The sequence below is a fragment of the Erpetoichthys calabaricus genome, chromosome 7 (assembly GCF_900747795.2).
Source record: "Erpetoichthys calabaricus chromosome 7, fErpCal1.3, whole genome shotgun sequence".
NCBI classification, from domain to species: Eukaryota; Metazoa; Chordata; class Cladistia; order Polypteriformes; family Polypteridae; genus Erpetoichthys; species Erpetoichthys calabaricus.
Genome location: NC_041400.2, coordinates 30,878,116 through 31,022,294, shown reverse-complemented (window position 1 = coordinate 31,022,294; position 144,179 = coordinate 30,878,116).

Here is a 144,179-nt window from a genome sequence, read left to right as displayed (position 1 = left end):
ACCCCCGGGCAAAGCAGTGCTCTGGGGCCCCTATCTACCTAACCACTCAGCAAGTCACAACATGCAAAGATTAGCATGGAGCCCCTATGCTTGTGGGGGCCCTGGGCAACTACCCAGCATGCTCATGTGTTAAAACGGCCCTGGACCAGTGATGATGTAGTGCTTTGTTCACCCAGGATTGATTCCGTTCTTGCACTCTGTAATAGCAAGGACGTGCGGTCAGGGGAGGCAGGTGAGCCTCACCTGTCATCATGAAAAGTAAAAAAACTAATAATGATAACATAATAAATGTGTCCACTGATCTGTGCTATAAATTTGTTTTCTGTATGATTCCAATACTGTAATTTAGATCATTTTCATAGTCAAAATCACTGAATTTGCGCATTTCCTCTTCAAATAAAGGGGAGTAACGTGAGGTGCGGCAGCAACGAGCCTCACCTCACCTTGGACTGCGCTCTCCCTCACACACGGAGTGATGCCTACAATTGGTGCCTGCCTGTTGCTGTCTCTCTGTATGTCGCCAATATAATGTTTGCAGACATGTTTATTATACACCCTGACTTTCCACAGTCTGGCTAATATCTTTAATGGATGTGTGTGACATATCTAGTCTTGCTGATCGGACATAAAATAGCAGTGAAAGGCACAAGGTGAAGCTGACAGTACAGTGCCACCCTAAGGGGGCGCATGTGAGCCCAACAGGTGCTCGTTGCTGCTGTTCTTCTACGCAGAGGCGCCAATACATTAGCGATATCAAAAAGTCAAGTGCATTGCAATGTTCTGTTTAGTTCTATTTTTTGCTGTACACCACTCTATACTTTCATTTGTATTGAGTGAGTATGAATTATGGAATTGTAGTGGCAAATTGAGAACACATGGAGGGTGCAGAGCAAATGCACTCTCTCCGCTTTCTCTCACAGCTATAAATGTAACGTTATTTCTTAGCTAAATATGTTCCTTACCTATCTGTGTGTAAAGAATGTTGATGAGATATGAACCATAACCAATAGTCAATGTGCATGCTGCAAACTGAATAGTGAATAAGATACTCTTTTGGGTTCATATATTCGTAACTCTGACTCTGAACCTCATCACACGTCACTGTGTAATAGACAAACCTTAATTGGATGAAGCAGGTTTGATGTTATGCAGGTTCCATAATGGTGGTATACTCACAGTATTTATTCATCAGTCCATTTTTTGAGCCTTCTTTCTTCATTACAGAGTCACAGGGAGTTGGAGCCACTGGGAATCAAATCTGATGGGAACAGCAATAAGGCTTTTCTAGGTTTACCAGGACCTTAATGTCACAAGTGCAGAGTCCAGTTATATTTGTACTTGCAAGTGCTAATCGACATGCAGCATGTCACCACATTTAGTGAATACAATACCTTGAAAGGTTATTCCTTGAGTTTAAATCATTTGTGATGTCAATCACTTTGACAACAACAACAACAACATTTATTTATATAGCACATTTTCATACAAACAATGTAGCTCAAAGTGCTTTACATGACAAAGAAAGAGAAAAAAGACAAAATAAATAATTAAAATTAGGGAACACTAATTAACATAGAATAAAAGTAAGGTCCGATGGGCAGGGAGGACAGAAAAAAACAAAAAAATCCCAGACGGCTGGAGAAAAAAAATAAAATCTGCAAGGGTTCAGAGGCCACGAGACTGCCCAGCCCCCTCTAGGCATTAATGCAGTTGGCTTATTTTTTTCCTTAGGTAATAATTGTACCTGATAATAGGTAGTTAAGCTTTGACTGCTTTTTGTTTGTGTATTGTTTTATAATTGTAGTCTCTCTATGACCTGAGATATTTCAAGAATTTCTGAGGTAGGTACGCTCACTGATTATGGTGCCAGAACGTGGCAAAGTGTTGTGTGTTGATTGGCACAAGTTGAGTGTAAGGTGTCACACATGCACGTCTGAGGGCCACCATGCAAGCGCTTCCCAGATGTGTAATAGTATCTCGGGCCGAGAGGGGGCACTGCCACTTAACAGCCTTGTTGTGTTCTTCCTCCACAGTCCAGAGAAAGCACCTTGTGAAAGCAATTAACCCCATCCATTCCTGCCCCGGGGCTATAAACAGGACGACAGCCTGGGGAGACGATCTGAAGACAGAACCTCCTGACTTTGAGTTTACGTTGCCAGCAGAAGCCTAATGACCAAGGCCACTTTGCTAAGTGGTAGCGATCCTGTGATTGTATTTATTTAAGTTTATTAAAGAGCTGGTAGTAAACAGGAAGGGCCGTGTTGGCATTCCAAACCATTTTTGACTTACCGACTCTTGTTCCCTCGACCACAAAGGATTATTTCTGCAACCACAAAAATATACTATTTTGGGTTCTGATCACAAGCCTGGCATGTGTGTCTGTCAACACCTTCTTCTCAAGACACACTGCACTCCTGTTCCTACTTATTCACTCCAATTTGAGGATCCAAACTCTGAAGAGGACATACTAATAAATACACCTGCACTCTGTGTTACAGGACAAATTGCTGGGATGGGAATTGAATCCACGTCCCTTGAAGCAGTGTCACTAACCACATGGCCGCCATGTTAACACGTACTAGTAGCAATAATGATAATAATAATAATAATAATAATAATAAAGAAGGACAGCATGGTGGCACGCTGGCTAGCACTGCTCTTCACAGCTTCAGAAGACTGGATTTAAATCACAAGCATGGTTGCAGTCTTTGTGGAATTTACATGTTCTCGATGTGTTCATGTCAGTTTTCCTCCTGTTTTCCTAACGTTATTTAAGTTGCTGGTTCTAAACTGGACCTGTGTGGTAATGTTATTGGGAAAGGGTCCTGCACTCAGCAGCCTGAGTTGAGTGGTCTCATATGAGTCAGTGTGAGCTGGGCAGGATTAACAATATGGACAACTGAGTGAGTGCTGAGGGGCACCAGGACCTGAGGGGACACAGACAACCAAAAAACCTAAATACGAAACACTGGACTTACTCTTCTCATGCTTCACAAGCATCTCTATGGCTGTGTCTGCACATCTGTGTTCCACAGTGGGATCAAAAATTAATAATGTTGAACAAAAACCTTTGCTGAAAATAACAAATAAGACCTGTTAAATCCCCAGGTTTTGGGGGTTTTCTCATGTTTTATGACTTGCCAAGCGCACGGGAGAGTCTTAATCCAGCCGTAAGTGTGGGTACCCAGTGACAGCCGGGCACACGGTCCAGGGGATGAGACCTGGTCTTCTGTAATGTTGTATTGGAGCAAGCAAAGCTTGGAAAAGAATAAAGGAATGTGAGAAGAAGAAGAATATGACAATAATGATGATGATGATTTGGCCTCAAATGGAGATGCAATAATTTATTGTAAAAAATAACAACAACTGTTCCTCCCATCATTCATCTAATGTCCTGGGTTCAACTCTTACATCTGCTTGTTGTCTGAGTGGAGTGTGCTTGGTCTTCCATTGTCAATACAGGTTTCCTCTGATTACCCCGGCCTTCCTCCGGTAAGTTAGAAGACATGTGCTTTAAGCCAACCAGTTATTCAAAACTGCATAAGTGTGGCCTGTAATGGACTGGGACCCTCTCCAGGTTGGTTCCACGGTCTTGTCTTTAGTGGGTGGAGTGGTGGCTCTGAGGCTAGGGATCTGCACTGGAAATCAGAAGGTTGCCGGTTTGAACCCTGTAAGAGCAAGGCCCTTAAACTGCAATTGCTCTGTCCTGTGTATGAAGTTAATCGGCATCCAGCCATGCATGCAGGCCATCCAACCTCCACCACCATAAAAAACCTCACACTGGTTCCATTCCATCTGAACTAGTGTGGTGCTGAGATGTCACCCGTTGCATGGCTGCACTCAGGTCCTCATCTGGGATCCTGAGTTGGTTTGTCATGTGGTGGGTGTATCAGCCCATGCTCCTAACCTCCTCATCCTTGTCTTTAGTGAATGAAACAGGTTTGAGTTTGTAGTGCAGTTCCTGTACTTTGAACAGTTTTGACGAGGAATGGCCATTCAGCCCAACAAGCTCATTGATCCTGTTCTAGTAGATTCTCTAAGGGACAGGCAGAGGGTGACAGCAGTGGAATTTGAACTCTCATCCTTGGCCTAGAGTCCAGAAACCTAATCTCGAGCCCCCAAGTGTTAAAACGTTTTTACTGCAAGGAGTCTTTACTAGAAGTCAGTAGCTGTCTATTGTCACTCCATTTGAATTCCCCATTTCCAGCAGCCCCTGATCATCCGCGTGCCTGCAATAAACAATCCCCGGTGGTCTCCGCTCCTCTCACACTCTCTAGCAGGTGTGCAGCTGCTGTTACATGAGGGTGGTCAGGCTCGGGTTTCGTTGTTTTGCTGGGGCTGATGTCAAAAACATGTGGCAGAACGGCAGGCGAGAAAGTTTCTGTGGTGCAGGAGCCCAGCTCCGATTTCGCTGTCTGCTTTTCGTCTGACACATCAGGCTCATTTTGTCAGGGGATTACATGAATCAGCATCACGGTAAGACAAGCAGTCAGTGGCATGTCATATGTGTTGAAGGCGGAGTGCGGCTCACCAGACATGTAAACAGTGAGGTGCAACAACACTTTTTGCTGGGTGATTAAAATGTGTTTAGGGTGAACTGCTGAGTGACAAAGGACAGGCTTGGCGTGATGAGTGCTCTAGTTGCCCAATTTTAGGGTCACAGCAGCACTGAATGGAGGTGCCAGTCCACTCCAGGGCACAATAATACTCACGCAAAGCCAGTTTAGATTAACTAGTTAAACTAACTTTTACATCTTTTGAATTGGAAAGAAGGCCCCATACCTCATTATTATTAGGACCACCATACTAATACAGGGTAGGGCTCTCAAAACAGCCTCAGTTCATCATGGCATGGATGCCAACATGTTGGAAACATTTCTTTGAGATTCTGGACCATGTGGACATGATTGCATCACATAATTTCTGCAGATTTGTCAGCTGTACATTCATGCTGCCAATCTTCTGTTCCACCACATTTCAAAGGTGTCCTGTTGGATTCAGATTTGGAGACTACAATGGCCCTTGAAGAACATTGAACTCCTTGACATTTCAGTTAGACCATTTTGAGACAACTTTTGCTTTGTGACATGGAGTGTGATAATGTTGGAAACAGTCCATGGCTAGCAACATCACTCAAAGAGGCCATGGCATTCAAGCGATGATTGACTGGTATTAACAGACCCAAAATGTGCCAAGAAGATATTCCACACACCATTACACCAGCACCTCCACCAGCTTGGACACAAGAGAGATTGGGTGCCTGGTATCATGCTGTTGGCACCAAATTCCAACACTGTCATCTGTGTGCCTCATGAGAAACGTAGATTTCCTTTATGACTGAACGGAGTGAAGCCGAACAATGTCTTCTCTTTTTGTTGCCCATCTGCATCAATTTTCAATGTGCTGAGTATTCTGAGATGCTTTTCTGGGCACCACAGAGGGATTATCTGAGTTACTGTCACCTTTCTGTCATTTCAAACCAGTAAGGCCATTCTCTTCTGGCCTCTCTCATCAACAAGGTGTTTACGTAGGCAGAACTGCTTCTCATTGGAAAGTTTCTGATTGTTTTGCACCATTCTGAATAAACTTGAGAGGACGTTGTATGTGAAAATCCCAGGAGATCAGCAGTTTAGCAACTAGCCCAGCCGTGAAAAGACTAAGTTTTGTTATTTGCTTTGAAAACTCAGCTGATAAATGGGAAGACCTATAATATTTCTGACCACTTTAAACACACACACATATATATCAATATATATATATATATATATATATAAAATCCAATGTCTTTCACAAGAGAACTACTTAGCAGATGTAGGTCGGGTTTTTTTTTAAATTTGCTTGAACATTCTGGTTGATTTTGTGACTTCTCTTTTCACGCTAAGTATCATAGTTCACTTGCGGTACCAATTTATTTGTGCAAATCCAAGAAAGCAGCTGCGGGTCAAGGGGAGAGGGCCCTTCTCATTCATGTGCCAGCCTCCATTCGAGTCGCTCTACCTCTCGCCACGTATTGGAGGGTACCTTGTCTCTGCTTAGCTAGCGAATGAGAGAACTACTTAACGGATTTAGATCAGGTTTTTTTTCTATAATTTATTTGAACATTCTAGTTGATTTTGCTACTTCTCTCATCACACTACGTATCATAGTTCGCTTGCAGGAGCGATATATTCATGCTAATCCGAGACAGAGGCTGCGGGCAGTGGGGATTGGGAAGTGTGACGTCAGGAGTGGGGAGGTGGTATACCTTGCCTGCACTTAGCTAGCGATACCTTTTTGTTTATTGATTTTTAAAGTTTGTCCTGTTTCACCACTAGGCAGGTGGAGCCACGGGGGACGGCTAATATACATATAAAATCTAATGTCTGTTTGTCTATCTGTATGTCTGCCTGCTTATCACGAGAGAACTACTTAAAGGATTTAGATTGGGTTTTTCTCTACAATTTGCTTGAACATTCCGGATGATTTTGTGACTTCTCTCATCACACTAAGTATCATAGTTTGCCTGTGGTACTGATTTATAATTTATTATAATATGAGAGAGTGGCTGCTGGCCTAGGGGAGAAGAGCAGTGCACTCCTCACTCACACGCTAGCCTCCATTCGAGTCGCTCTACCTCTCACCACATGTTGGAGCGTACCTTGCCTCCACTTAGCTAGCGATACCTGTTTGTTTAGCAGACATTATCATCTACAGATTTTTAAGGAGTAGCATTTGCCGTTTTTGAGAGAGAGAGATCACAGCTATGTGTATTTTAGAAGGTAGCTGCTGATTGGCAGAGATATCACGGCCATGTGTTTTCTCCCCACATGGAAGACACTCTCCCATCAGAGCTGAGCTGAGCACAGTGGCAACGTTTGATGTAGAGCATACCTACCTTCTTCCACTTGGCCAGAATTATATTTTTTTAACTTTTTTGATTGATTTTTAAAGTTTGTCCTGTTTTACTACTATACGGGCATTGCTGCAGGGGACAGCTAGGATATCTATACTGTCACATATGTGCGAGTAGGAGACAACTAAAGAGCCTGAATAATGCTGATTCCACACCCAGCCAGGGGGCGGTGGGGTGCATTAACTGTCTTTCTCAATCCCTTACAGACCATTCTCGGGAAATCCCTCATGGTTCTGTCACCTCCAATAACGTCACTTCCAGTTCCGGCACCTCCGATGACGTCACTTCCGATGCTGGCAAATAATGATGCCATCTTTACTGTTGAGAATCAGTTCTGTTTTGAACTCTGAACTGTAAAGACCTTCTCAAAAACGTTACCTTTTTCAGCCAGGACATATTGTATGGGTGGCTGCCCCAAACCATCTTGATGTCTTTGTGTGCTCTTTGTGACAATATTTATAGTGGCCAGGTGTAGAATGACAGGCAAGGCAACTCTGAATTTCTGGGACACTCACCATGTCATCACATTTACTTCCATTGTAATTTAGAAGAAACTGACGCCAGCAGGTAGAAAATAAAAGCAGCCTCTTGGGTAATATAACTGAAGTTACTCTTGGCTTCTTTAAGAAGATAGCTGGTCTTTCTTGGGTGCTCCATCCGGTGGTTCGCTCTCATGAGCAGTGACACCTCCATCCATGCAGCCGGGCTTCTTTACAGCATGAGCACCAGAAGGAGTGGAGCTAAGGGCCCTTTTGAGCTGTGGAGTGAGAAGGAGAACAGAATGTAGTGACACCATGGATGGTTATCACATACCTGGAAAGAGCCTGTGAGGAGTTCCTCCAGTGACAATATGTATCTTATTATGTATTTTGTCCAGAAAATTATAGTATAGAGTATATTTCTTGCCCATCCAGCATAAGATAGCTTGCATATATAGTGCCTTTTCAAGTGCCTCCTATCACAAAAAGGTTTACATTACAGTTCAATCAAAGTCCAGCTTCCTCTGCGCATGCTGCAGTATACAGTATGGTACCTTTACTTATGACAATATTTAATTAGTCTGCTGTGAAGAGCAATATTTTTTCAGCCTCCTAGCATTTTTGATCAGTACTCTAACTTGAAGGAACAGGTCAGTTTGTTTTGTCTCCCAAATGGGTTTGAGTCATGGCAGATGACTAAGAGCCATAATGGAACATAAAGCCTGACCGCTGCTGCCTCCCTGAATGCATTAGTGCCACATGATTCATTCTAGAGAATCACCCGGAAGTTTCCTGTAAATCTGCTGTGAAGGTCATCTTGTGGCGAGCTGCTCCGGGGCTTTTATGCGAATTGATGAAATTCAATCCTGACGAGCCGATTCACCCCACTCACACATCAGCTGTTGACTCTCAAGTGATGCCAGCGTTTAAGAGGCCTCTACCAACGCCAGAATGTCGCAGATGAAATTCCTACCTGGCTGGGATCAGAACAAGAAATTTTTATTTATTAACAAGAAATAAGAATAGCAGCTTGTAGTAAGAGGATAAATGGCAGGCATAGGGTGTCCATTTTTACTGACTCTTTCTCTTTTAGCACCCCTTGTAAAGTACTGGCCACCAAGTAGCAAAATTACTTTTATTATATAAAATGTGAGGAATGGAGGGCGTTAATTCCTTCACTATTATACATTGGGTACAGCGCAGAGGGGGCATGGACAGCACTTTGGATTTTGAGTGCACAACAGGAATTCAGTGAGTCACCCACAGGCTCTGCACAATCCCTTTGAGAGGCAATGATGGAGCCCCTGTAAGCATCACAAGGGGAGGCAATTCATCCAGCTCTCCTCATTTTGCCTTTCCTCATTGAGAGTCGCAATGACCTGAATAAACAACACATCAGAAAATAACCCAAGAAGAAAGCATGGAGTTACAAAAGTGATGTTAATCCAGTCCATGGCAGAGCACTTAAGTTCACAAGCTTTAAAGTGACCCATGATCTGTTTCTGCAGCTCCCACAAATACCAGGGTCAAACTTTTAATATATCCATCCATCCTCTTCCGCTTATCCGAGGTCGGGTCGCGGGGGCAGCAGCTTGAGCAGAGATACCCAGACTTCCCTCTCCCCGGCCACTTCTTCTAGCTCTTCCGGGAGAATCCCGAGGTGTTCCCAGGCCAGCTGGAAGACATAGTCCATCCAGCGTGTCCTGGGTCTTCCCCGGAGCCTCCTCCTGGTTGGACGTGCCCGGAACACCACACCAGGGAGGTGTCCAGGAGGCATCCTGATCAGATGCCCGAGCCACCTCATCTGATTGCTCTTGATGCGGAGGAGCAGCGGCTCTAATCTGAGCTCATCCTGGATGACTGAGCTTCTCACCCTATCTTAAAGGGAGAGCCCAGACACCCTGCGGAGGAAACTCATTTCAGCCGCTTGTATTCGCGATCTCGTTCTTTCGGTCACTACCCATAGCTCATGACCATAGGTGAGGGTAGGAACATAGATCGACTGGTAAATTGAGAGCTTTGCCTTACGGCTCAGTTCCTTTTTCACCATGACAGACCGATGCAGAGCCCTCATCACTGCGGACACCGCACGGATCCACCTGTCGATCTCACACTCCATTCTTCCCTCACTCGTGAACAAGACCCCAAGATACTTGAACTCCTCCACTTGAGGCAGGATCTCGCTACCAACCCTGAGAAGGCACTCCACCCTTTTCTGAGGACCATGGTCTCGGATTTGGAGGTGCTGATTCCCATCCCAGCCGCTTCACACTCAGCTATGAAACCGATCTTTTTTCTCCCCTCTTACAGATTTATTGAGCGTGCCAGCGCAACATTTTGCTGTTAATCGTGCTGCACATTCGAGAAGATAATGTTAACAGAAAAGCTTATTTAGGAAAGCTTGTTAGCTAGAATGCTATAGTTATTGTTGTTTTATCTCTGTTTTTTATCTTGCTTTGCCTTTGTTTAAACTTTTTATGTAGCACTTTGAGATTTACTGCTAATGTAAAGTGCCCTATAAATAAAATGCATTATTATTATTATTAAGGGAAGAATTTGCAGCTTTTCTTGCCAAGTACAATTCACGATCATCTGTAAGGTGAGAGTAAAAACTTGTCTTTAGCTAAAATGGTATTGAATGAAATGACATTGCATCATTGACGTCATGTCTGTGTTCCGTCACACTGTTCCTAAATCCTACTGAATCGTGCCCGGGCACGGTATGGTTGGCTTGGCACAGAGCGATTACACTAGTCAAATGAACTAGACTTTGGGGGGTTACATGCAGGCAAACGGAACAAACTGTTAGTGAGAGTACACTCTGTAGTTCTCACTTGTTAAGGTTCTCCACCTTTAATCGCTTATTTCAGTCTTAAACTACTGCATTTGTTGTTCTTAATGGCACCTTATTAGCAATAAGATGGAAATGACAAAGGAGCCAGTAGTTCACCATCTAACTTGTTTCAATTTATATCTGTGTGGATTCATCATGCACTATTTGGTTTAATAAAAAGCTTAAGAGAACAATGTGACAGACTGAAAATTATCAGTTTTAGGCTTCAAATCAATTGGATGATATCATTGAAAAGGAAAAAATCTACGATATAAGAACCTAACATTGCAGACTAACAAGCCATAAAATTAAATAAGGAGATTGGCATGGATGGGTTTCAATTTAAGCAATTAGGTTGGAAGGAAAACTTGCAGCCACTGTGGCCTCCCCTGTATTTAGAGCAGCATCAAGTGTAAGACAGGAATAAGGCCCTAGACAGGGGGTTAGCCCACCCACCAATTCACCTGCACACGTCCATACCAGCGTTTTCATATCATTTACAAAAGTGTCTCCGCCTGACTGAAAACACATAACTTATAGATGTTTGCCTACACTGGGCATGTGCACATCTGAGGAGAAATCTTTGAGAGAATGGCAGCTGCACCAGCCTCAGGATTTATCGCAAAGCTCTAGAGACCACTAAATTATTTTTGGCATTCAAACTGTACAACGCACAATTTAGATGCATACGGGTGAGCAACACAACAATGGAAAGCAACTTCTTCTTTGTCCACTATGTTAGGATATGGCTTACTTCCAATCCCCAATCAGGGAAAGTGCTGCATAATAATATAATACAATACAATACAGTTCATTTTTGTATAGCCCAAAATCACACAGGAAGTAACGCAATGGGCTTTAACAGGCCCTGCCTCTTGACAGCACCCCAGCCTTGACTCTCTAAGAAGACAAGGAGAAACTCCCAAAAAAAAACCTTGTAGGAAAAAATGGAAGAAACCTTGGGAAAGGCAGTTCAAAGCCTTTCCAGGTAGGCTGGGCGTGCAGTGGGTGTCAAAAGAAGGGGGTCAATACAATACAACACACAGAACAGAACAAATCCTCAATACAGTATAAAATAAAAAGTTTTTTTTTTAGAAGTAAAAAAAAATACAATTTTAGAAGTACAGAGCAGAATTTAACAGTAAATGATATCACATAATAAGATTTGGATATTTTTAGAGTCCTGGAGATCTCATCCATCAAACTGCCTCCCCCATTTGGCCATTCCACGGATGAAACAGTGCTGGGCCAGCCAATCCAATGAAAGGACCCCTCTTTCCCACGATTCCTGCGATCCTCCATCAGTGATGACTTTACCTTAGGCAGGCAAAACAACTTGGTAGGTGGGCCGTGGCACCAAGTGCCACATTTGAGTACCGAGAAGAAAAACAGAAAAGGTGAGGGTTAGTATCCAATTATAACTACAGTAATCCCTCGCTATATCGCGCTTCGCCTTTCGCGGCTTCACTCCATCGCGGATTTTATATTTAAGCATATTTAAATATATATCGTGGATTTTTTGCTGGTTCGCGGATTTCTGCGGACAATAGGTCTTTTAATTTCTGGTACATGCTTCCTCAGTTGGTTTGCCCAGTTGATTTCATACAAGGGACGCTATTGGCAGATGGCTGATAAGCTACCCAACTTACTTTTCTCTGTCTCTCTTGCACTGACTTTCTCTGATCCTGACGTAGGGGGATTGAGCAGGGGGGCTGTTCGCACACCTAGACGATACGGACGCTCGTCTAAAAATGCTGAAAGATTATCTTCATGTTGCTATCTTTTGTGCAGCTGCTTCCTGAAACGACATGCTGCACGGTGCTTCGCATACTTAACAGCTCGAAGGGCACGTATTGATTTTTGATTGAAAAACAAACTCTGTCTCTCTCTCTCTCTCTCTCTATCTCTCTCTCTCTCTGCTCCTGACGGAGGGGGTGTGAGCTGCCACCTTCAACAGCTTTGTGCCGCGGTGCTTCGCATACTTAAGCCAAACAGCCCTATTGATTTGTTTGCTTTTCTCTATCTGTGTGACTTTATATGCTCCTGACGGGCACTCCTTTGAAGAGGAAGATATGTTTGCATTCTTTTAATTGTGAGACAGAACTGTCATCTCTGTCTTGTCAAGGAGCACAGTTTAAACTTTTGAAAAAGAGACAAACGTTTGTTTGCAGTGTTTGAATAACGTTCCTGTCTCTCTACAACCTCCTGTGTTTCTGCGCAAATCTGTGACCCAAGCATGACAATATAAAAATAACCATATAAACATATGGTTTCTACTTCACGGATTTTCTTATTTCGCGGGTGGCTCTGGAACGCAACCCCCGCGATGGAGGAGGGATTACTGTATCATGTTACTTATGTTTTAGTGCTAATGACTAACAACAGAGATGCAGTATGTACAGTTAATCAGCAGCTCTAGTCAGGATATGCTAAACTGAAGTAGTGAGTCTTCAGCCGGGATTTAAAAGCTGAGACCAAAGGGGCATCTCTTATAGTAGCAGGCAGACCATTCCACAGTTTAGGGGCCCTGTAACTAAAAGCTCGACCTCTCACTGTTATTTTATTAATCCTAGGAACCATAAGCAGATGGTTTGTAAGTCATGATAAGTTCAAAGAAGTAAGCCGGACCTTGGCCATTTAATGCTTTATATGTTAAATGGAGGATTTTGAAATCTACCCTAAACTTAACCAGAAGCCAGTGTAAGGATTTAAGAACTGGAGTTATGTGTTCATATTTTCTTGTTCTTGAAATAATTCTTGCAGCCGCATTTTGGATTAACTGGAGGCTGTATAGAGAACAGTTTGAACATCCAGTGAAAACCGCATTACAGTAGTCAATTCTACTAGAGATACTTGCATGAATTAAGTTCTCAGAATCCTGTTTATTTAGAAAGCGCCTTAATTTCCTAACATTTTTTAGATGGAAGAAACATGTTTTGGACAACTTGGCAATATGCGCTTTAAATGACATGTTAGATTCAACGATAACTCCTAGACTGCGGGCTGATTCAGTAAAATTAATTAATAAAATAAATTAATAAGCACAAACAAATTTAGAGCACAGTTAGAGTCTGCGTTTTCACCTTTCCACATTACAACACCGAGTTAGTATTTTCAGAAATTTACAGTTCTGGTGGGTGTTTTCAAATGTCTCCCTTTTTGAGAGTTAGTGTTAGGGTTACCAGGTGAGTGCAGAAGAAAGGCAAAAGTGGAGACGAATGTCTGCATTTTTAAATAAAAATGTAATAATTTGAGAGAAATTGATCAAATGTACTGCCAATTTTGACACTGGCATTGGACAAGATGTGGAAACAGCTCACTATTCATGGTAAAGCTTGAGGAGTGATCAGTTTGGAGGGAATTCTTTGAGCATCCAAAGACCCTGATGAGTTAAGGACCTGCTCCAGACCTCATGCTGATTAGAAAAAATTCATTCATTTTTCAAACATGAAATTTCCACTTGATTTATGAACAATAAGAACAAATTAACAACATAATCCAACCATCCCCTCTGAATGCGTATCATCTAAATATACTTGTGTGTGTGCAGAGGGGACAGCTTTAGGCAGGGTCCTAAGTCATGGTTCTGGAAGGCCACAGCGAGCTGCAGGCTTTCCGTACAACTAGTTTCCTAATTAGAACTCAGTCCTTGTTGATTTGGCTTGTTAATCCTTCGTTCATCCAAGAGAAATGTGAATTGCACTGTCAAGATTCTTTTTCTGAGAACATTATCCATGTGTTTTGTGGACCAGAACAGATTTCAACTTAATTGGTCCTTCCAATTCCCCCTCTCATTTTTTTCTAAACATTTTTATCACAGATACCTCGTGGTGCAGATGCACAGGTTTAGCACGTTAGCTGGGGAGCTGCTGCTTTATCGGTTACCTGCATTTCATAATTAACTAATGTCTGGTTAAGAATAAAGGCAACAATTTGAACTTAAATGCAGCTGCTAAAACCTAAAATAGGCAATTAAGGAGTCTGAATTGTAATAAGCAAGACAACTAAAATTAAATGCAAATATCTATTGCTTTAGTAGAAAATAAATGGGTTCTATTATAAAATTAGATGAAGTGAAAACCTACAGCCACTGTGGACCTTCAGGACTATAATTGAGGACCCCTGACTTAATGGCTCTGGTGATTGCCATTACCCTCCACTCCAGGGATTGGCACTCTTTTCTCTTCTGCCTTTTCTCTTCCTTCCTATGCAGACCAGATGATTGACAGCTGTAACATCTCACTTCCAGTGTCCGCCCGCCTGGACCCGCCTCTTCCTGCTGGAAGGACATATAACTGGAAGTTCGGCTATTTTGAACACAGTTGCATCTGAAAAGGTGTTATTGAATTATTGATCATTTTCTTGTTTTGCTGTATTTTAATTCTACCGGGTCACCAAGGTGGTGCCCGACTCTTTATCATGGTCTGTCTGATCACTTGCACTTTCTATGCATTTTGCAAGCCAAGAGCTACAGGAAAGCAGCCAGCATAAACTGATGGAGCACATCTCCACACACTCTTATGCCATTTACAGTTACAAGTGAACGCAACCTGCATGTATTTGTGATGTGAAAGGGAACTAGAAAAGCCAGCAAAAGGGCATTGGAAGAACATCCAAACTCAGACTTGACACAGAGGGTCTTTGACCCTGGATTTGAACACACGAGTGTGGAGCTGGGAGCCACTAAACAAAGGTGCCATCTCAGTTTAGATTTCAAATGAAATCAATAGTTAATGTAATTCTTGAAGATGAATGGCTGTTAGAATGATCTGTTCTCCTGTTAAAGATAATTATTTCCTAATAAAGGCAGAGAAAATGAAGGAGATAATGAAGAGCGGAAAAGGAGCAGGAGACGGCAGGAGGAAAGGCACTCAAACTGGGGTGAAGTGCTGAGCAGGGATCTGTGAAATGAAACGGCTCCTCACTCAAAATTAAACAGATTTTAATTTTTTTTCTTTCTTGGGATTTGGCCTAATTGTTTCATGCACTGTTTTTTATCTATAAAATTGTATATCTCATGCATAAAGCTGGGTAGCATGGTGGCACTGTGATGGCACTGCTGCCTCACAACAAGAAGGCCGGGGTTCGCATTCCCTGTGTGGAGTTTGTGTGTTCTCACTGAGTCCATGTGGGTCTCCTTCGAGTCCTCTGGTTTCACTTGCAGGTTAGGTGGACTGCTGATGCTAAATTGGCCCATCAGTATGTTCACCCTGCTATAGACTGGCACACTATCCAGGGATCGTTCCTGCTTTGTGCCCTATGCTAGATTCTCGTGACCCTGCTCAGGACAAAGCGATGAATGTTTAAGGCTTTTATTACGTAACACCCATTACTAGTGAGGTCCTCCACAGCACATGGTGGCACAGCGCTTACTCCTGCTTCCTGACTCTTCCAGAGTCCGTGGCTCAAAGACATCATGTGTGACGTAGAGTCTTCCTTTGGCTCTCCAGCCAAACTCCAGCTTTCCCCTCCTTAATAAACTGGCCTTGTGTAAGTGAGCGAGTGCTGCCGGTGATGAACTGATTTGGGGTTGACCTGTGCCCAAAGCTAACTGGACAGGCTCCGGCCCACCCTTAGTATTCAATCGGATGGAGCTGGTTCATTCATTTAATGAATAATTTAAGATGAGTAATTTCTTACTGAACACTTGCAGATAGAAAATTACAAATGACATCAGTGCAGATGGACTGCTACACTGCCCAGGAACCAGTGCTTCCGGAATTGTCTCAGACTCCTGCATATGCAGGTTAGCAAATGGATTGATGTCTGCATTTGGGGTGGAGTGGTGGCTCTGTGGCTAAGGATCTGCGCTGGTATCCAGAAGGTTGCCGGTTCGAATCTCTGTCACTGCCAAATGAGATCCTACTCTGCTGGGCCCTTGAGCAAGACCCTTAACCTATAATTGCTCCAGGGGCGCTGTACAATGGCTGACCCTGTGCTCTGACCCCAAGGGGTATGCGAAAACTAACAAATTCCTAATACAAGAAATTGTATAAGGCGAAATAAAGAACAAAAAAAAAAATGTTGTTGATTCATATCATAAAACCAAACCACTGGCAAATAAAGTGACTTTAGAGATGATCCCATGGGCTAGTCACTCATATTCTCTAATCGGTTATCCCCTGCTGCTTTTACACATGTACTTTGCTTGATTTGTACTTCCTGATGGCTACTCCTTATTATAATCACTCTTTCTGAAATCTCTCCAAACTTCTACATTCTAATCCATGCGTGCTTTACTATCAATGGAGGCATATTTGTTTGCTACAGACATTGTCAGATCAGCCACAACATTAAAACCACCTGGCTCATATGGTGTAGGCCCCCCTCCTGATGCCAAAACAGCTCTGATCTGTCAAGTCATTGACTCCACAAGACCTCTGAAGGTGTCCTGTGGTATCTGCGCCAAGACGGTAGAAATAGATCCTTTAAGTCCTGTAAGTTGCGAGATGGGGTCTCCATGGATCAGACTTGTTTCTCCAGCACACCCCACAGTTAATTGTTTGGATTGAGATCTGAGAAATATGAAGGCCGGGTCAATATCTTGAACTCTTACTTGAATAATTTTTGCATTATGGCAGCTGGCATTAGAGGTCACTTCCATCAGGCAATACCATTGCCATGAAGGGGTCTATGTGGTCTGGTAGGTAGTATGTGTCAAAGTAACATCCACATAAATGACAGGAACCAAGGTTCCCCAGCAGAACATTGCCCAGAGAGTGACTCTGCCTCCGCAGGTTTGCCTTCTTCCCATAGTGCATCTCGTTGCCATATCTTCCTCAGATACACAATGTATACACACATCCGACTGTCAACATGATCTGAAAGAAACCATGATTCGCCAGACCAGGCCACCTTCTTCCATTGTACCATGGTGCAGTTCTGATGCTCACATACCCATTTTAAGCACTTTTGTTGAGGGACAGTGGACAGCATGGGCTATGCAGTCCCACATGCAGCAAGCTATGATGCACTGTGTGTTCTGACACCTTTCCCCCATGGCCAACATTAAGTTTTTCAGCAATTTGTGCTACAGTAGATCTTCTGTGAGATCAGACCAGATGAGCTAGCCTTTGCTCCCCACGTGTATTAAAGAGCCTTGGGTGCCCATGACCCTGTAACCAGTTATCCTTCCTTGGACCATTTTTGGTAAGTACTATCCATTGCACAGCAGGAACACTATATAAGACCTGGCATTTTGAAGATGCTCTGATCCAGTTACCATCACAATTGACCCTTACGCTGCCATTTTTTTAGCTTCCAAAACATCACCTTGAAGAACGGACTGTCCCTTTGCTGCCTAATATATCCCATCCCATAAAAGGTGCCATTGTAATGAAATAATCAATGCTATTCACTTCACCTCTCAGTGGGTTTAATGCTGTGGTTGATCGGTGTACACAGACACATTACAATAAATGAAGAAAAGAAAATAGACAAGTTACAAAAATCTTGCCACGTGCTTGTGATATTTCAACAATAATCATTAATTGAATAATTATTACAGAGAGTGCAAAGTTCAAAATCTTTACAATTTCATACCTTTGTATATCCAAAAGTGATTGATAGTGAGTGACACCCCTCCTGGAGCACTGGTGGCTTGCCATCATTTGGCACAGTGGATGTTCATTTCAAAGGATGACATGAATGAAAGGTCCAACCACCATGCACTGGAATGAGTAGCTTTGGAAAATGAATGGATGGACTGATGGGTACATAAAAGGGAGAAAAGAGCATATCTTAATGTTCTTGTAAACAGGGGATGGGGGGCGTCTGGTTGTACAAACAGAGTGAGCCTCCTCAGTTAATGAAATGACTAGCACTCTAAATCAATAGGGGCCTCTGTTTGAAGAGGCGACTTCTGACTGCTGAGTGTCCTTCTTATCTGAGGAAGCTACCCTTGACATGTCTGAAGTAAATGTTTGCGTTACCTTTAAACAGACCGAAAAGCTTTGAGATCCTCACAGGGTGACGCATCGTTTGTTATCCTGATATTTCAAAGCTTGATACATTTTGTACGACCCATTCAGGAGGAAAACAAGAAAACTCATCATCTGGGTGCTGTGTGTCAGCATGGCCTATGATGGACTGGCATCCTGTCCACAATTGTTTCCTACCCTGCACCAAATGCTGCTATGATAGGCACTGGGCTCTGTGTTGCTGAACTGGATGAATTGGCCATAAAATGTATGGATTGATTTTTATTTTTTTGTCAGTCTCTAAAGTCCTGGTGCTTGATGTTATATATTATTTGAATTTGGAAAAAAAAATCTAATTTTCACTTAGAGGATTTGTGCAAAACTAATCAATAACATTTTAGAATAAGAATTTAAGTTGAGGAAGCAGATTCTCTTCCCTTTTTTAATCTATTTATTTATATTTTTATTTATTTACTTACTTATTTACTTATTTTTCCTACTATTTAAGTTTTACTCTGTTGCCCTAGCTCTCTTTCTCATGGGTGGGGGTGGATTTGAATCAAACCTAGTTTTGTAAAATTTGACTTGCTTGTATGGAATGTTATTTGATTTTAATAAATTCAATAAAATGTCTGCTGCTTCACTAGCAGACCTGAAAGGATAAGAAGGAGCATAGGACCACACGAGCATCTCCATATACATAGGTGATGACCCATGGAGTACGGTGTTGAAAAACATCAAGGATGCATACTTAATGTGTGCTACAACAGGGAATCAATGCAGTGACCTGAAAAGGGGGCAACATGTGCTCATCTTCTGAACAGAGGCCATGTTGCTGCATTTTCAATCATCTGCAGTGACATGGTAGTACATGCAAGTACCCCTGCCAGTAGATATTTACAGTAGTCCTGATGTGACAAGACCAATGCCCAGACCAGATGTTGTGCTGTGTACCTGGTCAAATGCGGCCTGGCACAGAGGGGATCTGCATGAATGACAGACAGTTGCAATGTGGTCAGTAATGGACAGATGGTCATCAATCTTCACCCCAAGCTTGCGTACTGACTTGGTAGGTGTTAGGGATGATGAGCTGAACTTTATGAGGATAGACATGCTCTGTCTTTGCCCAGTTGTGCTGAAGATGGTGTTCCTTCATCAAACTGAAATTTCAGTGAGAAATGAGATGGTGTGATCCTCAACATCAGCATTAATATGAGAATGTGAGGGAGGGTTCAATGGGCTTAGTGAAAAGATTGGGCCAACTTTGACTTCTCTCTTCTTCCTAAGACTTAGGGTTCAAACCATCTGAGACAGTGCCTGAGGTAGACACCAATCACTGCTGGAACTCAGCGTTGGTGTCAGCTTCTTGGTCCTCCTCTCACTGTGTTGCAGATTTTACATGACTTCTTATTTACAGTTCCAATCAGAAATATTCAACCCCCTCACTCACCTCAAAAGACATTATAGTGACACAAATCAAGTTTAATGAAAATATATGACAAGAAGCCTCATTAAACAAGAAAAAATATTTATTGGCCCATTTTTAGAGTTATTTTGAGAATATAAATTGGTTTAAGTTTGAGTTCAAATCAAAAACGTAATTCTTTTCATAAACGTGCATGTGCACTAGTATTCAATCCCCTGCTTCAACACTTTGTGGCGCATCCTTTAACTTTTATAACTCCTACTAACCATTTTCAGTAAGCGCCGACAAGCTTCTTACATCCCTCTGTTGGAATCTTTGCCCATTCTTCAGCCTCCAGCTCATTTGTTTGATGGCTTCCATGCTGCAACTGCCTTCTTTAAATCCCAGCAAAGATTGTCAATGGGCCTGAGAAGGTCACTCCAGGATCTCTTTCTCAACCAGGCTTTGGTTAACTTGGAGGTGTGCTTGGGATCATCGTCTTGCTGGAAAGTCCAATAATCACCAAGATTCACTTTCTCAATAGCATACATCAAGTTCCTCCTTAAAATGACCAGGTATTTCTAAGAATCCATGATGCCACTTACACGATCAAGATTCCAAGTTCCTGCAGCAGAAATACATCCCCACATTTTCAATGACCCACCTCCGTACTTGAATGTTGGGATAATATTCTTTGGGTCATAAGCCCAGCCTTTCTTGCACTAGACATACTGCTGGTCTGTGTGTCCAAACAGTTCCAATTTCATTTCATCAGTCCAAAACTCTTCAGGACTGTCCAAATTTCTCTTGGGATATTCTAGTCGACCTTTGATGTTTTTTGTGGTCAAGAGTGGAGTGCATCTTAGAGTACAGCCATGACATCCTCATTTATTCAGTGCTCATCTTATAGTTGCCACTTGTCTCAGCCTTCATCAGGTCATCCTGTAGGTGCTTTGCAGTAACACAGGGTTTTTTTTTTTAGTTGTCCTGACTAAGTTGTTAAGGGCTCTTGATGAAATTTTGGATGTTCTCTCTTGGCCAGGGAGGTTTGCAGATGTGCCACACGTTTGAAACTTCCTGACAATGGTGTCTCTTGGGGTGTTCAGTTTTTGGGAGATCTTCTTATACAATGCAATGAAAACATTTCCTCTTTCATCTTTTGAGAGAGCCTCTTAGTGTCTTATCCATGATTGCAACTCACCTTCAACGCCTTCATGGGTGGGTTTTACATATGCGTCACAGCTGAACCCCATTAAGGATCATTATTGAATTCCCAAAGGCTTAATTATGATTCAGCTCCACTTTAGGCCATAAAAACTAGCAGAAGGTGTTAAAAACAGCAGTATTATATAGGGGTTGAATAATTGTGACATGGCTATGTTACCGTATATACTCGCGTATAAGCCAGGTGTTGAAACCCGAAAAATAGATCATGAAATCAGACCCAAACTTAAACACCGATTCAAAAATGCGATACTTAATGTTTTTTTTTACATCTTCTTGCTTCCTCCAATCTCACATCACTTTCTCATACACATTGAATTTTGTTGCAGCAGCGCAATTACCAATTTCTTTCGCCACATCAATGACTTTTAATTTAAAACCAACTTCGGATTTTCTTCTGATCAAATGCTCCATTGCAGATAAGGGATGCTCTTACGATAAAGGTGTTTGAGGGTGTGAGATACAAAAAACACAAATCAGTGCAATAGTTTGGGTATTATTATGTGGCCCAATACATAGAGATTAAAGGCAGTGTGCTCTGTGGTTGCTCTCTCAGGGGGGCGTTAGCATATTATAATATCTTGAGCCAATAGCATGAGTTTTCTGCATTCGACTTATATAACTGACATTATGAAATACTGGAATTATACGGTAAAGTCAAGCCCCAACTTATATGCGGGAGAACTTAAACACGAGTATATACGGTAATAAAATATCCTGTTGTTCATGAATACTACATCATACATTTTCTTTGTTTATTTTGCGTATATCTCAGCCGATAAAGAAGTCATCCAGAGCAAACTCTACCTCTTTGAAATAACTTTCATTGGTAAACCCTTACAGTCTTTGGGCAAGGGGGGGGTTGAATATTTGGGGGGCAGAGTGTCCCCTTGGAATTTCAATAGCAATGATGACTGTACATTAGATCAGACACCAGGCGTGCCCCCCTTGAAGGTCAAAGTGGGAGGTGCTGGTATGCCACCCTTTCCTCCCAGAAAACATGGAACAAAGCTGCGGTGTAGCAGCACACGTCAAGCCTTCCTCTGAGATCAGCCCCAGTGATACCAAGGGTATCGGGGAGAGGGCGGCAAGAGGAATTGTATGGTTAACTGACATTTGAACCGAAAATGTGCCTGCAGAAATGTTTCAGCATCTTCTCCATTGTTTATCCAGTTCATTACTTTTAAGATTTGACCGACATTCATTAACAAGAAAAAAGCAGATCAGGAAATCTTCGAGTGAGCACAAACATGACCTCCCTGCTGAATGCCTGGAGAAATCCTGAAGACTGAGACACACATTCTGTTTTAAACATCCAGTCTGATGTTAACAGACTAGCATTTAGAACAAGTAGGAACATTTATGAAATCAATACAAAGAGGGGCACTTGAGCACTTAGAAATGAAGACATAGGGCCGGTTTAAACTTCACACTCCGAACACTTATGCACACACATCACGACTGCCATGCATTCCCAGTGTCCTTTTGATGTGTCCTGTGAATACGTCATCAGAAATTAACATGACACCTGTGCGAGATGCAGTTCCAGCAAAAATATGGGAGGTGTGTGTGTTCAAATTTTGGTACTTGACATCAGCATTGTTGTTTACTATCGACATGTGACAGGAAACCACAATGGAGCCCCAACAGTAACAATCTGCCTGCTTTGATGTTTGATGAATGGTGCAATGCAGTGAAGCAAATCATCAAATTTAAATGCTAACGTGCAAATGTCTTCATGGTGCTTTTCTTCATCCATCTCTCACACAGGTAATATAAGTGTTGCGTATTCCCCATCGTAATGACGTGATACATTTAAATTTTGCACATCTTCTGTGTTGCTGCTGACATCTCTTTTTGGTTTTTTACACCTTCACAACATCATCAGAATGCAAAAAAATTTTACCTTTAACATCTTCCTTCCCTCAACTCACAACACAGTGAAACCAGACATTATTTTCTCACACTGCCACCTGGTGGATTCTTCCAGATTTACTTAAAGTACACACGCAAGTATAGTCAGCACACAGCTTACGTAGCAGCAGCGTCCTCAAGCGCACACGTCTCGTAACATTAAGGATATTCCCAGCTTTAGCCAAAGAAGAAGTGGGATAGTCAGAGAGATGCAGAAAGTAAACAAGAGTACAACGAGATAAGGTGCAAGGTGAAGAGAGAGGTGGCGAAGGCTAAAGAAAAGGCCTATGATGAGTTGTATGAGAGGTTGGACACTAAAGAGCAAGAAAAAAACCTGTACCGATTGGCTAGATAGAGGGACCGAGCTGGGAAAGATGTGCAGCAGATTAGGGTGATAAAGGATAAAGATGGAAACATACTCACAAGCGAGGAGAGTGTGTTGAGCAGATGGAAAGAGTACTTTGAGAGGCTGATGAATGAAGAGAATGAGAGAGAGAAGAGGTTGGATGATGTGGAGATAGTGAATCAGGAAGTGCAACGGATTAGCAAGGAGGAAGTAAGGAAAGCTATGAAGAGGATGAAAAATGGAAAGGCCGTTGGTCCAGATGACATACCTATGGAAGCATGGAGGTGTTTATGAGAGATGGCAGTGGAGTTTTCAGCATATGACAGGGTGCCTCAAGAGGAGCTGTGGTATTGTATGAGGAAATCGGGAGTGGCAGAGAAGTACGTAAGAGTTGTACAGGATATGTACAAGGGAAGTGTGACAGTGGTGAGGTCTGCTGTAGGAGCGACGGATACATTCAACGTGTAGGTGGGATTACATTGGGGATTGGCTCTGAGCCCTTTCTTATTTGCAATGGTGATGGACAGGTTGACATACGAGATTAAACAGGAGTCCCCATGGACTATGATGTTTGCTGGTGACATTGTGATCTGTAGCGATAGTAGGGAGCAGGTTGAGGAGACCCTGGAGAGGTGGAGATATGCTCTAGAGAAGGGAGGAATGAAGGTCAGTAGGAACAAGACAGAATACATGTGTGTAAATAAGAGGGGGTCAGTGGAATGGTGAGGATGCAGGGAGTAGAGTTGGCAAAGGTGGATGAGTTTAAATATTTGGGATCAACAGTACAGAGTAACGGGATTGTGGAAGAGAGGTGAAAAAGAGAGTGCAGGCAGGGTGGAATGGGTGGAGAAGAGTGTCAGGAGTTGTGACTGATGGGTATCAGCAAGAGTGAAAGGGAAGGTCTACAGGACGGTAGTGAGACCCGCTATGTTATATGGGTTGGAGACGGTGGCACTGACCAGAAAGCAGGAGAGAGAGCTGGAGGTAGCAGAGTTAAAGATGCTAAGATTTGCACTGCGTGTGACGAGGATGGATAGGATTAGAAATGAGGACATTAGAGGGTCAGCTCAAGTTGGACGGTTGGGAGACAAAGTCAGAGAGGCGAGATTGCATTGGTTTGGACATGTGCAGGGGAGAGATGCTGAGTATATTGGGAAAAGGATGCTAAGGATAGAGCTGTGAGAGAAGAAGAAAAGAGGAAGGCCTAAGAGAAGGTTTATGGATGTGGTGAGAGAGGACATGCAGGTGATGGGTGTAACAGAAGAAGATGCAGAGGACAGAAAGATATGGAAGAAGACGATCTGCTGTGACAACCCCTAATGGGAGCAGCCGAAAGAAGAAGAAGAAGAAGTTTATAAAATAAATAAAGATGGTATAAATAAATAAATAATGATAAGTTGCATTTATAGAGTGCCTTTCACAAACCCAAGGTCGCTTTACATGCAGAGTAAAAAAAAGAAAAAAAAATTACACAGAAGACAAAAGTTTGTAGAGTTGAGGGGCTATAACCCTAAAGGACCTGCCTCCCAGGGTGGAGAGTCCGGTGCGTGGGACAGTAAGGAGATGGCTGCTGAAGGACCTGAGAGAGCGACAAGGAGTGTAAGGAACTAGAAGCGTAAGCTAGCTAGTATGGTGATACATTGTTTGAGGAGATGCTGGCAAAATAAATTCATACGTTCAGCGAGATTAATGATTTGAGAAAACAGAAAGATGGATGGAGGGAAAAGCTAAGCGTGTAAAGAATTCCCACCTGAAAAGCAGGGATGGTGAAGACAGGGCTCATCGGCCCCCATTTTACTTCTTCATGTTGTACTTACACGAGAAAGCAGGACTGTCTATTAAATACATGTGAACATCACGTCGGCACGCCGGTCACATCTAGGAATGATATTTGTTGGAAACACGTTGGATTTTCCAGGGAAATACAATTTCTGGCACGTGGCCAGGAGCGCCAACCAGGGAAACCACGGGGGCTCCATATAAATAAATGTGTTTCTAGGGCGACGCTTTGTTTTTAGTTTGCTAGTAACCATGTGCTGATTGTGCTGTTACTCATGGTATCGTGAAGCACACACTCGCCTTTGGCACCAGGTGGCCATTTCCCAAAGTGGTGACTGTCTGCGACTGTCTGTTTCTTGGGACAGCTCAGGGGCTGTGTTTGTGGCATTTCTGTGTGATTTCAGGGAGGAGGAGTGGAGCTAATTTAACCATTTTGGACCCTACTTGTTCCCTCGCTGTCTCGTCTTCTTAATTATAAAAAAGAAAAAGGTGATAAAAAAATTGAATGCATGCTCTTCATTATTTATTAAAAGTGCACAGATTGCATTGCCCAGTGACTTAAAAATCTAGTAATGCCACACATATGAAGAAAGTTAGACAAAATTGACAAATCTAAAAAAAAATAAAAAATGCAATGAAGCAGAAAGGCATTGAGAGGACCAAAGCTGGTTATCCCATCTACACATTTGGATAGTAATTATAATAAATAAAATTAATTACATTTATACAGCACTCCTATAGCTCTTCACATAGACATTGGGGAGGCACTTCATCCAACACCAATGTACAGCACTCACCTGGATGATGTGATGGCAGCCATTCTTGTGCCAGTGCATAGGTGATGAAGAGGTGAGAGTAATAGTTAAACAGTTGGGGACAGGGAGTGATTAGGGGGGCAGAGTGGATAAGGCTGTGGTGGGAAATTTAACGAGGAAATCAGGATACACCCCACCCTTTTCAAAAGACGTCCAGGGATCCTTGATGAGGACAGAGAGTTAGGACCTCACATCCAAAGAATGGTGGGTGCCAATTTTTAGTGGACAGTGTCATCATCAATGCACTGGGGCATTGGGATCCACACACACTCCAGAGTTGCAGCATCCTGAAGCAACCCAAGCTTTTCTTAGGTGGTCTCCCATCCATTCACAAAACATGCTTAGCATCAGGTGGAATACCTGTTCTGAAGTGCAGGAAGTATGGCTGCTAGCTGAAAAGTCGACCCCCCCCCCAAACCCAAACCCCCCACACACCTCGAAGCACATCCAGGCCAGCCTCCATCTGCCCCCTGGTGTCCTTCTTTAATGTGTTTAATTCTTTGGACTGATCCGCGCTCTTTGTGCTCTGCCCTCTTAAACTAACCCCTGCAGAATTTCTCCTCATGCAGCTCCTCAGTAATTCCTGTCAACAGACTCAGTTAAGGTGATTAAACTGCTGAAATGACATTTTTGAATCACATTCACATCTGATTAAAATAACAAACTCACAGCTCAAAACTCACTGGAAACCTTTTCTAGGGTAAGTCTGGGTCTTTCCTTCGGAAATGTCTGCTGAAAGCTGAATCCTATCTCTCGAGAGACTCGTTTGAAATCGCTCAGCATCTACAAGCTGATTCAAATAAACGGCAGCTCGGAGTTTCATTTTCTCTCAAGAAAACCCCCAGCCCTTCACACACAAACCAGAATGTTGGCTTTATGGGCACACGGCTTCTGTAAAAGTGTGAAATGCAGGCAAGGATCAGAGGCCAGCCAGTAGAACAGGAAACACCATTGTTATCTGAATTTGGACTGTTAATTATTAGTAGATGTTGATGGATAAGATGCTGGTGGCATATGAGCAATATAATGAATGTCTCTTTGAAGAAGCTGGAGACTAGCTGATTTATTTTTGGGGCTTATTATATTACAATGCAACATATTAATTTCATGCCTGCTTAATCCAAATTCAGACTCAACAGGAGAGATGTGGCTGGAGCCCACCCTGACAGCACTGAGCTCAAGGCAGGAAAGCCACCACAGGACAGCACAGGTCCCGCTCACACACTCTGACACGGGCCACATTGCAATGCAGGGGCAAAACCTGCATAGATATGGAGGAGCATGCAAGGGACACAGAACACTTCTAGGGGGATGATTTGAACTTGGGACCCTTGATCCATGAGGCAACATGACTAATCCCTTCATCTCCATATTATATTATATTATATTATATTATATTATATTATATTATATTATATTATATTATCTCTAGGGCGGCACGGTGGCGCAGTGGGTAGCGATGCTGCCTCACAGTTGGGAGACCTGGGGACCTGGGTTCACTTCCCACGTCCTCCCTGCGTGGAGTTTGCATGTTCTCCCCGTGTCTGCGTGGGTTTCCTGCAGGCGCTCCGGTTTCCTCCCACAGTCCAAAGACATGCAGGTTAGGTGGATTGGCCAATTCTAAATTGGCCTTAGTGTGTGCTTGGTGTGTGGGTGTGTTTGTGTGTGTCCTGCGGTGGGTTGGCACCCTGCCCGGGATTGGTTCCTGCCTTGTGCCCTGTGTTGGCTGGGATTGGCTCCAGCAGACCCCCGTGACCCTGTGTTCGGATTCAGCGGGTTGGAAACTAGATGGATGGATGGATGGATATATTATCTCTAATGGACTGGGTTAAGTGGCTTTGTAAAATTAAATATTAATTAAATGAACAGTGTGGACCACCCAGGCTGGCATTGCCAGCTGAACCCGACACAGAAAAGCGTGGGACACAAGTTCAAGACACACACTTATTTTTTAATTTCTTTTTACCTAAACACCTTCCCTTCATTTCCCACAAGTACAGTACAACACAGTCTCAGCACAAGCACAGCACACAAACAATTCTCTTCTGTCTCTTTCTCTCCTTTCTCCTCCACTCCTCTGATCAAGCTTCATCTTCCTCCTCCCAACTCTGGCGCCCCGAGTAGTGGCTGCTGGCTCCTTTTATAAGGCACCCAGAAGTGCTCCAGGTGCTTGATGACTCAGGTGTTGTGGAGGAACTGCCCATAAGGGCTCAGCAGCAGCTAGCAGCACCCCCTGGTGGCGCCCGCAGATCCTGGGCTGCACCAAACTCCAACTCCCATGAAGCTCTGTGGGAGTCAGAGGTATTGCTGCAACCCAGGGGGGTGTCCATCTAGCATCCCAGGGGAGGTAACGCTCTGGCCATGCTTGTTCCCCCGGTCCTCCCAGTGTGGAGGCATCCCGACTGGGCAAGGGCCCTGGCCACACTCTACAACAGTTGTATTGTGGTATGGACATGTGATGAGAACAGATGATGAATATGTAGGCAAAAGAGTGATGAGAACGGAAGTACAGGGGAAGAGAAAGCGAGGGACGCCAAAGCAGAGGTGGATGGAGAAAGAAGAAGACAATCTGCAGGAAAAAGGTTTGACTGGGGAGGAGGTGCAGGACCAAGGTGTATGGAGAATGCTGATTAAGCGCATGGACCCTACATAAAAATGAGAAAAAAATTAAGAGGAAGAAGAAGAAGAGGAAGAAGAAGGAGAAGAAAATTGAGTTAAATTATATGATCCATCCATCCATCCATCCATCCATCCATCCATCCATCCATCCATCCATCCATCCATCCATCCATCCATCCATCAATTCAGAGTAGGATCATAGTAGGATCATGAGGAAGCTGGTGCCAAAGCCAGCAGACATCTGGTGCAGGGCTGGAACAATCCCTGGGCAGGGTGCCAGTCCATCGCAGGGTGAACACACAGACCCACCTCACACACACATGCATACACACACACAAGGGGCCAGCTTTGCATCAGCAGTCTACCTAACCTGCATGTCTTTGGATGGTGGGAGGAAACTGGAGCACTCAGACGAAACCTACATGGACACGAGGAGAACAAGCAAGCTCCATGTCCAAGTCTTCATGTTTGCATTACCTAAGTAAGGAATTTTAAGGCAGAATGACCTCACTTCTATAAATGGTGTTTCTTAAAGTGTACCCTCCCATAAGCAAATTGAATTAATTGCATTTATTTCTTGTGGGTGGCACGGTGGTGCAGTGGTAGCGCTGCTGCCTCACAGTAAGGAGACCTGGGTTCACTGCCCAGGTCCTCCCTGCATGGAGTTTGCATGTTCTCCCCGCGTCTGCATGGGTTTCCTCTGGGTCCTCCGGTTTCCTCCCACATTCCAAAGATGTGCAGGTTAGGTGGATTGGCAATCCTAAAAAATTGCCCCTAATGTGTGTGCTTGGTATGTGGGTGTTTGTGTGTGTCCTGCGGTGGGCTGGTGCCCTGTATTAGCTGGGATTGGCTCCAACAGACCCCCGTGACCCTGTGTTAGGATATAGCGGGTTAGACGGTGACTGACTGACTGACTATTTCAGGCTTCCTAATCTGGAAAAGGGTGCTGTCCTTAAAAATCACAGTAGTAAAAAGACCCCACCACCACCACCACCAGGTACCCCAGGGTCAATATTTTGGGTTCCAAAGTAGTCTAGCGGGCCACCTTAACATATGGGAACAATGGGCACTGGCCGGGGGAACCAGGAGCATAGGGGTCCATAATGTTTCTGATGACAATGCATGTTTCTGTCCCAGTGTACTTCTTTGCCCGGGGGCATATGATGCTGTTAAGACGGCCCAATGTCCCTTTTGACAAAGTGGGATATGTGTGCCAAATTTTGTTGAGATTTGACCAGCAGTGTGCAATTTTATAAACGACAAACACACATAATGAACATTATATTCTTTGATTTTATCTTAGGTGAGGGTTTGGTTAATTTATGACACTAAATTACTGTAGTGTGGCTGAGTGTGTAGGCGTGCAGTGTGATGAACTGCTGTGTCATGCAAAGTTAATTCCTGTGACCTTGAACTAGGTTAAGTGGTTTGTAAAATTACTATTCAATTAAATAGTTATATTATATTATATTATATTATATTATATTATATTATATTATATTATCCATCTATCCATTATCCTAACTACAGGGTCACAGGGGTCTGCTGGAGCGAAACCCAGCCAACACAGGGCGCAAGGCAGGAAACAAACCCCGGGCAGGGCGCCAGCCCACCGCAGTATATTATATTATCCATCCATCCATCTTCCAACCCGCTGAATCCGAACACAGGGTCACGGGGGTCTGCTGGAGCCAATCCCAGCCAACACAGGGCACAAGGCAGGAACCAATCCTGGGCAGGGTGCCAACCCACCAGAGGACACACAAACACATCCACACACCAAGCACACACTAGGGCCAATTTAGAATCGCCAATCCACCTAACCTGGAAGGAGGAAACCCACGCAGACACGGGGAGAACATGCCAACACCACGCAGGGAGAACCCAGGAAGCGAACCCAGGTCCCCAGGTCTCCCAACTGTGAGGCAGCAGCGCTACCCACTGCGCCACCATGCCGCCCATATTATATTATTGAAGGCGGAGTGGTGGCTCTGAGGCTAGGGATCTGCACTGGCAATCGGAAGGTTGCCAGTTCGAATCCCGTAAATGCCAATAGGGACTCTGCTCTGTTGGGCCCTTCAGCAAGGTCCTTAACCTGCAATTGCTCAGCGCTTTGAGTAGTGAGAAAAGCGCTATATAAATGCAAAGAATTATTATTAATTATTATTATTATATTATATTATATTATATTATATTATATTATATTATATTATATTATATTATATTATATTATATTATCTGCGGTGGGTTGGCACCCTGCCTGGGATTGGTTCCTGCCTTGTGCCCTGTGTTGGCTGGGATTGGCTCCAGCAGACCCCCATGACCCTGTGTTCGGATTCAGCGGGTTATATTATATTATATTATATTATATTATATTATATTATATTATATTATATTATATTATATTATGTGTAGCCCAGTGGCAGAGTGGCAGTAGGCTCGAATCCTCAATCCAGACATCATCTGTGTGGAGTCTGCATGTTCTCTTAAAGACAGACATGTTAAATTTATTGGTGCTTGTAAACTGGCCCCCTGTGTATGAGGGTCTATGTGTCCCATCCAAGGTTGATTCCTGCCAGGATAGATTGTGGCCTCCCAATTCCTGAAATGGTTGAAATGAGTTTTAGAACTGTATTTTAGATTATGGTTGTGTTTCAGAAGCTAGAAAGTGAGAAATCCATTTCATATGCCAGAAACTCATCTCATATTAGGAGGGTCTCCGCAGTAAAAGCTGAATCTGAATCCCCTTCACTGGTGGGCCATGATGTGAAGAGTTAGGGTTCCCAAACAGGTCAGTTCTTTTTTTTTAGTTTTTTATTATCTATACAGTTTATTTTTTAAGTTTAGTGCTACCCTATCAGCTGATGAAGGCACCACAGTGTATACGTAATTAAAATGAATTAAACAGATTGGAGCCACTTGATTGTCATAGAAAAGTGAAATGAAACAGTTAGAAGTGGAGAACTGACTGGCATTAAACAATAGAAGTGACAAATCCAGCAATGACCTCCCATGTGATATTTTAGAGCAGCAATGTGGGTGAAAGGTTATTTGTAATGAAGCCCAGTCAGGGATTTTTGTCCAAAGTCCATCACCCAGCCCCTGTTTACTGTAGGAGGAGAGCAGGGTGCAACATTTCCTCGGTGATTGCATGAACACTTCTTGACATTTTGCAGGCAAAAGAGCAGCTGCAATCGCTGGCGATGCCGTTCCGATTTCAAAGGCCGAGCTCGCTGTCTGCCACTTGTTCCCCTTGGCAACGCGCTCCTGACTCAACACTTTCCAGCAGCCACAATGACTGACTCATTTGTCAGCCAAGAAATATAAGCTCCCCAGTGGCATGCAGGTACAGTCAATGTTATACAAGCTTTAGCTGCTCGGCCTCTGCTGCTCCCCGACCTCTCCAGAAAGGTCACAAGCCCGGCCCTGCAGTTAGAGCTGAGGGCTCGACAAGACAATTAGGGCAACATCTCTGGTGCAGACCCTTGCTGAAAGTAAAAGTGCAGACAGTTCATTGCTGATTACAACATGAGAGGCTGGAGGTGACGTCGGTTATTGCTTGGCACCACACATTGCTGCTCTTTGCATTTATTTATCTGGCCAAAGTGATTTATAAATCAGTGCACTGAGGTGGTTCCCATATTTCTACATCTGGAGCACAGGGGGATCATTTGAGTCACTCAGGGTTACTTGGGAGTCAAGGACTGGGGTTAGTAGTCAAGGCTTCATTCATCTGAGCACATTGCTGGTGTCTGACTTGGTCTTTGAATAAATGGAGCATGGGGCAGACAAAGGGGCTTCACGTCAGAACTACAGTCAACAATCCATGACTTCCTCCCCGTGACCAGTAGGGGGAACTCTTGAGATAGCTCTAACCCAAAATAAAACCAAGTAGGCAAATGAGAAAGGGAAAACAGAAAAACACAGCCAGACCGACACCAAATGTCCAAAAACACACACGTTTAATGTTCTTCTCCTTAGCACAGTACACAGTACACTAATCAGCCACAATCTGCTCACAGTCCCTTTTTGCCTTTATTCTTCTTCTCTATTCTTCTCTATTCTTCTGCCACCTCTACTCCTGTCCTCACAAGCTCTGTCCTCTTCCTCCTGATTCCCTAATGGCATCCCCTTTCATAATGTGCTCCAGGTGCTCCGTGATGATCTTCCAGCAGTATTTCTTGGTGTGGCGGAAGTGCTGCAGTCCAAGGCTCTGTAATCATCCAGGCGCCGCCTGGCGGTGGCCATGGGCCCCAACAGGGTTGAGCTTCTAAGGTTTGATCCCGCTGCCCCAGTGCAGACCAGGGTGGCTGCCCTTTCGTGGCCCAGGGGGAGGTATTGTCCCTCTTCCAATCCTTCCATCTTCTAGGCATCCTGGCTGGGCAGGATCCCTAGCCATCCGCCACAAGGGTTAATCCCACCAGACCAGGACAGTCCGATTTTTGCATCCTTATTTTCTATTTTTATTCTCCAACTCATTTCTCTTCCACCAGGGGAGTGCATGTACTTGTACCTTCTCGCCTTCCATCCTGACACTCATCTGTCATGACCTTCAGTGAACACTCCTGGTTCTGACTTCCATGCAGACTCCATGCAGGGAGCAACAATGCCCTGAAAAATGCCCCCTTGTGCTACCACTGCACCCTAGAGAAGTTCATGTTGTCCATAATTGAGGCCGATGGTGCATCCGAGAAGTTGCCGCAGGGACACTTGGAGGTTCTGCCTTCCTCCTTTAGCTCCAATTATCATTAAATCTGCAGTCCATTGGATGGTCCTGTTTGAGCTCTCCAAAGTGTGCAATACTTCTGCTAACAGCAGGCTACCACTCAGAACTGTTCAATATGCTGTCTTCAGTTGAAAAGGCCCGGTCTCCGCAGCCATTTTCACTTTCCACCCTTCGCTTATTTCTTTAGTATGTTCTGCATGCCAAAACAATGTGGAGAATTTGGTTCATTGCTCACGGATTTTCATTCTTGAACAGCTGCCTCTTCAGACTTTGGAGACCGTGTCGAAGACTGCTGTGTAAACACGAGGAGCTTTCAGCAGCCCACCTGCCTGACAGCAGCCAGCAGCTGCCCTGCTCGGAGCACCTGTCCCACATGTCGGTGGTGCCTTACTGCGTGAAGCCGTGCCTTGGTGTCAGCTTCTTAGTACACCATTGTATGGAGAAGCAAAAATGACAACCCTTCCTGTAGTCCATGGTCTAATGCAGGGCCATCTTAACAGCATTATAGCCCAATGGGCAAAGCAATGCACTATGCCCTAACCCCCCCACAACTACTCACCAGGTCACAACATACATAGATTAACATGCGGCCCCTATACTTGTGCAACTGCCCAGTGTGCCGATGCATTAAGACAGCCTTGGTCTAATGGGTTTTATCCCTGATTTAGTGTTATTGGGTGCAGGAGTCTATCCCAGGGGCACCATCACACTACCTACCCATGCCCACACCCAAACTCACATACCCAGGGCAAGTCTAACAAAATGTCTCTAAACAGTAAAACTTAGATATGTGGGGGTAAAACCAAAGTAAGCAAAAGATCTGGCAATAAGCACAGTAGTCAGAACAATAGTAAGAAGTAAGAACAATAAGCACAGTAGCCAGGCCAGAATTTGAACAGAAGTCCCTGGCGCTGTGAAGCTGGGCACTAGATTGGAAGAAGGATAACATACAAGTCAAAGATGACCACTAGATCAGAAGGTGGCAATACTGTAGAGTGACGGTAGGAATGATAAGAGGACAGCACGCTGCTCCATGTCCTATACTAGATAAACATAATGGATGGACTGGTACCCCAGCTGGAATAGACAGTGGTCTCTTACCCAGCTGTGAAGTTCTTATGGATGGTCAGCATGGAATGGTATGCCCCCCCTGGCCAGAATTGTTCCAATTCCCTTCCCCAGTCAGGACGAGCATGCAATGGCTGGAGTAGTGGAAATGGCCTACCAAGAATGGCTCATCTCTCCAGTATGATAGGAAGAAGAGTTCATCTGGCATGGCTCCAGTTTGGATACCCCCCAGGTTGCATAGGCCTTGTAGTTTGGCATAGCAGCCCTATTGGGAGCCTGTGTGCCACCAGAAGGCACTGCCAGGAGAGGATAATGATGTGCCACTGGAAGGACTCCTGGGCCTAGCATAAAAATTGCAGCCGTACTTTACTCTGGGAGTTGAAGTTATGAGAGGAGAAGGACAACACTCATCTTGGAGTATAGAAGGAGGAGAAAAGAATCGAATCGAATCAAATAGAAGGGAAGAGAAGAGAAGAGAACTGTTTATGATGAATGTATTGAGCAGGCATTGTGCATAATATAAATAAGTCTTTTGAACCTGGAACATTTGTCTGTGTGGTTGTGTCAAGATTTTCTGGCTCTGTTACGCTCCCTACAAGTAGGGTTGCCAGATTGGAAAATTAGAAATACAGGACACTCTTAAAATCTCTCTCTATATTACTATATATATAAATGTATACATGCCCCCCTACACACCCAGACGAATATATTATATAAAAGTAGAGACATAAGTTAAAAACATAAAGCAAGGATTTTAATGGGTTATGAGGGAAACAAAAGTAAAATCATTTGAAAATTATTTAATACAAGCTAAAAAAAATTATGTAAAAGTGAATTCATTTGAAAATATTTATTTAATACAGACAACAGAGAAATATTATTATTATTTAATACAGGCAGTTAGAAAAAAAAGTGGGCAGTGGCAAGTAGTAACAACACTCTTTGTTGACGCTGTATGTTGCAAAGGTGATCCAGAACTGCACAGCAGCGCGGCTGGAGAGCAAAATGGTAAGAGTGTCGCTGTCCTCAGCCAGCCATAGCAACTGAACGAGTTGCAGACAGGCAGCAAACACGAGCTTCCTCGTTACATTTGGGTTATTTTCATCAAGAGAATCTAAGAAAAGAAAGTATAATTACTAATAAAGTTACAACTAAGTACCGTAAGAAGGTAGTAAAAATATATTTTTATTATGAAATTTGAAAATGAACTAACTACAGGACATTTGGGTGTCCCTGAAAGGGGACAAAATGATCAAATATGGGACATGTCCCTTATATAAGGGATGTCTGGCAACCCTACCTACAGGTCACATTAGATTCAGGATACATATACGGTCTCATTAAAGTGGTGACTTCTCACTGGTCATTGGAGGACAAAAGCAGGGTCAGGAGGTCATACAGCGACATATGGTGAATGTAGCAGCAGGGCCATAAATACTTTGGTGGTTCAAAATGTTGTCAGTTTGAATGGAGACTCTGCACACAGACAGATGTGACTGAGGGGCCTGTGTGTTGGATTGTCATTCTGTCCAGGAGTGGTTCTTACCTTTTGCACACTGTGACAGAATTATTTCTATGTGTTTATCATGCATGTGATTAATAATATCATCTTTTGGTAGTCAACTCATGGAGAAATTTATTATGCATCCATCAATCCAGTCCCAGCTCCAGACAAAAATGGTAAATACTGTGCGGTGTAATATGCTGTCAAAAATCCACCAAGTAAGAGTAAACCTGATGGTGTGGGTGGGATGCTGGACATGATGTTTTGGGGAGCATAGCCCCCAGGGCTATGCCTTCATCCATCCATCCATCCATCCATCTTGAACATGTTTAATCTAGTATTAAAGTCACAAGGGCTGTAGCCTATCCCAGTGACAGATAGGGAACAATCCTGGATGGGACACCAGTGCTTTTCAGAACTCACATTCCATTAGAGTTCACACAATATAAACTGTGGAAGTTGAGAGAAGGCTTAGGGAAGAGACCACCACAGAGGAGGAGCAGTTTGGTTTTAAACCTGGGAGAAGAACATTGAGATAGCTCACAGAGAAGAACTGAGAAAAACAAAAATGTTTGTATAGGACATTTATTGATTTGAACCAGGCTTTGCATGACAGAATCAAGAGGCCTGGAGGAGCATGATGGATAATGGAGTACAAGAGGAGCATGTGAGGATAGTCCAGGATACTTATGAGGGAGTGAGGACTCAGGTTAACAGATGTGTTGTGGTAACAGATCTCAGTTAGTGTTGACCTGCACCAGGGATCTTCCATAAGTCTTTACCTGTTTGATCTGGTTATGGATGTGGTGTGTCATGGGATAAAAGACCAACCCCCGCCCCCCGTGTAGTCTTGTTGATGATGACACATGGTGTTGCGTGATGCCAGAAAAGAGGAAGTGATGAAGAAGTTGGAGGAATTCAGAAGGGCTTTGGTAAATAGATGATTAAAGATAAACAGAAAAAGTTAGAAAATTTGAGGTTTAATTATGAGCTTAGTTCAGAAGTCATCCTGCAAGGAGAGCTTTTAACGTATGGGCAACAAAGGGCACTGGCTGGGGCCCCCAGGAGCATAGGGCCCATAATGTTTGTATTGCCTATGGATGTTTCTGTTCTGCTGTCGAAACAGGGTCCCCAGTGCACTACTTTGCCCGGCCTATGATAGTATTAAGACAGCCCTGATCTATCTATCTATCTATCTATCTATCTATCTATCTATCTATCTATCTATCTATCTATCTATCTATCTATCTATCTATCTATCTATCTATCTATCTATCTATCTATCTATCTATCTATCTATCTATCTATCTATCTATCTATCTATCTATCTATTAATGGGCACTGGCCCACAAAGTTTCTGATGCCTATGTATGCTTCTGTTTTTATTTCAAAACAGGGGCCCAACCACCCTACTTTGCCAGGGGTTCTATGCTGTTGTTAAGACAGCCCTGAGCTAATGAGAAGAGTGGATATATGTAAAGATGGAGAATTAGCTCCAGAGATAACCCACAGAGTGTAGTGAGAATGCAACAGCTGGAAGAGGGTATCAGGAGCATTGATTGGTAGAAGAATTAAGACAAAGGTTTAAGGTAAAGTTTATAAGATGGGGGCAAGACTAGCAATGATGTATGGAGCTGAGGCATGGACAGTAAAGGGAGCACAGGAGAAGAAGTTAGATGTGTCAGAAAGGAGATTGTTAAGATGGATATGTGGAGTTACAAAGAAGGACTAAAAAAAGAAATGAAGCATTCAGAGGTACAAAACATGGGAGAGGCATCTAAGAAAGTACTGGAAGGTAGGTTGAGTGGTATGGAATGTGATAAGGAGAGACAATGAATAGGTGGGCAAAATTACAGGGAGAGAGAAAGCGAAGGAGGCCAAAGTGGAAGTGGATGGAGAAAGCAGAAGATCTGACCTGAAGGAAAAGGAGCTTGACTGGGGTGGAGGTGCAGGACTGAAATGTATGGAGAGGTTGATCAAGCACATTGAGCCTACACAGAAGTGGGAAAAGAAGAAGAAGAAGAAGAAGAAGAAGTGTTGGTCCTTTTATAGCTTATCAATAATCTGAAATGTGTAAGAAAAACATGCGAGGCCCACCCTTGATTGGAATTTCAATTCAGTCTCCTGGCACTTATAAGTCAGCAGCACCCACCACTGTGGCACTAAACCACTCAGCAGCAAAGATGAAAGTTAACTCTGTGCAAATAAATGCACCACCGGTGTGTCATGAAAAAAGTATAAAGTATCAGATTATATCTTTGGCACATACATTTAATGGAGTAAGCATTGACTATTTGCACATATCACAGTATTCCCACACAAAGAGTGCATATTACTCTAATTATAGAAAATATAAAGCCACCTCCTTGCAAGACTTCAAGGGATTTCTAAAAATAAAAGGAGACACTAAAAGTGTACGTGCAGAGCAAAGTGAAGACTCGAATCGTTCCAGATGCTCATAAAGTTCGGAGGCTTTTGCTGAATTTCTGACTTGAGTCCCTGAACAGACAGGCGAGCTGCGAGCCTGTTGCCCCCTTCTGGCGAGCATCTGTGCCGCAGGGCTCCGACCTGAACTCACAAGATTGAACGTGCCACAGCAGTCTTCATATTGTGCAATTCTCTGAAGCTTTACAGTCTTTGTAGAGCCAATAATGATCAGGCTTTTTTTTTTCAACAGTCAGCCTACGAAGCAGCTAACGCTAGAAGTCTGTCATTTGTCATTTTATGGGCTCTTAACGTGGCGCTAATGGCAGCGCATCCTGAAGGGCAGCTTGTAGAAGCTGGAATTCCCACTAATGTTCATCTTAATAGCCAGCAATTACACCCTAATGCAGGGAAACGTTCATGATTTGATGGCCCAGAAGACATCAGACTTCAGAAAAACAGCTGTAAAGTTCAACAACAAGCCGCACGAGTCCTAATTGACTTGAACAGGGCTGTCAACGTGTCCTGCACCCTCCGCCACTTTCAGCGACCTCCCATGGGAGCTTCTGCTGAGGATTTTATTGACTTAGCACAATCAGTGGAAGCACAGTCTGGAGACAGCAATAGTATTATAAGACACCAATTCCAAAAAAACAGAATACGATGATTTGCAAATCTCATAACCCCATGTTGTATTCACAACATAGAAAAACATATCAAATGTTGAAAGTGAGACATTTTACTGTATCAGCTCATTTTGAATCTGATGGCCGCAACAAGTTGAGACGGGGGCAACAAAAGGCTGGGAAAATAAGTGGTACTAAAAAGAAACAGCTGGAGGAGCATTTTGCATCTAATGAGGTTAATTGGCAACATGATTGGATATAAAAAGAGCATCTTAACGAGGCAGAGGTTCACCAATCTGCAAAAAACTACATCTAAAAATTATGGAACAATTTCAGAATAACGTTCCTCAACATAAAACTGCAAAGACTTTGAATATCTCATCATCAACAGTACATAATATCATCAAAAGATTCAGAGAATCTGGCGAAATCTTTGTACTCAGGGGACAAGGCCTAAAATCAATAGTGGATGCTTGTGATCTTTGGGCCCTCAGGCATCCATGCATTAAAAACAGGCCTGATTCTTCATGGAAATCTTCACATGGGTTCAGCAACATTTCCAGAAATCATTGTCTGTGAACAGAATTCACTGTGCCATCCACAAATGCAGGATAAAGCTCTATCATGCAAAGAAGAAGCCATATGTGAACATGATCCAGAAACACCACCATCTATCTATCTATCTATCTATCTATCTATCTATCTATCTATCTATCTATCTATCTATCTATCTATCTATCTATCTATCTATCTATCTATCTATCTATCTATCTATCTATCTATCTATCTATCTATCTGTTAGCACTTTCATGTTTATTTAACTGCCTCTTATTTGGTGCTTTTAATATCTCCGTATCAATCTCTCTATCTCTCTGTAATATAGCACCTTTCATCTCTATGTGTCTATCTCTTATCTCTGCTTGTGTGTATGTAAATATGTATCTGTTATGATCTGTTGTGAGCCACTGAGCTCCCCAAGCCCCAAACATAAAGGCGCCAACCCAGTCCCTAGTTCAAATAATAATTTATTTAATCAGCAACATTCTCAAGCTCAATTCCTTCTTCTTTCTCTTCTTTCCTCTTCTTCTTTCTCTCCTTCTTCCAGTACTCCAGGTGGTCTTCGACTTCTGACTCCCCAAACAGATGTGAGGTGACTCCCAGGAGTACTTCTGGTGTCAGGACGTAGTCTGTGGGAAGCACTTTCAGGTCAGGTCCCTAAAGTAGAGAGGTCTTTTTCTCTGCCCTCTGGCAGCACCCAAGGACCCTGACAGGGTTGCACCTTAAGATTAATGGTCCCATGATATCCAACTTGAGAGAAGCACTGCCACGTATTGGGGGTAAACTGCTCATCCACTTCACCTAAACCACCCCAACTGGGACAGGAATCATTAGCCATACCGGGTTGGTTGCTTCTTCTGTTACACTTTCCATCCCCTATGGCCTACCGGCTGAGTAAGACAACACTTTCCAACCCAGTTGGGATGACAGTCCTTTTGTATCAACGCTAACACTGCTTATCTATTTATCAATTACTGTATATAGTGCCTTTCGTGTTTGCCTATCTGCCTAATTATCAATATAAGGTTGTTAATCATGGCAATGTGCTGCATTTTAATTCAAGTTCAAGTAAGAATTTCATCATGCTCTATACGCATAACAATAATGACTAAAAACCGCATGGCGGGTGAAGCAAACCATGGCCTACAGGTATAAGGATGAGTAAAGGGAATAAAACGTATGGTAAGAAATAACAAAGAAATAAGCAAAGCCAAGAAAGAGTCCTCGCCGCTGCCTCCATATTTCAGCCCCGTCTGACACTCAGGCCACACTCTCTGGTGTGAGTTTCCGCCCAAGATGTCACCTCCACTCTGTGTACATAATGGCAGAGCCATCCCCATCACAACAGCATCTCCACACTCCTCATTATCCACAATTTTGCTATCTGGCAGCATGAAGGCACCGTGTAGTAGACGTTGAGCCGGTGTCACAGGATTGATTCATTTGAAATTTGTTTCGGGGAGCGAAGTTGCACACGGTGGCCTCGTCTCAATTAAATCTTAATTGCTCTCTCTTCTGTGGATCAAAGGCTGGTACACAAATGTCTAATTACCAACGGGGCCAGACTCTTGCACACAGACGATCACAAGCACAAAGCCTGTTTTGTTTGTTTTCTTATCTTTTTTTCTTCCTGGAGCACAAAAGTCAAACTTGACAAGTAATTAATTTATGCCATGCCTTGTTTACTGAGCATCAGAGAGAAACCCGAAAGAGCGTTACAACACCAAGCAGCTCCTGCACCAACCTCTGCCAGCTGCTCACGTCTGGGGTTACCCGTGCGATAATAAGGAAACCGCAGCTCTCAGATGTTCCAACCAGGTGCACCATGCAGCCCAGGGAAGTCTCCGGTGAGGTTACACAACACAACCGAAACGACTCTGCTTCTCGTTGTGGAATGAGCCCAAGTGCTGAGATGATGTGCCCGTGCCAGGCTTTGGCAGGTGGCCTCTTTACAAAAAACAGGCATCATCACAGTTACAGACCTGAAATGTGGAGGTCTGTTTTGACCAAAAATAAGTCACCAATTTCAGTGAAAGATAAAGCAGCACTTGAGCAAAAGAAATGAAAATATATTAAACAGGCTGGGGTAGGCAGCCTAGAGCACGGTGCTAAGTACAACTCTCGGGACTTGGCTCTAATTATAACAAGAATCATCATCTGGGTGAGGTGTGCTTGTCCTCCATAAATCCACAAGACTTATTTCTGGATATTCTGGGTTGCCCCCCACACCCCAAAGACGTGCCAGGCTTCCTGTTGCTTCTCATTTTACTGGTGTTGGTGACTGTAGGGTTGTGTGTCTGACACACTGGCTCCTGCTCTGCCTCTGATGTTGCCGAAATAAACTCCATCTCCCCATTTCATTACATATATTGCAATGGAAGGCAAGATTGGTCTGACCTCCCAAATAGGATGGATGGATGTACCTGGCCAGAAAGGTCTGTGTAGTGGGTGGATTTCCTGACTGTTCGATGGGACTGGAAAGGGGATGGGCTGCCTGTCAGAGCTGTATACTCGCCCAGAGTGCCAAGTGGCAGCGTCCCTTTACTGGCTCACCCACGTGTGCCCCCATGGGACAACCTGAGAATTGTTGCCCCGTTGAGCAGCCCTGCTGGGTGCCATGGATGGTGCCAGAGAGGAGCAGCCAGGACTAGATGTCCTTCTTTTGATGTACCCTGAAGCACTTCTGCCATCCAGTGCTGTGGCACCAATCTGTAAAAAAAAACTACATCTACAAATTGTGGAATAACTTCAGAATAATGTTCCTCAATCTAAAATTGCGAAGACTTTGATTATCTCCTCATCTACAGTACATGATATCATCAAAAGATTCATCGCTATACTCAAGTGCTGTGTTCCCTTGGCCAGCATGAATGGAGCTTCCTCGCCTCAGTCTGGTGGAAGGACAAAGACACATGGAGAGGAGTGGAGAAAAGCCTGTTATAAGGTGTTACTTGAAATAAAAGGTTTCTTGAACCGGGAACATGTCTGACTTTCACTTACATCAAGGGTCTGGGGCTCTGCTACTCTCCTAGTGGCCACAATGTAATCAGCCCTGTCCACCCTACTAAAATCACAAGTGTCTTTTTCCCTCTATTTAAATGCTTAATCTAAATTTTTTTAATTAAGTCTTGCCATGATTGCTATGTTTTGGACAGATTCAGCGAGACTTTGATTGTGTCTAATTCAAATAATATAAAACATCTGTTACCCCCTGAGTTATAAAAGGTGGGTTGGGATTCTTTCAGATAAGCGAGATAAGTCTGGGTGCCATTAGTGTGGTATCGGCTCTCTCAATCCATTTGAGGCCCATCTGGAAATACGCCAAGTATACTGTAACTGTTAATGGGTTAGCAGCTATTGTGACACCAAGGCTGTCTGCTAAGGTTACAAATGTTTTTATCCAAAATGATATTTATTTGGTGCATTCCCAAAACATATGGCCTAGTGATGCCAGAGCTAGCCCTGCAAAGAGCATTTGACTACAAAAAAATGATTTTTGGGTGAGTTTCATATTTTGCTGTTGCGACATCACCTGTGAATCGAACTTGAGTGTTGTTTCACAAAGCTGTCTGCAAATTAAAACTTGACTGTTTTGCTTATCACTCCTGAAACACTTAAAATCTCAATCCCACTTACTGCAATGGAAGGTCGCAAAGGCCACAGCCTACGCCACTACTACTGGGTGAAAAGCAGGAAAAGAAAAGCGGTCTGTAGCAAGGCTTATTCTTGGATGATTTGGAATGGCAAATGAGTCTGACGTCTGGGACCTGGAAAAAGAACCATGTTGACACCGAGGCCACGTCCACACTACTGTATTTCCATTTTAAACTGGTGTTTTTAAAAGAGAGCAACCTGTAATTGCCTTTACCTTGGTGCATAGACTTATCTTGTTAAACTGGAAGAATCCTAACACACATCTTTTAAGTTGGTGGATAACTGATGTTATATACAGTGGGACAAAAAAGTATTTAGTCAGCCACCAATTGTGCAAGTTCTCCCACTTAAAAAGATGAGAGAGGCCTGTAATTTTCATCATAGGTATACCTCAACTATGAGAGACAAAATGAGAAAAAAATCCAGAAAATCACATTGTCTGATTTTTAAAAAAATGTATTTGCAAATTATGGTGGAAAATAAGTATTTGGTCACCTACAAACAAGCAAGATTTCTGGCTCTCACAGACCTGTAACTTCTTCTGCAAGAGGCTCCTCTGTCCTCCACTCGTTACCTGTATTAATGGCACCTGTTTGAACTCATTATCAATATAAAAGACACCTGTCCACAACCTCAAACTGTCACACTCCAAACTCCACTATGGCCAAGACCAAAGAGCTGTCAAAGGACACCAGAAACAAAATTGTAGACCTGCACCAGGCTGGGAAGACTGAATCTGCAATAGGTAAGCAGCTTGGTGTGAAGAAATCCACTGTGGGAGCAATTATTAGAAAATGGAAGACATACAAGACCACTGATAATCTCCCTCGATCTGGGGCTCCACGCAAGATCTCACCCCATGGGGTCAAAATGATCACAAGAACGGTGAGCAAAAATCCCAGAACCACACGGGGGGACCTAGTGAATGACCTGCAGAGAGCTGGGACCAAAGTAACAAAGGCTACCATCAGTAACACACTACGCCGCCAGGGACATCAAATCCTGCTTAAGCCAGTACATGTGCAGGCCCGTCTGAAGTTTGCTAGAGAGCATTTGGATGATCCAGAAGAGGATTGGGAGAATGTCATATGGTCAGATGAAACCAAAACAGAACTTTTTGGTAAAAACTCTACTCGTCGTGTTTGGAGGAGAAAGAATGCTGAGTTGCATCCAAAGAACACCATACCTACTGTAAAGCATGGGGGTGGAAACATCATGCTTTGGGGCTGTTTTTCTGCAAAGGGACCAGGACAACTGATCCGTGTAAAGGAAAGAATGAATGGGGCCATGTATCGTCAGATTTTGAGTGAAAACCTCCTTCCATCAGCAAGGGCATTGAAGATGAAACGTGGCTGGGTCTTTCAGCATGACAATGATCCCAAACACACCGCCCGGGTAACAAAGGAGTGGCTTCGTAAGAAGCATTTCAAGGTCCTGGAGTGGCCTAGCCAGTCTCCAGATGTCAACCCCATAGAAAATCTTTGGAGGGAGTTGAAAGTCCGTGTTGTCCAGCAACAGCCCCAAAATATCACTGCTATAGAGGAGATCTGCGTGGAGGAATGGGCCAAAATACCAGCAACAGTGTGTGAAAATCTTGTGAAGACTTCCAGAAAACGTTTGACCTCTGTCATTGCCAACAAAGGGTATATAAGAAAGTATTGAGATGAACTTTTGTTATTGACCAAATACTTTTTTTCCACCATAATTTGCAAATAAATTCTTTACAAATCAGACAATGTGATTTTCTGGATTTTTTTTTTCTCATTTTGTCTCTCATAGTTGAGGTATACCTGTGATGAAAATTACAGGTCTTTCATCTTTTTAAGTGGGAGAACTTGCACAATTGGTGGCTGACTAAATACTTTTTTTGCCCCACTGTATTATTTGAAATTGGAAAAAAATCAAATTCTCACTTACAGGATCTGTACAAAACGTTTTTAAAACCTGGCAGGATCTAATCAATAACATTTCAGAATAAGCATTAAAATTTAGGAAGCGGATTCTCTTCCCTTTTTTTATTCTATTTATTTATTTACTTTTCCTACTATTTAAGTTTTACTTTGTTGCCCTAGCTCTCTTTCTCATGTGTGGGGGTTGATTTGATTCAGACCTAGTTTTGTAAAATTTGACTTGCTTGTATGGAATGTTATTTGATTTTAATAAATACAATACAATCTCTCTATTATATTAAAAAAATCTTGAGAAAAGAGGCAAGACGTGACTTTCTCAGAGAGACACTTTCACGTCCCGTGAGACAAGACTTTGTGCCAAGAGATTTAACCACGCCTGGGGCCAGAAATAAAAGACAAAGAGTAGATGACAAAGTAGAACGTCATAAGGAATTCAAAAACGTCGGCACAATACACATGCAGAGCAGGTTAGAGATATTGGAAGTATGGAAATTCGAAAGTCTCAAAAAAATAACAGTAGGTTTAGGTTTAGGTTTAGGTTTATTTGTCATATATAGGTTAACACAGGGTCAACATACAATGAAATGTGTATGACGAGAAAAACAAGTCACTCAGCCTAATTCCAATAAAGCTTAAAAAAAAGATTACAAGTTAAAAATAGACAAGTCATATAAAATAAAATGTGTATGTTTTAAAAGAAGTTATAGAGCAAAGATCGCATTAGCGCAAACAAATGGAAATTATTACTCGGTGAAATAACGGAACAGTGAAAAGAGATTGAATATATTGTTCGGATTTAAACTTTAAGTCGGAGACTTGTACGTCATCTAATTCATGTTGCCATCACGGAAAAGTAGTGTTTCTTTCCCAATGAAGAGGCGTATCCGCAAGAATTAAGAGATTAGTTGTTTGGTGAAAGTGAAATCAAGTGAGAGAAAATTTCAAGCCCCGCTAGACAAGACTTTATGCAAAGAGATTTGGAAAAGTCCTGCCCACATCTAAAACATTTACAATCATGCACACGGTTCAATCATTTCTCATTTGTGTGAATGCTATTGTCAGACACAGTTTGTGTGGAGAGAAAGAAACGATATTCACTCATGGGCAGTTATACGTTGCGTTGTCACGATGTAATTCCAAACACGGAATCAAAATCCAATGCGATATTGACGAAAAGGTAAAATCGAAAAGAGATTGAATATATGGACATAGGTGATATGACAGAAGTATGTAGATATTGTTTGGCTTTAAACTTTACGACGGAGACTTGTAGATCGTCTAATTCATGTTGCCATCAGGGAGGCCTCTTCATCCACAAGAATTCAAAGTTTTGTTGTTTGGTGAAAGTGAAATCCACATAAGCGTGCAGAAGAGACGTGAAATTGCTGGCACGTAGTGCAGGCAGGAGAGTTGGTGAGCGAAGCGAGCAGGGGGGCAAAGCCCCCTAGTGTTTAAAAAAAAAGAGAACAATCTCTATCCAGAGAAAAATTTATAAACGTATCTCCTGTCCACATAATAACAGCTTAAAATACATTTGACGTAGACATTCACCTACACTGGGCACATGCATATCGGCAGCCGACCATGGAATTTATCTCTAAACTGAAGTGACCGGTGAATGATTCGTCTTTTGCACACATATGCAGCATTCAAACTGTACTAAACGCTATTTAGATGCATCCCATAGGAATCAAAAATCAAAAAAGAGATCTTTTTGGTTTCTTTTAGACCAAAATGAGATCAGCATGAAATACAATGGAGACAGGTTCTTTTGTCTTATACTATTCTCAGATTTGTCTCCTCAGACAACACTCCCCGGTATTCTCCCAAGTGTCTCCTCTTGAGTTTCAGCAGAGATCTCAGCAAAGTCACACAATGTGCTTAGATCTTCCAAGTAGTGTCTTGATGTTTTTCTTGCAGTTTGAAAAGTATTTGCATTGCATGCTCAGTAATATGTGGTGAAATGTATGGACATCAGTTTATGGTAATAAAACACTTCACTATGATTACAAAGCTGTAGTCGTGGTGTCTGAATAACACTATTAGTTGTTCAGATTTATACTGCTGTGCTCTAATTAAAGCAGACTCATTCTAGAAGAAAAGGCAGGCAGTGTGGCATAGTGGTTAAGACTTTCAACTTCAAATTTAGGTATGGGTGACATGGATAGCACAGGGCACCCACATCAAAAAGTTTGAAAAGGTGATTACAGCCTGATCCTGTCAATCTATTAGGGGTGCCAGTTATGAAGGTTAAGGGGGACGTGGTTATCAAAATCTGGTAATACGGTTTGCATGCCTGAGAAGCACCCTTTATGAAAGCTTAGTGGTACGCGCTCCGTAAATTCCACAGCACATACACAGAGAGGGGTGTCGTTTATGTAACTGAAGGGGCGTGCACTCCAGACACCAAGGGGGGACCCCCTGGTTGTTGAAGTCTAATACTGAGTACTTCCTATAATCACCACACTCCCTCCCTAGGGATCCAAAGGGGCTTTGACTGACACTGTTGAAATATGGTTTTCATCCATTAATGGTGACCAACTAGGGAATGAGACATTGTAATGAGCAGAATCGAATCACAGAGGGGCCACATAATAAGCACAAACAAATCAAAGCAAGGTTAAAGTCTACATTTTTGAAAACCTGCCCGTCCCCACTACAGCGTTGAGGCTGTGTTTTCAGAAGTACAGAGCTCTGGAGAGTGTTTACTCCATTTTAGTGGTTCAAAACACTGTGGTAGTGTGGATGGATGATAAAAATGGTGACTAATGTCTACGCTTTTAAATGAAAATGTAGTAGTGTGGGCATTTCCTTTGCAGAACTTACAAAATCCACATTGATTCTGAAACTAGGATGCAGCAATGGTACCAAAGCACCAGTGTAAGCTGGCTGATATTAAGTTCATTGTCAAATGCTGCAATTCAACAATCATTGGGACTCATGGGATGGCATGAATCTCTGAATCCATCCTGATGATCTCCCTAAACAGTCCAAGACTGGCATCAGGGCCCATCCAGAGCTTCTAGTATTCTTCTGGGGAAATTAGCAGTTGTAGGTGTTCATGACCATCATCCATTCGATTAACCTCCTTAGCGTTAAGACCAAGCACCACTTGGGCAGTTAAAACCGTACTAATAGCGTACGTCCAGAGAGTCACTCGGGCATTGGTATAGACGCGTTTTGACTAAGCCTCGAGATTTATTCAGGCTATAAAAGTGCCAACAGCGTTAGTGGCGAGTGGTTTTTGGAACGTATATGCGTGTCTTGTGTAAGCGTCAGGCCTGAGCGTTAGCTGGGCAACGGTGTAAACGCGTTTTCTCTTAGCCTCATAATGGTATCTCGTAAGCAGTGATGACGATAATGAATCTGTCTTCAGGCAGAAAGGGATTCTGGGAATCCAATAGTGACACTCACGTCACTCTCACATGTGCAGTGTGCTGTTCATATTCATATTATTCAAATTATTTTTGTCATTTATGTCATTATTATACTTTCTACACTTCTGACTTTGTACTTTCAGTGTTTTTCATGGTTTACTGTAGAAAGATGAGATTTCATAAAAATGTCATTTTTCAAGTCAAAAAATGCAACACTTTTTTTTGAGAAAAAACGTAATGCTAAGGAGGCTAATTAAACCCACTTCAGTGTTTCTACAGAACAAATAATGCCAATTAGGTAACGGGATCTGAACAAAATGACGCAAATTAATCTCTGAACCAATCTGAAACTCTCTATTGACCATCTGTTTAGGGCTTATAGAGATTTCCATTTCTGATATCCATCTAGGGGTCCAACGTCCCAGGCTAAGCTCTTTCTTGTTAAAGGTTCCAGGGTCCATTCTGAGGACATGCTTGGAGCCCACTGCCCATAACTCTTATATGGAAGAGCACCACCTGACGAAAGGCCAGTGGTGTTAACAGCTTTTCATTTGTTTTGTCTGTTTTCTCTAATCACCTTTAGCCCATCTGAAAGTCTTCCAAATTGAAAAGATTAATTATACTAGCGATGCCTTCGCTCGAGCTGCTATTGTCCAAGAGTGATAAGCGGGTATCAGTGAGCCCACCATAGCTGATGGGATTTCTCCCTTTATAAAACCTGGAACAGATGACTAGCAGGATAACCTCTTCATCAGCCTGGCCTGCCATACAATGAAGAGCTTATCGGCTGCTTAGCTATCTACAGGGCACGACGCCTTCTGCAAATGAGATTAACACCCCATCAGTGTCAGACGGCAGTGTATTTGAAGGCTTCATTCCTGTGCTCACGTGATCTCTGTTTTCTAAAACGGTACACCTGGAGGGCTTCCATGATAAATACAGTGCTGAATGCATTGTGTACCCTGGATAAAAATAAAAATAAGAGTTGTCTGCACACAAATAAGTTTGGGTGCGTGTTTTGACTGAATTATATTTGAGGAGTGTGCTGCCAGATAGTGCACTCTGTACAATTATGTGCTAGCTAATACTAGGAACAAGGCCAAGATTTGTTTCTCGGGGGCAAGCGAAATAATTCTGTAAATGAGAATTAGGCTTTGGAACTGAACAACAATGACTTACAAAACAGAGCTTCTTGTTAATAGACTGTTCTTGGGATTCAGCCGAGCTGAGCACATAACAAACATTGCAATGGCAGGATAACGCAGGGAGTCGCTGTGGAGGACTGAGCTGACAGGCCCAGCTCAGCCAACTGGTGGGCACTTACATAACATGATAAGGGTGGTGTCCATTAGTCACGTGATTTGTATTCTGAGCATAGAAAGTAAAATGTTGAACATTTAAAGAGAAAGTTAATATGTATAGTGAATTCTACATTTGTAGATAGATAGATAGATAGATAGATAGATAGATAGATAGATAGATAGATAGATAGATAGATAGATAGATAGATAGATAGATAGATAGATAGATAGATAGATAGATAGATAGATAGATAGATAGATAGATAGATAGATAGATAGATATGAAAGGTACCATATAATAGATAGATAGATAGATCTTAATCAGATGAATTTCTTGAATTTGCCTGCATGTGTCACTTGATATGAGCCCCACTTTGATGGTTCACCCTTTCCTTTGTAGTCTGATCAAATGAAAGCAGATGTCACCGATTAGGAGGTAAAGACATTAGTCTCTCATTCACGAGGGGCATTCCACTCTCACCTGCTTCTGTAACTGGTTTTGTTTTCTCATTGTCTGCACCATGAGACTCTTGCCCCAGTTTTGGGACATTCCACACACAAATATTTCACAAGGTGGTTTCTGCCAAATTTCTATTGAACAACCTGGGAGGAGGCCCACACTGCAGATGTGTAACGGGAAAGGTGAAATGATGGGGCTGTCAAGGCGGAAATGGTAGAGTTTCCTGTATTCAGCCTCACGCTGGCAGATCTGCGGGTCTCCTCTTCCTGTAAACAAGCTTTACTCTGAATGTCGAAGAACTCCACATTGAATTCATTGTCTCTGCAGTGAAGAAGTTGCATCTCCTGAGCAGAAATTAATCCATCAAGAGAAGCGGCTTGAAAATTTTCATCCTTCATCTTTCTCCTATTAGGGGTACTGTGCAGTCTCTGAAAAAGACAGGAAACAGTCCTGGCTGGGGAGTCCATTGCAGGGCACACTCACACACACACTCACACTCAGTCAACTTTGAGTTACCTGTTAGCCTAACATATGTAATAAAGTAATAAAAGAAAGTAGAACATTCCCTGGAGAAATTCTACACAAACAAGAGACGAGCATGAAAACTGTCTAGAAATAAATATTTAAGTTGTGAAAGCCGTATTTGGAGTAGAATCTTTAATGATGTAACTTTAAGAACCGTCTTAACATTTGACTGAAGGTGTCTGCAGAATGTTCAAGATGGAATTGGTCAGTTCTACTTGTAATTCATTTACAGTAACTTCTAAGACCATCTTTCTCAGCCTTTTTAATGTTGTGACCAGTTTTATCGTATGTCAGTGTCTATCTGACCAAGCGACAAGTGATAAAGGGTGCGACTCATTACAGCCCACTTTGCGACCCACCGTGAGCCACTACCATTATAAAGAATAGCAACTTGTGACCCAATGTTGGCAACAAGTGACCGAAAAATGGGTTAAGGGTTGAGAAACACGGTTCTAAGAGACAATGCAGGTCATGGTGTTTACTGTTTGTCAAAGTGATGAATCCTATTTGGCCATTTATTTAAGGTTTAAATCACTGCAGGCAAATTTATTCATTTAAATGTAATATTCCTCATCAAATCAGTATATTTAAGCAGGAATTGCAAGATTGCATCTTAATAAAGATCTGTTACCAGTAAAGCAGCTTCACGTCTCCTTTGATTCTGTGAAGTATTCAGGATCTCACCAGCCGTCATGGATTTTCTTTGGATGCTCCCACATCCCAGACATTGAATGAGCAAATGTAGGTGATGCCACCTGTCAAGGGAAGGACAGGACTGAGATGGTTTACTTGCAAAGAAAAATAAAGAACTGAAAGTAACAGGGATAGTAAAAAGGGTTTGCATAGCAAAGTTTAGCCATTGGCTTCAAAACAATAAACTCAAGAGAGAGGTCCAGTCACAGGGTCGGAGCTCTGTAATGCAGGTAACTCATCTCCTGAATGAAACTCCATCTTTCGGGGGCACCTCGCTTTTATAGCTCCCAGACCCAAAGGGGAATGGCCAATTGCCCCCAGTGGGTGGATTCTCCGAACTCTGGATGATAAGAGAGATACCCAGAGCATCCAGAAGTGGTAGTACTTACCTCAGATGAGCCCGGAAGGTGAACCCTCGGACAGTGTGCATGTGATGTGCCCTCCGATGGGCTGGTGTTCTGTTTAGGATTTGCTTCCATCTTGTGCCATTTACTGCTGGAAGTGAATGTGGGATGTTTTTACTCTTTTATTATTAAGCAGGATCAATAATGGATAGGTGGATGGATGAATAGAAAAAAAATGCATGAAGAGAGAAATCCATCAAAAATGACAGCACAGTATGGGAGGGCAAAATAGGAGCAGGGTAACCGTTTGATGCTTCATTCTCAAATGGAATTCTATAATCATGATCATGACGTCCAGATAGGAGGCACGTTATCTCTGAATGCTGCAGATCAAGCCATTTAGAGTGCACATTCTAAGCACTGTAGATGAGTAGCTGAGGCTCATTGAGTCTGGAAGCCGGTGCATTGCAGCCAGCACAGAGGTAACATAGCCATTGCATCTAGTCCAGCTTTAGTATGCTTTTACCTTGGTACAGAAAGGCAACTGAAATAAGAAATGCAGTAATCCTGCTTAGGGTTCTTGAAAGCTGGCAACTGCTGAGATGGAGAAAGATGGTATTTAGATATTAGATATTATTATATTATTAGCTATTATATATGGTATTTAGATGGATTGCATTTTGACTGCATCTGAGATGTGAACTACAAAGCTCTGGTTGCTGTCAACCTGACTTTAATCATGGAGGATGAATTGATTGTCATGCAGGACAGGAGAGTCAGGCTTTTTAAAATGTATCTGATCATAAAAGCTGACATTCTGGTCATTATCATTTGCCACTTTCTACAGTACACATCACAGAGGTTCCTTTCTCTCTACATTTTCAAGTTATTTATTGTACATTTCATTGCTCTTCCTGTTGTGGATGCTCTAACTGTCCCCTAACCCAACTAACTACCAATGAGACAAAAAAGTACATAGAAGGGTGCTTTTTATTATCAAAAACAAAGCACACTCAAGAGGCTTAAGACCAAACCATCACTGCATTCGAAATAACAACTGGCCATCCCAACAAGCCTCCCTGAGCAGTAATTGTCCCTGACTGCCACTAATCTACTCTCTTAATGTCCTCCCATGGAAATCTTCAAAGGAATACTGCATCCAAAAAGGACATTCTGATTTGTAATGATGGCTGAGAAGCCCCGCATCTCCCTGTCAATCATTGGTCAAGGACGCTGTCTTCATGCCAAAGCAAGGCCCTGTTTGAACGCATGTCCTGATTTGTTCAAGGCTCTTATTATGCAGAAGTATTTAATTAAAGATGTTTTACCAAAAAAAGCATGTGTTTTACATGTTATGAGCATACAACTGGATGACTTAACACCTGGATTATGAGACACGAGTAACATGGGATTTTTTTCACAGACATATCTGGAAAGTCCAAGTTATTCCTCCACCCATTCTTCCATTACTTTTCTGTCTCTGGTAATTCTACTTCCACTACTGAGGGATGGAATGATGGATCCTACATTACAGTTTCATTGTCACGAAATTTAGCACTAGAATGTCTGTCTTGTCCTGAGGCCTGAAATAAACTGCAGTCGCAATCTTGACCAAGTCTTATTTTACACTCTGTTTAGTTTCTTGGAAAATGATGACAAGAAGGTGCAGTGTAAATGAATGTGCCCACTGCTTAGTAGACACTGAGATGCCCCAAAAGAGTATTTATGGCTGTGCAGTTGTTGATCTCAGTAGCTAGATCAGGGACATAGCCAGGAATAGACTTTAGAGTGGGCCTGTGCAAAAATGGGGGTTCTAGTTTTTAGTAGGATATATAAGAACACTTTTCCAAAAATACATCTCTTCATACTGTGGTACATTCACATACCCGAATTATTAGGACCATGAGAAGTTGAGCAAAAATTCAAGAACAATGAAACGTTCTTGTGCTACGGTGGACTTACACACAAAATCACTCCCTACCTGTCCCGTATTCGATCCATACCATTTTGCAGAGAAGCCCTGCGGTGGACTGGCGCCCTGCCCGGGGTTTGTTTCCTGCCTTGCGCCCTGTGTTGGCTGGGATTGGCTCCAGCAGACCCCTGTGACCCTGTAGTTAGGGTATAGCAGGTTGGATAATGGATGGATAGATGGATGGATTTTGCAGAGAAACATCAAGCCTTTCCCGTTATAGTAGTTGTTGGAAATGATTACAAATTAGGTTGAGTGGCTGGTTTGTCAATGGCTGACAAATCTTTTGGTGGTTCTGCCACAGCATACTTGTCTTTTAGGGCCGCAAGAGTCTCCACAGATGAAGATGAAATTGAAATGTCTGCTCCAGTTATTTTATCAGTCGCACAATGTTGCATATTGTGTGTCTCATCTGTGCCCGGGTATTCCTCTTCGTGTAAATGACACTTTTTGAAAAAACTTGATATTTCTGTTTGTTTTTCCATGTCAGAAATAATCCCTCAAAATAAGAAAATTTCTCTTGGTGGTCGTTGAAAATACTCAGTTAAGCAACTTAAGATTCTGTTAACTGTCTAATGATTACCACCAATCAGGTTACACATACCTGTAACACCGCCCCATTTATTTATTTATTGGAAATTCAGTAAACCAATGGGATTTGACATACGAGTTCAAAACCAAAGGAAAGGTAAAATAACAAATACCCAATCAATTATAAAATGTAACAAAAAATTTCATGAACTAATTGGCTGTCCCTATGGCCAATCAGGGTGGCCATCCTTCCCTACGCCACTGAGCTGGATAGCAGAATAGGACAGAAATTTCTTCTTCTTGTGTAAAGAACTTTTGTGATACAAGAATGGTGACTGAAGAGCTCTAAAATGTCATTACACATACACATTGGAAAAGGCCCCTAATCCTCCAGAGAGAATGAAGAACATGCAAACCATGAGCTAGAGAGTGAAGGAAGTGGATGTGGGATTTTTGTATTCTTTTCTTATAAAGTGCTCTAGCACTTTACAGCAACAGGATGTGCAGAAAATGTGGTGGATGCCCATCTCCATCTGACAAAATTGTCATTTTGAACATTAGTAAGTCAAGAAGTACTGAATGTCTTAAAGTGGGGTGCACAATTATTGTATTGCTTTTGGGATCTCCATTATAGGTTTTGTTATAGAACCTTAGTTCCATTTTGTGTTTTATAACTTCTTTAAGCCTTGACACTGACCAGTTATATTATTCATGTTATGTCATTACTATACACAATCTTTCATTAATATCTCAATAAAACATGATAATATAAATATGGTATAAGCAACAGAAACAGCATGGCGGGTGTAGGATCTAGCAAGAAAGAGAGAAAAGAAAATGACTGCATGTTTAGGTGCCGGCTAGATGTTGACTAAATCACAAGTGCCAGGTTTATTCACTATGGGTAATGTGGGCACAGACAATCCTAAACATGCCGCATACCAAGGGACGAGGGAGCACCACACACAGTGAGTTCTCATGTTCATTTCTCTTGTCTTTGCTGCATGTGTGCATGTCATGCATTAGTCGTGGTGTTTGTATTGCTTATACAGTATATACAGTATATGCTTTATCTGTCTTGGTGATGCTCTACTCTGGTATTGAGTGTGTAATTAGAATATAGCATTCAATTAATATAACATTTTATTAATACATTTTTAGATTTTAATCTCTTTGACCAGCAATGAAAACCACAATGCTTAGTTAACAGTTTTTATACATGGCCCCCGTTAATAGTGGAAGCACCATCTACACATGTCACCCCACTCATTTTGGTGTTTCAAAGACTTCACTCCACTTGTCCAGTTTCAGTTAGCATTTGTTAGGACTGTGAAAGAAGTCAACCTCGGACACACAAAAAGATTTGGGGCAGCCATCCATATATTGTACCTAGCTGAAATGGTTAACTGAAATGTGGTCAGGATGAGTTCCCAACATGAACTGGTGAGTAGTGGCAAAGATGGCGGCTTTAAAGGCCATCAAAAGAAGTGATATCATCTATATCGGAACTGGAAGTGACATCACTCTTGGCGCCGGAACCAGAAGTGACGACTTTTATGAGAAATCAAGCAGGTTTTCCTGTGTTTGGTCTGCAGAGAAAACAAAGATTATTTAAGGCTTTATAAACCATAAGCAGAATTTCAAAGTCAAACCTGAATAACACAGGTAACCGGTGTAGTGACATCAAAACTAGAGAAATGTGCTAGGATTTTCTTTTCCTGGTTAGGATTCTAGCAGCTGCATTCTGCACTAGTTGCAAACGATTTATGTCTTTTTTGGGTAGTCCAAATATGTCATGTCATGTGACCACCTGGATTTACACCACTTCACAGTCTATCTAGATGGATGGATAGATAGAGGCAGGGCCTGTTAAAGCCCATTGCGGTACTTCTTGTATGATTTTGGGCTATACAAAAATAAATTGTATTGTATTGTATTGTATAAATTGCTCTTTAATCCCATGACTCACCACATCCATAACCAGATTAAAGAAGTAATGATTTATGGAAGATCCCTGGTGCAGGTCAACAATAAGTGAGATCTGTTACCACAACACCTCTGTTAGCCCGAGTCCTCACTCCCTTATACATATCCTGGACTATCCTCACATGCTCCTCTGGTAGTCCATATCCATCATGCTCCTCCAGACCTCTTGATGCTGTCATCCAAAGCCTGGTTCGAGATGTCAGTTTCTATACAGGACCCTGAGGATGCTGAAATTCCTTCCTTACCTTATTAATGGCCACACAATTGTGGAGGCACCAGTGTTTCCATCTAATCTGCTACCATCTGAACATGTCACCCCACTTTACTCTATTTCTCCACTTTCTGTCAGTATTGTACTTCAGACTCTGTGTGTGTGTGTGTGTGTGTGTGTGTGTGTGTGTGTGTCTCCTTCAGTTTGCAGAAGACCTGTGAGCTGGACCTGGAAATTGGAGTTCACTCTGACGTGATGCCTAATTTGCATGTCATGTGACCATTTGAATTCACACCACTCAGCAATTTCCTTATCCTCTTTATTAGATATGTATATGTGGAAGATTGGAACTATGTGTGAAGATAGATAGATAGATAGATAGATAGATAGATAGATAGATAGATAGATAGATAGATAGATAGATAGATAGATAGATAGATAGATAGATAGATAGATATGAAAGGCACTATATGATAGATAGATAGATAGATAGATAGATAGATAGATAGATAGATAGATAGATAGATAGATAGATAGATAGATAGATAGATATGAAAAGGCACTATATGATAGATAGATAGATAGATAGATAGATAGATAGATAGATAGATAGATAGATAGATAGATAGATAGATAGATAGATAGATAGATAGATAGATATGAAAGACACTATATGATAGATAGATAGATAGATAGATAGATAGATAGATAGATAGATAGATAGATAGATAGATAGATAGATAGATAGATAGATAGATAGATATGAAAGGCACTATATGATAGATAGATAGATAGATAGATAGATAGATAGATAGATAGATAGATAGATAGATAGATAGATAGATAGATAGATATGAAAAGGCACTATATGATAGATAGATAGATAGATAGATAGATAGATAGATAGATAGATAGATAGATAGATAGATAGATAGATAGATAGATAGATAGATAGATAGATATGAAAAGGCACTATATGATAGATAGATAGATAGATAGATAGATAGATAGATAGATAGATAGATAGATAGATAGATAGATAGATAGATAGATATGAAAAGGCACTATATGATAGATAGATAGATAGATAGATAGATAGATAGATAGATAGATAGATAGATAGATAGATAGATAGATAGATAGATAGATAGATAGATAGATAGATATGAAAAGGCACTATAGATAGATAGATAGATAGATAGATAGATAGATAGATAGATAGATAGATAGATAGATAGATAGATAGATAGATAGATAGATAGATAGATAGATAGATAGATAGTCCACAAGGGGAAAATTTAGCTTTCTGCGGAAGTTAAAGAAATATAGAAATATTATAATAAACAACAGCAACAACCCCCTCAAATACACATAAGACTTGAAAGAAAATGTCCAACTTGATTAGTATGGATAATCAAAGTTCATTATCTGAATTCTTCACGTATTTTTACTTTCCTGGCCTCAAGATTGAAGTCTCCCTCGTTCCTGCATTGTATCCCATTCCTTTGTCTCTGTATTATATTTCATTAGAGCTTTGTAAGGCAATATGTCTGAATAGCTCTGCAATGAAAATTAGGCATCTGAATCCTACATACATGAGACCTGTTTGAGAAGATCTTTTATATACAAAAATAAAACCTCCGGAACAGCTTCATCAGTAGTGCCATTTATAGCCACATCTACGCCTTTAGGGTGAGTTTAAGAAAAGAAGTAGTAAAAGAAAGGCAAGAGACATCAAAATTAGGAGGACACATTTTTTTCAGAACAATAGTCAAATATCACGATGGCAAATCAGGAGAACAAACAGTGCATTCAGATGACAAGCTCCTACAGCAGCTGTTGAAGTGTGTGATCGGTGCTTTCAAATCTCACCGCTGATACTGCAGGCAATCCAGCAGATCTGCTCAAACTATAACCGTGAATGAACAGTAGTATTATTGTAGGTAAACAGAAAAAAAAAATAAAACAGAACCGGACTTCACAATTTTAGAAAATCACTTGTTTGGGTTTTTTTTGTTTTGGTTTTATTTTGTGACTATTTTATTTTTATATAATATTTGCCAATAATATTTTAACACATTGCTTGTAGATTTCTCATAACAGAACTTTGGCTTTGACTTTGGATTTTGGTTTTCGTTTTTGGTTTTGGTTACAATATATTTTCTCTCTGATCTTTGCATGATTCTTTTTGGTGCTATTTAATCATGTGTGTCATGGACACCATGCATAGATTGTTGTCCCTGCTGGGATGGTTCAAGGTTCCTTACCTGACCATGAGGCCAGTCTAATGGCAAGATGGAATGAGACCGCCACCTGGAGACATTTGCACCTCCAGTCCGACAGGTGGCAGCAGCTCTCTGGTGGGTCTCCCATGTAAACTCCTGTAGGGTTTTGTGGGAATTGGAGTTTCAGTGGGCAGCCCTGCTGAGTCTTTGGGGAGCCACCGGAAGGAGGAAGAGGATTCCTTCTTTATGGGAGGTTCTACCTGAACTAGAAGTACTCCTGGGTGAAGTATAAAGAAAGTCACTCCTCCTCACTCAGAGATCAGAGTCAGGCAGAAGAAGACGAAGCTCACCTGGAGGAGAGGAAAGAAAGGAAGAACAAAGAGAAGGAAGAAGAGTATTGTATGGATTTTGTGCATTGTGCAATGTTTGAGAGATATTTATGGAAAATAAAATCTTTATTTGAACCCAGGATCTGTATTTGTGTTGGTGTGTTTGGGGCTTGAGGCTCAGCAATACCCCCTCCTGGTCACACCTAATACTTTTTATTACCTTTATTGTTTGTTTGCCAGCTTCTTTTTTAAAGAACATAGGGAATTTGACAAACAAAAGGAGAACATTTACGACCATAAGGCCTTATCCTTTAGCTAATAGCTAAGCTGTCTCCTTAAAAGCTGTCAGGGTTTCTGCTTCAACTCCATGTCTCGGTATTTTGTTCCAGAGTCGTCTCACGACTCTTTGCATAAAGAAGTGCTTCCAAACTTCAGTCCTAAATACACTTTCCCTTAATTTCCACTGATGTCCTCGAGCATCTGATTCACCATTAAGTTGAAAGAATTCTGCTGGATCTACTTTATCAATGCCTTTGAGAATTTTGAAGACCTGAATTAGGACCCTACATAGTCTTGTCTGCTTGAGACTGAGCAGGTTTAGTACTCTGAGTCTGTCAGAGTAAGACACATCCTCAAGCCCTGGGAGGCTCCCCTCTGCACGGCTTTAAGTGCTGCTCTTTCTTTCTTGTAGTGTGGTGACCACAACTGCACACAATACTCCATAAGAAAAACTTCCCTCAATTTATATTCAACAGTTTTTACGATATAAACTAACATTGTATTGCCCTTTTATTCTCTACTACAGAAATGCTGTGTCGACATAAACCCTTAAATGCTTTTCAGAGGTGTCATACTGTGGAACAGCGTCTCCTATCTTGTATTTATAAATGATGTTTCTGTCATCATGGAGCACTTTGTGTTTTTCTACATTAAACTGTATGTCCAAGGAGTCTGTCCAGTTCTGAAGCTTGTCCAGGTCCTTTTGAATTGGTTTTTGTCATCCCACCAGTTCTGAAGCAGGATAGTTAGTAATAAAGAAGGAGGTGGTCCATCCTCCTACAGGCCGGTGGAACTGCTAATTCTCAGGTCAGGGATATTATTATTATTAATGTCATTATTATTGTAACAACAATTAACAGTCTTATTATTAAGAAAAACATGTTTTCCTGCCTTTATCCCATCTGTGGCAGTGTTCACTAGTGGATTGTTTTGTTTTTATGGCTTAAGTTTTTGCTTATTTTTTTCATGCTATAATGATTATTTATTATTTCAACTGTTAATAGCAGATGGTCACATTTTAATTACAAGTTGTCTTAAATTTCCTTTTTAGTTTATTTCCTTAAACAAGCCAATTTTTGAGACATCCCGTGAAAACATTGTGGACGCTAGGGGTCGCTGTTGCCCCTTTAAACCCAACAGACAGACACTCAGTACACAGGGTAAAAGCACTGAGAAGTATTTTTATTTCTTTTCTTCTCAAAAACAGTGCCCTAAGCACCGCAGCCACAATAAACAGGCAAATAACACCACAAAGTACAATATTCTTCTGTCTCTTCTTTCTCATCCACACCTCCCAACAAGCTTTGTCCACCTCCACCCGACTCTGGCTCACCTGCTGGGTCTTCAGCAGTCCTTTAAATAGTCCTTAATCTCTTCCGTCCATGTGACCTGCCAGCACTTCTGGGTCAGACAGAGAATTCAAGTTTTAATCAGCCCGACTTCTGTCCTCGTGATCCATTAGTACTTACGAGCTGGTGAGAATTTATTCTCCCACTATCTTCCCACAGCGTCCCCTGGTGGCACCCAGCAGGGCTGTGTTGCCGAACTCCATGTCCTATAGTCCCCTGCGGGAATCCGGGGCACCTCTGTAGTCCAGGGGATCTGCCATCTAGCGGCATGGGGGAGGCAGTGTCCTCGAAAAGCTGCCTTCTCCCATCCTTCCATCTCATGGGGCATCCCGTCCAGGTTGAGCTGCCAGCTGTCTCTTACAACACGTAAGTTTGTTTATGGAGATCTTGTAATTTAAGATCACATGGCAGATTCCCGGTTGAAGTGCCAACCCGTCAGTCGAATGAGTATAGCTGTAAGGCTGGAAAAAGAGACACCACAAGGACAAAGACAACAGGACCGTGAGATGGGATGTAGCAGGACAGAAAACTCTAGTGCCAAAACCAGAAAGTGATTTTAGGGGGCAAGTTGGGTTTAGGAGTATTTTATGTTTTCTTGCTGTTTTTGATCAATCTGAGTTATTGTGTTTTCATGCACTTTTGTGATTACTGTTGATTTTGTTTATTTTTTAAATGTGAGCTTACACTTTGTGTTCTGCGGGTGGTATCCCAAGAATTGGTTCCATCCTGATGTCACCACACCGCCCAGAGATGAGGAGCAGAGTTGTGTATTAAAATTTTTTTGGAGTTCTGTGTGTATTGTGCTTTTGCTTGGACATTCTACGTTTTTGATTATTTTTAGACGGGAGCAAAATTCAAAGTCAAAAAGCATGCAATACAGTAAGTTGAAACTGACAAGAAAAGTAATTGGATGAAAGGTCAGAAATGTAAACAAGGAATTTATCTGCAGATTGGATAAAGCTCGGAGTAAAAGGCCGACCTTTTATGCTGTTTGCTGATTAAGTGAACGTCGCGACCCCAGAGGCCACGCCCCTAGAAACGTGGGACGTGTCCCTGACAACGCTACACAACATGGCTTCTCTAAAAGGAAAAGGCTCCAAAACATCAATTTTCAGCCTAAATCATGACACTGATTAAAGTATACAGTATGCACATAAAATGGAATTTTGTGGGGGGGTTTTTTATTTATTTTTTATTTTTTTAAATTTTATCGATTTTATTGTAATCACACATTCCATACAAATAGATCGATTTTTACAAAAATAGTGAGTTTTGTGTTTTAAATACTTTTTGTTATTTATTTCATTTGGGAAATTAATGGATGGGCTTAAACAATGATGTATTTGTGCAAATAAACAGAGGTGGTTCAAAGCTTCAGAGGTTTAAGTAAGCCTGAAGCTTTAGCTGACTCCTAATTTCTGGTAAATATGTCTCTTTTGGTCATAACTCCCACGTTTGATTTGTAACTTCAGCCATGACTCTCCTGCCCTTTTGACTCTGAAATGTTAAGTAGTCCCAAGTTTTGTTTTGTATTTTATTTTTATTTCTGGGCCACCATTAACGTAAGTGCGGCCCAGCATGCAGTACTTGTGTTTCCACGCATCCCCGCACAGTCTGGCCGCACACACACTAACCTCCTCATTTCAGACTGGAACGTTGTCAATATGCTTAGGGACTTTTTTTCTACTTTCCACTCTTCAGTAGGGCAGATCCTGATGTTTTCTTTTCCAGCTGCAGTGTTTTCACGTTTAAATTTAGACATTTTCGGGTGTCTCTCTTTGCCTTGCAGACTTTCATTGTTTTTAAATTATTGCTGAGCAGGCAGACATAATTAGGAAACGTTGGCACGTGCCCAGTCACCTAACCCCAGACGTACAAAGAACTCTGCAAACCCAGCGGTGTTATTCAGCAGTCTGACTTTGGAGTAAATAAGCACACGCCTCACTCGCCCTCTTTCGCATATTTTCATTTCCCTTTCTTATTTACGTATTTTGGAATCACATTGACAGTTAGTAGTTCATCTCCACACTTACAAGCGTCTTGCTTGTGCCACAACTATCAACTTCAGATATAACCAGAGTCACAACAGTTCAGGCAGTTGGAACATAAAACACAGGAGTATGGAATAAATAAGGCAGCTGATTTGTGTGCTCAAGTATTTAAATATGAACTCCTGCAGTATAATATCGCCTGGTTTATCATGGCACTGGAGAGTGTGACGTGTTGCGTGTTGATCAAACATGTAGCTAAGAATTTCTCTGTAGGTCTGTACACGTAAAAACATTTAAACTCCTACTACAGCTATCTCATTCAGCAGACATCTGCTTCTGGTCCCATCCTTCTGGAAGTTCAATTGGTGGTCTCTCATTCTATTTTGAAAAATATTAGTGTAAAGCACTTCAGAAACAAGACAACATTATAGGAAAGTAACCTCACAGAAGGTTGCTGAGGTAGTGAAGCCCTCCACTATGAGGCCTGACTGTATAATGTATCTGAATCTGAGGTGATCCACCTAAGGAACATGACTGGGGGTGTGGGCTCCTGACAATAAGAAATAGGGTACCAGTACACATAGGAATGTTAGGTTATGGGCCGCTTTATGCTACATGCATGCATCATGGCTGCCACATATTCCCAGCTTCCTTTTGACACGTCCTGTGAGAATGTCATCAGAAATTAATACAACACGTGCATGAGTTGCAGTACCAGCTAAAATATGGGGTGCATATGTGTTTAAGTTTTGGTACGTGATGTCAGCATCTTTGTTTACTCCTTACATGTGACAGCAAGCCACACTGCAGCGCCAACAGGACAAATCTGTGTGCTTCAATGTTTGATGAATGGTTCAATGTAGTGAAGCAAATCATCCAACTTACAGTGCATCCAGAAAGTATTCACAGCGCATCACTTTTTCCACATTTTGTTATGTTACAGACTTATTCCAAAATGGATTAAATTCATTTTTTTCCTCAGAATTCTATACACAACACCCCATAATGACAACGTGAAAAAAGTTTACTTGAGATTTTTGCAAATTTATTAAAAATAAAAAAATTGTGAAAGCACATGTACATAAGTATTCACAGCCTTTGCCATGAAGCTCGAAATTGAGCTCAGGTGCATCCTGTTTCCCCTGATCATCCTTGAGATGTTTCTGCAGCTTCATTGAAGTCCACCTGTGGTAAATTCAGTTGGCTGGACATGATTTGGAAAGGCACACACCTGTCTATATAAGGTCCCACAGTTGACAGTTCATGTCAGAGCACAAACCAAGCATGAAGTGAAAGGAACTGTCTGTAGACCTCCAAGACAGGATTGACTCGAGGCACAAATCTGGGGAAGGTTACAGAAAAATTTTTGCTGCTCTGAAGGTCCCAATGAGCACAGTGGCCTCCATCATCCATAAGAGGAAGAAGTTCGAAACCACCAGGACTCTTCCTAGAGCTGGACGGCCATCTTAACTGAGCGATCGGGGGAGAAGGGCCTTAGTCAGGGAGGTGACCAAGAACCCAATGGTCACTCTGTCAGAGCTCCAGAGGTCCTCTGTGGAGAGAGGAGAACCTTCCAGAAGGACAACCATCTCTGCAGCAATCCACCAATCAGGCCTGTATGGTAGAGTGGCCAGACGGAAGCCACTCCTTAGTAAAAGGCACATGGCAGCCCGCCTGGAGTTTGCCAAAAGGCACCTGAAGGACTCTCAGACCATGAGAAAGAAAATTCTCTGGTCTGATGAGACAAAAATTGAACTCTTTGGCGTGAATGCCAGGTGTCACGTTTGGAGGAAACCTGGCACCATCCCTACAGTGAAGCATGGTGGTGGCAGCATCATGCTGTGGGGATGTTTTTCAGCGGCAGGGACTGGGAGACTAGTCAGTATAAAGGGAAAGATGACTGCAGCAATGTACAGAGACATCCTGGATGAAAACCTGCTCCAGAGCGCTCTTGACCTCAGACTGGGGCGACGGTTCACCTTTCAGCAGGACAACGACCCTAAGCACACAGCCAAGATATCAAAGGAGTGGCTTCAGGACAACTCTGTGAATGTCCTTGAGTGGCCCAGCCAGAGCCCAGACTTGAATCCGATTGAACATCTCTGGAGAGATCTTAAAATGGCTGTGTACCGACGCTTCCCATCCAACCTGATGGAGCTTGAGAGGTGCTGCAAAGAGGAATGGGCGAAACTGGCCAAGGATAGGTGTGCCAAGCTTGTGGCATCATATTCAAAAAGACTTGAGGCTGTAATTGCTGCCAAAGGTGCATTGACAAAGTATTGAGCAAAGGCTGTGAATACTTATGTACATGGGATTTCTCAGTTTTTTATTTTTAATAAATTTGCAAAAACCTCAAGTAAACTTTTTTCACATTGTCATTATGGGGCGTTGTGTGTAGAATTCTGAGGAAAAAAATGAATGCAATCCATTTTGGAATAAGGCTGTAACATAACAAAATGTGGAAAAAGTGATGCGCTGTGAATACTTTCCGGATGCATTGTAAATGCTGACATGTGAATGTGGTGCTTTTCTTCATCCATTTCTCGCACAGGCAATGCAAGTGCTACATATTCCCCATTGTACTGGCATGATACATTTAAAGGTTTCATACACTGTCTCAACATTCTGTGTCACTGTTGCAGTCTTTTTCTTTTTTTCCACCTTCACAACAGCATCAGAATGCATAGAATTTTTATTTTTAATGTCTTTCCTCCCTCAACTCACAACACAGCGAAACTGAACATTGTTTTCTCCCTGTGATGATTTCTCATGTTGACACTTGATGTAATGTTCCAGGTTTATAAAGTATAGACAGTACAGTGCCTGCATAGCAACAGGGTCCTCAGGCTCATGTGTTGCGTAGTGTTAAGTATATCCCAGCCTAATAAGTCAAAGGAGGGAGACCTCAATACCAGGCCTAAGTAACCAGCTGCCAGTGGCCAAGGGGTTTAGTGTTATCCTAGTCTTGCTGACCTAGACGTATGATGTATACCATTTGTTTAAAATTGGGTGTGAATAATTAGACAGCTTACAAAGTGTCACATTTCTAAACTAATCCAACGCCCCATGAAAGGGGCGCTCAATGTAGGGGCGGTGATTTTGAACTGCAAAGATCAGAGGTGCTCTCATTAACTTGATCCAACAGCGAGCAAGCTTCTGTGTATGATGAACCATCTACAGCTTAAAAGTCTCCTAAAACAGACCCCAATTCAACATATAAATGAGTGTCGTGTGTGCAGAGAGCACATTGCATGTGTTGAAAACAAACCTGTTGCAAGGTAAAAACCTTTCTGCAACGTCAGATTATATATTGACATTCAAAGACATCAGTGAACGAGTGGTAAATGTGAACGTTACGTAGTCACAGGTGCTCTCTGTTAATCAGTTACGATGATCGTGTCGAAGTCGATGTATGGTTAAAAGAAGTGCCAGATATGTTTGAGAAAATACAAAACATGCATTTCACGCAAATAACATGTCACACTCCTTTAAAAGGACTACCGTTATGAGAGCTGATAATGAAGGGCCACAGGAGATGTAGATTTCAGTACTCAAAACACCCAAATTAACAAATCTGCCCCATAACATCAGGAGGTGCACAAATAAGGCTGCACAACATCCACCTTCTGACTGCAAATCTAAACAAATAACTAAAAGGAGTTAACATTGCTGTCTATTTGGAAACACCATTATGATATACCAGAATATAGTCACAGCATTTTAACACATTGTATATACCTAGACCAGGGGTCCTCAATCCCAGTCCTGGAGGGCTACAGTGGCTGCAGGTTTTTCTTGTAACCCAGTTCCTTAATTAGAAAGCAATTCTTGCCAATAATTTAATTTCATGGCTTGTTAGTGCTTTAACTCTGCCATGTCTGGTCATTCTCATATCCTAGATTTTCTTCCACTATTTATAGGATATCATCCAAATGATTTGAAGGATAAAATGGAGGAGTACTTCTCAGTCCTTCACTTTTTTCTCTTTACTTTTCCTTCCAAGTATTTAGTTAAACCCAATAGTGCATAATAAATACACAGAGGTTTAAATGGTAACAAGCTAAATGGAGAAATGCTGGTCTCTTTTGTCATTTGCATGTTATTGCTAATTAGGAGCAATTAAAACCAAGAGTACAGCTGTTTAAGTCTAAAATAAGGTTTCAAAATCGTAACGAGTGAGACCACTAAAGTGAAGCAGAAGTGTCACTTGAGCAATAAGTGCTTCTTATTAAGCAATTGGGTTGGTGCAAAAATCTGACAGCCACTGCAGCCCTCCGGGTGATTGAGGACCCCTGCCCTAGACCTTAATACTTATATACACTCAGTCTGCTGTTGTCATGCCATATAGTAGTGCAATAGTCAAAATGATAGAAAGATATTGTAGCAGACAGAAACATGTCTCAAATGCAGGGAGCCCAGTAGCTGCGGTGGTGTGTGTATGTATGTGTGTGTGTATGTGCGTGTGTATGTGTGGCTGTGCATAAGTGTGTGTCTGTCTGTCTGTCACCTCTGTCAAAAAGACCCTGCTCAATAAATTCACCACCTTGTGTTAGAATCACACTTCTATTTGGCTTTTGTTTTAAATACGGCAATCATGACTTTGTGAACAGACAACCGTGATATAAACTCAAAGTCTCTTTCCAGGTGATGCAGCTTTATTGTAGTCCTTTCCAAGACAAATAAGTATTGTAATATGGGAAAATAAATTACTTTTTTTCACCAACTTGTTGCAGTTGCAAGAGAAGGGAATAGGACAAGGTAAATATTTGGGCACCGTATGGTGAACCTCTTTTAATTGTACAGCCAGGCAATGAAACTGAAAATGTCTTCCTCTGTCTGTGCTTCTGTTCATGAGCTCTGTCACTCACCACTGCCAGTCCAATACTGAACTCTGATTTCCGGTGTTGCTGGGCTTTATGTGAAGAGTGTGGAGGAAGGGGCAGAGCTTCCAAGCAGGAGGCTGAAGTCAAATCAGTCTTCTGGTCGGATGTCCTCATGTCTAAGGGCAAAGGACGAAACGGTATTGCTGACATCGCCACCCAGTGTGTACCCCTCGTATTACAGTTTATTTCAGATACGTCTCTAACACAGTATGCAGTACATAGACAGGATTATTTTTATTTACGCCTTCTCAATGCTTTGTGCTTCTTCTGAGCTCAGATTGCTTCTCCATGAGAGTGCAGCACAGAACACCACACTGGCTACTATGGACTGGTAGAACATTTTCAGCAACTTGTTGCATACATCAAAATTCATATTACGTTTTTGGATTTTTCTGGTTTCTGGATATTTTTGCTTCTGGTTTTGGGATTATAGATTCTGGATTATATATTGGGACTTGTTCACCTTGGATTGACTTTTTTTTTTCAGCAAATCTTTTCTGCCGTTATTTAGCCTTGGTACTTTTTGCACATTTTCACATTTATTTAAATAAATTCTTAATTTATGGAGATCTTTGTGAGACTTGTTTTATTGAGCCAGAGGTTTTATGGTTCCTTTCTCTTATTAGGCATTTTTGTGCATTTTGAACCTTTTAAAACCAGTCCTGGGCAGGCCAAAGCCTGCAGGTGATAGTTGGGAGCTGGCAGTCCAGGTTATGGCTATGAAGGTCTTAGCTTGCTTGTTGAGCTTTCTGATAGGCTCAGACTTCTTTTCCTGTGTCTGTGTCACCAATACTCAACAGGAAGTTGAACCAGTGATGTTTTGGTTTTCCTTCTCTTCAATTTTTAGGACATTTTGCAATTTTTATTATTTTGGAGCAGTGATGAAACACTTCTCTAGTTGATTCTTTTAAATGATTTCTGTTTATGTTGGGTCATGAGGGGTAAAAGCAGAAAGACGTTTTTTGTGTCTTTAACTTACCAGGATGGTTTTAAACTTTTTTTACTGGGATTCATGTGAGAAGGTGGTGGTGTTTGCTGCAGAAGGATCAGGTGTCCTTCGGATGGGGATGTGATGGCACTTCATGCATCTCAGTTCGACGGACCCTTGAGCTGGGATTAGCATCGGACTCATCGCGGCCTCGTCCCAGTAGAGTTGAAGTGACTGCCCTGGATTGTGTGTGTGTGTGTGAGTGCTGCACCATGGCAGATGACATGGAGGTCCAGTAGATGAGGGTGTGTAGGCGTTCTGCCGTATGTGCTGCACGTCTCAGTGGATACGTATGCATGTGAGGATGCAGACGCATGTAGAATCTTTACTTTAATATCACAGGACATGCAGATGTAGATGAGACAATGATGCTTAATTTGTTCACGTGAAATGGCAAAGGGATAAGAATGGGCAGCACATGTCAGAAAAGAGAGACAGAGAGAGAAGTTAGGAGCACGCGCTGATGCAGTGTATTACTGCACCCACCACATGACGAACCCAAAATTAGGACCTGAGTGCAGCCATGCAACGGGTGACACCTCAGAAAAGAGAGGGGCAATAAAATGAAAAGGAGTGCAGCGATAAAAAGCCTGCCTCTCTCTCTCTCTTTGAACATTTTGGTAATTAAAACAATTGGAAACCTTACATTTTTCCCACTTTCGTTTTGTTTTAGTCACTGGTCTGTACATAATATTTTTATCTTCCTGCTCTTTTTTGTTAAGTATCTTTTTTTAATTATTGTTATTGTGGTGCAATAAAATCACATTTTGTACTAACCCACTGGTGTTTTTGGTCTCAGATAAAAGTTCACTGATATTTAGTCCCAAACCACTAGACGTCCTGGTCCTGCAAGTCCTTAACTCTTTGAGGGCTGAATATTTTTTCCAAAAAACTCGTTTCACACGGTTTCACACATAAGTCAACATAAAACATCTGTTGCTATGTGCTGTGGTTGCTTCTGGCGTATGTTCGGCATCTCTGGCAGCAGTGGCTGCATGGGGGCACCTCAAAGGTTAGTAGAAATGCATGATGGGGCAGCTACCTGGCTGTCTTCACACAGCAGGTGGGTGGCGGTGGCGGTTGCAGTGTGATGCAATCTGGTTTGTACCTCTTGACATCATAAGTGGTGGTCCTACCAGGCAAACGCTTCTGTAGGCACATCACCTACACAAAAGTGTTCGGCGTCACGATCAGCTGGGGACCATTCAGATGATGCTGGTACCTCACTTTCATTTTTGATATCCATCTCCAGATCACTTGCATCAAACTCCTATTCAACAAAGTTGCGTAAAACGTCCATGGAGTATTTTGCTTTGCACATTCACTTTGGTCTCTCGCCAGATGTCAGTGCTATTTTAGAGGCTGTTTGCTCTTCGCTACTCATGCATGTGCAGGGAATCGAGGTGAAATCAACAAACCTATGTAACTTATAGCAAAAAAAGTAAAAAAAGTCAAACTAAAACGTAATGGTTTTGTTGCAGTTTATAGCTGATTACCGTCCTCTACTCCTGATTTTTGACAACATCAGCCCTGAAAGAGTTAATGAAAGGACATGGATCGTCACAAGTGAATTAGGCCCCTGTCTTTTGAATGTGGGTCTAGGCTGCCTGGCGGGGGGGCTTGTCCATTAGGTCCAGAGCAGGCCTTTTGTGTGGCGTTTTCTGAGGACGGCTTTCATTTTTCATCTTATTGTAGCAGGAGTCACAACATTCATGGCTGCTATGAACAGTAGTAGGACTACTGTGCAGCTCCTGTCTCCTGTATGTCATTGTACTAATCCAAATATTTAATTAAATTAAATTAAATTGAATTAAATGTTGATAGTTTTTCACTTTTTCAATTTTAATTTTTGCTGTTTGAAATATTGTTTGCATTGTGATAGTAGATTAGTGCTGTCCATGTTATTTGTAACCAAAATTTATTAAATGAAAACAAAAAGGCAGTTTTAACAACTTGTAAATGAAATAGCGGCATTCAGATGTTTGTGTGTGGGGTGTATAAACCAACCTTCCCATTTTTAAATATTTGCTCTGTGCGGGCCAAGGTACACCAGCAGGAAGAAGACAACAAGCTGCATTGGAAAAGCAACTCAGTGAGAGAAGACATCATGGCTTAACTGTTCAGCGTCTGAACTGTCACTGCAGGAAGATAAAGACAAAAAACACACACACACGTATTTAGTCTTTAAATATTTTGGCTCTCAAGATGAACTCTTACCTCGTGTTAGGAAACCTTAATCAATTTGTGCCCCATGACGGATCAGAAATAGACAGCAGCTCTAAGGGAAGGAAATGGAGTTGTTTAAATAATCAGGATGTCGTCTCTGTTTGTGTTTGGTTTATTGAGTTTTTTTTTGTTTTTAAGTATTTTTAGTATTTTTTATCTTAAACCTGCTGTCTCAAAGGTAAGTTTGTTTAGGATTAAATGTGCTCCAGAAGGATAATGGTGGGTCAGGGCCAGCATTCGTCCACTGAAGGGGCGGAAGTTCATTGCAGTTTATCCCCTGAACCTTCTGTGCAACGTCTGGTCCAATCCCTTGGATTTGTGGAAGGTCCTCTGCGTATTTCATGATTAGCTTGATGATGGCAGCTCTGTGCAGTGCTACTCCAGCCTCCACTCAGCCACAAATTCAGAGTTGGGGCTAGAAGTTAACGCGTTACTGTAATCTAATTACATTTCCCAGCTGCAAAGTAGTGCAACACATTACAGTTGAAATTCCTGTAATCACATTACACTTACTGACTTCACTGAAATGACATGACGTGCATTAGATGTGTGTTTCTAAGCAGACACTGTAATGCACGCTGTGAATGTCCTGAAGGCCAGGCATTCCGTCTCACATAACGTTCGAGGAGGTCACTGTGGCCACCCGATCTGCATCACCCTCTCCGATTTGCATTGCACACGAGCACATTGAACTTTATGCTGCCAGAAGCACATTGGAGATGTGTGTTATTTTCAACATTCCATGATCGTTCAGTTTATTTCAAGATTGTAATACTGTTGACTTTACCTTGATTCTTAAGTAAAGACTTTGAGGTGTCCTTTTGAAACATAACACTTTGAAAGAATATGATTAGTGGAGAGAATTTAATTCTAGTGTAACGACAATGAAGGAAAGTGAGCCAAAGTACTTCTCGAATTAAAGGCGAGCCGCGTTAATGTTTTGATTCATTGATTGAAGAGCTTACAAGAAATTACATTTATAAAGATGAAAAAGTCCAATCAAATAAAAATGCTATAAGCACCATGTGTTGTAAAATGAAGCGGTGTATTCCAACATGCATTCAATTTTTCCGAAAATCTGAGATCTATGCACAAGAATAGTCACCGAGTTTTTACTACAATTGTTAATTGCACAATTTAAATGCTTTCTTTTCAGTTGTCTTTTTGAGAGTGTAACGACCGGAGAGACGGGAGAAACTCAGGTTACATTTTCATTAAAATGATCTCCATCCCCAATAGTGGTTTTTACATCATTTACGAAAGCATAAAAATTCATATGATGTGGACGTTCACTCACACTGGGCATGCTTGGCAATAGATGGTGGAAATAGAGCTGGATAGAACTTTATTTGTCCCTGAAGGAAATTTGCATTTTTTATAGAAACTCATTAAATAAATTAATAAATAAATATATATGCACACACTAAGGTCTGAATGCACAACAGAATGACTGAAAAAGAAAAAAAATTAAAAAGAAAGAAAACATCTGCCTTGGCTGTCCCAGTCCCAGTGAGGCATTATGCAGATATATTCTGATAAATGATTCCTTTGGCTGAAAGTCCTCAGTGTCAGAGAGAGGATGTGCAGCATTGTTCATATTGGCACTCAGTTTTGTTTTAATGCTCTCCTTTGCTACTACAGGGGGTTCAGAGTGTGTCCCTTAACTGAGTGTGTCCTTTTAATTAGCTTTTTGGTTTGGTGAGCCTTTCTTGAAGCGATGTTACCAGCCCAGCACACCACAGAGTAGACAATCACACTGTCCATCAAAGAGTTGTAGAAGATGTGAAGGATGTCATTTCCCCACATTAAAGGAACACAGTCTATTAAGGAAGAAGAGTCTGCTCTGGGCCTTCTTATTTAGTTCATCTGTGTTAGGGGACCAGTCCAGACTTTTATTGGTGTGGACCCCCAAATACTTGTAGGAGTGGACCACCTTTACACCCACCCCCTGAAAAGTGGCCAGACATAGAGGATGTTTGGCTCGGTGAAAGTCCTTAATGCTGCCAGCCATGGGATTTATCAGCCAACTGTAGTGACCAGCACATTTTTTGCTCATGCGCAGTATGCAGCATTCAAACTGCACAAAAAGCAACTCAGATACAAGCAGGCAAGCAATGCAACAAGCACCATGGAAAGCAACTCTTCCAAGTCGGCTATGTTGGAATTTGATTTTCTTCCACAAAGAGTGACCAATCAGAGAAGGAGATTTTGAAATGAACAGGATCCAATCAGGGAAAGGCTACATAATAAGCAAGAAATAATCAGAGTGTGATTAGAGCCTGCACTTTTAAAAGTCTACATTTTCGCCCATCCGCATGGCATTGCTGAGCTGGTGTTTTCAGAGGAGGTTTTGGAGTGCGTTTTCAAAAGCTTCCGTTTCTCAGGGTTAAAAACTCAGACTCATTCTGTATTTTTAAATGAAAACATGCAGTAATAGTGTGGATGTGACCTCAGAAACACAGGCATATTGTTTTGTTATACAATAAACACTGCAGGTAGCTGAGCCACTAATCTGTAAGGGCTCCCGTCTGCTGGAAGCTACACCAGCAAGAATTTTACCATTTACTGATTGCTAGTTTACAAACTTTCAAGGGCTTAAGTCCGATTAATTATTAAGGTTTATTTACCAAGAACTCTTTTTATGAACTAAAGGGCTTTACTTGCTGGTTCATATATTTAAAAATGTCACAAGCCTGATGTCAGTCATGTTGTTTACTTGTTTAACTGCTGAACTCACATCCACTGTCCACTCCTTATTACTGTAAAATACTGAAATTATATTTGGGTGTCATCCTTGTATACTGTATGTTCTTGTCAGTTCTCCATGGCTTTTTACTTAATTGAGTTCAAGATTTATGACTTCAACAATGTACCAATCCTCAAAGCACAGACCTTAAATGGCATTACAGTATGGTGGTGCAGCGTTTAATCCCAAATTGGGACCAAGCGCTGATAGCGAGTTGCTGCACCCAACACATGACGACCCACCTGGATTGAGACCCAAAAGCAGCTGTTGACACCTCAGCACCACACTGCACAGTATGAGGTTTTTTGCTGTGGCTGGAGTGCCAATCCTGCCACCAACCCCTGAGTTTTTCCTGTAAGTTGGAGCGACCTGTTTGCAGGGCTGGATGCAGATTAACGTCATACACATGATGAAGGAATTGCAGGTTAGACGAGTAGGTTGGAGTAGAGTCACTTCTGGATTCGAACCAGCCACCTGGCACAGATCCCTAACCTCAGAGCCACCACCCTACCTGTGCTTATTTACTGGGTTAGTCATCCTCAGTGTGGAGTTTGCAAGTTCTCCCTGTGCCCATATGAATTTTCTCTGGGCACTCCAACTTCTTATATTTGAAGAACATGTCTCTTGGGGCGCCTATCACACTACATGACTTTTCTAGTGATTTTCAGTTGCAAACTTTATTAATATAATTTTAGTGAGACAGGGCAGTCATGGCACCGACCCATTGGGCCTGCAGACGTGCAGCGTGACATCCTCCTTGTTTCTGCTTACAGTGTGAATGCAAAGTGCAACAACCAAAATGCATTCATACTTGTGGCGGCCTGTTCGATCACTGCTTTGATATTCTTCTAGTCAGTGGGTGAACGTACATTGCAATTTCACAGCAGAGGAAGTGAATTGTTTTCTTTTGATTGCTCAGTGAAAACTGTCGACTTTAGCAGGCAGGCAGTAATGGAGAGTCAGATCCATTATCCAAAAGGGAGGACAAGTATATTGTTATGAGTGGGTGGATGCCATGATGAGGAGATGTACTTCAAATATGTTTGCTTGTCTTCCTGTAGCTTTGCTGACCTGTTGCTTCGTATTCAGCCCTTTGTTCGTCAGTCTGGCACTCACATAAGCCTTGTAGGCACTTCTTACAATCCATCCATCCATTCCACTTTATTAAACAGGTTTATACCAATTCAGAGTGACCAACAGGCAGTAGCCAACTCCCACATGATCTCTTAGCACAGTTAACCTACCACAGGGCTACAAAGATTATCAATTTGACACCCGACCATCAAAGAGCCCAAAGCTGAGATGTTTGCCTAATTTAGTCCTCACTCGTAATTTACTGAAGTACCTCGGAATGAAGTGGGATGTGTGAAAAATTCTTTTCATTGAGGTCAGCAAGGACCATACTAGATGAAGTCACTTTTCTGCAGCTGTTGGAAATCTGACTGGTGAGCCGATGATCTAAAATTATCAGCCCGGCATGAAGAGAGCATATGCTGAATTAGCCCAAAGGTTCACACTATGGGGCATCGGGGATCTCAATGTGCTTAGGGAGTGAGTAAGGACTTAAAAATAAAATCGTAAGACAGTGAAGGAGATAGCCATGTTGTGGAAGGCTCCTGCCGTCTCAGCAAGAAGTTGTAAACTCAACCCTCACAATGTCTATGAGATGTTACATGACTCCTTGTGTTTATCCTGTTGCCTCAGATAACTTCCTTCTGTTTGTTTTCTAAGATATCACTCTCTGAGTTCTAGCATGCACAGTTGTGTAGCTGATAATGCACACTATGAAGGTCATGACAATGCTGTGAAACGCACTTGTCACATAAGTGGGCACAGGGGACAGCATTAAGGGCTCTGGATGATTGTAATTTCCCGCCGCTCCATGGGATGGCACTGTGTCCTAATGCCTTTTCTCTTCCTCCCTTTGCAGACCAGAAAACTGATGGCTGTAACACCACTGATGTCACTTCCAGTGTTCATCCACCTGGATCTGCCTCTTCTTATCGGAAGGACTTAAGACCAGAAGATCCTCCATCCAATTTAGAACTCATGGCTGGAAAGACATCTCTGCAATTATTGAATGTTTGTCTTTATTTTTTTTCAATTCCAGTTATACAAGGTCATCACAGTGCTGCCCCAACTCTTTATCATCGTCTATCTGTTCTCTTACACGCTATATAAAGTTAAAGATCGTACATGAAATTGAAGTTTACTGCTGAAAACTTAATTGAAGTGCATATGTCACAGTCAATACAGAGAAAACGTTTTATATGAACACTTGTTTTTGATATCTGCCTTAATAGCAAACCATAAATATTCTAAAGGTAAAATTGCAAATGACAAAATCTCTGTTACTGGCCCACAATGCCAACATGCAGGGCAGGCCCACAGTATACTTAAAAATTGAAAAGTGGGCATCTGTGTTACTTTAATGCTTTTTTTACTTTTTATTCCCATCTAAGACTGCATGTGGATCTCTTAATGCTTCCAATTCTCCTTTTGGGCCTGTTTGCTTGTCTGTCTCCTCTTTCTGCCCCACTGTAAAGTAGTGACAATAGTCTTTTGTCATAATGGGTGACATATTGTCAACTTGACTTAGCGCTACTGCCCTCGGAGCCTGGAGTTCAAGGCTCAGTCCACTCACTGCCTGTGACTGGGTGGGATTTCCCCGGGTACTCCGGGTTCCCAATGACTTCCCAAAGAAATGTTAGGTTTCCTGGTAACTCTCTAATTGGCCCAGTGGGGCGTTGGTGTGAATGCAGATGTTCCCTGGGATTCCCTGTCTTTACTTAGTCCCTGTCTTCTGTCCAGTGCTGATGCTGCTTGTACAAGCTCCAGTCCCAGCAACCCTTAAGTTGGTAAGACGATGTATAGATGGGTTGCTATCTCTATATATATGAAATCTAACGTCTCTCTGTCTGTCTGTATGTCTGTCCTCTTTTCACAAGAGAACTATTTAACGGATTTAGTTCGGGGTTTTCTGTAATTTGCTTGAACATTCTGGTTGATTTTGCGACTTCTCTCATTGCACTAAGAATCATAGTTCGCTTGTTGGAGCGATATATTCACGCTAATCCGAGACAGAGGCTGCAAGCCGAGGGTAAAGGGGAAGCATGACGTCAGGAGAGGGGAGCCAGGCAGGGCCTCCTATCTGTCCTGTTTAACTAATATGCAGGCAGAGCCGCGAGAGATGGCTAGTGTTATATATTTATACTTCTGTATATGCGTATACAGGATATACATATATATGTTTGTGCGTGGGTGTGTGTGTATTGTCACACTTGTGTGCATGGGAAATAACTTTTAGGCTTGTCAACTTGTAATTCTACTGCAAGCCAAGGGTCGCTGATGTCTTGCAATGCTTTTCCTCCCCTTCCCTCTGCAGATCCAGAAACCAACATTTCACCACACACATGACATCACTTCCAGTTAAAGGACTTCTTGATCCGCCCCTTCACCAACTTCATATCCAACACTGCTGACATCTTTCTCCAGTTTGATTGGATAACACTAATACTAACTCCAAAATCCATGACAGACCTGTCCAGTATAGCAGGAGCAAATGACCATGAATGTGCGAAATGAAATCTCTGTGACAGCCCTTGGTAAGAAATGTAAAGTTTTGTCCTGCCAGGTTCCCGTTGCAGCGTGACAATTGGAAGTTATTGGGAATGCTCCCCAGACAGAAATGAACCAAGATAAATTGACACCGACATACAGATGCAGGACAGCACACATCCAGATAAAACTGTAATCCAAGTAAGTGGTAGATTGTAATACAGAGGAGTGTATGATAGATGATTGCGATTCCCCTGCTATCTATTTAGGCTCCTTTTTAAATAGCCCGCCTGACTAATCTCCCCAGCAATACCTGCCTCATCTCAATATTCCCAATAGTGTTACACTGCCGGGACTGCTGGGGAAAGTCAGCCATTTTAAGGAGCACTGCCAAAGCCATGTGTGGCTGTCTGTCTACATGAAACAACTTGGCTCTGGGTAGCCCAATTTTGTTGAAATTCTTCAAGGTGACAGCGTAATAATCATTAAGATATTGTGAAATACACCACATTGCACATATTTTTCAAATTTCAAAATCTCTAATTGTAAAGCATTGGCAAATTTTTTAACTTGTCTTTAATAAAGCACAGAAACATCCAGTGAATTGGTTTACTGTTTCAATTCTACTTGAGAGCGGTTACTTCAATTTGTATATTTTTGATGATTTTGTCTTGTACTTGTTTGACAGACTGAATTGCTTGCAATTTCACGTGCTGAAGCAAATATACCTCACTGCAGGATGGGGCGGGGTTAGATTGTGGGTGGGGTTTGATGGCAGAGAATTAGCATTTATACGAAAGGTTCAATGTTAGATGGGTGTTTATTTATTCAATGATATTCTTTCTTTATTCATACAGAAGTAATGATATTGTTCATTTATTCATTATTGTCCCTTACTGTCTGAGATGGACTGGCGCCTGGTCCAGCGTTTGTTCCTGCCTTTCACCCTATGCTAGCTGGGATAGGCTCCAGCAGAGCCCCACAACCCTGTTCAGGACTAAGTGGGTTCCTAGCTGTACGAATAAGTCTCGTTGCATGCTAACAGCCTGGAGGACCTCATACCAACATGAACAAAAACAATGGGTCAATTACTAACAAATTAAAAAATTAAAACACTTCCCATATCCATCTAGCGAGATCCACCCAAAGTGGCTGGATATCATGGCCGGCTAGTACACTGGTACTGTGAGTGCTGTGCAGAGTGGAGGCAGGCCCTCTGCGTTTTCCCCAATTGATTCTGGGGTCCATCAGGGATGCATTCTGCTCCTATTCTGTTCAATGCTTGCATGGGCTGGGTGTTGGGCAAGGTCGTGGGGTCCAGCGGCTGTGGGGCATCTGTTGGTGAAGAAAGATTCACAAATCTTGACTTTGCTGATGATGCTGTGATCTTTACAGAGTCACTGGAGGCTCTGATTGAGGTTCTCAAGAGACTGAGCGAGGAGTCTGAGTGTCTGTGTTTGCAAGTGTCCTGGATAAAAACCAAGATCCAGGCCTCTAATGAAGTCAGTAGATGGATTGGAAGAGCATGGGCGGTCATGAGGTCACTGGAAAGAGATATGTGGTGCTCTGATATTCCTGCAGAAGAATGAAGGTCCAAGTCTTTAAAGTCCTGTTGCTTTCTATTTTGCTATATGGTTGTGAGACATGGATGCTATCCAATGATCTGAGATAATAATAATAATAATAATAATAGTAATAATAATAATAATAATAATAATAATAATAATAATAAATTACATTTATATAGCACTTTTCTCAGTACTCAAAGCGCTATCCACACAGGGAGGAACCGGGAAGCGAACCCACAATCTTCCACAGTCTCCTTACTGCAAAACAGCAGCACTGGACTGTGATGTCTCTTCGGAGAATCCTTAGGTACCATTGGTTTGCCTTTGTATTCAATGAGCGGTTGCTCACAAAGTCCTGAATGAGGCACATTACCTACATTGTGAGGGAGCATCAGTTACGGCACTACAGCCACGTGGCACCATTCCCTGAGAGTGATCTGGCTTACAGGGTCCTCATTGTCGAGGACCTGAGTGGCTGGACCAGGCCAAGGGGACACCCACATAATACCTTGCTGTAGCAGATAGATGGTCATTTCTGAAAGGTGGGACTGTGTGTGATAGGTGCAGCGACACTTTGTGCCAGCATGTGCCCCCCAACATGACATATCCATCTTACCACATGTACAGGAATCTTTTCATCACTTGATTTGAAATCTGCTGTCTATGAAAGAAACTTTAACCCCTTGATATTGTTAAATGGAATTAAATTCATATTTTATGTACGCAACTAGTGCAATGTAATTACATTCTGTTATCCCTGTGATTTTTGAATTTCACTCACTGTTACAAAACTATGCAATAATTTTACTTAATTGTGAACTTCATGAATTTCCAGCTCTGAACGTGCCTGAATGTTACATCACCCTTACATTTTCTTTCTTGTGTTATAGTTTTACTCGCTCTGTTAATGAATAAAAGTACCCTGTGTGAAAGATTCTGCATTAACTAAAAGGTGAATCCATCCATCATCAAATCCAGTTAATCCAGATCAGGGCAGTGAGGGGTATTGCCAGTCCCAGCAGCATTGTGTGTATGGCAGGTGCAATCTGCATTAATTCTGTAATCATTTAGGCTGAGAAAGACTGGTGGATGAACTTGCATTCAGATCAAGCTGACCTACACTCCCTCATCATCAAACGTGTACGCCAAGCACATTATGTGGCGGAGCGCAGGCTGTTTAAAGCAAACAAGGGTGCACAACGGGCAGAGCAGCACACAATGAAGTCAGCCATCAGACACGCACGCATCTGCACATCACAGCTGGCACACGCGCTCACTGCATGTCTACACGCAAATGCCCAAATGCACACACCTGCTCACCGGTCTCTGATTTTCCTGCATTGTCCTGGCAGGTGCTGGGCTGTCCTTTCCATAAGCAGCCCCAATTTCCAGAGTCGTCCCGTACCAGCCCTGTCCTCTGGGAATCTTGTGAAAACAAATAACATTTGTCAGTCACTTACATAACCTGGCAGGCTTCCAGTCCTGCTTCAACACACAAACACACACGCACACACACACACCAGAGGCCCTCCCAGTGAGGGAAAGCCTACAATAAATAAATAATCTTACAGTGCACTACATGGCAGGCCCACCAAGAAGGCGAGCTGCTCTCTGGCAGCTGTTTCTGCAAAGGGCTGGCACTCCATCACCTTTATTACCCTGGCATTGTGACCAAGAAGGAGGGTATCTCAGAAGTATCCTCAATTAATTTCTTAAAATGAACACAACGAAAACAGAAGGCCCTCACGTACCTCACTTTTCAGTATCGTTCCCCAGGTCTCCACAAACTCAGGCTCATGTCAGTCATGCTGTCTTTGCATCTTTGCACTCATGGTCACATTTTAAGAGACGTCTGTGGGGGCTCAAATGAGTGGAAATGTGATGGGTGAAGGTGCGTACTGCACAGCAAATGGGTTAAGGTAAGAATGTGAAGCTGTGGGAGAATTTGGAATAGTGGCCATTGTCATACAAAAGCAATTTGGCTTTGTCTTCATGCAGCATCTCACTGCTAACCTGAGTGACCTACTGAGGAGTTTTGTTACTTGGGGGTTGAAGTTATCAAATGAATATAGCTTTAACAGGGGGCAGTACTGAATCTGAGATGGGCGAAGACATCTGAGAGGACAAACATCCGCCCATTATGAAAGCACTCAATCTGGGTCAGGACACTACTAGGTGCAAGTCAGGGACAAACCCTGGATGGGGCAAAAGTCCACTGCAGGGCACACACTGGTATGGTGCCAGTTAAGGCTCTTCGATTAGCCTATCATTTAGAGGTAAATCAGAGTGGCCGGGACAACGTGCAAACTTCACATGGGCAATAATCATGTCTGAACCTCTATGGCATCTGAGCAAACATGGCAAAGACAACAAAAACAGATTTAATGGATAGTGTACGCTTTGTTCATTTCCATTCCTTAAACCTCACCACAAGGCTCATCATTAAAACAGCAATGCTGGGCATCTGGAGATCTGGTCTGTTAGATAACTTGACCCTTCATGTTTATTTGACCATCGCATGGCCCGGGTGAGGGTGGGTGGCCAGTCACCTGAACTGTGACAGTGTCCATTATAAATGACCATAACCAACTGACCAACTGACTGCTTTAACAGGGGGCAATACTGAATCTGGGATAGGCAAATGCATAAAGTATTATTAAGAAGAGAAATAAAAAGAAAAGAGGCCTAAGCCACAAATAAAACTGTACCATAACAGGTAACTTTGTGTTTTTAGTTCACCCACTCACAAATAGCCCACCACAACTCACAGCACCAGACGTGGGCTCTAACAAAGTCTGCCTCACCCCATTTTGTTTAGCATCCAGCCCCTCTTAATCGCCTTGTGGGTGTTCAGGTTGTGATAAACATCAGATAAATGTGGGTGTATGGTACAGTGGATAAACAATGTGAAGAATAAAAATTTGCTAAAAGCGGTGCATCTTTGAAAGCTTTTAACAAAAGAATGACGAAGATTCAGGACTGCAGCTCTTTTCAGGGGGTAATCATAGAGATGCGCAATGAGGGGCACGCCACTCACTTACACAGTGGCCGCGTTAGACATGATACAAAGACATTCTAGCACAGGCTCGTTTTATAGCCAGTAAGTGTGTGAGAAATCATTTACAAGGACAAAAATACTGAGCTTGATATGAAGAACTGAATGTTCTCTGTGCCATTCACCCTGAATAATAAAACTTCACGCCACAGGCCTATATGTGAAATGCCACATATGCCAGCCTGGCGCCGCATTTAATGCCTGCTGAGATGAGTGAGCCCATTTTCATTGTCAGATGTGTTCAATATTCTATCCATCTCACCATCACATGTTAAACTGGCTCTGTTTTTAAAGCTGACTTTTTCTGGTCTGTTTTGATACAGCTGTTAATAAATATAACTGAGAGGAACAGAAGGGGGAAGGAAATAGAAACTACTAAACATCCATGTGATTAATACAGGAAAAGCACATTTTCATGTTAAAACTGTTTTTTCAGTCTGACTTAATAGCAAACCACAAACTTTTCAAAAGCAAAAGTGCCAAGGAATAAATCTCTGTGAGCCGACCACACTCTTCAGCATGCAGGGCAGGTAGACTTATGGCTGAAAAAGCGGGCGCCTGTGTTTCTCTAACGCTATCTTCCTTTTAATTCCCACCTTAGACTGCATGTTTTAATAGAAATTTGTGAATTCCCCCATGGGATTAATAAAGTATCTATCTATCTATCTATCTATCTATCTATCTATCTATCTATCTATCTATCTATCTATCTATCTATCTATCTATCTATCTATCTATCTATCTATCTATCTATCTATCTATCTATCTATCTATCTATCTATCTATCTATCTATCTATCTATGTGGATCTCTTATTGCTGCCAATTCCCCTTTTTGGTAGGCTTGTCAGTTTGTCTGTCCCATCTTATTGCTCCACTGTAAAATTTTACACTGCGCAACAGCTAAATGTTCTCGATGGGTGACATACTGTATTGTCAACATGATTTAGCACTGCTAAGGCAACTGCAAGTTTACAGCCTCACCACGTAAAGCGCCTGTCGCCTAATGGCTGATGCTGAGAACATTCCTCCCGGCTGCTGACCTGGCCCCATCACTCCTTGTTTGCTGTGTCTGTGTGTTAATTGAATCGGTAGCCCCCCTTTGAATAAATACCCTGAATGTTCCTGTTCTGATGGGAATAAAGTTGGTTTTCCTGAAGCACTTGGACTCAGCACCTTCTCTTGGGTGCAAGACAGTGACTCACGCATCACTATATATATATATATATATATATATATATATATATATATATATATATATATATGCACTCACTGTCCAGTTTATTAGGTGCACTTGTTCAACTGCTTGTTAATGCAAATATCTAACCAGCCAATCACATGGCAGCAACTTAATGCATTTCATCATGTAGACATAATCAAGACAACCTGCTAAATTTCAAACCGAGCATCAGAATGGGGAAGACAGGGTATTGAAGTGACTTTGAACGTGGCTCATTTTTTGGTGCCAGACGGGTTGTCTGAGTATTACGCAAACTGCTGATCTACCAGAGGATTTCCATACACAGCCATCTCTAGGGTTTATAGAGAATGGTCTGAAAAAGGGAAATATCCAGTGAGCAGCAGTTTTCTGGGTGACAATACCTTTTTGATTCCAAAGGTCAGAGGAGAATGGCCAGACTGGTTTGAGCTGATAGAAAGGCAACAGTAACTCAAATAACCAGTCGTTACAACTGAGTTATGCAGAAGAGCATCTCTGAATGCACTACACATCGAACCTTGAAGAAGATGGGCTACAGCATCAGGAGACCACACTGAGTGCCACTCCTGTCAGCTAAGAACAGGCAATTGAGGCTACAATTCATGCAGGCTCACCAAAATTGCACAATAGAGGACTGGTAGAACATCTGATGAGTCTCGATTTTGGCTGTGACATTCAGATAGTAGGGTCATAATTTGGCACCAACTACATGGAAGCATGGACCCATCCTGCCTTGTATCAATGGATCAGGCTGGTGATCGTATAATGGTGTAGGGGGTTATTTTCTTAGCACACTTTGGGCCCCTTAGTACCAGTTAAGTATTGTTTAAATGCCACAGCCTGAGTATTGTTGCTTATCATGTCCATCCTTTATGACTGCAGTGTACCCATCTTCTGATGGCTACTTCCAGCAGGATAATGCATCATGTCACAAATCATCTCACACTGGTTTCTTGAACATGACAAGAAGTTTGCTTTACTCAAATGGCCTCCACTGTCACCAGATCTCAATCCAATAAACTCCTTTGGGATGCGGTGGAACAGGAGATTCACATCATGAATGTGCAGCCAACAAATCTGCAGCAACTGCGTGATGCTATCAAGTCAATAACCCTAATGTTTCCAGCACCTTGTTGAATCTATACCACAAAGAATTAAGGGAGTTCTGAAGGAAAAAGGGGGTCCAACCCAGTACTAGTAATGCGTACCTAATAAAGTGGCCAGTGAGTGTACATATGGTTCTCCAATGGTAAACCCTGCATAATTGATGAAAAAAGGTGGAAAAATAAATTTTTGAAAAACACAGAAAATCAATAACAAGATCTGTAAAGCAACATCTTCTTCAGTCAGTGGTCTTTTGCCAATGTAGTGTCCTATTTATATTATCCCCGGAGGGAGGGGCAGTTTCAGGTAGGCAGGACAGGAAGTGACATCAGGGCTCTTTGCTGCTGGTTTGAGGATGAAAGACAAAAAGGCATTAGGAGATAGAGAGAGAGAGAGAGGGAGAGAGGGAGAGAGAGAGAGAGAGAGAGATAGATGCTTTATTAATCCACAAGGGGAAATTCACATACTCCAACAGCAGCATACTGATACAAAAAAACAATATTAAAGAGTAATAAAAATGCAAGTAAAAACAGACAATAACTTTGAATAATGTTAACGTTTACCCACAGGGTGGAATTGCAGAGTCACATTGTTTGGGGGAGGAATGATCTCCTCAGTCTGTCAGTGGAGCAGGACAGTGACAGCAGTCTGTCGCTGAAGCTGCTCCTCTGTCTGGAGATGATACTGTTCAGTGGATGCAATGGATTCTCCATAATTGATAGGAGCCTGTTGAGCGCCGTTGCTCTGCCACAGATGTCAAACTGACCAGCTCCATGCCAACAATAGAGCCTGCTTTCCTCACCAGTTTGTCCAGGCATGAGGCGTCCTTCTTCTTAATGCTGCCTCCCCAGCACACCACCGCGTAGAAGAGGGCGCTCGCCACAACCGTCTGATAGAACATCTGCAGCATCTTATTGCAGATGTTGAAGGACACCAGCCTTCTAAGGAAGTATAGCTGGCTCTGTCCTCTCTTGCACAGAGAATCAGTATTGGCAGTCCAGTCCAGTTTATCATCCAGCTGCACTCCCAGGTATTTATAGGTCTGTACTCTCTGCACACAGTCACCTCTGATGATCACGGGGTCCAGGAGGGGCCTGGGCCTCCTAAAATCCATCACCAGCTCCTTGGTTTTGCTGGTGTTCAGGTGTAGGTGGTTTGAGTCGCACCATTTAACAAAGTCCTTGATGAGGTTCCTATACTCCTCCTCCTGCCACTCCTGATGCAGTCCATGATAGCAGTGTCGTCAGCGAACTTTTGCACGTGGCAGGACTCCGAGTTGTATTGTAAGTCCGATGTATATAGGCTGAACAGAACTGGAGAAAGTACAGTCCCCTGCGGCTCTCCTGTGTTGCTGACCACAATGTCAGACCTGCAGTTCCAGAGACGCACATACTGAGGTCTATTTGTAAGATAGTCCACAATCCATGCCACTAGGTATGAATCTACTCCCATCTCTGTCAGCTTGTCTCTAAGGAGCAGAGGTTGGATGGTGTTGAAGGCGCTAGAGAAGTCTAGAAACATAATTCTTACAGCACCACTGCCTCTGTCCAAGTGGGAGAGTGATCAGTGTAGCATATAGATGATGGCATCCTTCACTCCCACCTTCTCCTGGTATGCGAACTGCAGAGGGTCGAGGGCGTGGTATACCTGTGGCCTCAGGTGGTGAAGCAGCAGCTGCTCCATGGTCTTCATCACATGTGACGTCAGAGTGACAGGCCGGAAGTCGTTCAGCTCACTAGGACGTGATACCTTTGGGACTGGGGTGATGCAAGATGTTTTGCAAAGCCTCGGGACTCTCCCCTGTTCCAGGCTCAGGTTGAAGATGCGCTGTAGAGGACTCCCCAGCTCCAGCGCACAGACCTTCGTGGCAATACTCCATCTGGACCCGCTGCTTTGTTGGCACCAAGTCTCCTCAACTCTCTGCTCACCTGGGCTGCTGTAATTGTGGGTGGGGATGTCTCTCCTATGCTGGTATCAGCAGAAGGATGGGTGGAGGGTGTAGTACTCCGAAGTGAGAGTGGGTTAGGGTGGTCAAACCTGTTAAAGAAGTTGTTCATTTGGTTTGCTCTCTTCATGTCTCACTCGATGGTGGCACCTCGCTTCGAGCTGCAGCCAGTGATGATCTTCATCCCATCCCACACTTCCTTCATGCTGTTATTCTGCAACTTCTGCTCCAGCTTTCTCCTGTACTGCTCCTTCGCCGCCCTGAGCTGGACTCTGAGTTCCTTCTGCACGCGCTTGAGCTCATGCTGATCACCGCCTTTAAAAGCCCTTTTCTTGTGGTTCAAAAGGCCCTTGATGTCACTTGTAATTAATGGCTTGTTGTTAGCATAGCAGCATACTGTTCTTACTGGAACTACAATGTCCATACAGAAGTTGATGTAGTCAGTAGTGCAGTCAACAACCTCCTCAATGTTCTCACTATGTGATCCCTGTAGGATATCCCAGTCCGTAGTTCCAAAGCAGTCTCTCAGAGCCTGCTCTGCCTCAAGGGACCACTTCCTGAATGAGCGTGTGGTTGTAGGTAGGACCCTCACTCTTGGTTTGTAGTGAGGCTGAAGCAGAACCAGGTTATGATCTGCATTCCCAAGCGTAGGCAGAGGGGTGGCGCTGTATGCGTCCTTAATGTTTGCATACAGTAAGTCAATAGTCTTATTTCCCTGGGTGTTACAGTCTACATACTGGGAGAAGGCAGGTAATGTTTTGTCCAGCGTCACATGGTTAAAATCTCCAGCGATAAGCACAAGCGCCTCAGGATGCTGCGTTTGTAACTTAGCAACAGCCGAATGGATGATGTCACTTGCTATCTCCATGTCTGCCCGAGGAGGGATGTAAACAATAACAACAATGACGTGTCTGAACTCTCTGGGCAAGTAATATGGATGCAAACTTACGGCCAACAGTTCGATGTCCCTTCAGCAAGTGGAGATTTTGACGTTTACAAGTCCAGAATTACACCACCTTGTATTGACATAGAGAGCTAGACCTCCTCCTTTGTGCTTCCCGCAGGTACTTGCGTCTCTGTCCGCTCTAACTGTGCTAAACCTGGGTAGCTCCACGTTAGCATCTGGGATGGTGGTAGTTAGCCACGTTTTACAAAAGCACAACAAACTGCATTCTCTGTAGGTTCTGACATTTTTCACCAGCGCAGCCAGTTCGTCGATCTTATTTGATTTGACTCAGGATGACATTACAGTTTATCAACCCTATAATATAATACAATTTATGTTTATATTTATGCAATCTTGACAGAAAGAGGCAGGGTTAAGGGTGGAAGTGGATGTGACTTCATAGGTCCATGTGCTGTCGATCTTCTGTCCTGGATGTGGAGAAGGGAAAAGCTTTAAGACAAGAGCACCAAACTTTGGCTTGGAATGGTATTACCTTTATTAAATGCTCCCCAAGACTGTCCCCTAATATATAATACATATATATCTTGTCAAGTTTGGGTCACAAAGTTGCACAGCAGAGTACTGAAGGTTTGCCAAGGAGTAGAAACTTTATTGCTGTTCAGGCAGAAACAATGCACTTGATGCATTGGCCCCAATTCTTGCTCAAAAGAACACAACATCTTCTTCATTAAACAGGTACAGTGGCTCGGAAGCAGCGGCGGGAGCAGAAGGAGTCTGGGGAAAGAGAGGCAGGAGAGTGGGACAGAATTCCTCCCAGAATTCCACAAAAGAGGAAACAATGCCATTTTGAACTGAGATTTTTATTGCTCTTTATCATGCATTTTAACTTCTGTCTATTGCTTACTTCAGACCATTTATCTTCTTGTTCCTTTTGTCTTTTTACAATATATACTATTTATATATACAGTATATATATTGTAAAAGAGGGCACAAGAACAAAATGAAAGGTGTGGGGCCACCCCATATACTTGGAAAAAAGGTCATTGTAGATATTGTAAGGAAAATACAAACAGAAAAAGGTTTGGGGATCCAGCCCATATATTGTGAAGCAAAATATCAAAACCATAATGCCAGAGTAATCTCAAAAGACTGAGTCCCAAGCAGAATTAAAGGGAAAGGTGAGGTGGTTAGCTTTGTATAAGCAGTGGGCAGGAAGAGGCGGGTCCGTGAGGGAACTAGCGGAAGTAAGGTCAGTAGGAGGGCGTGGTCTGGACGGGGATGTGGAAGTTGCTGTTGGTTTAACTGGGTTTCCCTTCTGATGATCTGTAGAAGAGAGAGAAAAGACTTTAGTGCACTTCATGAACCCCCGACTCAACATCTTACCCTCAGTTAATTCCTTTAAGTGCCTCCTGTGCACAAGCACAGTATGTGACAATATGTCTATACAGACATGAGCTCAAAACAGAACTGAGGGCAAAGAGACATTGGTAGCATATACTGTATATAACAGGTAGACAGAAAATAATGCAATGGGTCGGTGGAATTCTGGGACTGGAAATGACATCAAAAGGAGGTGGGATCTGGAGGACTGGAAGAGGAAGTGACGTTGGCTGTCTTCTGAGGACCTGAAGTGACTGCAAGGAATGAGGAGAAAGAGTTAAAGGGCAGCACCAATCCCTGGTCTGGCAGGACCATGCATGTTTTTGAGCCCATAAATTGTCTCCCAAGCGCATGTGTGTGAAAATATATATTGTAAAATTATATTACACTGTTTTTTGGGTTTACATTTTTGCCTTTCTTGTTATGTTGTGTGTTAATCTAATCATTCTGCATATGTAACATTGTAAACATGAACAATAAGTGCACATAATAAGAATAAATTGTATTTGGGGTGTAGTTGCCTTTCATTTTTATAGCCTAAAATGTGAGCTCATTGTCTCATTGTCTGTTGTTTGTCATTTTTAGCTGTGCCTGTTTGATAAGACCATAAACTAATCTTGGCTAAGCTCCTCTTTAGAGAGACTTGTAGATCAAATTATCTGTTCTAGGCCTTGTGATGTAATGGTACCCTGCATAGACCTCCAGCCATGGTTTGGACCCCCTGATTCTCAAAGTAAATGCCAATAACTAATAAGCAATTTCAAGTGAAAGTCATAATCAGATGGCGGTGTACTTTTATTGGGATGGTCACAGAATCTTCAGGCACACAACGGGACCAAGTGTTCAATAAATGGCTAGCAATGGTTGTCCCGGTCACTAAATCTCAACCTGTTAGAGTTGCTATGAGTGATTCAGGGCCAAAGGTGACGTATCTCACCACAGGAATCAAAATATCAAATGATGGAGCCTCCCTTAAAATTGTGGTGTCATAACTCAGTTCTGAGCACTTATACAGTGGCATGCAAAAGTGTTCAACAGCACAGCACTCTGGGTAAAACTAGTAAAGGGGTAGGCTCATGTGATACAAGCAGGTCACATACAAGTCCACACACAAAGACACCAACACATTTCCAGTTTTCTTCTAATTGTACATTTAGTGTTTGATTTTTAGCCCACCACTAGGATGTACAACACAGTGTTGTATACTAAGAGTGGAAATACCATCCAACAGGACTGTGATGTCTCATGGAGTCATGAGGAGCTGGGAAAAGAAAAAGTCAATCTAAACCAGTGGTCCCCAACTCCGATCCTGGAGGGCCACAGTAGCTGCAGGCTTTCATTTTAACCCTTTCCTTAATTAGTGACCAATTTAGACAGGAGTCCCCATGGACTATGATGTTTGCTGATGACTTTGTGATCTGTAGCGATAGTAGGGAGCAGGTTGAGGAGACCCTGGAGAGGTGGAGATATGCTTTGGAGAGGAGTGGAATGAAGGTCAGTAGGAACAAGACAGAATACATGTGTGTAAATGAGAGGGAGGTCAGTGGAATGGTGAGGATGCAGGGAGTAGAGTTGGCAAAGGTGGATGAGTTTAAATACTTGGGATCAACAGTACAGAGTAACGGGGATTGTGGAAGAGAGGTGAAGAAGAGAATGCAGGCAGGGTGGAGTGAATGGAGAAGAGTGTCAGGAGTCATTTGTGAGAGACGGGTATCAGCAAGAGTGAAAGGGAAGGTCTACAGGACAGTAGTGAGACCAGCTATGTTAAATTTTGTTGGGGACGGTGGCACTGACCAGAGAGCAGGAGACAGAGTTGGAGAAAGTAGAGTTAAAGATGCTAAGGTTTGCACTGGGTGTGACGAGGATGGATAGGATTAGAAATGAGTACATCTCAAATATGTGCATGTCGGGTTGATTCCCAGTTCTAATTTGGTTCCTACTGTGAGTGAGGGTGCATTTCATGTAATTAGAACAATCATGACAAATGTATGCCATTCAGCTCAACGTATTCACCTCGATTGTCCAAAACAGCATGAAGCCAAGATCTAGAGCACCGTAAAATCCAACGCTACACCACACCCCCTGATCGTTTATTCCATTTGTCTCTGGAGAAATAAAGTTTCTCATATTAGTGTGAAATCTGCTCTGAAGATGTTTCTAATTGTGTCTCCATGTTCTTGTTGCAGGATAAAAAGTAACAGCCTGGCTCCACAGCACTAATTCCTTTCATAATTTCAAACAGTTCGGTTCTGTCACCTCTTAATATCGGCTTAAAGTTTGCAAGTGTGACAGGGACAGGACATGCTCTGGGCACTCTGCAGCCTTATACTGAAGTAAGGGCTTTGGAGAATGCCATGTTAGGTATCTTACTTTATAGTCAGCTCTTCTGCCTCACAGTTCAAGGGAGATGAGCTTAGCTCATTGATGGGTCACTGCCATGCTATCACAGCTTACACATTTTCCCAGTGTCCACGAGGTTGTTGTCTCCGGCTACTCCAATAACCCCCCAAATTTCAAAGACACAAATATTAAATTTATTGTAGTGTTGCATCAGTAGTATGATTTTATCTTTGGTGTCAATACCAGCTTTTGAACCTCAGCATCGGTACCAAAATGGTTCTAAAGCCAAACCCCCATGACATTAGTCTCCCTGGTACCCCGATGAATTGCTCGCCTTTATGATGTGCCTCACTATACACCACTTCCCTCTTGATATCCATGAAGTTCCAATGTCATTAAAGCAACAAGGGAATAAGTCCCCATTAAGTCCCAATTGTGTCAAAGCAATAAGCTGTGGGGACCCCTTGAAGTTCCAATCACAGTGAAGTGTGTTTTGAGTTTTGTGAAGCCAATGAAGTAATAATAATAATAATAATTCATTACATTTATATAGCGAAGTGGACAATTGCAATAGTAGTGCTGAAGGGCAGCAGGGTGGTGGGGACAAAAAGAGGAAAGCAGATGTTTACTTCTGGTACCTGTGACCGGGTGAAGAGGTCGAGGATGCCACATAAAAGATTGGGGTCCCAACCTCATTTAAACATTCTCCAGAAAATGAACAAAACTAAGTGTCCTCGGCATTCGAAATAGAGAAGCTTGCAGAAGCCCCGAGGTATAGCACTTCAGTGGGAACTCTGTCACCATTGACAACCAGATCCGGAGAGAACACCTCCGTCCAGGGACCACCCATTTTTATGGTGTCCTATGCAGAAGAGGTGGAGCCTTTGCAGGGGATTGTGGGTGAGGCTAGGTGTTTTCCTGAGATGTTTCCTTGGAGCTGCGAGGAAAAGAGAAGAAACTGTTGGTGCCAGCATCCCCTTTCGTATCCAGGTGGTGTCAAATACCTTCTCAGACCCTGGAAGGTGATCCTCAGGCACAAATGCATGACATACTGAAAATCCTGAACTACTGGTACAGTATCATTTTAAAATTTGGATTTTTTGGTACTTCTCCAGTAAAGGTATCCCAGCCAACTCTAATTGATTTACAACAGTAAATTAGCCCAATATGAAAAAATGGATGCGCAGGTACTCTGCGATGGGCTGCCATCCCTTTGTGGGCTGCTTTCTGCCTTACACCTTGTTGGCATGGTGAATGTCAAATAGAAAGTTGGGTTCATTTTGATTCTGAGGTTCATTCTGTGTGGAATTTACATGTCGTCTCTGTGTTCCTTCATGGATTATTAACTGAGCCCAGCATGTGGGTCCATGTTAACTTGTTTGTCCTGTAACAAGCACTCTGCACTCTGGAGGTTTATTCCCATTGTATCTGCTTACTTCCAAGTGATATTACACTGCTAAGCTGTGGTGTGTAATAATCTTGTCTTAATGGTTCTCGACAGCTCCAGACAGCACAATTTGAACCTGTGACCATCAGCATACTGCACTTAATTCTCACTGATATGCGATGCACATCACTAAAATATAAAATGACTGCACCCCAGGATGCCGATCAAATTGCATGCTGTAATCTCTCACTTTCCTAATGGACATGTAGTACAAGTATCAGGCACAAAGTACCCTGGCAGCGCTGGCTGCCCCCGTACTACTCAATGACCGCAGCCAGGGATTACAAAGTACCACTTATCAAAGTCTAAGTTGCTACGGCTCAAGAGAACAAGAAAGAGGCTGTAAATAATAAACACTCAGCCCTAGGAAAGTCTCATTGTGTACCGCTGAGTCACTTGCAGAACAGAGTGTTCAAGACAGGGGCAACTGCAGAATGGGACCTGAGGGAGAGTGAGAGGACAGGGCTACTCTGTTTCTTGCAGCTGGACCACTATAATCGGTTTACTTAGTAAACAGCTGTGTGGAATTAGCGCAGCTAACACTTAAATAATAAACAGATGCCGAAGGCGTCTTCTGCCGTGTGTGGGGCACAGCTCAGCCCACAGCATGCTTACAGATGCTGCAAGAACAGAGACGTCCTGTTTTTGCATTGAGCGGGGTGAGTAAGTGGCTCACTCATGCCTGTCTGTCACTCGATTGGCACTGCGTCTGACTGTCATTTGGTGTTCACTGCACACAGCTTTTTAGGCAAAGCACAACCAGACTACTTGGGCCAATAGTCTTCACCAGTGAACGTCGTACCCTGGGGTACATCATAACTGTCCTGTGGGCAAATTCCACAGGAGGGGCTGGAAAATGTTAAAGTGACCTATGCTGCCCAGCTTGGCATGTGGCTATTGCAAACCTCACAGGTAAAAGTTGATTGAAGGTGAAGTTACTTTACTTTATGAATCTTGATATTGTGGTGAACACTTTTATAAGGAATTTGTAAAGCAATCAGAGTTTTGACATTTGAAGCAGGGATGCTTATACTAATTTTCTCCTGCACTTTTCCCACCCTGAACTCTGACGATCGGATAAATGCCAGTAGCGACATCAGCAGGTTTTTTTTCTATGGTTTTCACCCTCACTACCCAAAACCACAACTACTGAAGCATTGCCCTCTGCATTTAAAAGTCAAATAGTTGACTCATAGGTTCAATGGAAAGCTTGTTTGCCTAAAATGGCTGTTTGGAATTAAGACCACAAATGGTCATCTGCGGTCATCTGAAACTTGTTCCACTGATGCGTAAATTCCTATCTTTGTGTTTACTTTCTCGTATACGAAGTATAGGGAAAGTATTGTAATTGTCCAAAAAGTCGATTTTGAAATTTTGATGAATCTCGACGTTTTAGACCTCCCTGGCTTTTCCATATACGAGGTATAGGGAAAGTATTGAAATCCTCCAAAAATTTCATTTCAAGATTTTGATGTATATTGACATCCGAAAATACCATGTTTGGAATTATGTCTGTGTGTCCGTCTGTGTGTGTGTGTGTGTGTAAACAAGATAACTTGCGTACGCTTTCACTTAGGTCAACCAAATTTTGCATACAAGTATTGGGTACAAAACGTAGATTTCTATCAACTTTCGGGTTATTTCCATTAACCGGAAGAAGTATGTTACCTTTTATTCATGCAGCTGCAGAGTTCGATTTATTCAACTTTACTTTTATAATAATTGTTCAATATATTATTCATTTGATTTAATTTGATTGGTTGTTGATGGTTCTTTAATGTATATAATATAAAAATATAATCATTGTCTTGCGGTTTACTCCTCAAATATCCATCCCAATATCTGAGTATACAAGAAAGTCTAGGGGAGGCCACTCCTGATTTTTTTTCCCATTTTGGGACATAACAGGTTTGTTTATTTTGGCTTGTCTTTCAGGTATTCCTTCTCAGAATAATTTTTACTTTTGTCTGTGTCTTTTTTGGATGCATTTTGTTAATAACTTTGTTTTTCTCATTTGGGCCAGAGGTTTTATGGTGCCTCTCTCCCTCTTGTAATTTATGAATTCAACATTATTTACTAGTATTGAGCAGTGAAATTCACCAAAGCAGTTATGCTTTGTTCACAGAATATTTTCCTGAAAGTCTGCTATGTGGCAGGCTTAGGCTGACATTTTTTTCCAAACATTTATGGTGTTTTGCGAAGCCAGCGTAACATCATTGAGCTGTAGCAGCCGTGCACAGAACCTTGACGCATGCCTACTGTAAGACCGTTGCTGAAGTGGCCATAGCTGGGTCGCAAGCACAAGAGCAAAACAAAAATGTCATTTTTAGCTACTGAGTGCTTGATAGTGTTGTGCGATATTTTTCCCAGTCTCTAACCACACTAGCTTCTTCTACCTATCATTTCAATCCCCAGGGCTCTTCGATTGATGTATGTGGGACATAAGTGAACTTAAAAAGGTAAAAATGGGTCTCGAAGCTACAAATGTTGAGAAACACTGTTAGATTTCCATCCTGCACATGTTTAAAAAAATAAACTAAAAACTTATAGTATGACAAGCACTGCCACCGGGAAAAATAACACCAATCCCTGTGTGCCAGCACCGCATGGCTAGTTATGCATGCAAATTAGCCACATGCAAAGCAACCAGCTCAAAACACACCTTAAAGAAGCCTTCCCTATCCCTCTCCACAATCAGAAAACATGCAGTGAAATACATTTTTTTTTTTGCTGTTTACAAGTCATTTCTTCATTCATGATGGAAGAAAAAAGTATGAAGCTTCTGCACAGACTCATGGAAAAGTAAAAAGACGTTCCTGCTGTGCCCGGAGTCACGACTTCAAACAATGGAACAAGGCAGTGCCCCGCCAGCACTTCATGGCACAGCAGCAGTTCCCTAAAATTTGGAACTCTGTGAGCACAATCATTGAGATTGTATTTATTTATTGCTAGTTTGTGGTTGTTTGTTTGTGGTATTTGTTCTGTCTGTATCTTCAGTTGTTTGAGTAGTTAGCACTGCTGCTTCACAGCTCAGTTCACATATTTGAGCACAATAATGGCTCCAGTATAGTTTGCAGACTTTTCCTGCCCTCAGGGACACTTAAAAGACCATTGCTCCATTCCAATCCACTCAACACCAGGTCAGTTCATCCTTCCCCATTGACTTCCATGCAGTTCATGGAGTTTGGTGAAGTTTGCCAACATTTCTGTGATTTCGCAAACTCATGGCAAAGCAAGCTCAACGGGTTTCACTCATCACTACTGCTTATCCCTTTTTTTGTTGGGACTGTGCTGGCCAAATAGCCTGCTTCTAGATTGTCAGGTCAGGATTGTGTTTGCTGCTAGGCCACATATTGAGTCTTGTGGCTTGATTTATGAAATTCAGTCTGTTATTGAGTTTCTCCAGTTTATACGTAATGATATGTTCAGATAAATAAGAAGGGCCTAGGCTATTTACAACTTTAAGTATTAGAGAAAAGATTTTGAAATCAGCCCAAAACTTGACTGGAAGCCAGTGTAAGCGCTTAAGGACAGGAGTTATGTGATTGTACTACGAGGGGCACTTTTATATTTTTGTTGAAAACAGTGAAGGTGGGAGGAGTTGTAATTGGTCATGTCTGACAGTGTCATTTGACTAGTTCTGTCTGGCAAGCTAGCTGCCCTTGGAGTTTAGTATAAGAGTTGTCACCTTGTGTTGTAGATGGCTGTGCACCAAAGAGGAACAGCATTCTGTCTCATACGCTTTTTGTGGGCAGAAGGTGTGCCGGGAGCACAAACTCATCTCCACATATGTGCTCAGTATGGGGATAAAGTTCTCTCTCGTAGTGCGTTCTATGAGTGGATTGAAATGTTCGAAAATGGCCGTACTAGTGTGACGGATGCAGAGCGCTCCAGACGTCCAGCAACAGCCATGACCACGAGGAATGAAGAAAGAACCCTGATGTGAAAGCAGCGGTGCATCAGTGGCTACGCACTCGACCAAAAACATTTTTTGCTGATGACATTAAAAATTTGGTACGATGCTGGAAAAAATGCATCACAAAGGAAGGTGACTATGTAGAAAAGTGACGTAATTTGTTTTTGAAATTCTTAATAAATAGAGTGAAAACGAAAGTGAGGAGACTTTTTGAACATCCCTCATAATACTAATACTTGGAATGAATCTTGCAGCAGTATTTTGAATTAACTGGAAGCTTCAAACAGCCTGTAAATAACCTATTGCACTTGTAATAAAAAGAACCAAGATAAAGAACAAAGAACAAACCATAAAAAGAACAAAGATAAAAAGTTGGGACACCTGCTGGTGATCTCCATATAATATAAAAATTAGAAAAAACAAGCAATAGACTGTAAATCAGTATATGCTGTTCAGTAACATCTTCTCAGATGTGAGTCCCAACTCACTGACATCTTCTGGGCTGCAGGATTTTATTTAGTTTTGACAGGAAGAGGCGGAGTTACGGGTGGAAGTGGAAGTGACATCACAGTCCTTCATAATTCAGCACATACAGCCTGCGTCAATTGTCACTGGTGGTCCGAGCACTGCGGGATGGCATATTGCTATTGCTCACTTCCCTCAGCTGCTCACACTCTTGTTCTTTTCTTCTTTTTATTTGTGACTCCTGCAGAGAGAGCAGTAAAAAAGAATGTTTTTGTGATTTTCCAGTTCAGTCAGTAATACCTCGTGTTCACATATTCTTAAGTTTCATTTTCTGTCTTTTTCCTTCTGCTCTTCCAAAATTTGTAGTAAAGTGTTCACTCAGGAACATGGGCACATTTATATAGTGACTAACAAAATACCCGCGCTTCGCAGCGGAGAATCAGTGTGTTAAAGAAGTTCTGAAAAAGAATAGGAAACATTTTAAAATTAACAATTGTCAATGTAATTGTCGTAGGCTTATTTTAGTATTGACAGTGAATTTAATGATTGTAAAGAGTTTAATTTATGATTGTAAATGTTGTGTATGAGAAATGTACATTTTTACGATGTAAGGATCTTTTTGTAAACAACATTTGCAGTTCTGCCCTCGCGTTGTAAAATGACCAAGCTGTCTGCTGAGTTTACTATTCAGCATGCAACGTACAGTTGGCCATGTGAGAAGCAATCTTGTGTCAAGTCAATGCCGACCGTTTTTAGAGTCTGGCCCTGTGACTTATCCATTGTCATAGAGAAGCAGACCCTTACTGGAAATTGGAGGCATTTGAATTGGAATGGGAGGTCAGAGGGTATGAGAGGGATGAGAGGAATAAATACAGTCTCCCCTGAGCCAGGTCTGGTGAAGACAGTTGCCTCAATGAGGTTCTTGTGCAGAGATTTGATCTGAAGCCTGGTGCAGTTACAAAGTTTTGGTGGTTGTAAGTTTCGTAGTAAAGCGGTGTAGTAAACGAAAAGGCAGGAGTCACCAGCAGGAAGACATGAAGCAAGGCCAACAATAACAGGCTTGAAGCGGTGGAGTAAAGAAGAAGGGAGCAGTGAGCATGACGAACAGCTGAGGAAAGTAAGGAAGTGAGTGAGAAGGCACATGAGTGCAGGATGTCGTTAATGTATATAGGCAGAGAGCCAACCACATGGTAGGTGTGTGGACAGCGGCCGTATGGAAAAAGGAAGGGGGACCGGGGGCGTCCCTTGTGCATCTCTGCCATGAAATAAATCATCTGTTAATGGAAATAAGGAATGAAACTGCCAAAAGGAGAGGTCAGTTCCAAAAGTTCCTTATGGCATAATGGTGAGAACCGCCAAAAAGAAGACGTTATTTTCGACAGTTTGTTACGGGGCACAGCGCGAAATGAAACATACTTAATGTTTGTAAGTACAGTGTAAAGGATGAGCATGGGAAATTTGGGCTTCCTACGTATATTGGAAGTCGCAGAAATAGTGAGGAGGGGTTTCCCATATCTATACAGTATATACAGTTTAGGGGGTACACCTGTTTCCCCCCCCTTGGGTGTTGCAATACGACATGAAACATACCTAACTTTTGTAAGTACACTGCAAGGAATGAGCATGCGAAATTTCAGCTTCACACCTATATGGAAAGTGGGAGAATTAGTGATCAGCCAGTGAGGGCTTTGCCTTTTAAATGTATAGATTAGATCGTGAATATTCAAAAATGGCATTTTTAACCATACATGGTTACTGGTGGGAGGTGATGACAAGTGGCTAAAGGCACTTACATGCATAGTTCTAAGTTGATTTGAGATTTCTAAAAGAACTTGGTGTGGCACCTGGTGTGTGCAGTTTTATAAATCCAATTGTATTGTGTGATTGTGTGTGCCATTTTGGAATGTAAGCAAGGTTTTATACATGAGGAGGAGGAGAGAGGTTTGGAGGAGGCACTGTTACAGCCCATTGCTGCACCCACCAGACGACAAACCACCTCAGGATCCCAGATTAGGACCTGAGTGCCAGCCAAGCCAACGGGGGACACCTCAGCATCACGATAGTTCAGATGGAATGGGACAGCGTGAGGTTTTTTTATGGTGGCTAGAGTGCCAATCCTGCCACCAACCCCCAGGTTTTTCTCTGCAGGGCCTACTTGAAGGGTTGGATGCTGGATGCAGATTAACGTCATACCCAGGACGGAGCGATTGCAGGTTAAGGGCCTTGCTCAAGAGCCCAACGGAGTGAAATCACTTCTGGCATTTATGGGATTCAAACCAACCTTCCAACTGACGGCGCAGATCCCAATGTATGCATGAGGCCCCTGGTACATAATTAGAAATGACTAGAGTATTTCTAGCTTTCACTGCCCTTCATATTGGACACAACTGAGGTCTGTATATTCCTAACCATCACTTCTCGTTTTTTTCTGTGTTTTTTTGCTCTTTTCCTATGAGCACCTGACTCCAGCCTTCACCCCCTTACTTACTTACTTCTCTGAGCCCACGTAAGAATACTCCTATCCCCAGACACTACGCATATTTTGTGTTTTAGTACACATGTTAAGAGCAACTATGGGCACCTGAAGGTTTGACAAAGAAAGTGAAAATGGACTGAACATGTGCCATATCATGGCCTTAACATCGCTCAGTGCTTCCAGCCTACCTACACCTAGAACTGCCTGGCTAACAGATAACACTCGATGTCATATTTACTTATTGAAAACATAAATGTTATGAAACAACATACTGTAATGGAAACTGCAAGTTTATGAAGTGAAATGTTAAATATTGAATATAAATAGATGTTAGTCTGCATAAATATTACCACCTGGCGTTTGTCAGGACACTGTCATCTGTGAAGGCTCACACACTGCTTAAAAATAAAAGACAAACTGTTAGGATGACCCCCTTTGTATTTGCCACAGGCTGTTATGTTTGCCACAAACCAAAGAAGGGCAGACTAGAAATAATGGATGTGACCAGAAGGAGAAACGTCAAAAAACCAGAAGAAGAATCTGTCCCACCTTTCATCTTCACTACTAAACCAAAAATCAAAACAATAGTCTGTGACACCAATAGTGAATACTGACAGCCATGTGCAGAGATTTCTTCGGATTTATCTGCAAACTCAGAATAACAGGAAGTGCTTGGTTCTCAGTTTTTATTCTTTCATAGCAGCACCATATCAGCTGATATTCAAAATGCTGGCGTCCATGAAAACAAAGATGGTGTCAAAAAAAAAAAGATGCCAAATATTTTGTCTTTTTATGAGCAAATTATTAGGCACACCTGCTTATCTATGCAATTATTCAATCAGCCAATCATGTACCAGCAGGTCAGGAGCTTCAGTTGATGTTCACAGCAAACACCAGAATGGAGAAGGAAAATGTGACCTCAGTGATTCCGACTGTGGCATGATGTGATTTCTGAGAGGCACAACATCACTGGAAATTTGAAGACTGAGAAAATATAACCTGGTCTGATGAATCTCCATTTCTGCTGAAGCACACAGTTTTAGAGTATTTGGCGCCAACAGCAGGAGTCCATGGGATTAGATCAGGGATCGGCTCTGAGCACTTTCTTATTTGCAATGGTGATGGACAGGTTGACAGATGAGATTAGACAGGAGTCCCCATGGACTATAATGTTTGCTGATGACATTGTGATCTGTAGTGAGAGTAGGGAGCAGGTTGAGGAGACCCTGGAGAGGTGGACATATGCTCTAGAGAGGAGAGGAATGAAGGCCAGTAGGAACAAAACAGAATACACGTGTGTGAATGAGAGGGAGGTCAATGGAATGGTGAGGATGCAGGGAGTAGAGTTGGCAAAGGTGGATGAGTTTAAATACTTGGGATCAACAGTACAGAGTAATGGGGATTGTGGAAGAGAGGTGAAAAAGAGAGTGCAGGCAGGGTGGAATGGGTGGAGAAGAGTGTCAGGAGTAATTTGTCACAGACGGGTATAAGCAAGAGTGAAAGAGAAGGTCTACAGAACGGTAGTGAGACCAGCTATGTTATATGGGTTGGAGACGATGGCACTGACCAGAAAGCAGAAGACAGAGGTGGAGGTAGCAGAGTTAAAGATGCTAAGATTTGTATTGGGTGTGACTGAGGATGGATAGGATTAGACATGAGGACATCAGAGGGTCAGCTCAGGTTGGACGGTTTGGAGACAAAGTCAGAGAGGCGAGATTGCGTTGGTTTTGACATGTGCAGAGGAGCGATGCTGGGTATATTGGGAAAAGGATGTTAAAGATAGAGCTGCTAGGAAAGAGGAAAAAAGGAAGGCCTAAGAGAAGGTTTATGGATATGATGAGAGAGGACTTGCAGGTGCTGGGTGTCACAAAGGAAGATGTAGAGGACAGAAAGATATGGAAAAAGATGATCCGCTGTGGCAACCCCTAATGGGAGCAGACGAAAGAAGAAGAAGAAGCAGAAGTCCATGCACCCAACCTGCCTTGTGTCAACAGTCAAGACTGTGGTGATGATGGTGGTGTAGTGGTGTGAGGAATGTTATCTTGGCACACTTTGGGCCCATTAATACCAATCAATCATCACTTGAATGCCACAGACTATCTGAGTATTGTAGCTGACCATGTGCATCCTTCCTTGGCCACAATTTACCCATCTTCTAATGGCTACTTCCAGCATGATAGTGCACCGTGTTGCACAAGTCACCTCAAGTTGGTTTCAGGAACATGACAATGAGTTCAGTGTCCTTTGGTGGTCTTCCCAGTAACCTGATCTGATTCCAATGGAACATCTTTGGGATGTGGGAGATCACAAGGTTCACGGCATGAATGTGTAGATGACGGATCTGCAGAAATTGTGTGGTGCACTCATATCAACATGAACCAGAATCTCAAAGGAATATTTACAACATCTTGTGAAATCCAGGCCATGAAGAACTGAGGCTGTTTTGGGAGTAGAGGAGGCCCTACCCAGTATTAGTGAAGTGGTCCTAAGAATTTACTAAGGCAATGGACAGTAAAGTATGAGGGTCCAATTTCAGTCATGACCCTCCCCAACAAATGCTCCAGTTCTCTAAATATGGAAATGAGCATACAATCCACTGGTAGTTTGGAGAGTACTTGCAATGAAATATTAACTCAAGTGTATTAATATATGGGTTTGTATTTTTCCTTCCACCATATGGTTGGAGTTTCCCATAACTGAGTCATGACCCAGCTCTTTCAGACATGGTGGAGACCCAGAGATGGGTGAGGCCAGCTCCCTCTGAACCAACAGGCCACTGTCTGTGAAGCACTCTGCCATCATGTCTCATGTGTCCACTTAATGAATGTCTCTGTCCCCCAGTCCATAGAAATATGGTGGGCGTTGAATATCCCACAGGTACTGAGATGCTTGTCTTATCTGAAGAATGTTCACCACAAAATCAAAGGATTAGACATGTCCACAAAAAACGGGAGGAGCCAAAACCCATCTCAGCCAAGCAGAAGAAAACTTTCTGAAATTTAAAAAAAGGGAGCAAAGAGGCAAGCATGTGCTAACCGATGCAAGCACACTGGTGGAGGTCTGCCAAAAGTTTGTGGCGAGTACTTGCTGGCATTGATCTGCATCTCCAGAGCTGGGGAGACTCCTCGAGCCGCACACACACACACATTCTCTCGGTGATTACTCAGCACTAACGCAATACAGCGTAATTAGCGGTCTGTTCCTCTGTCTGCTTTTGAACCCACCAGCCAATGGGCTTCAAGAACATGTTTTACTTAGGTTTGGAGTCGCAGTCCATGCTGGCCGTGCGCCAGTTCCAGAGGCACAAAACTGAAAAACGACCCTGAGTATTTTTGCTATGCAAAAATCTTTGAGTCCTTAAAAATAATAAAAAGCAGGGAGTGGAAACAAGTGATTAAGCACAATATGATGATGCTCCTGTAGCATGCTACCTCGGTATTTTAAGGGGACGCCCCACAACGTGCCCATGTTCTGCACCGTTACCACACAACAGTCTGTGGAGCACAGGAGAGATATAAACCAGGACTGGTCTCCCCTTGACTTTCTCATATACAGTACTCAGATATGGGGATGGATATTTGAGGAGTAAACCGCAAGACAATTATTATATTTGTTATATTATGTATATTAAAGAATCATCAACAACAAATCAATTCTAATTAATAATATATTGAACAATTATTATAAAAGTAAAGTTGAATAAATCGGACTCTGCAGCTGCATGAAAAAAAAAGTGCCACTTCTGGAAATACCTCAAAAGTTGATAAAAATCTACATTTTGTACCTAACACTTGTATGCAAAATTTGGTTGACCTAAGTGAAAGCGTATTCAAGTTATCGTGTTTAGCTGCTACACCGGGGTTGGCTTCCCAACAAGAACACACCGAATGGGCTGGTGGGACGGGGATTACGGGACAATGTCACTGTCTACTATGGGCAGAGCATTCCCCCATACACCGGGTGGCAGCATTCTGTCTGAACAGCCACAGTATGGGCACCAGCGGAGCAGCATGTGAGTTGTGGTCCCATGGGTCTGCCCTTCTGGGCTCTGTGGGTTGCCACCAGGGGGAGCGATGGATTACTAATGGCACAAGTACCATTGGGGTCCTGCCTGACCCGGAAGTGCTTCTTGGGGGTAATGCATTGAGGGCTAGAAATACTCCAGGGTCTGGGTTCAAAAGCGAGCCCTCCACTCTACTCGGGGGAGTTAAGACTCAGTCAGAGTCGGAGTCGGATGTGGGCGAGGGAGATGAAACAGAGAGATTTGTAAGAAGGCATTGTTGCCATTAAACTTGTTGATTGTACTTGGACTGTCATGTGAGTAGTTGTATTTGGGGCGCTACAACCCCCACTAGACGCCACAACGTCCTTCTGTCAAGGAGTCTTTTAGAGACTGGACAAAATGTCGAAAACATATCAAATACCTGAAATGAAAGTAGAACAGATCTCTAAAATCCAGTGTTAGCGCCATTCTCACAGAATATGACAGAAATTTACTGGCATGTCGGTTTTCACAGGATCAGTTTAACTTGAGATAATTTTTATGTACTTTTTTGGAAATTAAAAGGTTCTTTAGTCTTTACAGAGATATGACTGTAAAAAATCACTGACATGACTGTGTGATGCCTCATGCATCAGTCTTACCATGCTGCAGCTTGTAGTTCGTAACCAAAGACAAACCAGCTTGAGAGAGGAAGACACCAACAAAATGGCAGGTGGTAGAAAAATGAACAATTCTTTATTAAAAGGCGATATCTAAATATCCAAAATAAAGTTTAGTGAAAAACATTTATACATGTCTGTCAGTACCTTGTTCTTGGTGAACAAGTTAAAAATGATAAAATATGAAAAACCCAAAATTAGAAGAAAAATCAAAAATAACAAGTTATTCCTTTTCTTCTATCAATAGGCAGCTCTAGAAAATAAAAGGATCTCAAAAGTAAAATGACACAAATAAAAACAAACCAACATTCAGCTCACCAGATTATCCCCACTTTCTCCCTTAGGGCAAAACAGGGAATTCAGTGCACTCCCTTCTCTTGTTAAAAGTCACTTAGAGGGTCTCTGAGGTGCCACTCACTATGAAAAGGCTCAAGGCAAAATGATGATCGCTGGCATCATTTTTGTCCTCCCATTCCATCCATCCATCCTCTTCCACTTATCTGAGATTGGGTCGCGGTGGCAGCAGCTTGAGCAGAGATGTCCAGACTTTCCTCTCCCCGGCCACTTCTTCTAGCTCATTCAGGGGAATCCCGAGGCGTTCCCAGGCCAGCCGGGAAACATAGTCTATCCAGCGTGTCCTGGGTCTTCCCCGGGGCCTCCGCCTGGTTGGACGTGCCTGGATCACCTCACCAGGGAGGTGTCTAAGAGGCATCCTGATCAGATGCCCGTGCCACCTCATCTGACTGCTCTTGATGTGGAGGAGCAGCGACTCTACTCTGAGCCCCTCCCGGATGACTGAGCTTCTCACCCTATCTTTAAGGGAAAGCCCAGACACCCTGCGGAGGAAACTCATTTCAGCCACTTGTATTCGCGATCTCGTTCTTTCAGTCCTTAACCATAACTTATGACCATAGGTGAGGGTAGGAGCGTAGATCGACTGGTAAATTGAGAGCTGCCTTATGGCTCAGCTCCTTTTTCACCACGACAGACCGATGCAGAGCCCTCATCACTGCGGACACCGCACCGATCCGCCTGTCGATCTCATGCTCCATTCTTCCCTCACTCGTGAACAAGACCCTGAGATACTTGAACTCCTCCATTTGAGGCAGGATCTCGCTCCCAACCCTGAGAGGGCACTCCACCCTTTTCCGGCTGAGGACCATGGTCTCGGATTTGGAGGTGCTGATTCCCATCCCAGCCGCTTCACACTCAGCTGCGAACCGATCTAGAGAGAGCAGAAGATCACGGCCTGATGAAGTAAACAGGACAACATCATCTGCGAAAAGCAGTAACCCAATCCTGAGTCCACCAAACTGGACCCCCTCAATGCCCTGGCTGTACCTAGAAATTCTGTCCTTAAAAGTTATGAACAGAATTGGTGACAAAGGGCGGCTCTGGCAGAGTTCAGTTCTCACTGGAAACGGGTTTAACTTACTGCCGGCAATGCGGACCAAGCCCTGACACTGGTTATACATGGACGGAACAGCCCTTATCAATGGGTCCAATACCTCCTCCCATTCCTCCCATTCCACTGTCGCTTATCAAGTCCCATCCAATCATCTCACTCATCGTCATGCAAATTATGCTCCGTACTTCAGTCAGGAAGGAACTCTATAGAGCTTGAAGCAGCCATACCACCTGCACTTCAGAACATGTCATCCACCTGAAGCTAAGCATGCTTGGATGGGAGACCATCTTAGAAAAGCTTGGGTTTCTTGCTGGAAGAGATGTTGGAGAGGCCAACAGGGGGTGCTTACCCTGCATTCTGAATGTGGACTCCAATGCCCCAGTGCAGTGCATCCTTCGGATGAGATGTAAAACCAAAGTCCTGACTCTCAGTGGTCATTAAAGATTCCCAGGTATCCTTCCTAAAGAGTAAGGAGTGTCCCGATATCCAGGCTAAATTGCCTATCATGGCCTCATTCATTCTGGCCCCCTAATCTTCCCATGTCTCTAATTGGTTATCTCTCTCTCATGTGTGGTGAGCGTACTGGCATAAAAATGGATGCCGTTGCATCATCCAGGTGGATGCTGCACATTGGTGGTGGTTGAAGTGGCTCCCCAAGCAGAGCTTTGAGTAGTGAGAAAAGCATTATATAAAAGTAAAGAATTAAGTATTATTTAAACTCATACTCATTGTGAGTGTATGTTCACCAATATCCAAACTTCGATCCCTTTTTGGTAAGTATATCTTTTCTTAGTACATGTGCCTTCTTTCCTCTCACCAAAGGCTCTACTAATGTTTTCCCTCTACCTTGATGTTTCATTCTTCATGCTGGGAAACCTCCTCCTGTCCTGAGGCATGTGCGGGCCTCACAGCGCATAAACCACAAACGCCTGGGCAGGTGAGCAGCCATTTCCTTCACTAGAGCTTCCGTCTGTCCCACCTTGTAACTTCCAAGGTGAGTGCTGCAGCTTATTTAAAAATTATAAAGGTAAGTCTATAAAGAGATGCACAAAATAAACTCGAAATAAAATTGGCTCCTTGAAGCGACTCATCACAGAGCAATTCAGACTAAAATGACAGCGATCTTGCAGTAATGATGACTTTACTGGTGTAAGACTAATCCTGAGCTGTACAGTGGAAAGTTGCCCAGTCCAGAGTTGCTCTCTGCCTTACACATAGCGCTGTCAGGATAAGTTCCAGTGTGTCTGATAAACAAATAACAGGGAGTTCAATCCCAAATCCTGTGACGAAATAATGAAGCAGAAAGAAATAAAAAGAGCTGGGGAAGCTTCCCCATATAATGTCCAACGGATGAGAAGTCAAAAAAAGACTGGGTTATGGTCGTTATGCAAAAAATACATTAGACAATGAGGTGCAGTACATTAGGGTCTGTTATGTGATGGTGGCGGGAAGTAACTCTTGATGAGGAGAAACCGGAAGTGAGCTCATTGAGTGGATCCCAGAGGTGACGTCATATGCTGAGTCCAGAAGTGACATCATCGGAACTGGCCGGGAGGGGCTGGAGTGGAAAAAAGTGGTTATTCTTCAGCTGGTCTGTTAGATGATGGAGAAAGGCATTAGTACTCTGTTCCAACCCTCTGTCTTTCGATACTTCACTCTCAATTGGACCCTTTGGATGCCCCCTAATGGCACGTGTGTGACAATCTAAATTTTTTAATTCCTGAATTGAAGTTAAACAAGAAGGTTCAAAATAATAAGTTGGCACTTTGTAAAAAGTCAGAAACTAAATGAAAGCATAAATATGTGTCAGTGTGTGTGCAAGTGTTATGGACTGGCATCCCGTCCAGTGTGGGTTACTGCCCATGGTAGGCTCCAGCTCTGCCCTGATACTGCACTGGAATAAAAGGCTTTGGAATCTGATTGATAGGATGAAAGAGTGTGCGTAACCCGTGATGATATAAAGCCTGTCCAGCGTTCCGTACTGGGTTCTGAGTTGCACCACGCTGTCAGGCTTGCCGTGTCGAGGCACGCCAAGTTGTAAATTGTAAATTGTGCGTGGCAGCTGTTCACTGGGGTTGCATATTGTCATCGCGCCAGCCATTTGTTTTTACTGTACTCTTGGAATGTGTATGGTTGAAACTAGGTCACTGAGTGTGTGTATTAACATTACACAACATGCATGAGCTCTTATTATGTTTCGTTACCCGTGTGGACTGTTTGTGAGTCATGGGTCTCATTTACAATATCAGACTGAAGTTGGTGCAGAAATTGCCAAAGAAAAATTAAACTCAGTGGTTACACAGTCATTTAGGGTTAATATAGATATTGCACATAAAGTGTTTTGGTATGCTTTCCACATTAAAATATAGTGTTTACCTTAGAAGCAGTATAAAAAGGTTAATACATGTCAGAAACTTGTTCAAGCATATCAGGAAACCAGATAAAGGTCAAGTGAACAACAAGGAACAAGACGATTCTGGGTGATGGTTTCAAAAGTAGCTGACTATCATGTACCCAGTAAGACATGACAGATGTCACACACACAGGAACTCAAGAAGTATTGAAAAGTATTGTAAGGGCCGAGCATGTAGTGGAAATGAGACTTTTATTTTGGGGTATGCAAGCTGGTTATGTTCTCCACTGGAAACATCCCATGTCTCTTGAGCCAATCAGAGTAAGTATTAATTCAGCAATGCTTTGCAAATTCAGGTATCTACAGTATAAATATAGCTCTCTGTCTTTACTTTGTGACCATTCCATCAAAGGCTGCTGTGATGGAGTGTATCCCTCTTCATGAAGAGAAATAAAGACCCAATGGACAAGCTTCCTCCTGCCTGGTTCTTCAGGTTGACTATTAGTAGATCTATATTTAGGATAACAATTTCTACTACAACATCTGCCTGACATTATATTATACTGTCCTGATGTGGCCTGAGGGTTTACATACAGTACACATGTATGCGCTGCTCATGTGGTTACGTATAATGTAAGTGAGGTGCTGCTGCACATCAGTCATTTTCTAAATGTGGTGACATTATATGCCTTACCATTTTCTGCCATGATTATCTCCACCTACATTTAATTTAGAATTTAATTAGACGGAATTGAGAGTGATGGGACTGTATTGTCAGCTGCTTTGATGGTTGGGATACTTTTGAATCAGATGAAGAACATTTGGACATCTGTGCATTTAAAATTGTATTCCCTTGCTGCACCACTGACCATTCATTTTGTTGTCCATTATTGTTTAGAGATGTTGCATGATGCATAATAAAACAATGTCATCAAGCCACTTCATTAAGTGAAAAGATCCAATCAGATATGGTGTGAAAAAGGTTTGGGGCAGCCACCCGTATACTTAATTCCTGGATGCAAAAGGGCAAATGCAAGTAAAGTCGTGAAGAGGCTTGAGTCCAAAGCAGAACTGAATACATGTGGAGGTTGTCTTGCTTGTAAAGTAGGTTGGTGGAAGTGATGTCATCTGGGGGTTGGACCCCAGAAGTGAGTTTTTGGGGCCAGAACTGGAAGTGAAGTTCTTATAGCCAGAACTGGAAGTAACATCTTCATGGTCAGAAACTGGAAGTTAGTCTTCAGGGCCGGACACAGGCAGAATTTTCTGTATTTGATCTGCAGGAATATCAGAGGAAAGATTAGTGTACCCCGCTGCCCCCGGGCCTGGTGTGGAATTACCATTGATCGGTCCCTCTAGCTGTCTCCCATGCACACATACGTGTGTGACAATGTGCAATCAAAAATTAAGTGGAACTCAGTGCCACAGATGAAAGCAACCTGTATCCAATCTCAAAAAATCAGATCCTATGTGAGTTTTGGGTGTTTATATCAAAATTGGATTTATATCCATGTGATACCCAATGCCCTCAGACCTTAGCACATTTCAAACCCTGGCCATTTTATAGTTCATGACCAAGACCCTAGTAAGAGAAAGAGAGACGCAGGCTCACTGAGCACCGCTCTTTGTAGTGCAAGGCAAGACTGATCTCTAATACCTTAGCCACCTTCTCTGATTGTGCACTTCTTAATAGAAACAGATCACATTAGTGTTGGTTCACACAACAGAAAAAACACAAAATTCAAAGTACTTGTAAAAGTCCAGACAGACAGTCCCGAAACCCATTTAAAAATGTTCTTCTCACCACCTCCACTTGAGCTAATGATTTGGAAGTCAAAGTAACTCAGGACTTCTCATGCAATTTGTTCTAACACCTTTGTGCCCTCTGTACATGTCTAGGACCAATCATCAAGCACTGTCCGTTATCATTACTACCAAACCTTCTCTTTGTTTGAGCTCTTTACCTGCAATCAGTTTCATTGCTCTTCTTCCTCTATTTATTTGGATGCCAGGCATATTGCCATCCACACATTCCACAGATCTCTTGCAACCACCAGTTGCTCTCTCTCTTGTAAACTGGAAATTGGTTCACAACCTCTCTCCTCCCTGCTCTTTCTGTCATGTGCTCAGTAGGGCTGATAATGATCTGTAAGATACAAGAGCAAAACCGACTATCTTAACGGACCACTCAATCAAACTACTCAATACGACTAAGAGTACTTCAGACCATGTCTTACTTGGGTCTTTAACATTGTCTTCAGAGAGAGCACAATAACTCAGCTAATCTAGATTGCCTTCTTGTATTACGCCACGACAGTATGCTAGCCATGGTTGCCCACCAATACATGATCAGCATCACCATCTCTCCTGTGATCACTTGTGTATCCTAACTCTCTGGTCCATCATTTCACTGTGTACCATTTTCACTTAACTCGACAACTGCTATGGCACACCAGCATCGAGGAGCCTAAAAGCTCTTTCATGTTAGATGTGGTACAAATTAGACCCCTCTCCCCCCAGGTAAGTGCGTGTACTTTTAACTATTTACACACAACCCTTACTCTATAAAAATGTAAAACTACACAAATATATTGAGTTCTAAGAGCACTTCTAATAGAGTCAGATATGTGACAAAATCGGAATCAGGACATACTGTATCGAGTGGTACTGTAACAGCTCAGATCTGTTTACACTCAGACAGCTTAGTGTATGTAGCTCATGTCCAGCCGGCCATCAGAAATGCAGTGCCTGGCTGAGCTTTACACTGAACGTCTCATCCAATCTCACTTAAAGGGTGAATTTCTCAGTTCAGCACATCACAAAATGACATATCCTCCATCACCTATTAGGCCCTGTTTTATAAATCGTTGACTGATATAAACAACAAACCCAAGAGCAGAATGAATACATTATATGAGAAACTACATTTAGAAAACAACAAGAAGATTCAGTCAACAAGAAATGAACTTGAGCCATGAGTGTGCCATAACAAAAATGATTAAATGATGGAAAAACAAATAGTAGAAATTGTATGAATTAAACCAGTGATCTCAAACTCCAGTCCTGGAGAGCTGAAGTGGCTGCAGGTTTTCATCGTAACAGTCTTCTTAATTAGTGACCTGTTTATGCTGCTAATTAACTTCTTTTGAATTCATTTTAATTGACTTGCTATTGAACACTCCGACCCCTTAATTGTTTTGTTTTCCTTAATTATCAGCCAAGCAATAATGAGATACAAAATTAACCAAAACATGACCAGCAAACGATGTCCATCATAAAATATCCGAAACTAAGGAGAGAAGATGAAGTTCTGAGGAATGCTGATCTGATCAGGTCCCTAGAACATTTTACCAGTGCTCTTAGAAAAGAGAAAATGAACAATTTTGGAAATGTCTGCTATTGCACAATGAGAGCAGCAAGAAGCCATGGAATTAAAGAACGGGTTTAATTAATGACAAGACTCAGCGCCTAATTAAACAACTGTTTGGAGCTGAAGGCCCTGACTTAGTTGGTCTTCTGTTGGCTCACTCACGTCACATTTCATTTCTATTTGGGTGCCATTTAAAGAAGGAAATGAAGCAACTCAGAGGAATGATCAGAGGAAAGATCAGGGGAACAAATCTTAAAAAACAAGTCAATCAAAATAAAAGGAAAAGGTGTTAATTAGTAAAAAAAAACTGGTCACCAATTAGGAATAGGGTTAGGATGAAAACCTGCAGACACTACGGCCATCCAGGACTGGAGTTTGAGACCACTGAATTAAACTAAATAATTCAGTACACAGTAAAACCACGATTCATCACACCTGGAGGTGTCAAAAGGATCCAGAAATGGCCAGAATTGGAAAGTGCCCTTTAAGGACATCGTACACTGTAAAGTTGAAGACTGCTGTCCTTTTGTGACAGTTGATTGTATTTAGCAGGGGACACAAGCTCACTAAAAACAAGGGGTCTTTTATTATGCAGATTACTGAGGGCCTGAAAGGTGATAAAAGACAAGCATTTAAATAACACTTAGCGGGATTTTTAATGCTGATTTTGTTATCAAAACAAACATTGTGAAGGTGCAGGAAGGCAGAACAAGATGTTTTGGTCCAGCAAGTTCTCAAGTTAGATTTATATCTGTGTCTAAGTCTTGGCTCTTCAGCAATATCCTACGGCTTCATGCATAACGCCGTGCGTAGAATTCGCACTATAACATGACGTAAGCACAAAAGCCGAAATGTGCTTACGCACAGAAAAATCCATATGCAGGAATCTGTGCGTTTGCCAACTTCCGCGTTCTTCCACTACATAAATCCTGCTCAGTGTGGAAATAAACGCAGTGCACGCGCCTGTTGTCCCGCCCCAACTCCTCCCAGAATTACGCCTTTTTGAATATGCAAATCAATATAAATAGCCCTTAAGCCCAGCGTTCTGTGAAAAGGCAATGGCAAAAGTACGAGGAAAAATAGAAGAATGTCAGCGAATACCAAATGGAGGCAAAGAAAAACGTATTATTTGTTGGTTTAAACAGTTATATAAGCAACAAAAGGAAGTTGATCGAGTGACATAGCGTGTCGGAGAAACTCGAAAGCTCAAGTTCACAAAGTCGCACAGTGCCCGAAATAAAAAAGCTGTCACATATCAAAGTCGGCGTGAAAAGGCGACTCGTAGCCCAACGTCTGAGTGTCAGATGAAAGCTTATTAGGGTACAGTGAAAAAAAGGCACACAGTGTGAAAAAAGCACGAAACGTCAACTTTAATCTTGAAATTTCCACTTTATTCACGTAGTTTATTTTGTCATTAAAGTAGAACATCATAAACTTCATCTTAAAATCGTTTAATTTACTAGTTTCTCAAATCCCATCATAACTAAAGTAGCACGTTAAATGCTTTGTTGTGTATTTGATCTTATATGTGCTCTATGTGCCTGAATCACTACGTGCTCTTCCTCCGACAGGACACAGAATCCATTACATTCGTAATATTACAGCTCTCTGAATAATTAAAATACTGAGAAGTATACGTGATATCATTTTCATGATGATATGAGTTAAAGCATTTTATTAAACATGGGAACACGGTGGTACAGTGATTGTTCATGTCTTACAGCAAGATGCTTGCTGCGCCATGCACGACCTTCGATGAAATGCTTTATTGTAGCACTACTGTCTCTTTCAAACGTACTAACCCCCAATTCCTGTCCTTACTTTTCTTTCTCCAAATACCCAATCGCCACACAATCAGCTCTGTAATAGACGTTAAGCCATCTGTAAGCTTATAACGCCGATTCTTCAAAACTTTTAAGGAACATTGAAATATCTTCGTAATGTTTAATTATTCTATCCATCTATCCTTCCAGTGTCGCGCCAGCCACAGCATGAAAACAACGAAGCTCAAGCTCACTAGCGCTGTGGCACCGTGTAGTTAAAGTTAAAGTTTTATCTGTATAATATAATCAACATATTTTGCTGCATTTCATCTTAAAAATAATATTGTCATCATATGTAAATACGCGCTTTATAAAGTGGCTCAAGTTGTGCAATTTTATAACTGTATCATAAGTACAATTACCTCACGGTAATTTGCAAGTACAAACAGTTCTACAAGAAGCACTTGATGGACTGATTGAGTGCGTGTATAGTTCTTGGGATGAAACTGTTTGTGAACCACGAGGTCCGAACAGGAAAGGCTGTGAAGCGTTGGTCGGATGAGAGTAGTTCAAATAGCGAATGGCTAAGGCAGCTAGTGCTTGATGCTGTATACCGATAATTCTCTTTCCAATCGCTGTAGATCTGTGATTCGCACTCAGATGCAGTGATATAAATACTCAGAGTGGTGCAGTGCGAGTAATATGGAAAAAGATGATCTGCTGTGGCAACCCCTAACGGGAGCAGCTGACAGAAGAAGAAGAAGGTGCAATGAGAGTAACAACACTAAAACAGTTATGGTATTTAGAATAGTTTGACCATTCTGTGGACCATTATATCGTTACAGGTTAATTACTATCAGATACATTAAATTTATGAACGATATGCGGTTAATTTCAGTGTATTTGATAAAGCCGCTGTCGTGGATGTGGATCTAAGAAAGGGTAACCACACAGGAACAGTAGCACTGCTTTGACGCTGGGTGCCGCCAGTCTGCAAAACCGAGTGGATAACTTGCGTACAACACGGTATGAGGTACCGTGGAAAAGTGCGTGGCTTTATAGGTGTAGGTTTTATACATCGCGATTTGAACGTGAAAACGTTCTTATGCAATGTTTCTGTGCGTACGCACCATTTATATATGAGGCCCCTGGTGATTTGGTTCAGAGAGCAGATATCCAAAGTCTGAAATGCACTTTTGCTTACTTTTGCATTCTAACACAGGTGGCGTGATGTAGTGGTTAAGGCTTCGGCCTTCAAACCCTCAGGTTGTGGGTTCATATTCTGCTATTGATAATGTAGGACCCTGAGCAGGTCACGTCAACTGCTTGTGCTCCAATCACTGGTGTGGACCAGTGGGGGGACGTTTTGTAATAAATTTTGTATTAGATTTTTTGATAATTTTGTTTGATAGGACTTTGGCAAGGTAATGTACACCATTTTAAAATGTTTAAAAACTCTTACAAATACATATGCTGCAAAGTTATACTTTACAAATGTGAATCTTGACATCTCTCCGTCGACTTATTCCATCTCATCATTGATATTTTATTACTCTCTCAATCTCAAGATGAATTAAACAAAAGAGAGTGGTGCTACCTTTAGAAAAAAGAAAAAGGCGAGGGAAGAAGAATTAAAAAAGAATGAAGGGGCGTCATTGAAAGAAACTACTGTTACTGCACGGGAAGAAATTCTTGAATTAAAGCCATCTTCAAGCTCAATTGAACTTTTGAAATGTATTCAAGAATTCAATCTTGGAAATTCAGTTCCAAATTTCGAAATACTTTTGTGAATTTTCCTCACAATTGCAATGCGTGTTGCCAGCTATGAGAGAAGTTTCACTAAATTGAAACTTATAAAAAATAATTTAAGATCTTCAATGAGTAGTTTGTGCTTTCCGTAGAGTGGCAACTGTCAAACAAAATCGACTTTGATAATGTCATCGATGATTTTGCCAACATAAAAGCAAGAAAAGTAGTATTGTAGATTTATTGTTTAAATAGTTGTAGATTGTAGATTTTAGATTGCAATTAAATTGTAATTGTAATAATTAATTGTAATTAATTTTCGTTGTTTTCATTTTTTGTACAATATGCATTATGTTTTATTTTGTAAGTGGGGTGAGGCCGACAAACTCAAAGACCACCCCAGGCGACTAAAACTCCAGCTAAGCCATTGGTTCCAACTGGAAAAACAAATGAAATGTGACCAATTATACCTCAAATGTTGTAAGTTGCCTCAGGTAAAGGCCACATAAGTGAATAATGATAAATAAATTTACTGTATGCTTAATCCAGTTCAGGGTGGTTGGGGGATTCAGCTAATCACAACAGTGGGGGTAGGAGATGAGCCAGGATAGGAGACCACTCCACTGCAGAATGCAGATGTCCATTCAGCCACAGTGATGCAAATTTATTGTCACCAGTAAGCCAAACCAGTACACCTTAAGAGATCCTTTACACAAGGAAGCATCACACAAGCAATAACTGAGCTCAGGATCTAGATCTAGGGCTTTGGATTTATGAGGTGGCAGCACCAGCATAATGCCACCCTAATTCAAGAGATATTAACAAAAATATAGGACAAATACCCTGATACACTCCTTCTTCCTTCCATTTCTCTCTGAAACACAGATGTCAAAATAAATCTTAAAGGAGTCGGACTTCTCCCGATGTCAAAGAACACGAGACCCTGTAAAATAATAGTAACATATTTATTACTGTTTACAAGGTGTTTCTTCTTGATAGAAGAAGAAAGTGTGAACCGGAAACAAATAAGAAGAGCAGGGCTTCAAAAAACGGAACGAGCCAGTAGCACATCACCACCACGGGGCACAGCCAATCAGTGCTCGTTTCTAGTGAACGACTCTTTCACGGTCTGATCTCATTCACTTCTTGACTTCAGCTGTTTTCCTCTTCTTATCCTGGAAGTCACCTCTCAAAGTCATTGATGGTTTAGGAGGCACCATCACACTCTCACTGTTTCACAGCTTCAGCATTAGCTATTGTTCTCTGAGTACTTTCAAATTCCATGTTCCCAATATGACTGAATCTCGACCCATTCATGAATGTCCTGTGTTAACATTTCAGTGGAAACGTGGATTGAAATCCCAGTCTGGTCCTTGTCTATGTGGAGTTTTCACATAATCCTCGTATGGAGGTCATGTTGATATATTGATGTTACCACTCTGGAATGCTGTGCTTATTGATTAAGGTTGACCCTTGTGATAGTACGGGTTGGCTCCATGCTACCAGGTCCTTCTAGAGCCCCTTGAACCCACCACTGCCGATAACGTACCCTGAGGGATGAGTCCTGCAAATGAGGACACTCACAAAGCAAGGGGTAGGTGCATAAAGTGAAATTGTGCCTTTATAACAAACAAAGTTAAAACCAAAGTGTGCAGTAATGCAGTGCATGAAAAGTTCAATAAATAATGCCATAAAAAGTCCAAGTGATAGCAGAGGTTAAAAATAAGCTGTAAATAAATCCATTAAATCTAAGTTAAAATCATGCCAAAGTCTCCACTTTAAAACCAGAAGTGTGGAAGATGCTCTGCTTGTTATCTTACATCAAATCTATACCTTTCTTGATCAGCCTGGTTCATATGTCAGAGCACTATTTTTGGATTTTTCTTCAGCGTTCAATACTATACAGCCTCATATACTGATTGGGAAATTAAACAGTATGAATGTAAACCCATTTATCATACTATGGATTCAGAACTTTCTCTTAAATCGTTCACAGACAGTTAAAGTTCAGGACACTTTTTCAAAAGCTCTTCATTCAAACACAGGAAGTCCACAAGGGTGTGTCTTATCACCATTACTGTTTACTCTGTACACAAGTGACCTGAGACAGAACAATGACCACTGCTCCATTATTAAGTATGCGGATGACACCATGATCATAGGATGCATATCTGGGGAGGATGAAAGCCACTATCTATATCAAGTGGACTGTATGGTAATCTGGTGCAATAAAAACTCTCTCAGTCTGAATGTAACAAAGACCAAAGAAATGATATTTGATTTTAAGAGACAGAAATCTGTATGTTCACCTATTGTAGTTCTGGGAGAGGAAGTAGAAATAGTGAATGAATATAAATACTTAGGAACTTACCTAGATAACAATCTTAACTGGAATACAAATACAAAAAAATTATTTTCTAAGTGCAACCAGCGCTTATTTCTCCTACATAAACTCAAACTATTTAAAGTAGACAAGGACCTCATGTTGTCCTTCTATTGCAGTATGATCCAGTCTGTGATCACTTTCAGTTTCATTGCCTGGTTTCATAGTCTGACAAACCAAAACTCAAAAAAGCTCCAGCAGATTACGAAGTATGCAGCTAAAGTTATTGGGGCTGATGTAGATGATTTGACTAGTGTGTGTCAGAGGGCAATGCTAAAGAAACTGGAAATCATCTCAACTGATGACAGACATCCATTACATGTAGAACTAAACTTCAGTAATCAGGAAGGATAGTTGCTTTGAAAACCCACACAAATTGCTCCAGAAACTCCTTTCTCCTAGTGCCATACGACTTTTCAATAAGAAATATCGGAGATAATGTTTAAGGTTTTGATATATATCCTGTTACCTTTTTTTTTTTTTTTTTTTGTATAGATATGTTTTATCTAACTGCCTTACCTTAACCTTTCTTATTTCTATTTGTATGTTTTATTTCATTCTGTCTGTTACTTGTTATTAGATGCAACTGAGAAGGCAAATTTCATGTTTTCCTGTGTAAACATGACTAAATAAAGAAACATAACCTAACCTAAACCTAACCTAACCACTGTCCCCAGTGCTTCCCTTTAAAACTGACGTCTCTCCGGCTTATCTTATTAGGAGCTTGCAGCCTGGTGAGACATCGACCAAAAGGCACAGACACCCTTCAGACCTGCTCGTGTCCCAGCGGTCCACCCTATTGCAATCTACATAGCACTGCCAAGCCTCCACCCCTTTGACTACCACTGCCTTCCTGGACTTACACGTGAATACACTTACAGGTGTAGTGTGGCTGCTCCAGCTCCCTGGCAACCTTCACCCAAGGCCATCTTAACAGCATAATAGACCCCCAGGCAAAGTAGGGTGCTGGAGCCCCTGTTTTGAGAGCAAAACAGAAACATACATAGGTCAGAAACATTGTGGGCCCCTATGCTCCTGGGACACCTGAGCCAGTGCCCATTGTGCCCATACATTAAGACAGCCCTACCTACAGCCCCCTCTTAAGAGCTGGCCACACACTCCTTTCCCCGGGGCTCCTTCCCATTGTACTGGCTTCCTCACGCTCCTACCTTTCTCTCTCTTGTATTACAACCCTTTGTTCTTTTCTTTTTCTTTTGGATCATTTTTTTCTCTGTCTCTCCATTACCCCAAAGCCCCCTTCTGTCCTACGCAGGCTTCTTTATTCTCTGCTGCCTTATTGGGTACAGGTGCAAGTAGCCACCCCCTCCATGGCATCATTGAGATGCTTGTCCGATCCGCCTGCCTCCTCACAAGTGAGCAGCACGGTCAGCCATTTCCTCAATTAACCACAGAGTGAAACACAGTCACTCACACCCTCACTGGACTGGAGCCTGCACCTTCTCGAATTATTTGTTTAAAATTGCCCACTACTACATGTGGACCCGCTATACCACAACCCCATTATGTGTAATAAATGCATAACATTTCATATGACATGCTACTACCCGCCATCACAAAATTCTTTAAATGACAACAGAGCATACAGTGGTGACCCTGAGGTAAGTGCTGCTGCCCCCATATCTACTCACACATCCCAAAGATTAAATTGGCCCGCTGCTATGGACCAGCACCCTGTCCAGGTTACCACCTTCTGCCCAGTGCTGCTAGCTTAGGTTCTGGACACCCATGACCCAGAACTGGACTAAGCTGGCTTGATGATGCATGGATATTGACACAGCATGTAAAGAAGAAAGAAAACAAAGGAAGCATCAGAAATTAACTTTATTCAGCACGTCAGCCATCTGCATGACTTCAACATATTTTGGAGCCTCAAACGCATAAAAGCCATATGAGCGCACGGCAAAAGGATATTTCTAATCAGGCAGCTGTAAGAGGCTTTTAAAAATAGTAGACAGCAAATTATTTCCTAGGCAACCTGTTGAAAGCATCACATTAACGTCTGCAGTGATCGGTTAGCCTCAGAATAGCTTTATGCATACATAATAAAATCGCCACAAAGCTCTAAATTTAGCAACTTTTGAAGTTTATGCTAAAAATAGCAAGCCAGAGATCGCTGCTTTCCCCAAATGTGTGTATATATTCAAGCTCCAAATAGAGACACATGGCAATTGTAAAGTTGTGTAATTGCTGCCAGTGGACACATCGTTTGTTCACAGCTCCAGTCTGACATGCAGGCTGAATGCTTAAATAATGGGATCTGAACCAAGCACTTTGGACATGTTAGCAGCTTTTTTATTGCTGGCCACACTTTTCCCATTACAGGGTCATGGAGCCTTCGTCTGGCAGGAGTCGTCCAAAATGGTATATATCAGTTTGTCACACTCGTTCAAAATAATTTAATGATGGAAAGTGGCTGCTTCTGGATGGGACAGGACACTCACAGCTGAGGAGCTGTGCCACCACTACACCACCATGCCATCCTATAAAATATAAGTATAATGGACACTTTCAGGTGTGGCTCACTGGCTTTCCCTTTGAAGGTCTTTGAATTCCATTAGCCTTTGAAAGGAGTTGAGGAGCGTGTACCCACCACACGACAAACCACCTCAGGATCCCAATTAAGGACCCGAGTGCCGCTACACAGCGGGTGACACCTCAGCACCATGCCAGTTCAAATGTGTCTGGAGTGAGTGCCAATCCTGCCACCAACCTCCAAGTTTTCCCAGCAAGTTGGAGGATCCTTCTTGCAGGGCTGGGTGCGGGTTAGAACTAATTACAAATATAAAACACAAAATAATTGATCTCGTAAATCTTTACACCCTTCAGGTTTGTATTTAGTAGACGCATCTTTGTCAGCCATGACAGCCTTGACATGACTTGTCATGCCATGACAGTCTGTGTGCTCAGGTCTCTATCAGCTTGGCACATCTGCTCTCTGTCATTTCTCTCCTTACTTCTTTGTAAAGCTGTTCCAGCTCTGCCAGGGTGTCATGGAGATTGTGAGTGAACAGCCTTTGTCACAAATTCTCAATTGAAGTGAGATCTGGACTCTGACTCGGCCACTCCAGGACATTAACATTGTTGTTTTTCAGCCATTCCTGTGCAGCTTTGGCTTTATGCTTTGTCTTGCTTGAAAACAAACCAAAAGGTGCAGATTTCCTACATTAGGTTTTCCTCAAGGATTTTCTTGCATTTTGCTGTTCTCATTTGCCCCTCACATGCCTTCCAGTGCCTGCTGCAGAGAAGCGTCCCCACAGCCTGACACGGCCACCATCCTGCTACAATGTGAGACTAATGTGTTTTTGCTAAAGTGCTGTGTCCAAATTTGGTCTTTAGTCTGAAGGTCAAAAAGTTCAGTGTTGGTCTCATTTGCCCAGGCCCAGTTCTGAGACTCCCATGTGACTACCTGAGATAGCATGTGTGAGTTTCTAAACAGTGGCTTTCTCTTTGCCACTCGCCCATCAAGCTGTGACTGGTGAAGTACACAGGCCACGGTTAAATGTCTGTATAGTCTCTCCAGTCCTTTAGAGTTCTTATAGGTCTAACGGTGGCCTCCATGTACAATCTCTCAGTTGTTGCAGATGGCCCACTCTAGCATATTCACAGCTCTACCATACACTTTTTATTTCTTAATAGTTGATTTAGCTGGTGTAACAAGAAAGACGCGAGTACATCAAAAAAGGTTTGGGGCAGCCACCCATATATTGTGCCTTGGCTGCATTTTGGTGAGTTGTGTTCAGGTTGAAATCCAAAACAGAACTGATTTTGGTTTGATACGATGGTGGCTTTAAAGGCCATGATAGGAAGTGATGTCATCTGGATCGGAACTAGAAGTGATATCATTGAGACCAGAAGTGGTATCAACCACCAATCAAACCAATTTTCTGGAGATAGTTTGCTGGGGACAGAGAGAGAAAGTTAGTGCAGCTGGCCACCCTCTGGTCTGGCATGGTACTACTATTATTTAGGCCCTCCCAATCGCACATGTGTGACACTGGATTCCAGGGATATTCAGAGACTTGGATATCTTCTTGTCTCCATTTCCTGACTTGTGTTTTTCAAACACTTCTTCACAGAGTTATTTGTCTTCATTGTGTAGGTTAGGCCACCATACTGATTCCACAGAAGTTGGACCTTCCAGGTAAGGTGTATTAATGCTACAGTAATGTGAAACTATAGAGAGATTATCTCCATTTAATTCAAAACAACTGTTTGCATCAGTTAGAATTTAGTGGAGCCTTCCCAGCAAGCATAGCGCACAACCCTGGACAGGGCGCCAGTCCATCAGAGGATGAGAACACACAAACACATACACACACACACACACACAGGGCCAACTCAGTGTCACCAGTTTGTTGTTTAGAAACCATTCCTGTGCAGCCATGACTTTATGCCTTTATGCCTTGTCCTCGTCATCTTGTTCCAAGGTGCAGGTTTCTTGCAGACTCCATCACATTCTCCTCCAGGATTTCCCTGTACTTTGCTGCCCTCACAAGCCTTCAAGTTATAAAGCTGCTGTGTCTAGCAGCGAGTGTTAGCTCCACAAATGGACCAGGTTCACTGTCTGGGGATGCACTGTGGAAAGTTCATTCCAGTTGTAGTGCTGACTTAAAGGCAAAACTGTCACAAGATAACAATAAGGAAAACTAGGAGCTTTCTCTAGAAACTTCTGGAAAGAAAGAACAGCATTTCTCATGGAGCTGAAACATACGTAAAACCAGAAACAAGCCGAAACCTAGAAGATGAAACCTGTTGCACCAAAGCGTAATCACTACTCAGAAAGCAAAGTCAGAGGGGAAAACTGAAAATTCAGAAACGAGGAACCAGAGAGAGAACTTTGTTTGAGTTTTTTAGCCAAATCACAGATACAGATGGATTGTCACACTGGTATTCAAGAGATCGCACTGATGACAGAAACGTCTGGGAGCAGTGTGCTGGTAACGGGAATCATAACATGGTGGCCCCCATATGCAAAATAAAACACAGTGAAAGAAATAATCACTACATTTAGGAAACACGATAATGCAAAAGTAACCGCACAGCTGGAAACTTTGCTAAACAGAACCTGCCCAATGTTTCTCACCTTCCACCTTGTTCTATTCCAGAAGAATTATTGATCAGTCTTGTAGACTCAGATAACATCTCTACAATTTATAAAAAATATTTTAAAGTTTCTTCCTTTCAAAGACCCCAGAGTACATTGGGTAAAGGATCTGCCAGTTAATGTTTCAGAAAAGGAGTGGAAAGCAGCCATGGACAGAATACACTCGAGCTCCATATGTGCAAAGCATTCAGTCATTCAATGTAATGTTTTATTGAGCATGTTTATCTTGTTTAAAATTGTCCAAAATGTTTCCAGGGCGAGACTCAACCTATGAACGTTGCAATCGAGCTCTAGTCCCACTGGGCCACATGTCACCAAATTAAAGACATTTTGGACAAAAATCTTTGAATGCCTATCAGACAGCCTTGGTGTCATAATCACTCGTAACCCACCAACAGCTGTGTTTGGTGGACTTCCAGATGGGCTTAAAGTGGAGAAGGACAAACAAACTGTGATTGCCTTTACTTCACTATTAGCATGCAGACTTATCCTGCTCAATTGGAAGAATCCCACCCCACCACTCTTAAGTCAGTGGGTAACTGATGTTCTATACTACTTGAAGTTGCAATAAATCAAATTCTCTCCTTGAGGATCCGCTCAAAACTTTTTAAAAATATGGTAGGATATAATCAAAAACATTTTAGAATAAGCTTCCATTTTGAGGAAAAGTATACCCTTCTTTTCTTGCTCCTTTTCTAGGGTAGCTGCAGTTGCTGGCTCCTCTCTCTGTGTCTTGGGTGGGGGTCGAATTTTGCTAAATTTGTTAAATTTGACTTGACTGTATGGAATGTTACCTGTTTCTAACTAAAATCAATAAAAAAGCAAGAAAAAACGTCAGTGCACTCCGCCACCCCCTGGTTTGGCGTGGAATTACAGTAATCCCTCGTTATATCATGCTTCGCCTTTCGCGGCTTCACTCGATCGCGGATTTTATATGTAAGCATATTTAAATATATATCGCAGATTTTTTGCTGGTTCGCGGATTTCTGCGGACAATGGGTCTTTTAATTTCTGGTACATGCTTCCTCAGTTGGTTTGCCCAGTTGATTTCATACAAGGGACGCTATTGGCAGATGGCTGAGAAGCTACCCAGCTTACTTTTCTCTCTCTCTTGCGCTGACTTTCTCTGATCCTGACGTAGGGGGATTGAGCAGGGGGGCTGTTCGCATACCTAGACGATACGGACGCTCGTCTAAAAATGCTGAAAGATTATCTTCACGTTGCTATCTTTTGTGCAGCTGCTTCCTGAAACGACATGCTGCACGGTGCTTCGCATACTTAAAAGCTCGAAGGGCACGTATTGATTTTTGATTGAAAAACAAACTCTGTCTCTCTCTATCTCTCTCTCTCTCTACTCCTGACTGAGGGGGTGTGAGCTGCCGCCTTCAACAGCTTTGTGCCGCGGTGCTTCGCATACTTAAAAGCCAAACAGCCCTATTGATTTTGTTTGCTTTTCTCTATCTCTGTGACATGCTCTGCTCCTGACGCGCACTCCTTTGAAGAGGAAGATATGTTTGCATTCTTTTAATTGTGAGACAGAACTGTCATCTCTGTCTTGTCATGGAGCACAGTTTAAACTTTTGAAAAAGAGACAAATGTTTGTTTGCAGTGTTTGAATAACGTTCCTGTCTCTCTACAACCTCCTGTGTTTCTGCGCAAATCTGTGACCCAAGCATGACAATATAAAAATAACCATATAAACATATGGTTTCTACTTCACAGATTTTCTTATTTCACGGGTGGCTCTGGAACGCAACCCCCGCGATGGAGGAGGGATTACTGTATTCTCATTTACACCCTTTAGCTGCCTCCCATGCGCACGTATGTGACAAAATGTTCCAGAATTATTGAAACCGGTGTTCACACATATACAGTTGCTTGGAAAAATGTACTGTAAGAGTAATAAATAGTAAAAGTGAATATTACATACCACTGAAGGACATGTCACACTGTGACAAGTGAACTGCACCTCCTCCTGGCGTTTCAGGTTTTCAAAAGCAATCATAAACTTGATCCATCAGAATTCTGCAGGTTAAATGGTGAATCACTTAGTCAAGGAAACCTAGTGGTGACTAAGAGAACTGCATTCAGGAAGAAAACTGGGAGGCACTTCTTTACACAGAGAAAGTTCAAGGAGAGACCCTGACAGCTTTTAAAAAACACAACTGGATGAAAACCTCACACGGCTTAGCTTAACAAGCTGGGTGGTCTCTTTGCACTTATGAAGCTTCTTATGATGGCATTTTCATGACCACCAATTAGAAATAAAAAACATTAGCTAAACGCAAAATAGATATTTTATTACCGTAACTTTTATTGCATGTGAAAATAACTGCTCACATTATTTAAAGTCTATGAGCTCTAAAAGAAAATGAAATGATTAAACCAGCTGATTTGAGTCATTGACTGTCAGAGTTCATTTTTATATGTGTTGTTGTGCAGATTTTATTCATCTTTCTTATCGTTGTTTATTCTTATCTGTTACGTTTTTCTTTTGCACAAATGATTTTCTTCCCTTTCACTTTCCTTTTGCTCCCTTGTTTTCTTCTCAAACTTGCACAGCACTTTAAAGAGTATTCACCCTCAGGAAGTTTTCACTTTTTACTGTTGAATCACAGTGGGTTTAATTTGCTTTTTTGACATGGATAGACGAAAAAGTGGTGTTTCATTTTCTTTTATTATGTCTTATCTCATAGTAACAATATACAGGTGTACAATAGCATTGGCTTTTTCAAAAATGTAAAGTTTTAATTTGATAAAAATGTTGTGTTGTCAGTTCATTTCCGTGATTTTGTACAACACATTGAACTTCTTATGTCCACGCTTGACCAACAAGGAGCAGGTGGCCCAAATCTTGCCCTATGAGTTACATATAATATAACATCACATAATACACTTACCAGCCACTTTATTAGGTACACCTTGCTAGTACTGGGTAGGACCCCCTTTTGTCTTCAGAACTGCTGTAATTCTGCATGACACAGACTCGACAAGGTGCAGGAAACATTCCTCAGGGGTTTTGGTCCATATTGACATGATAGCATCACACAGCTGCTGCAGGTTTGTCGACTGCACATCTATGATGCGAATCTCCCATTCCACCACATCCCAAAGGTGCTCAGTTGGAGTGAGATCTGGTGACAGTGGAGGCCATTGGAGTTCAGTGAACTCATTGTCATGTTCAAGAAACCAGTTTGAGATGATTTGAACTTTTTAATATGATACATTATTGTGCTGAAAGTAGCCATCAGAAGATGAGGACGCTGTGGTCATAAAGAGATGGACATGGTCAACAGCATACTCAGGAAGGCTGTGACATTTAAACAATGCTCAGTCGGTACTAAGGGGTCCAAAGTATGCCAAGAAAATATCCCCCACACCATTACACCACCACCATCAGACCGAACTGTTGATACAAGGCAGGATGGATCCATATTTTCTTGTTGCTGACTCCAAATTCTGACCCTACCATCTGAATGTCGCAGCACAAATTGAGACTCATCAGACTAGGCAATGTTTTTTTCCAGTCTTCTGTTTGTCCAGTTTTGGTGAGCCTGTGTGAATTGTAGCCTCTGTTTTGTAGCAAACTATAAAACCCAGCTAAGATTCGCACTGTCGATATGATGATAATTTATTTATTTTTTTCGGTGGGGATCCCAGGAACGCACCTAGCCTTGGCCCAACTCACACACACTACCCCACAGAGACTAAAAAGCAACCGGTAATAAAATAGAAATTAAAGAATGTATTAAATAATAATAAATGAAATATATGCAAACTAGAATGATCCCACCCCAGTTCCCCTTACGGCGATAAAAAATAAACATGAATTCAACAATAACAAACCACTAACAAAAACCACACACTATGAAGTCCATGAAAACAGCAACTGATGAAGTGAAATGATGGAGGTAGATAGTCCAGAGATCAGCACGCTGTATGTGAATGTAAAGGTCAGTCCTACCGGTATTTCCTGATGAGATGATGATGTGTGAATGGGATCAGGAGCGTTCCTTTCTTCGCAGGACGACAACAAATCCTCATACAGTCCTCATGCAGCAGGAAGACACCAGACAAGTCCACACACCCAAAACAGGAGACAATCCAGGACAATACAAGAATCCAAAACGGGAAGGCAAACAGACAGACAACTCCAGACACGAAACACAAAATACTTCTCTTTCTTTCTCTGTAGAACTGGTCCCCTTTTAAATGTCGAGCCAGCCTCCTTGTCCCCAGCAGCCCCTGCACCCTTAGCAGACGACCAATCAGAGCCACTGCAGGGACTGCTGGGAGTTGAAGTTTCATTCCTCAGTAGCACTGCTACAGTTGTCAGTTCTTAGTTGACAGGAGTGGCACTCATGTGGTCTTCTCCTGCTGCTGTAGCCCATCTCGATTGAGGTATGTAATAACCCACTGGGATTAGACGGGGCGCTATCACTAACATTTTCTTCTCCTTTTCTCCCCGCAACTCCAAGAAGTTGCCCATTGAGAGCACTTACCTCCACCCCTTCCTGATTATCTGCTATAAGAAACCTGGCTGTCTGGAAGGAGGAGTCTTTTATGACCAGAGTAACCTGCAGGATGGAGTGCACATGATTGACCCTTATTTGAGAGACAAATACATTTGTTTATATTTCGCCTATAGGCTGTCAAGATAACACCAAGAGGTGTTTCTTTTGTTGGACTCTTTTTGGTTGATTAAATGGAATGACCTAGTTGGCATTCCAACTTTTATCCTTCCGCAACCTGTCATTCCTGCACCCGGCCACAGTATAGTACTTATCATGGTGTCCCATAAAGGATGTGGCATTATCGATTACATTGCTTCAAGCAAATGTCACATAACTTGTTAGCACATTCTGATATTTTTTCTTCAGTTTCAAGCTCAACAGACCAAACTTTATTACAATGGCATCAAATGAGTGCGTGAGATGGGAAACCGCAGAAAGGTGAAGACTCTTATATGCTCTTCCTTTATAGTGATCTCAGAAGCTCTTTATCTCCTGGAACATATTAAAGGAACTCAGAGTGCTTCACCCAATGGCTGTGCCAATAACGGCTCCTGTCTAGGACTAGAGGGTGCTCTCTGAAGGTCAGACAGGTGACACTGGCCATTGCATCTCTAATCCCCAAGCCTCCTGCTGCGTGTCCTAGAAGGGTGGCTGATTACCTAAGGGAGTGAGTAACTACTGCCTGTCCTAATTTTTAGCTAATCTTGTCTCCTGCAATGAATTCCTGTAATTCATGTGAAGGGAAGTTCATTAGAGTTTGGGACAAAGTGAAGTAGAAATAAAGTGAGACCACAGCATCCCCGCTTTGAGATGTATCCTCCATGATATTTCTGAGGTTAACTTTAGCCACAAAGCAGACTGCAATATTTCAGGCCAGGGGCCAGAGGATGGCACCATTCCCTGGTGAGTTGTTCCTTATAAGAGAAGCTGAGAGTGCCATCTGGCAACTTGGCAAGTACCAGACCCGATACACATGGCATCTTCCAGATGAGGGGACACCATGAGTATATCCGGATCAGTTGCTAAACTAAAGCTAACATTTTCCAGAGATCTACTTTACGTACCTCTGTCACCACATCCAAATATGAGTTCTTGGCCATTTCATGATCTAACATAAACATACAAATGTGCTTCCCTTTAACTGGGGACCTTAACCTCCACTACTTTATTGTGCATTAACTTCTTGAAACATCGTGCTCCAGTGATCGAGTTGTTTTCATCTCTGATTAATTTTTTAGTACATTGTGCATTTTTCATGAAGTGTGTTCTTTTGCTCCAATTTGCTCATTTTGCTTTCATTTCAGGCAAAAAATATCCGTCCTGTTTCCAGTGAAGTCTCCTGCAGTTTTCCCTGAATGTTTGTTAATTGACTCTTTCAGCCATGGCAGTCAGGAAGCTGCCAGCAAGCTGGTGATTAATGTGAACATTGAATGCCTGACAACCTGTGGGCCTACCCATGAAGGAGATGATACACGTGGACAAGCAGATGAGGTCTCACTGCCGTGTGGCACACTTACCTGTGGCCTTAATTGTTGCCTGACTGGAGTTTTCATTTCGTTGGTGCCTACTGGATGAACCTTGTCTTATTATTCTGCTTTTGAAGATTTTGTAAGAAGTGGAGAGCAGCCAAATCCCACCAAGAGATCATCATCTGCAGGCATTCTGGCATCAGAAAGAGACTGGCAGGTATTGGTGGACCTCGGAAAGCAGCTGAAGTTCCTCAGCCACATTGCAGTCACCACCATACCACCATGTGACCAGATATAGTCCTGCTGTCTGAATCTATCATGCAAGTCAATCTTCTGGAACTAACAGACCCAGAGGAAGCTCACAAAGTCAGCATCTGTCAGACGTCAGGATGGAGAGCTAGGTGTCTCCCACTGGAGGTCAGGTGCAGGGGATTCGTGCTATTTTCTTTGGTCAGAACCCTTAGCAGTTTGGGCATCAAAGGAGAGAGTAAGAGCAGAGCCATATGCAGTATCATCGAAGCGGCAGAAGGAGCCTCAACATGGCTGTGGCTCAGGAGAGGAGAGACATGCGGTCAGAGTAACTAGCTATCTGGACCCACGCTGGGGTCTGATCAGCCCTGGTGGGCTCACCTGGACGAGAGTGTATGAAAGTCCCGAAACACTCGATGATCCCAGGAACATCACTGGTGAGATGTCCAGACTGTGTATTCACAGAAGAATCTCCAACTGCTGTTTTGATGTGTGACACAATGTTTGATCTGGGTCTATCACTTTGTTACATTTGCCCCTAAGTCAATGCCAGCTATAAAATGGAAGCCATTTTCTGGGAATATACTGGCTGTTTTTGGGGTAATGCAAGAGTTAGGAAATATAACAGTGAGATATTGAATATCAGATGAGAGGAGAATGCTCATCAGTGAAGTGCCTCAGGGGTCTGTCCCCTGTTGGACCACTACATTTTCTGACTCATATTAATGACATAGATTTCAGTGTACTTTGTAAACTGGTGAAATTTGCAGATGGGACCTAAAATTGGTGGAATTTCAGACACTGAGGGGATTTTAAAAACAATTCAAGAAGATTTGGACAATCTTCAGAACTGGGCGAACACTTGCAAAGATCTAAATGTGGGCAAATGGAACGTCAATTATAAATACAAGATGAGAGACACTATCATCTGAAAAGGACCTAGGGGGTTTACATTAGCACAACATTGTCATCATTTAAGCAATGTGAAGAAGCAATTAAAAAAGCAAAAAAATGTTAGGTTATATCGTAAAAACTGCTGAATATAAACTGAGTGATGTCATGCTCAGAATATCTAATGTGGTAGTGAGACCACATCTGGAGTATTGTGTGCAGTTCTGGTCACCACAATACAAGAAAGACATAACGGCACCTGAAGCTCTGCAGAGCAGACTTGGAGAATTAATCCTGTTGAGTCTCGAGCAGAGAAGACTGTAATGGGGACCTCATTCAGGTCTTCATAATTGTCAAAAGCATTGATAAAGTACATCCAGCAGAATTCTTACAGCTTAACAATGAATCACATACTCGAGGACGCCTGTGGAAATTAAGGTGACGTGCACTAAAGACAGAAAGCACTTCTTTACTCGGTCTGTGCTATTGACACAAGAAGAAAGGCATTCCGTTCATTTCTGGACATGTTTAACACTAACTCTGCATGCATTTGCCAGTCATTAAGTATCTAAATAAAGAGCTCTAGAGAAAAACAAAAATCACACGACTTATATCCTGTCCATTGTAGTGTGGTGAAGTGTTCTGGTAGTACGAGCCGCACTTTGCCAATTATAATAAGCATGTTGGCAATCCTAAAGATGCATCAGAGACAGAATAGAAACTCAAAGCTCCATGCTGCTAAGAACATCCAAACCCTCATCTGCAGGAACCAGAAAACAGGAAAGGGTTGGGATTAGATAATAAGCAACTCCCTGTGCAGTAAGATTCTCTGTGGAGAAAGCAGACTGGTGTGCATAATGGGTAATTTATGGCATCTCGTCATGAAGAAAATATGCAGCATGTGTCATTTTAAAAAATGGTGATGTTGTTGTGAGACATAAAAAGAATTGATCTTACTGGTGTGTTGCAGATTATATGCATCACACAGCTGCAAAAAGAACAGAGGTAAACACTAAACCAGGGGTGTCAAACACCATTTTCTTAATCAGCAACTAATTTCTGCCATTAATTGACTTCTTTTTCCCTTCATTTTCAATGCCTTTGTTATTTAACAATCCTCTTGAATTGGTTCTTCTTTACCTTAAATGGCAGCCAAACAAAAACAAGCTTTGAAGTGACCGGCCAACAGATGACCAGCTAAGTTGGGGGTCTCAATATTCCAACTCTTTCCATAATTTGTAGGTGATTCTTGCTGTTAATTGGACTTGTTATTTAATTTCATGGCTTGTTGGACTTTTCATTCGATCACAGCAGGAAGCACCAGCAAACTGTTTTGTGGGTTGGCTCCATGCTACCTCTTCCATTTTAGTAGCCTCTGTTGATAGTCATGACCAAGATGAGCTGAGCAGATGAGGACAAAACACACCAAGCAAGGGGATGGTGAAACAGTGTTCGGTGCTTTTGTTAAAAACAAATTAAACAAAACAGTGCCCCAAAGTGCAGTGCAAAGTTCTAAATAAATAAACAATCCAATTAAAAGAAAGTGTCTGTGGAGGTCAAAATCCAATAAAAAGAAAATCCATTAAAAACGAGGTTAAAGCTCAGGCCGAAAAACATGAGCCCTGGTGCATTCTATTACAACAGACGTCTCCTTGACTTATACCAGAGTGGGTCCTTGCAACCAAGGAGGCGCCTAAACAGCAGTTCAGCCCACCTTCATCGCTGCTACTAGACTCAGGCCCCTATAGCTGTGTCTGGCTCCCAACAAGGCACCCCACTAAGCCTTCGACTCCCACTGCCAGGCTTGCGTCCTTGTGGTCCATGGCATCACCCGCAGAATACCTCTCTCAGCCTCTCACTCCCCTGCAGTCGTGCTGCCTCCCTCCAGTGAGTCGCAGCATTTCAGCCACTCCAGCTACCCGTGTCACTCAGCTGGAGTGGCCATCAGCCTCCGAGTGCCATCAGCACGCTCCGTGGGACTTGCTCCCGGCTGTCTGCCCTCTGTCTCGTCTGCTCACATTGGCTCTCTCTCACTTGCTCCTGCCTTCTCTCTTTGTTCTGATTCTTTTTGATTCTCTCGATCTTTTTCTTTCCTTCTCGACTGGCCATTCTCCTCCCCATTTTCCTCTCTCCTTCTCTTTCACTCATCCCCCCTTTTAAAGCGGGGATGTGGCACAGCTGTGGCAATCAGCAGCTCCCAATGCAAATTAGGGTCACGGGCGGTCCTGCATCTGTGCAATTTCAAATGCTGGCCTGGTCACTACCTGTCTGGAGTTTGCTGTTTTTTCCCAACCATGAGTGGGTGTATTTTGGGGGCTCCTAAAGAGGTGTGTGTTATAATGCTTGTCATCTCCCTTGTAATACAATAAGCAAAAGAAATGGAAATTTTGACAAACAACCTAATGGAAAGATGCATTGTGTCAAGCAAACACTTCTCAGATATATAAAGAGTGTCTGTTAGGGGAGCTCCATCCTCTTCAGACGCAGGATCGAGATCTCTTCAATTTCCATCGGGGAGGAAGGGCTGGACTGTCCCCAGAAGTGACATCAGAGAACCCCTCATGCTTCTCCTGTGGATGAAATAGGAGGAGAGGATGATGACCTTGCAGCCCTGCACTGGGTGGGAACTGTTCTTAACTCATTATGTCCATAAGATGGTCCTGGTGTGCCCGTGTGTGACACCCCCTCTGTGGGTGAGCATGTGGGTTTGTCCAGTAATGCATAGACGTCCATGCCAGTCTTGGTTCTGCATTGGGGCAAGGATTTGATGTCAGCTTTTGCAATGGAATAAGCCAGCTCAGAAAATAAAAGGAGGAATTTTAATTAGGTCAAATTTACACATCTGCATGGTGCTCTACGTGTACCAGTGTGATGCTTGCCACACTCAGAAAACGCTAAAACTTTATCAGCCATCCCTAAACCACACTAAGTCTTAGCCACTTTTTACAAGGAAGTACAACTGACAAAAGTGTGCCTCTGGGGAAATACAGAAATCCATGGGCTTTTGTAACATTTTTAGACTGGCAGCCTTATCTTCAGTCTTCTTGAGTACCGCAGCACATATTCTGGAAACACTTGGAGGCTTTGACTCCTAAAAGGCTGCCACAATAAGAAGACCCAGGGCGGAGGAATGAAAATAAATATTAGTCTTCATACACGTTTGACAGCTTATGCCAAAGTTAGTGATTCTAAACTTTGGAAAGAGTTTGGGTAAATTATTATATTGACCTTTGAATGGTGCACACAAATGGTGTAACAAACTAGAATTAACAACCTATGGTAAAACTTTTCATTTAATTGGGAGGAGGAAGGTGTCTCCATTAATGCTAGCTACACAGTGCATTGAGACAGCATTCAGACCGCTTCACTTTCTGCGTACTTTGGGACCTGAGCTGCCTTGAAAGCTTGCATGTTGTAATCTTTAGTTAGCCAATAAAAGATGTCATTTTGCTTGACTTCTCACTACATCCATAATGGCTAACATGGTACAACACCCTAGTTCTGCATACTTTATTGTATTGTAGTTGGGGATTTAATTTTAAATGGATAAATTTGCTATTTTTGCCCATCAGTCTACACTTAATAACCCATAATGACAAACTCAAAATGTGTTTTTAGAAAGGTTTGTAAATGTATTAAAAATCAAACACTGAAATCTCTCATTCATGTAAGTCTTCAGACTCTTCATTGTATACTTTTGTAGAAGCCCCTCTGGCAGCAGTTGTGACCACAGTAGCTACTGTATGTGTGGCCTGGTACTGTCATGCTGTAGGGTGGGAGTAGAGGGTCTCTGGCAGGTCTTCTTGCTCTAAGGCCAGCAGAGCCCCCCTCTGTCCTGTCACCAATGTCTGCCAACAGTTTCATCAGCTGTATGGATGGCAGACCTGAAACAACTACTCTTTGGTGTAGTCACTTGAGGGAGAACAATCTTGGATCATCGCCTGTCCTGCCATGTCTGCTGACACTTTCCCTGTAGTTGGGACACAATGGAGTCTGACAATGCAGGCACACAATATTGCTGTCTGCAGCATGCCAGTGGCCCTCTCCAGACCTTCTGGTCAACAATTATTGAACATCCACAAAACTTACCAAGTGTGTCTTTTGTCTTCCTGTGACTTTAGCGTCTTTTTAAAGGTGGCCTGGTCAAGTATTCTTCTACCTGGACCTTGCTGGGTAAAGGTGGTGTCTAATGAACTCTGGTGTGCTTGGCAAGCTGCAGTTCCCCTCCAAATAAACCATAATGCAGGTCCAAGGGCTAAAAACAGACTGTCAGCTTTTTGTGAAAGTACACAAGCCATAGGGGGGCACAGTGGCACAGTGCTAGCGCTTCTACCTCACATGTAAGGACCCCAGGGTTTGTGTCCCTGGTCCTCCCTGAATAGAGTTTGCAGGCTCTGCCCAGGTGCGACCGCTTCAGTTTCGACCCACTGTCCACAGACATGCAGGTGAGGTGAACTGGAGGCACTAAACTGGAACGTGTGTGCGTGTGCTTGGTGTGTGTACATGTGCGTGTGTGTTCACTCTGTGAAGGACTGGTGCCCTGTCGAGGCTCTGTTCCTGCCTTGCACCCTATGATAGCTGGGAAAGGCATCAGCAACCCCCTTGACACTTGTCTGGATTAAAAAGGTTAGAAATTGACCTGACCCAAGTCCTAATAAGTTCTCTTATTTTGGAAATGTGTCATTTTTTACATGAAATACATACATATAAACAGGAGGAAGGACCGGGAGTGGGCCACCGCCAGGGAAGGCCACCGCCAGGGAAGGCCACCGCCAGGGGGCGCCCAGAGGATTACAGAGCCTTGGACTGCAGCACTTTCACCACACCAGGAAGTGCTGCCATAAGATCATCACAGAGCACCTGGAGCACATTATGAAAGGGGCCACCTCACTATATTAGAGGAGCTGGCATCGGGAGGAAGAGGAGGGTGCTTGCAAGGAAAAGAGTAGAGGTAGCAGAACTACTGAGAGAGAGTGACGGAAAGAAGGGACTATGAGCAAAGGTGGCAGTTAATGCATTGTGTGGTGGTGTAAAGGCAAGAGAAGGAAGTAAACATGTATATTTTTGGACATTTGGTGTGTGTCTGTCTGTGTTTGAGGGCCGAACTTCCACAACAGTTTATAATCCGTGAGATTCACAAGCTCTACCCACAGTCTCAAGAGTACATTCCATGCCCAAAGTTTTCTCGTCATCTGTCTTGTGCCCTTATGTCACTTTGAAGTGTTTTGTGTTTTTATTTGATTAGTGAACTGCGTCCTTATCCTGAGTGATTGACTGACTAATGCTAATCGGCCTCGTCTCTCAGCTCTTCATGGTTTTGATTTGCAGTTAACTTTCTACATATTATGCTGATGCGATTCATTTGTGTTGGGCTCTCATTTGCATAGTAATGTACATTTTTAATTATAAGTTTATATACTCATCATGGTGATGTTACATTTTGCTACACTGATAGACTGTTTTGTATCAAATGTACTAATGGCTCGTTGTTTTGCCTTCTTTTAGCTTTTTACAACAAGCGTGTTGAGCACTTACAGACAACATTATTCATATTTTATGATTGCACAATGAAAAAAGGCATGTTAGAATAAAATATAAAAAATGTGTGCATTGGATGCAAAAAATAAAATTACATGAAAAATGATTTAATTATGCTTAATATACTTAATCAGTCTATGCTACAATATTTTTATGTAAAATTAATGAAATTTTTTCATGTTCTGTTAAACCAGCATGACTCATAAATAAATAAATAACGTTTTAGCAATTCTTTGTAATCTTTTTTTGAAAAAATGCATTATGAATGCTATGCTGAACACTTTCCCAGCCGGGACGCCGTAATGGTAGGATAGAAGGAGGCATGACCCGGCTGAGATGGAACTGAAGCAGCATCCCTTACAAAGGGATAACTTAATGGATAAGGAAGGGGAGTTGGTGCGTCCAGGGCCGTTCCTTCCCCAATATGATAGATGGCAGTGCTCCACTGGGGAGGACCCAATAAGGACTCCCCGCGGTGATTTATAGGAGTTATAGTGTCCATTGGTGTCACCAGAGGGTGCTGCAGGGAGAAAGTCTCCCTGCTTCACGAGACTTCCATCTGACCCAGAAGTGCTTCTGTTAGGCTACACCCCGGTACCGGACATACTCACGGGTCTGACATAAAACCGAGCTGTCCAGCCTCCTCCTGGGAGTCAAGAGACAAAGCTCACCTGGAGGAGGAAAGGAAGGATTCTGGATGGCAAGATTGTGAATCAACCTGCGTTTGAGGTACTTTGTGAAAATAAACATTTTTATTTTGCACCTGGTGACTGAGTACTGAGTGGTGTGTCTGGGGTTTGGGGGCTCAGTGGAGCCCCCTGTCTTTTACAGTACATCACCAAGTTATTTAGTTATAACCTACAGTATTTAGTTGTCTTTTGATAGTTCGTGGAAATGATTTGCATATAGACATACTTTATAGAGGATGACATTAGTATTTAAGTAACACTATATCAGCCATAATTTTGATTTATTATCTATATATCAACACAAGTCCTTTAATAATATACAGATGGAGACTCTTTAATTCATTATTGGTTACTGCTCTTTCTGTGTAATTTATTATATAAAAGTCAAAGAAAACATGCTTTTCTGATGTAGGGTGGGCAACATATCTGCTACCAACAACAAAACTATCATAAATCAGTTTCCGCAACCACACAAAACCCACAACAACTGGAAAAAATGAATTTACTAAAATGATTCCTTTCTGAGTGCACAAAGCTATGGAGATCCCTTGGACCATACGCTCGAAAAGATACGGGTGCTTTAATGGCACTGTATGGTTCTTTAATGGGTTGTACCACTCTTAGAACTGGCACGATTATAATATGCGCTGCCCTCTTAGAGCGGCAGCAAAGGAAAAAGAAGAAGAATAATCCGGGGCGTGAGTGACCAACACTACTTTCCTACTACACCACTCCAAGTATAGAGACACACCAGTGAAAGCAGGGTTAAGAAAAAATGATTATTGGAAGACGATACACACACTTTCTGTAGGCCTAACAAAAACCCTATATACATAATATCGCGCTGCAGCGCTTCCCACCACGGCACAACACAAATCACGGCATAAAACACTTAAACACATAAGCTACTAATACAGAAATCTGAGCAAGAGAAAAAAAAATAATTCTGCCGTGGGGAATGAGGCGCCGACCATACCTCCTGTTCTGGGAAACGTACAGATCAACAGTTCCTGTGCTTGCCCGCCAGGTCTTCTCCCGAATACCTTTCACCAGAAAGTAAAAAGAATTCGTCTTGAAATGAACTCGGGTTCAGCTGACGTTTTCCATGCGGTGTCAATCCTTTCCCTCTTGCTTTTTCCTGTGATGGTGTCCGCTTCTCTCTTGGCTCTACGCTTCCTCTCCCTTTTTTTCCCACCACCCATTTACATACTGTTGGCTCCTCTCCATACAATCTGTTGGGCCCTCCAAGCCATGTGCTCCCCTCCCCATGTACAATTGTCCGGCCTTACAAATTAAGCCATTCCACTAATAACAGGAATGGGAAGAGGCACAAACTCACAGTGACGCACACATATTCCAGACGACCGTTACAAGGTTGTGTTCCTTATAGAGCCATTGCTGGACAAAGCACCATTTCATTCTGGGACAGGTTCTTAGCATGTGAAGTTCATTCGTGGTGCTTTGAAAAACTTCCTAATATGTAGAAAGAATCTACAAATAACTCCTTTTATGTATGGAAGGCTACCTAACAGGACACCAACAAATTAAGAAAACCTTACTGTCAGCAGTAAGAGTCCTTTTAAAATCAGGACTTATTGGTATTTTGACAATTCTGTTCCCATCTATTCAAACTTATTTGCTGTATGGACTCTAATGCTGCATTTCCCAGTCTTGTCGTCAGAATCCCAAGTGGAATCACCTGATATGATAATGGGGTTGCAAGAAAATAGTTTAAAATGGAAAAAAAAAGAAACATTAAACAAGGAATTGAATAGGAAGTGAATGTTAATGTTTCAAAAATCTGGGGTTGTGGAAAAAACTCAAAATGATTTCAAAATGTGGTCACAAACCAATAAAAAAGCTTGGGAACCTCTGCTGTAATGGATCTAAATAACTAATGGGACCGTCAAGTGGATGGGTCTTTTGAGAACCCAAAATGGTTCCTCTATGGCATCACTCTGAATAACGGCTCTTTTAAATTTTGTTTTTAAGGGGGCGTGACAAAAGGGGTGGATCTTTATGCAAATACCGATAGTCACCTAAGTTAACTCAACTTAAAGCAACTGTTTGTTTCAACACTTGTTAATGTGACATCCGGGAGAATGACGTCAAGGTAAGCAGAAAAAGCCATATGAATATTATGAATGTTAACTTAAAATAGATCAATAAAGCGAAAAATCCCTTTCATTTTTCTTTTTTACAATGTATTGTTTTGCCTGGTGTTTTGCTTGCTTAGTAAGGCACAGTGCCACTTTATTATATTCAAGTTGTGAATTGTGTTATACTGACTGATTGATTGTTTGATTGATTGATTGATTCCTTCTGCCCACACAGCTTGCAGATTCAGTCATTCTTTTCTTAAGGTGACAGCAAAAGATTCTGAGCTAATGGCGCTCCCGAGACACCTCCGTTCTCCCTAAAACGCTTCTCTTGTCCCTTTCTTTCAGTGTCCGTGTCGCGATGGGATCAGCAGGCTAATCCCCGGCTAATCCAGCGTCGAAGTGAACTCGAGTCATCCTGCCGCGCGGCTGACATCTGCCAGTGTCTTTTTAATTGGCCAGCATATGGCAGCAGAGCAAACATCAAACAGCAGTCTTGCAGAATCTTCTGAGACATGCTGAGCATTCATTTCTGGAGGCTGCAAGGTTACTAGTAATTAAGCTTAAGTGTGCACCGTGCAATTATTCCAGCCAACTTGCGCTAAATTGCCTTTCTTACCTCGAAGAAACTAGTGCTTAAAAATCTGGAGGGAAGATCATGGAATAAAATGCCGTGTTTCCCGCAGTGATTTTCGTGACCTCCTCTCATATTCTTCTCTTCCATCTTATTTGTCATTTAAGCCATGTGGTGAACATTTTCCTAGTGGGTTTAATGCACATCAGTCCACAGAGATGGTAGGAATAGGAGACGCCAGAGGGACGTCCGCTCAGCTCGGAAATGTGGATATCAAGTGACAGCAAAGGAAGCCCACAAAATGAGCCGTCATTAAAATCATCAATTAACACAAAGATATTGTATCGTAAATTATAATATACGCGCTTTTTTATATATAGAATTGAAGAACTGTAATATAGATGAATAAAAATCAATAAACACACGAATCAATAAGTGCATTGTGAAATGTGACTAAACAAATAATAACAGAATAATATTTGAGCATAATGTCATGAAATGTGTTTTTGTTTATTTTTATGTATTTATTTCTTCGTGTACTTATTTTAGTATCACCACAAGCAACATGAAAAGCAATGAGCAACAAGAAGCAATAAAATGAAGACTGTCATTTTCACCCATCAAAGTGCAAAGGGTGGGCTCTAGCGAGTACTGTGTTTTGATTGGTGAATCGTCAGTGACGCGCATGTTAAACATCCTGTACAGTGGATGTCTCCAGATCCAATAGCAGCAGACATCCAGAACTCCACACCATTGAGGAGGATGCAGCTTTATATATTACCAGAAATACACTTGACTTGTAGTTTTCATCCTCTTCCTCTGTACGTTTAGCATTTGTTTGCTCAGAGGTTGATGCGCTTGCTGCTTCGTGAGCAGCTCGTTTTCTCCAGTCTAGCGGCTCGCCTCTTCTCTTCTTCCATCGGCATCTTTTCGTGTTAAAACTGATTAAGTCAGTATTTGTGTTGCAATTTCTTAGTATTTTTCTTTAATTTTCCACTTAAGCTGGCACTTAAGTCTTCAATCTGCCTCAAGAATGATTTAAGATATGAAGAGATACAGGAACTGACGGCGAAGGCGGTGGGAAATGAGAATAGCGCCTGAACGCATGTGCCGCACTGCCACCCTGCTGCCCGCTGCCAAGAGTAGATTCTACAATAAAATAAAGTAAAAATAAAAAGAACAATAAAATCATCACCCCGAAAGGGGACAGTAGAGGTCACGTAGTTTATATGTACCAAATTTCAGGTTAATAGGTCAAACGGTTTGTGAGGGACAGGTGATTTAAAATCTTGAACAGACAAACGGACAGCCATTGTAGTGTATTATATAAGAAGATAAGTCAGTGATAACTCAAAAATAAAAAATTAAATTTTTTTAATATAATGTAATCTGTTTTTATTATCACAGTTCTTTTATTGTGTATCAGTAAAGGACAAAACACTACTGATTTTAAAATATTTTGTATTGCATTATTTAACAGATTTTACTATACAGTATTCACTTTAAATATTTTTTAATATAATTCCTGCATTTATTAAAGATTTTTAGAGTATTTTAGGATTTATTATGGGTTATTTATAATTTTAGTGTATCATTTTGAAAGGTACAGTATGTTGGATGAGTATGCCGTACCAGCTCTTTCATTAAAGCATTCTCTTCTATTCAAACCTGGTTACACTATAGTAAAGATTAAGGTTGGTGGGGGGTGTATCTGAATCAAGTCAACTAAACTAAATGACAAAAAGCTGCAATCCGATTGGCCGTCCAGTGGAGCTGTTGAATCGAGGAGCTGCGGAGGTCTGCAGCTGGACCCATCTCCTCCGGACACTAGGCTATTTTTGTTGTGTACAGATTTGCACCTTCGCAACTTGGGGCATGCGCTTCATTGACAATTCATGAATCAAAACACAGCACTCAAAACACGGTAGGCAACTTTAACCACGAATAACTTTATTCTTCCAATTTTACCTTGACAATGCTCACACCAGCTTGTATATTTTGTATATTTTCCTTTTTTATTTTACCGCCGATAGCTGCTTCTGACAGCAAAGTGATCCCCAATACAACTGCATGTTACTTGCTGTCACAAGCTGTTCACTTTGAGCAATCCAGCTCTGCGTGTGGATACCTCTCCATCAGTAAGTTGTCTCTACTTTATGAAGTCTTCCCACCTGCTTGAGCACCAGTAGAACAGAAACAGCGCATCCACTGGCATAGCCTGGAAGGGGCAGCCCACCCCAGCTGCACTTTTTAACAAACTTTAAGTACTAGACCTTTTAGATTTTTTTGACAATTTTGTTTGATAGGGCTTTGGCAAGCTAATGTGTGTTATCCATGTCAAAATTACACCATTACACCTTTTCCCAAAGGCAAAATTTTGTCAAAGCCCTATCCTGGATCCAGTGCTCCTTTCCAATCTTCATGCTTCCATTAGGTCAGATTATCTCAAGGCATAACGTGAGCTACCACAGCTATGCTGACGACACACAACTGTATTTATCAATTGACTCTCTTGTCTCTCTTGTCTCACTGACCCAAAGTTTTGCTGTAGAGTAATCAGAGTTTTGACATTTGAAGCAGGGGTACTTCTACTAATTTTCTCCAGAACTTCTTACTTGTGTTTCTGAATGGATGAGTAGTAATTTTCTCAAACTAAATAAGGAGAAAACAGAAATATTAGTGATTGGCAAAAATGGGTATAATGAGGGTATTAGAAATAAACTTGATCCTTTAGGCTTAAAAGTCAAGACAGAGGTAAAGAATTTAGGGGTAATTATCGACTCCACCCTAAATTTTAAATCACATTTTAATCAGATTACCAGGGGCCTCATGTATAACGCCGTGCATAGAACTCACACTATAACATGGCGTAAGCACAAAAGCGGGAATGTGCGTATGCACAGAAAAATCCAGATGCAGGAATCTATACATACACAAACTTCCACGTTCTTCCGCTGCATAAATCCCGATCAGCGTGAAAAGTAACGCACATGCACGCACCTTCTGTCCCGCCCCAACTCCTCCCAGAATTACTCCTCTTTGAACATGCAAATCAATATAAATAGCCTTCTGTGAAAAGACAATGGGAAAAGCACAGGGGGAAATATAAGAATTTCAGCGAATACCAAGTGGAGGCAAAGGAACAACATACTATTTGTTGGTTTGAACAGTGATATAATCAACAAAAGGAAGTTGATCGAGTGACAGAGTGTCGGAAAAACTCGAAAGCTCAAGTTCACAAAGTCGCACAGTGCCCGAAATAAAAAAGAAATCACATATCAAAGTTGCCATGAAAAGGCAAGTCGTAGCCCACCGTCTGAGTGTCATATGAAAGCTTATTAGGGTACAGACAAAAAAAATAGGCAAACAGTGGGAAAAAAGCACGAAATGTCAACTTTAATCTCGAAATTTGCACTTTAATCACGTAGTTTATTTTGCCATTAAAGTAGAACATCATAAACTTAATCTTAAAATCGTTTAATTTACTAGTTTCTCAAATCCCTAAAGTAGCATGTTAAATGCTTTGTTCCGTATTTGATCTTCTATGTGCTCTGTGTGTGAATCACTACCTGCTTCTTAAACGGGCTTTCTCTTTCTCCGACAGAACACAGAATCCATTACATTTGTGATATTACAGCTCTCTGAATAATTAAAATACTGAGATGTATACGTGATATGTTTTTCATGATGATAGGAATTAAAGCATGTTATTAAACATGGGAACACGGTGGCGCAGTGCTTGTTCATGTCTCACGCAAGAGGCTTGCTGCGCCATGCGCGACCTTCGATGAAATAATTTATTACAGAAGTACTGTCTCTTTCAAATGTACTAACCTCCAATTCATGTCCTTACTTTTCTTTCTCCAAATACCCAATCGCCACACAATCAGCTCTGTAATAGACGTGAAGCCATTTGTAAGCTTAGAATGACGATTCTTCAAAACTTTTAAGGAACATTGAAATATCTTCGTAGTACATGTTTAATTATTCTATCCGTCTATTCTTCCAGTGTCACGTCAGCACCAGCAAGAATACAAAACAATGCAGGAACAATCCCTGAACTAGCTAGCGTTGCGGCACCGTGTCCTCACATGTTTAATTATTAACAATACAAATTATTTAAATGAAGTTAAAGTTGTATCTGTATAATATAATCAACGTATTTTGCTGCATTTCATCTTAAAAATGATATTATCATCATATGTAAATACGCGCTTTATAAAGTGGTGCAGGTTGTGCAATATTATAACTGTAGTGCAAGTTTACAGTGAGGTAATTGTACTTATAAGTAAACAGTTCTACAAGGAGCACTTGATGGACTGATTGAGTGCGTTTATAGTTCTTGGGATGAAACTTTTTCTAAACCGTGAAGTCCATACAGGAAAGTCTCTGAAACGTTTTGCCGTGGCTCAGGCAGCGTCTGCTTCATGCTGTATACTGATAATTCTCTTTCCGATCAGCTGCTGCTGTGATTTCCCACTCAGATACAGTGATATAAATACTCCGAGTGGTGCAGTGAGAGTAATATGGAAAAAGATGATCTGCTGTGGCAACCCTTAACGGGAGCAGCTGATAGAAGAAGAAGATGCATTGAGAGTAACAACGCTAAAGCAGTTATGGTATTTGGAATGGAATATGGAATACTATGGCTATTTCCTGGACCATTATATTGCAGCAGGTTAATTACAATCAGATGCATTACACTAATAAACAATATGCAGTTAGTTTCAGTGTATTTATAAAGCCGCGTCAGGAATGTGGATCTAAGAAAGAAAGGGTAACCACACAGGAACAGTACCAGTGCTTTGACGCTGGGTGCCACCAGTTTGCAAAACCGAGCGGAGAAATTGCTTACGCCAGGGTATGAGGTACCGTGGAAATGTGCGTGGCTTTACGCCAAGTTTAGGTTTTATACATCGTGATTTGAGCGTGGAAACGTTCATACGCAACATTTATAACCGTTTATACATGAGGCCCCAGGTCATCATTTTTTCACTTAAGAAATATAGCAAAAGTTAGACCTTTATAACTTTGCAAGATGCTGAAAAATTAGTGCACGCTTTAGTTTTTAGTCAACTAGATTACTGTAACGCACTCCTCTCAGGACTACATAAAAAAGACATCAATCAATTGCAACGAGTACAGAATGCAGCTGCTAGAATCTTAACTAGGAAAAGAAAATCTGAGCACATCTCTCCAGTTTTCATGTCACAACATTGGTTACCCGTACCATTTAGAATTGACTTTAAAATACTGCTTATGGTTTACAAAGCCTTAAATAATCTCACTCCTTTCTATATCTTGGAATGCCTTTCACCTTACACTCCAAATCGTAACCTTAGATCTTCAAATGAGTGTCTGCTTAGAATTCCAAGAGCTAAACTTAAAAGAAGTAGTGAGGCGGCCTTCTGCTGTTATGCACCTAAAATCTGGAATAGATTACCGATAAAAATTTGCCAGGCTAATATGGTGAAGCAGTTTAAAAAACTGCTAAAAACTCATTATTTTAACAAGGCTTTCATATTTAATGTAACATAACTTCATTTTAGTGTAACCCTGATATTCTGTATATGCACTGAATTATCATTTGTATCATGGCTCTGCAATCCATACTAAGCCCTACTTTCTCTGCTGTTCTTTTTCCACTACCTGATCAGGGTACTGTGTAGTCCCTACATTGATGGATTGAAGGCCAGATGTCCACATGACCATCATCATCTAATTCTTTCACATGAAACCTGAAAACCATGAGGACTGATTGAGATCATTGATGTTAGGTAGAATGTCTAGAGGGGGCTGGGTGGTCTCGTGGTTTTGGAACCCCTGCAGATTTTGTTTTTTTTTTCTTCAGCCCTCTGGAGTTTTTTTTTTGTTTTGTTTTTTCTGCCCTCCTGGCCATTAGACCATACTTTATTCTGTGTTATTTATTATTGCCTAATCTTATATTTCTATTTTTTATGAACTTTTCTTTCTTCATCTTGTAAAGCACTTTGAGCTACATCATTTGTATGAAAATGCGCTATAGAAATAAATGTTGTTGTTGTTGTTGTGGACACAGGGTAAACGGCCCTGATCTGCACAGCAGACAAACACATTCAAATGGCGGATAGAGATGAGCACCTTCTCCACCTGGCCAGTTCATTCTTTGTTTGTGCTTTCCTGCTCCAGTCAGCTCCATGTTTAAAGTCTTCTTTGTGCGCCCAGTCAGTTTCCATGCTGCTCCTTCATCACACAGTACTTTTGCCACAACTAGCACTCCAGAACTCCTGTCTACACCACAGAATGCCCGTCTTACGTTTGAAATCCATCAGACAGCTGAGATCTTCTAACAGCAGCCTTTATACAATTCCAAAGCCCTGCTGCTCACATTTTTGCAAACACTTGTTCAGCTTTGTGGCTCCATCCTAATTCCTATGTCTTTCTGTAAGTTTCCATCTGTTTTAATATTCCAGTTGAGATTAAAGTGCTACTTCTGCGGTTTTATTCCATGTTGTCTGCGTTTACTACTTTGAGGCCGCCTCTAATATGATTAAGCTGTCTGTCACAGACAGGCAGCAGTGTGGCCTCATGTTTGAGAAGCTGGTTATCACTTTAATCCCCACTGCTTTCCCAAAATGTGGCCCTGAGTCATCGAGTGGAAAATATATGTTAAAAGCTGGACCAGGCTGTGTGAGCACTTCTCCCTTACACCTTGGGATGGTGTGAACATACAAAATGTAATAATTTGAAACCTTTTAAATGCAATTCCGGATCAAGGGAGGATGGAGCCTGTTCTGAAAGCATCAGACACAAGGCAGGGAACACCCCTGGAAAGATGGGGTGGCGGGGGGGGGGGGGGGGGGGGGGGGGGTGTCACAATACAA